The sequence below is a fragment of the Falco punctatus genome (genome assembly GCF_963210335.1).
Source record: "Falco punctatus genome assembly, chromosome: 4".
Taxonomy (NCBI): Eukaryota; Metazoa; Chordata; class Aves; order Falconiformes; family Falconidae; genus Falco; species Falco punctatus.
The window spans coordinates 46,625,942-46,762,197 of NC_137583.1; the positions used below are offsets into that span (position 1 = coordinate 46,625,942).

General features: G+C 59.9%; 5 protein-coding genes across 13 annotated transcripts; all 5 read right to left on the reverse strand.

Moving 5' to 3' along the window:
• Nucleotides 1-225: 225 nt before the first annotated feature.
• Nucleotides 226-52,485, reverse strand: EFNA2 (ephrin A2). 2 transcript variants are annotated; one of them, XM_080383830.1, is made up of 4 exons: nucleotides 51,596-52,485; nucleotides 9,309-9,598; nucleotides 6,187-6,252; nucleotides 226-4,742 (listed from the first exon to the last, which is right to left on the reverse strand). In XM_080383830.1, exons 1-4 carry the CDS (start codon nucleotides 51,715-51,717, stop codon nucleotides 4,621-4,623), a joined length of 600 nt encoding a protein of 199 aa, XP_080239956.1. In that variant the 5' UTR covers nucleotides 51,718-52,485; the 3' UTR covers nucleotides 226-4,620. The 2 variants fall into 2 exon arrangements, with proteins under 2 accessions (XP_080239956.1, XP_080239957.1); XM_080383831.1 differs by lacking the exon at nucleotides 51,596-52,485 and having other exon boundaries at nucleotides 9,309-11,888.
• Nucleotides 52,486-77,107: 24,622 nt separating this feature from the next.
• FAM174C (family with sequence similarity 174 member C) lies at nucleotides 77,108-82,518 on the reverse strand. 2 transcript variants are annotated; one of them, XM_080383846.1, is made up of 3 exons: nucleotides 82,042-82,518; nucleotides 81,666-81,824; nucleotides 77,108-81,109 (listed from the first exon to the last, which is right to left on the reverse strand). In XM_080383846.1, exons 1-3 carry the CDS (start codon nucleotides 82,320-82,322, stop codon nucleotides 81,106-81,108), a joined length of 444 nt encoding a protein of 147 aa, XP_080239972.1. In that variant the 5' UTR covers nucleotides 82,323-82,518; the 3' UTR covers nucleotides 77,108-81,105. The 2 variants fall into 2 exon arrangements, with proteins under 2 accessions (XP_080239972.1, XP_080239971.1); XM_080383845.1 differs by having other exon boundaries at nucleotides 81,663-81,824; nucleotides 82,042-82,507.
• A 3,592-nt stretch (nucleotides 82,519-86,110) lies between these two features.
• CIRBP (cold inducible RNA binding protein) lies at nucleotides 86,111-91,028 on the reverse strand. Of its 6 annotated transcripts, none has more exons than XR_013927554.1 (8): nucleotides 90,876-91,028; nucleotides 90,015-90,123; nucleotides 89,812-89,918; nucleotides 89,300-89,438; nucleotides 89,113-89,197; nucleotides 88,914-88,978; nucleotides 86,446-86,551; nucleotides 86,111-86,272 (listed from the first exon to the last, which is right to left on the reverse strand). XR_013927554.1 is itself a non-coding variant. In XM_080383843.1 (7 exons), exons 2-7 carry the CDS (start codon nucleotides 90,115-90,117, stop codon nucleotides 88,473-88,475), a joined length of 516 nt encoding a protein of 171 aa, XP_080239969.1. In that variant the 5' UTR covers nucleotides 90,118-90,123; nucleotides 90,876-91,028; the 3' UTR covers nucleotides 87,749-88,472. The 6 variants fall into 6 exon arrangements, 4 of the variants coding, with proteins under 4 accessions (XP_080239969.1, XP_080239968.1, XP_080239967.1 ...); XR_013927555.1 differs by having other exon boundaries at nucleotides 88,914-88,981; XM_080383843.1 differs by lacking the exons at nucleotides 86,111-86,272; nucleotides 86,446-86,551 and adding an exon at nucleotides 87,749-88,489.
• Nucleotides 91,029-111,173: 20,145 nt separating this feature from the next.
• On the reverse strand, nucleotides 111,174-116,378 carry LOC308062384 (uncharacterized protein). Its single transcript, XM_080383820.1, has 2 exons — nucleotides 111,492-116,378; nucleotides 111,174-111,418 (listed from the first exon to the last, which is right to left on the reverse strand). The coding sequence occupies exon 1, from the start codon at nucleotides 114,623-114,625 to the stop codon at nucleotides 113,399-113,401; it is 1,227 nt and encodes a 408-aa protein (XP_080239946.1). The 5' UTR covers nucleotides 114,626-116,378; the 3' UTR covers nucleotides 111,174-111,418; nucleotides 111,492-113,398.
• Nucleotides 116,379-120,648: 4,270 nt separating this feature from the next.
• On the reverse strand, nucleotides 120,649-134,921 carry MIDN (midnolin). 2 transcript variants are annotated; one of them, XM_080384627.1, is made up of 8 exons: nucleotides 134,564-134,921; nucleotides 132,576-132,801; nucleotides 131,535-131,622; nucleotides 131,158-131,220; nucleotides 125,255-125,641; nucleotides 124,571-124,703; nucleotides 124,157-124,447; nucleotides 120,649-121,975 (listed from the first exon to the last, which is right to left on the reverse strand). In XM_080384627.1, the coding sequence occupies exons 2-8, from the start codon at nucleotides 132,791-132,793 to the stop codon at nucleotides 121,713-121,715; spliced, it is 1,443 nt and encodes a 480-aa protein (XP_080240753.1). In that variant the 5' UTR covers nucleotides 132,794-132,801; nucleotides 134,564-134,921; the 3' UTR covers nucleotides 120,649-121,712. The 2 variants fall into 2 exon arrangements, with proteins under 2 accessions (XP_080240753.1, XP_080240754.1); XM_080384628.1 differs by lacking the exon at nucleotides 134,564-134,921 and having other exon boundaries at nucleotides 132,576-134,525.
• Nucleotides 134,922-136,256: the final 1,335 nt, after the last annotated feature.

Genomic DNA, 136,256 nt, shown 5'->3' on the forward strand with positions numbered 1-136,256 from the left:
ACATCCCAGTATAAACCAGTCCCTAGCACAGCATGCGGGAGTGAAGCTGCATCCCCATCAGCCCTGAACCCCCAGCTGTGGCATAAGGGGGCTGTCAGCCCGGGGGCTGCCGGCACCCGCGTGGCTAGAAAGCCCTGGCAGTGGCAACATCAAATTGGCACTAGAGGAGACTCAAGGCCACAAAACCCCATTTCAGAACCCACCAGCCATACGTGACACCCCCCCCCCCCCCCACCTACGGTGTTGGCTGTGCTGGGGGCATCACCCGGGCAGCTGTGGCTGCAGCTGTGGCCCCCCCTAGCCCACCAGTGCGGGGGTCCTGGGGATGCCCCATTCCCTCCTGCTGCCCTGGCTCCCCTGCTCCAGCCGCTGCCCCGGGGATGCCCAGAGCCCAGCTCATCCCTGCCAGCGAAATCCTGATTGCAGCTGGGAGTAAGGATGTTCAGGGAGTCGTGGGGCTGGGGGGACCTGCCATCGGTGGCTGGTGACCCCCCCCCCGGGGCTGGGTGCTGTTTCCTTCCCCTTCCTTTGCACACGCCATCACATTTAAAGATGTAAGATGCATTTCATTTCCCCGGGTCAGCATGCAGCGGAATTCTTTGATTTCCAGCAGTGCCAGACACTTCAAAAAAGGAAAGAGATGGGAAACCCGTTCCCCAACAGCCCCTCTGCTGGGGTGGGTTATCCCACCCAGCTCCCCCATACGGGAACACGGATGCTGCCAATGGAGTTTAGGATGCAGCGGGAGGGTGGCAAGAAATGGCAAAATGGAAAGAGCTCCACGGCACTGGGACCTTGAGCTTCCCTTGACCCAGGGCTCAACTCCACCGTGGCTGTTTCAGCCCCCAATTACCAGCTGCATTAATGACCTGGCTCCAATCACTCACACGTCAACAGCACACGGGTCCCCGCAGCCCCTCTCCCCTTTGCACAAGGCTGGCGAGACCCCAGAGCCACGGGGACCCCCTTGCACAGGGCCAGCGGGTGATGCAGGGAGCCCAGCCATGCCCCCAGCCCCACGTGCCCCCAACCAGCCCTGGGGTAGATATAATAAAGAACTGAACGGGGGAGGGGGGGATACCTGGCGGTACCCAGAGCAGGGCTGGCCCCAGGGGGATGCAGCAGGAGGAGCCTCTCGGGCTGGACCAGCTCTCCATCACCACGAACCCTCACACCAAACCTCAGCGCTTCTGCAAAAGAGACGGGCTGCCTGATCTAAATGATCCCTTTCAGGCCTTAAAAATCCATGACTCAATTAATTAATTACTAACGATGATCTGTCTCAGCCTTGCGCCTGCCAGTTTGCTATTTTTAACTCCGGATTTCCAACCCCCGGTGCTAAAAAAATCATGAGTCAGGCCTCAAAAAAACTTACGGAGTGGCTCTAAAAAATTGCCTTTTTTTTTTTTTTTTTGGCCAAGTCCCTGCCAGTCTCTTTCCCCGGCATTTGTCACTGCCCCAGTCCATCACTGGCAGTGACTGGTATTCCTCCCTACTCCTGGCACACAGATGCCCCTTATTAAAAAAACAAATTAAGTGTTTCACCCTCTTGTGGCAAACTCCAGAGCCTCAGATCAGCTGTACGAGCCTGAATTAATTAACAGCGGATTGTTCCTATTCTGCTAATTATGCTGAAATATGCATTCAATGCCAGGAACGAACACGGGCTGCACAAAAAAAGTTATTTAGTACATAAGGAGAAAAAAAAGCACAGGTGGAGGGGTTGCCCCCCCCCGCCCAGGTCTGCTGGTCCAAGGGGTGGGAGTTGCAATAGGGTTAGTGAAGGATGCTTGTAATGTCACCTACCAGCAGCCTGTCCCAGCTTTGGTGGCTTCCTGGGATATCACCTATGCTGTCCCAGCCCCGGGGAAACTGAGGCAGAGGAGGGTGAGCAGCTGGGGCTGCAGCAACACCCGAGGAGATGCCGGAGCATGCCCAGCCTCAAGCGCCCACCCGGCAGCCTGCAGCACCTCCAATAATTAAGTACTATCAATAATTGCATATTAATTAATTTAATATCCATTATTATTAATTAACACGGTAATTAAATCCTTCCCGTAATTAACACACCACCTAGCAAAGTGGTCTGTCTTCACAGCCCTGGTGCACCGAGGGAGAGGGCTGCATGGGGAGCAGGGATGGAGCCGTGTGGCTGCCCCAGTGCTGGCGCCGGACCCCCCAGCTTGCCCCCACCAGCGGCTCCTGGTACCCATGGGGGCCTGGACCCCCCGGGGAACAGCGTGCAGCTCAACTGTGTCAGGAGGGCAAGTCATTTCTCGAAAGCAAGGAGCTCACAGGACATTTATTTTTATTTTATTATAAAAAAATACAGAATCCAAATGGGGCGGTGATCCGGTTTACCATCAGCACAACGTCGAGGACGAAAGCGGCGTGTCTAAGGACGAAGCTAGGCGGAATGGAGACCAACACGCAGAACCAGCACCAATGATGGGCTGCACCCAAGGGACACAGCCCGGCCACAGCGAAGCACCCCCAGCCCCCACCACCCCTCGCCGCGGCTGCCGGCCCTTGCCAGCCTTGCTGCCGCACTTCACTTTTCCACTCTCCCACAGTCGCTGTACACAATATAGATATTTATATATATAATTATATATATATATAAAAACACAGACCAAAGGCCAGGTTTTTGCCATCACTGCTCCCCCCACAAGCCAGCACCACGGCAGGTGGGTGCTGCCAGCTCCTTGTCGGAGCCCGGTGGGTGCTCAGCGCCCGGCTCGGTGGGTGCCCTCCCTCATCCCCTGGATAAACATGATGCTTTTGCTCGCCTTCGAGAACCACGACCTGGTCTGGACACACGGGGACAGGGACAGGACGGCAGGGAATGCGATTTTTTTTTTTTTTTTTTGTATTTTTTGGATGGTAGAGATGAGCTTATTGCGAGATTTCAGCTTCCTAGTCTAAAAAATAAAATAAAATAAACCCTTCCATAAAATTCATTCTCAACAATACATAAAAAAAAACGCTCACAGTATAGCGCTGTATGTACAGGGACGGAGCCCCCACTGGTGTGTCCCCCCCACTGCTGGAAGGGGCTGGGGTGCGCTCGGAAAAGGCGCCCACAGGAGGGGCTTCAGCTTGGCCTGAGCCCATCGCTGTCATCCCCCGGGACCACTGACCCCCTGGGGCGTGGGGGGGCTCTGCAGGACAGGAACAGGACCCCCCCTAGGTGGGACAGCCCCCGATTTAAGGCGAGGAGGGGTCGGGCCCTGGGGGATGCTGGGGGACCCCTCCGTGGGGACCTGCCACCCCTGGGGGCAGGGCCAACCTCAGCTCGGGAGGTTCAGGGTAGGGGGTGTCTTATTAATGCAAAGAAGGAAAAAAAAAAAAAAAAAATCCCCGCGCCCAGCCCCGGAACCCCAGAACATCCCCAGCTGGGGATGCCAGCAGCAGCCAGGGGATGAAGGGGTGACCACGGGGAATGCCGCGATGGTCCTGCATGCGGCTGCCGGCCCACCCCATGGGGGGTCTTGTCCCCCCATGGCATCAGGGGGGGATGCTGTGCAGAGCAGAAGGCTGCGGAGGAGGAAAAACCTGCCCCAGGGGCAGCGCTGGGCCAGCACGCTCCTCCTGCCCAGCAAGATCAGCCCTGCCAGGCACGGGGGCTCCAGCCCCCAACCCTCGGAGCGACCCCAACTGCTGGATGAGCCCGGCCCGCCGGCTCCCAGCACCCCCGGTGCCCCCCATGCCAGCCGTCCCCGCTGCTCCCCTCGGGTACCTCCAGGTTGCTTTGCTGCTCGCCGAGCTGCCCCAGGGTCCCCTGGGGACAGCGGTGACATCCGTGGCACGAGCGGTGGGGATGGGGTCACCCTGCCGGGTGCTCAGCGGGGGCTTGTGTCTGTCCAGGCCCCTCATCCCCGTGGCACAGGGGGGGCAGGGGAAGCGCGGTGGGGCTGGCACAGCTGCAGTGTCCTGTGGCCGCAGCGATGGCCAGAGTGGGAAGGAGTCTGTGACAACGGAGCAGTCGGCACCATCGCTGGCGTCCGTCTCTCCCAGCATCCCGGCGCTGCCCGTGGCTCTGCCCATGGCTAGGCAAGGCCACGGTGCTGTAGCCACAGTGGCCAGGGGCTCAGTGGGATGGGGCTGAGCCTGGCCCCGTGCAGGTCAGTCTGATACGGGGAAGCCTGGACTGAAACAACCCAGCAAATAAAAATAAAAATCTTTTTTCTTTAAAAAACAAACAAACAAACAAAAAAAACCCCAACCCCAAAAAACCCTCAAAACAAAATAACGAGGACTCTATATTTGGTCTAGAAATGTAAAAAGCGACATCCCACAGGGAGGGCCAGCGCTGAGCGAGCCGCAGCACAGGGATGGGAGCTTTCAGCGTGCACCAGGATCCATCCTGCCGGGCAGACCTTCCCCATCCCCCATGCTACGCCCTGGCGTGGTGGCTGTGTGAAGATGGGGACTTCAGGCGGCGGCAGGATCCGCGTGAGCTTCTGGTCAGCAGCACCAACCCTCCACACCGGCAACCTCCCCAGGCACTGTCCTGCTGCCGCAGGAGCCACGGCTTGAAGGCGATTCAGGGTGGCCAGGATCCGTCCCCGGGCTGCTCCTTCCCTGCAGAGCCCACTCCCTGGCACGTCAGTGTCGGTGCTACGAGGCCAGGAGCGTCCAGACGACGGGTACCACCACGAGCACAGTGTGCGGGACCCTGAGGCTGCAGCAGGAGTTGTTGCTGGTGAAAATGGGCTCCGGGGACTCGTAGAGGGAATCGTCTGCAGAAGGGAAGAGAGAAGCAGGTGTCAGCCCTGGCAGAAGGGCAGCGATGCTTGGCACCCCAGGGGTTGGGGGCCTTGGATGCTACTGATGCAGCAGCATCCCCCACAGCAAGGAGCTGGGTACCAATCCTCCCCCGCCCCCCCAAATCCTTGCACCACCCCCAGGACCTGGAACAGGGACACCAGCACGCAGCTCCAGAAGCCTTGTGCGATGGGGCCAGGCAGTGCAGGGATGCTGGGGGTGGGCGAGGGCACAGGGCGCTCCGGGTCCTGCCCTCTAAATGGGATTAGGCAGCATTGCATCCCATCTTCTCCTAAGCCCCCCTGACAGCCCATGTGCCAGAAGTGGGTGCCATTGTGCGAGGGGGATTATCTGCGGCAGCCAGGGTGGCTTGGATGTGGCTGGGGATGGACCAGCCCGCATGCGACAGGGGTACCCACTTGCCAAAAGCCTGGTGGTCCTGCAGCCAAACCCCGAGCCCGGAGCACATGGGGGAACAAGTTAAATGATGGCTAAAGCTGTTAAGCTCCCCAGGCTCGGCTTGCTCACGTTTGTTACGGGATTACAGATTTTTATGGAACCAGAGCCAGGAAAAGCAGAGTCTGGTGCTGGCTGGGGATGCTTCATCCCTCCACACACCTGGCCCATCCATTCCTCCTGTCCTGGAAGGTCCCTGTGTGGGGTGACCCAAGACTGGGGTCTGCCCATGCTGGGCATTTGTGATTGAGAAGTTTCAAGGACTCATGCTGGGGCCAGACCCAACCGAGGGGTGTCCAGCCCGGGAAGCCCCTGGAGCAAAGCCCCTCTCCCCGAGCAGCACAACGGCAGCCCTTCCTCCCTGTGAAGCACTGGCATAATAAAATCCTGATATTATTAAAATACTAAAAAATAGTATCAGAAGATATTTTTTTCCCCCCTATTATGCCCTAGTCCTGAACAAAACAGAATGATTTTTTACAGATGGTTTCATTATATTGGATTTTATTTTAAAGCCATGCAAATAAAAAAAAGAAAGACATCCTTTTAAATGGTGACATTTCGTAGGCACTCTTCCCCAGGGAGAGCTGCTGCCATTTGCTAATTACACGTTAACAGGAGAAGAAAATTATTAATTTGTTTTTTTAAATGGCTGAGTTATTTGATTCTGAAAAGTAGCCACTGTGCAGAGATCATTATTATTTTATTCCCCCCCCCGTCTGAAACTTGGTGACAAATGTCCACCACACAGGCAATGTGCCCACTGCTGTCCAGACACTGCTGGGATGGCTCCGGCAGGGCTGTGGGCACCATCCCCATCCCTGTCAGGGTGCTACCCAGGTGGGACCCAGGGTACCCCATCCCCCTCCACAGCTCCCACTCCCTGGGACCACCAGCCACCAAGAGCATCACCCTCACCCCATGGGACAGGACTGGTCCCCTGGGCCACCCCAGCTCACTTACTTGTTGGCCGAACATAAACCTTCAGCTTCAGGCAGGGCCTGTCCACCATGTTTGGGGGGGATGCGGCTGCAGAGAAAAGGGGAAAGAAGGCAGCAGATTAGGGGGGGCAGCAGCTCAGGCCCCACCATGGGGATGGAGCAGAGCCCGGCTCAGGGACCAACCTCAAGGACCCCCCCAAGGGTGCACCACAAGCCCCTGTGGCACAGCCAAGATGCCTGGGGTGTGGTGGCAAGATGGGTGGCCACATCCAGCCCCACCGCATGGGACCGGTGAAAGGGGGGGGGTCCGAGCTGGAACTGGGACAGCCCCCACACAGGGTTTTCCAGCTCATGGTGTCACTGAACCTCAAAAGCCTTCCCTGGCGCAGCTCCAGCGGCAAACCCTGCTTGCTGAGCCCCATAGCAGGGCTGTTCCGGCTGCCCCCACCCTGGTGGGACATGGCAAGTGGGGGGAACATCCCGCACGATGAGCTGGGTCTGGGGCCCCTCCTGGGGTGGGGGGTCAGATAAATGCTGGAGCAGCATCAAACATGGACCACAAGACGCTCTGCTGGAGAGGCTGCCTAGAGCATCACCTTGGGCAGAGGGATATTGGTGGGCCCAGCACCCGCCTGCCCTGGGGAGAAGCCCCCCGAACTGGGGGGCCACATCCTGTGGAGAACTTAGAACAAGGGGGATGGGGACCGAGCTAACACAGCATCCCCAACACAACAGATCCCTTAGCCACCCACCTGCCTGAATTTATAGAGGGGGTGAGGGGTGGGGCTGCCCCTGCCCCATCCCAGGTGAGCCCAGTGAAGGGCCCCCGATGGTCCCAGCACAGCTGGAGCTTCCCTCTGGGGGCAGGGGACAATGGCAGGAGTGGCTTTTGTCCCCGTTGTGGCGGGCTGCAAGCACACAGGCAGGGCTGCGCAGCTCTCCCTCAACAGGCAAAATGAGGATAAAGGCACAGAATAAAAATAATACTCATTGGGAGAGAGAAAGGGAGTAATTGCAATAATTATCTCGGTGAAAGTCCCCTCTCAATATGAGAAAATGTGATTTTTATATATATGTTTTTAAAGGAATTTAATTTGCTTTTCTCTTTTTTTTTTTTTTTTTTTTTGAATTAAAGAAGGGGAGAGAGCATTATTCGCAATAAAGTTTAATTTCATCTAGAAGAAGGGGGAACCAGGATGCCACTCACAGGAGAGGTGGCAGCAAGGGGCCAGCCTGGGCACAGGTGGTCCCCTCCAGCAGCACCAGGCCACCCCCACCCCTCCCCTCTGGCACTCGGGGGGGGCATGGCAGGGTCCCCGGCACCGATTGTGACACACAGGTCACTCCGCTGCTCCGCCAGACCCATCCAATTGATTTTTACCAAATAAAACCGTGGGGCAGCTGCAGAGGGGCCATCAGCTTGGGCAGGTCCCTGCCCCCCTCATCCCCACTTGGCCCCTCTCTGCACCCTGGAGCTGCGCAACCACCTCGTGCACCCCAGCCCTCCCCCCCGGGGATGGGGGCCATGCACCCCCAGCCCCCTCAAAAGCCGCATCCAGCCCCTGCACCCCGGTCAGCATCTCGCCCGCACCGGCGGCGCTCCCAGGGGAACGGGCATGGGAACGGGCGCAGCGCCGGTCATTTCGGGGAGCCACTAGGGATGTTGCAGAGCCCCCACGGCTGGGGTTTATTTTTCCTTTTCCTTTTCCTTTTTCTTTCCCTCCCTGGCGCTCCACCACACCCAGGGAAGGTCACGCCAGCTGCACCTGGCGCCCGCCACGCCGTGCCGTGCCATGCCGTGCCGTGCCGTGCCATGGGCATCCTGCAGCAGCTCCGGGCACCGTCTCGGTCCCCTGGGCCACCCCATGCCCTTGACCCAGCACGGGGAGCACGAGTGCGTCCCCGTGCCTGCGAGGTTAATGGCATTCCAATTTGCGAGCTCGAGGAGGAGGTAATTTCTTTTCTTTCATGTCTGCTAAATACGGTTCCTCAAAGAGGCATAATTTCTAATGTTCCGCATGACATGAATTCTAACCGGTTTAGCAATGATCAGCTTCACCATTTACTTCTGTGTAATCTCTCCCTAACGACATTAAAAATAAAATAAAATAAAATAAAATAAAACGGGGGGGTGGGGGGGGTGGGGGGGAAGACAGAGTTGTAGATGCAGTTATTTCACGAGTGACATTTTACAGAGGGAGAGGGAGAGGGGGGGAAAATGGTAATTTAATATAGATAAAAGGAACAAATTAAGTGGGCTGAAAACAGATGCTTTAGGAAAAAGGGGGAGAAATAATAAGGCAGATAAGCATGCTGGCTGGCTCCTGTGCGAGAAGAGAGGCATCCCTGTCTCCCTGTGACACCGTTGAGTGCTTGGGGGTCATGGTTTCTCTTTTCTTTTTTTTTTTTTTTTCTTTTTTTTTACCGTTTTATTGATTGCCAGACTCCCAGCACCTGATCCGAGCCCCATTAGCTTATTTTTCCATGGCTCTGGCGGGCTCCCGAGGAAGCCGGTCTGGCTCCTCTCCCCCTCCGCTGCCCTGGCCCCCGCGCCCGGTGGCTCCGGAGGCAGAAATCCAACGAGGGACCAGATCTGCTGCATGTCGGGGGGGGGCCCATCCTGCACCCAGCGCCCAGGCGCCTGCAGAAAAGTTTCCCCTGGCGTGGGTCGGCCAGCTTGGGCTTCATCTGTTGGGTGAGAAAGGGGAGCGCAGCCCCAGGAGAGCACAGGAATACACAGGAGAGGGTGGGAATACCTGGGAGAGGACGAGAATACACGTCCACTGCCCCAGTGCAGCACCTTTACCGGTGCCTGGTGGTGGTCCCATGGGGATGACATCAGCGTCCCCATCATCCTGCAGTCCCAGGGCTGTCCCAGTCACTCTCACGGCCACCCCATGCCCACGGCTGTGACTCAGCCCCGACAAAGGGTTTTGGCACCAGGCATGCACTGGTCGGAACCTCTGCCTTGAGCTGGACGTGCCAATGCTGCCAGCACAAAGGCATGGCTGGGTCTGGGGGCTTCGCAGCATTTTGGGTCACCAACGCAAACCGTCAGCATCTGGGTCCAGCCTGCACCACGGGGTGACGCGGGGGACCCCCACCGTCCCCCTCCCCACCATCCCTGTGGTGACCTGTACTCACAGATGTAGTAATACTCATGGCCGGGTCTGAACTCGAAGCCCAGCGAGAAGGGGGTGAAGAGCTGGAACTTCTCCGAAAACTTGAGGGGCCCGTTGGGGGAGTCGGGCCGGTTGCACTCCCAGCGCTTGAAGCCTCTCTGCCGGTGGTCGCAGGACGCATGCCCCTCGTAGTTGACCATGTAGAGGATGTAGCGTTCCATCCGCTCAGGCAGCGGCTCCTCGTAGTGCGGGCAGTAGATGTCCAGGTAGTCGTTGATGCTCACTTCCACCGTGTAGTCCCCGCGGTGAAACCTGCGGGAGAAGCTGGCGTCAGTGGGACCACGTTTCACCAGATCCCACCGTGGGGATGCCAGAAGCCCAGGTTGACCGTGACCCAGAGCCTGATCCAGCCCAGCTGTGCACCACTCTCCCCTCCCCATCTCCCCCTTCCAGGCACCCCAGCCCCCTGCCCACCCCAATATCCCCATTAACCGACGAGATTAACCCAGAGACTCCGTTTTATGCCCCATAAACCAGCGCCACTTGGTAGTAAGTCGCAAAAAGAATCATTATTCACAGCGATACCATCGAAGCGTTGGCATTGCTGCAGCTGTGCGCTGCAATCCCAGTGTAATTTGCGTTTCTGGCACTGATTATCTGAGAGATTAAGGGATTAGCGGTGCTGGAGAACTCCATGGCACATGCCGGCAGCTCCTGTCTGGCAGCTGCGCCCCCCCCTTCCCGGCTCCTCAGGGTGACACCTGCAACCCCCCCATCGCCAAACTGCACCCAGTGGGGGGATGCTGCAGACCCCCGCCGCAGCTGATGAAGCTCGCCGGCCAAACTCACCGGCTCCCCCAGGACCCAACCTGGCAGCTTGGCTTCCCCCCGGCTCCACGTTGAGCACGTTTTCTTTGCTAATTAATTTGAGGCTCCTGGGGCACGACCCTCCTGCCAGCAGAAAGCCCCCGCCTCAGCGTGACCAGGGATGGGGCACGTCCCACGGCTCCAGGGGCAGCGCTCCAGCATCCCGAGGAGCAGCCCCGCGTCGCCACAGCTCGGCCCAGGGATGGCCAGTGGCTGGAGTGGATGGGCTAGGATGGGATGGTGGCCACCCACCCCCAGCCACCCCACAGCAGCACCCCAGGGCTCCCCGACGTCCCCTGCGCCCGCCTGAGTCTCCGGCAGCTGCAAGCAGGGCTGAGACCGGCTCAAACTCATCACACGGGATGCAGCGAACCGCTGGCGGTGGCAGAGGGTGACCCAAAAGGCACCCGGCACCCCAAAAAGGGAAGGGGGGACCGAAGATGGGAGGCTGGGAGGGGGGGGGGGCTACTCCTCCAGCCTCACCGGAGCAGCTGAGGGATGGCATCGAGCCCCCATCCACCTCATTACCTGCTTCATAAGCACTCTGATCACACAGGGAAATACGCTAATTAAGGAGAAGGGTTTTTCTCTCTCTCCTTCTCTCTCCTTTCCCGAGTCAGTTGTGCCAACCCTGCCCCTGGCAAGGTAACATTTTAAAATGTAAAATTAATACAAAGGGCCAGGATTTACTGGGAAACAATTTTCAAACGCACACACAAAACAATAAATTTAAAAAAAAAAAAAAATTCTAAAAAACCCTCTTCTCTCTGCCTTTTATTTTTAAAAAAATTATTTATTTTAATGATTGTTATTAAAGCTCAAGCAAAGGCGATTGTAACAGGAGGGCTCATGCTTACCAGGGGAATAATAATAATAATTATGGGTTTTTTTGGGGAAAAAAAAAAAAATCAACTAACTCCAAGGGCTTTTGCTGGACTGACAAATTGCTGAATTAAAGCTGATTAGCTGTGATAAATGGCACAGACAGAGACAGGCGCTGGTGGGGGCTGCGAGGAGGGGTCACTCTCTGCTGGGGGGGACGGTGGGTGCTGGGGAGCCATGGGGACCCCCGGCACGGTGCACCCCAGCCGGCGGGGGGCCCTGGGCTTGCCCCACAGCCCCACCGAGTGTGGGCAAGCCCCCTGTACCCAACCTGGCTGCTGCCCTTTGGTGTCCCCACCCCCCCACACCTGCGAGCCCCCCGTCCTGCCCAGCCCAGCGCTCTCGGGGTCCCAAGGCACAAAGCTGGGTTAAAAGCTCAGAGCAGGCTTTCGGGGGGATGGGGGTGGGGTGGGGGGCTCCAGCCTTGTCCCCATCCCCATCCCCACCCTGCGGCACAGGCGACCCCAGTGGGATGGGACGGGCAGGGGACACCCCCAGCTGCCATTGCCGGACACCTGCACCCCAGCCCAGACCCTCCTGCATCCCCCCAAGTGCCAGGGGGGCACCGGGGCTGCCCAGACCCTGTGTTCGTTGAGCAGGCAGGGGCTGGGGCACTGTCACCCCCAGGCTGCACGTCCCCAGGTGCCACATGACTTTGTCTCGGCTCTGCCCTGGCTTGCTTTGCCAGAAAACCTTCACGTCTCCATTTCCCCCCACGGATTCACCCCCGCCACTACCACATTTCTGCCTGATCAAATATTCCCTCCCTGCCAGCTCTGCCCAACGCGGCCACACGCGATGGGGGCCCAAAGCAGCTGCTCGGTGGGAGCGTGGCTGTGCCTCAGCACCGGGCACCGTGGTCCTGGCACACTGGGCAGGCACCGTGGTCCTGGCACACCAGGCACCAAGGCTGTGGCATGCTGGGCACCGCAGTCCTGGCACGCCAGGCACCATGACCCTGGCACACCAGTCACTGTGGCCCTGGCACACTGGGCACCGCATCCCTGGCACACCGTGCACCGTGGCTGTGGCACACTGGGCACCACGGTCGTGAAACACCAGGCATCACGGTCGTGGCACACTGGGCACCGTGTCCCTGGCACACTGGGCACCGCGGTCCTGGCACACCGGGCAAAGCCCAGCACAGGCAGGGCAGGGAGGCAGCAGCCGGCACGGGGCAGGGGCTTATTTGGGGGTGCCCCAGGGAGGGGGATGCAGGGATGGAGGGACATGGGGATGGGGGTCCGTGCCACTGTGCCAGGCATGGGGCAGAGCACTTGGTGCCGGGACAGTGGCTCATGCTTTGTGGTCATTCCGTCCTGGCTTGGGCACTGGGACTACCGACCTCTGCCCAGCTGCCACCACCTCATCCCGGCTGGTTTTACATCCCTCCAGCACCATCAGGCCGGTAACGGCACCGACAGCCTGAATCTGGGGGTTACCGGGACATCCCCACATCACAGGGTGCTCACCCCAAGTTCCTCCAGCGTAACCGCTCACAGCCGATCCCAGCAGAGCAGCCGGCTCTGCCGTGCCACCGGGATGCCAACACTGGACCAGCAAGGGAGGGAGGATGGATCCAGTAGGCAGCACCCCCAAAAGCATCCCCAACCTGAGCATGCACCACAGGCACGGGGTGTCCCTCGGCACGGAGCACCCGAGCGCACGGGGAGAGGCACCGGCGCCTGGACACGCTCAGATAACTGAATTTGCTCACAGAGGCGCGTGGCGGAGGCTCACGCCAAGCCAGCCCTGCGCGCACGCACGGAGCCGTCTGTTAATTTGTTATCGTTTAAGTCATTCAGTTCGCAAAATGTCAACAGCATTTTAAAAACCCGCCACCTGGAAAGCGCACTGTCGCCCCGTGTAATACCCGCAGCAGGGCTGCCAGGCCGCGCTAATTAAAATGAGTGGGATTTCAACTGTCTAAACGAGGCACATCGCTAATTCATCTGCTTCAAAACAGAAAAAAAAAAAAAAAATTAAAAAATACGCCTTTCAGCAGGGCAGGGAAGGGCGAGCGGCTGGGGCTGAGCCGGGTGCCAGCAGCCCCCCTCTAGTCCCCCGGGTTCAGGGTGCTCGCCGTGAGCGGCCACATGCTTGCGGGAGCCACAGCTTTGCAAAATCCATCTGGGATCCCTTTGGGAGCTGCAGCAGGGATCTGGGTAGATCCCTGTGCCTGGCACACACCGCTCCACGCCGGGCATGTACCGCTTGGGCTGAGCCCCACGCCACAGTCCCTGCATCCCCATCTTGGACACGCACATGGTTTCTGCTCCCCATGGGTGCCAGCCTGGGGTGAGCAGGACAAGTCCCCACCGTCACTGAGACCTCAAGTCCCTGAGACACGGGGATACCAGCTCAGGGCAAATCCCTGGATCTTCGGTCCACCGGGAACTGCAGTCAGCAAGAAGGGCGACCTCCCCCTTGGCACCCCAAGAAATGCCAACTCACGACATTTTCCAGCCAAAGGAAAAACTCAGCTTTGAGCAAATCCAGGTTCCTGTTACTCCGCCTGGAATTGCGCAGCCTCGGCCCCTCTTCGCAGCAGGGACACCACATCCCCCCACCCGCAGAGCCAGGGCAGGTCCCCCTGCCACGCTCGGGGTGGGGGGCTGCGGCAGGCAGCCAGGTGATGCTCCATCCAGCAGCTCCTGGGTAATTCCCAACCCCTCGGCAGCCTGTGTTGAGTATTTGGGAAAACAAACCGTGGGTGTGCTCTGGAAGATGTGCCAGCGGCACGGCTGCACCCCGGGGCTCACCGCGGCCGCTCGGGAGTCAACAGTGGCAGCCACGGTGCCACAGCTCCGGCATGGAGCAGCCCCCTGCCATGGGATGGCTTTGCTGGGAGAGGCTGGGGGCTCCCCCAGTGCCCCAGCCAGCCCTCGTTCGATGGCACGGAGCTCAGCAGGGGACAGGGTGGGTTTGCCTGTGGCTTGGGCTGCCTTTTCACACCCTGCATGAACCAGAAAAACAAGGTGGGTGCCAGGCTGCACAGGGCTAGTGGGGTGTCTGGGGGTCACCGCAGTATTGGGTGTAGGACAGCCCCCACCCCTCTAGGACAGACACCAGGTCCGTGCCATGGCCAGGGTGATGCACACTGTGGCACAGGGCTGACGCCATCACCAGGGCTGATGCCATGGGATGGGGCTGATGCCATCACCAGCGCTAAAGCCATCACTGGGGCTGATGCCATGGGATGGGGCTGATGCCACCACCAGGGCTGATGCCATGGGATGGGGCTGATGCCATGGGATGAGGCTGATGCCATGGGATGGGGCTGATGCCATGGGATGGGGCTGATGCCACCACCAGGGCTGATACCATGGGATGGGGCTGATGCCATGGGATGGGGCTGACGCCATCACCAGGGCTGATGCCATGGGATGGGGCTGATGCCATCACCAGGGCTGATGCCATGGGATGGGGCTGATGCCATGGGATGAGGCTGATGCCACCACCGGGGCCAATGCCATGGGATGGGGCTGATGCCATCACCAGGGCTGATGCCATGGGATGGGGTTGATGCCATGGGATGAGGCTGATGCCACCACCAGGGCTGATGCTGTGGTCCACCACGGCCACCGCAGTCCTGCTGACAGGCACAGAGCTTGCCCACCACCAAAGGGGTTAACGCGGGAGCTTTGTTTTTCCCTGACAGAGACGGATGGAGCAGCCTCCCCGCCTCACCCCGGCGGGATGTTACACTTGACAATTGACTACTCGCAGCTTTCAGCTCTGTCAGCTACCATTAAGGCTGGGATCCTGGCTAATTGGGTGCTTCATTAGGGGCATTCGTTACTGTTAGCAATGCCTGACAGCCGGGCCGGCTCTGCCAGCAGGGCAGGGGACAGGCAGGCTGTTCGGTGGGCTTGTGGCCCCTTTGCTGCCCCTCAGGCATGGGGGCTCTGCCCGTGGTGCGGTGGAAACCCCCCGGGGACAGCCCATGGCCTCGCAGAGCACACCGTCCTTGGGACACCGTCCTTGGGACACCGTCACCATCCTTGGGACAGCCACAGCACCCTCCCGGCAGCGCTGCGGAGCTGGGGACGGCTGTACCACACTCCCACTCTCCAGCACCCTGGGGTTCATCCTGGTGCCAGGACCCCCCACCCGCCGAGGCCGGTGCAGCAGCAGCCACCCCACCCTCCCCAGCTTTTGGTTTGTGTTTCATTGATAACTTTCCTGGTGCTGTCCCGTGCCTGCCCCTTGGCACAAGAGCAGGAATCCACTGGAGTGAAATTGCCTGGAATAACATACTGGGAGCTGCTGAAGCCCTCCCCTCCTCCTGTGGCACCCAAACCCTGCCCGTGTCCCCGTGTCACACCAGGCAGGGTGGCATCTCCATGCAGGAACCTGTTGGACATTCACCGCCGAGGGGAAAAAAATTCCGAGCGCCCATCCTGCAAATCCGTGCGCCAGTGGCATCCTCAGCCCAAGATGCTCAGCCCCCACAGGACAGAGCCAACCGGGGGGGCAAACCCTGCCTGCACCCAAACCCCTGTGGCTCTCCCGGCCCTGGGTCTGGGTGTCGCGAGACCCCAACCCTGGTCCCAGCCCCCCGCCGCCGCACCCAGTGCTGCAGTTTCCCCCCTGGGCAGCAGCAGCCCCCAAAACTCCCCAACAAGGGCAGCAACCCAGCGCAGGAACAAAGCAAATTCATCTCTCGGTCTCACAACACCCTGCAAGACCAGCCAGTGTCCCAAGGGTTAAATAATTCAGATTTTTCTTTCCTGAACAGCTTGAAAAGAGATATGATTGCGCTCGCTGAAATACGGGGGGGGGGGGGGGGGGGGGGGGGGAGGGGGGGAAGGAGATATAATGGATGGAAAAGAGCTATTTAAGCTGAAGAACAGTGTTGGCACATAAACAAATGGGTATAAACTGGCCATGAATAAATTGAGGCTGGAAATTAGGAGGTTTGTAACCATCGGAGGAGTGAGGGGTTGGAAGGGGCTCGCTGCGGCGGGGGCGGCGAGGCGAGGAGGGGGTTTGGGGCAGGGTGCTGCCAGTGCCAGGGTCCCAGGTGCAGGGGTCCCTGGGCTCCAAGGGCACCCGTCCTTGTGGGGCCTGGCGCTGAGATACTTAAAATCTCCCTTATGCTTTCATCTCCTGAAATCTCCTTCATTCAAATAGTCACAGCATGATCAGGAGTAATAAGCCTATTACAGAGCAAAATAAAACACAGCAGCACCCCCCCCCTCCCCGCCCCCCGAAACCAGCCCCCAACATCGCCTGCCGCCCTCTCGCTGTCTTTTAAACACAACCTGATGAAAATTCAGCTGAGGAGCGGCCAACGCCAGCCCCCCCGCCAGCATCCAGCCCCCCGCCAGCATCCATCGTGGCCCCTTCCCCCTCCCCCGGGAAATGGGCACAAAGCGGCTGTCGGTGCTGGGGGGGCGGCGGGGAATGGCCCCCGTGGGAGGAGGCGCTCGCCCGGCTCCGTTACGGCTCTTTTTTCCATTAATCCTGTTGCTCGGCTGGTTCCTGGCATGTCCGTAGCCGGCAATGGACTTCACGCCGGGAACGTTTAAGCTGCTTTTCCCATCTGTTTCTCTTGCTCCTTGGACAGCCAGCACCGCTGCGCCGCAGGGCTGAGCGCTGTCCCGCGGGATGCTGACGGCAGCGCCGGGCATGAGCGGGTGGGAGCTGGATGAGGCCATCGGGGGATTTTGGCCACGTGTTGGTCACAGCCTGAAGGCAGATTCGTTCCCCCCCCCCGCTCAAGAACGGTCACAGCGCTCAGGGCCAAAGAGGCAAAAGCAGGGTCCGGGAGGAGATGGAGCCAGATGCACCGGGACACCTGGGTCCATCTGGTGTCAGTCCAGTGGGGTCGCGTGCCCCCCTGCTCCGCCGTCCCGCCAGTGCTCAGGTTTATTGTAACCGTCTTGGTAAAATGTTTTGCAGGGCCAGAGAGCGAGCGCAGCCGCAGCGGCACCAGCATCCAGTGCCTCCCAAACCTCCGCTGAGCCGTGCCAGAGCATCCCAGCACCCCAGCCCTGCCAAGCCCCAGAGCTTGCAGGAACCAGACGATGTTCGAGGTTACGGCAGGAGCCGCCCCGGCCTCATCTCTCCCAGCCGCACGGAATAGAGACAGCGACGAGCCCCATTCCCAACAGAGCCACCCGGCAGTGTCCCCAGCGCCACCATGGCGGGGCAGAGCGGGGATGCGCGGCTGGGGCTGCGGCTCACGGTACGCCTGTAATGTGGTCCTGAGGGACCTGCCGTACACACACCACCTAAATTATTTAATTTCTCCAAACTGCTGCACCTTTATAAATCATTAAAAGCTCCTTTTGATCTGTGTTAATGAGGTTTCCTGAGTGCGGTGGTTGGAAACACAACTTCGGCGCCAGATAGCAGATCGGCTCATTAAAAAAATAAAGGCGTGAGGAGTGGGGCGGGAGGAGGGATGGGCACCGGCATGGGGCAGCGGGCACAGGGCGATGGGCGCAAGGGCTCCCCGTGACCCAGCTGGGTGGTGGAGGAGCAGGGGGTGGGTTTGGGATGCCTGTTGTGTTTTTCCCCCTTTTCTTTTCCTCAGGGATGGGAGAGTCCACGCTCAGCTCTCACCACCCGTCCCCACCTTGCCGCACGCCCTGACGGTGAGCAGCCAGCCTGGCAGAGCAGGAAAGGCGGCGAGCGTCAAGTGAAATCTGGCAGGAGCAACCCAAAAGGCAGCGACAGCAGTGGCAGAATTACGTTGACTTTTGAATTTCCCAAATGTTTGAGCCCCGTGCCCGCTGGCCACTGTTTTACTGGGCCAGCCAGGCTGTGGGTGCCACCCCATGGGCTGCAGCACCCATCGCCTGCTGCCCCCACCCAGGAAGCCTTTTTTCCCCCAACCATGAGCTCTCCGGGAGCTTTCCATCCAGGAAGCCCTGGGAGCGTGCTGGTCCCAGCTGCAACTGCATCACTTGGAAATGCCCATGGAGGCCAAAGCACAGGTAGGGCCGGGGTCCTTGGTCCTCCTGATCCCTGCTGGGGCGGGGGGTGGGAGCTCCCTGAACGCCCAGGGTCAGGGCAGCTGTGGAGAGAAGGGTGTGAGGACCGTTTCAGTTGGGGACCGCAGGTGTCACTGCGGACACTGAGAGCCTGGGGTTGTTCCTTCGCTTCAGCCGGCAGTGGTGAGCCACCAACCCAGCCGGTACTGTGGGAAGCAGTCCCCACTCTGCATGGGGGGGCTGGACAGGGTGAGCCCCCCCCCCCACGGGGCTGCCGGGGCCGTGCAGAGCCACAGCTGGTGGGAGCTGATGGGTCAGGCGGTGAGATACCAGCGGAGCAGGTGTCAGTGTCACTTCGCCAGCACTGACAGCTTCAATATCAATATTTATCTCAAATACAAAACTCTGAGCCCAGCTACATATTCAGCAGCTCGATTACAGTTATCTGGGATGACGGTGATGGCTCCCACGGACGGGAGGTTAGTTTGGGCTTAATGCCATCTGACAGCCCCGGCACCGCCACGGCCAGCAGCTGCGCAGCGGGGATGGGGACAGGGATGAGCAGCACTGCCTGTCCCCATTGCCCAAACTGGAGACACCGAACCATGCCAAAAGGTGCCGGGCTGGCAGTGGGACACCAGACCAGCTAATGGGGTGAGCCCAAGGGTGCCCAGCAGCCCACTGAGCCCCCTTGGCACCCGTTCTCCCCAGCGCTGGCTGGCAGCGTGCGGGGGCTGCTTGATGCTGCCTGCTCTGAGATGTGCCTGTGAGCCTCTCCTGACACACGGAGCTATCTTACTCACCAGGGCCAGCCCAGCGTGCCGTGACTTGGCTTCGGCATCAGCCTCCCTGAGTCACCCCTAGTCGCATCCCGTGCAGCCTGCAGGGACAGCGCACTCCAGCATCAGTAAATTGCTAATGAATTCATCACGAGAGTGTTTTTCCACCTGGTATATGAAGGATGCGCACCTTGGTGGGAAGGACCCTGAGAGCCAGGTCTCCTTTATTTTTTCAGCCTTAAAAACCTGGCGACTATGGGCTGTGAGCCTCTGCACTGGGTGCTGGTGTGCAGCACCGAGCGGTGGTTTCACCGAGCGGTGGTTTCATGGCACAGGTGGGTCCCCGGCAGGCACCGCGCCTGCAGCGCAGGACCAGCTCTGCTGCGAACCCCAAACTCGCTCCTTCTAAATACTGCTTTTTTGGCCACTGGCTCACCTGCACGGGCACCACAGGGTGACAGCAAGCCAGAGCACACGGCAGGAGGACAAGCTGGCACACGCAGCCTCCCAGGCGGACTGGGGCGGGCAGGGCACTGTGCATAATGAATGCAAATTCCCATGCAGAACTGCCACTCCAGCCCGTGAGCCCTTTCCCCAGCCCTGGCACCGGTGATGCCACTGGTCAAGCACTGGTGCTAGCCCAGCCGGGAGCGGGGAGCAGCAGCCCCCCAGGCTGGTTCAGCCTGGCCCTCCTGACGCTCACTCCTTCATTTATGGCTATTTCCCTTTCCCTCCTTTTAATGTAAATGACTAAAAAACCCATAGTGGCAATCAGATGGGGGAGAGCGGAGGTAACCTCATCCCCGCTCTGCCACGCTCCCACAGGAGACAATGGCCCTGTTACCTGGGGCAACAGCCGGGAAATTACGGCCGGCATCTAAATTGCCATCATTATGCTCCAGAACCAACACTCCCCATTTACACTTTATTGTCATCTTTTGCTTTAGGGAGATGCTGAGATATTACAGGACCGGGTGACAGAGTGGGATGCAACGGGATGCACGACGAGATAGACACAAGAGATAAATGGGTACACCCGGAGCTATTATTTCAGCCTGTTCGCAGATCTAGAAAAAGAGCAGCAATCCCCACTCCTGCGGGCTAAGGGTAGGCTTTATAACAGAGAAGAAAACAAAATTTGTTTAAATGCAAGCGCCAGCTTGCCGAACCGGCAGCGTTCGGTGGCAAAACGCCGGTGCCGCGTCCCACAGCTGCTGCCTGGACACACGGCATATCGGAGAGGTTTCCCACCAAACCCGTGCCAAAAATGCAGCTGAGGCAGCCCCAGCTTCCCTCCTGCTGTGGCGAGTGGTGGTACAGCAGAGCCGGCACGGTGCCAGGTGCATCCCACCGCCGTTCCATCATTTGCCCAGCGAGGAAGCACTCAGCCGCTCTCCCCTCTCCAGTACTCTCCAGGCTTATCTCACAAGATGTGCCCTCAGCCACACGGATTAATTTGAAGACGCAACCACGCTGGCCGGCTCTGGGTGTACCAGGCAAGTGATAAAAGTGACCTGGATGGAATAAATCTTCTAATGGGCTTTCGTGTACAAGGCGATCCTCGCTGGCACTCACGGGCAGCCGGTGCCAGGCTGGGGCTGGGACCCCACCGTGGGGCTGGGACCCCCTCTGCAGGGCCACCCCCGAGGGCACACACAGGCACCCCAAAGCAAAAGTGCTGTTGATATTTGAAAGTCCAAGTTTGTTCTACAGACACGCTGCAAAGTTGCACAAAGAAAATGAAAAGGCAAACTCGGGCACGATTCCTCCCGCTGTGTAAGGGGGCTGGGGGGGCAGAGTTAAGGGAGAGCTGCTAGAGAAAGTGAAAGGGGAAGAAATGTGGTCTTTCAAGTAGTTTCAAGGAAAAAAAAAAAAAGAAAAAAGGAGCTAAAAAAATGTGAAGCTTTTCAGGAAAGAGCCAAGGCTGCTTCGCTTCCCCAGCCCCGTGCCGGGCTCCAGGCTGCATTTTGCTCTGCACAGGATTGGGAACCTGCCATGGATTTCACCTTCTGCCTTGGCAATTCCTTCCCACCTGAGCACTCTGTGACAAGGGAAGCCAGAGCTGGTAGCACCACACGTATTTGGGTCCAAACCTGTCCAGACAAGGCAGAGCTTTTACCACAAGTGCTGATCCGATGGGAGCTGGCTGCTCCGTGATGACCAAGCACAGCACGAATGAGCTGGGCAGACGGATCCTGCATCCTGCTCCCGTGATGCCGGCGCAGACCAGACAGGTTTTTTTCCTCAGGCTCACAAGGTTACTCGCTTATCCGGAAAAAAACACAGGTGTCAATCAGAAACAGGTATTTTTGGCAGAGCCTATCCCAAAGGGACAAACGCACTCCTGGCCAGGTGAAGCCGGCTCCCCCCAGCAGCAGCTCCTGTTTGGGGTGCTCTGCCCTTGCCCCCCAGATCCCTGGAACCGCATCAGCTGCTGCAATCCACACCCCTCATTAACATGGATGCTAGTTAGCCCCGCACTGAGACTAATCAGTACTGCCGTTAGATAGTCCGTTAGACTATCCTGAATTAATGCATTTTAACCTGGTAGGCCTTAGGATATTGGTCATTTTTCCACTTAACCTGGCAGGAGGAGGAGGTTTGTTTTTTTTTTCTCTCCGTTGCTGGTGCGTGGCAAGCGTGGCAGTGGCTCGGGGATGCAGGGACTATTTATCCCAACCGGACTGGCTCCTCTGAGGTGCTGCTGAAGGGGAGCAGGACCCCCTGCCCAGGAGCCCTGGAGGCAACTGCACTGGGAGCCCTTCTCCCTTGGGAATGCTGCTGAAGGCAGCACTTTGCCACCAGTTTTGCTCAGCCTATGGCTGCCAGATGCTCCCAAAGCTCAGGGAGCATCATCAGCGCAAGGGAAGGGCAGCCTCTGCCCCACGGCCATGGGGCTGGGGACCCTTAAGAGGGCTCTGGAGCTTCTGCCCCAACATGGAGACCCCCAGGACCCAACCCTCCAGTGCTGCTGCATCCCCACACCTGCCCAGGCTGGTCCATCACTGCTGCCATGGGTCCCTGGCCCCAGTGCCCTCCCCAGACCTCAGGCAGCAGCAGCTGAGCTGTTTTCCCCCAGGCACCCCAGAGCCACCCTCCCCTGCTGCTCCCGCCTGCCTCACAGTGCCTCTGGCTAAACAGAGATCAGAAATGTTAGATCTTTCTTAACATCTCCTGCCAGCACTGTCAGTGGCCCTCTCCAGAGTACCAGGGCCCTCTGTTATGTAAACACAGCACATTCTCTGTCAAAGATTAAAAAAAAAAAAGGCTCATTTGCACATAAAAGCAGCCTCTGCACTAGTTACGGGCACTGTGGCATGTAAGGAAGACTGTAGGTTAAATTCAATAATAAAGTGAGGCGGCACAGAGGTCCCTGCTCCAGCTCCCCCCCCTGCAGCCCAGCTCCGCCTGCTCCTGGCCAGGCTCTGTGGCCACTGAACAGTGCTGGCCACAAGCCCGTGGGCCAGGGACCAGCAAGGCACAGGGGTCCCGAGGAGCAGGATGTGGGTGAACAGCCCCGATGATGCTCGCTGCACCATGCCCAGCCACCCTGGGACCCCCACCCTGACCTCCCTGCCCTGATGCTCCTCGCTGCACCATGCCCAGCCACCCTGGGACCCCCCACCCTGACCTCCCCGCCCTGATGCTCCTCTGTGCCCCCCTCCTGCCAGCCGCTTGCCCGCAGCACCCCCAGACCCCACTGGATCTGCAGCTCAGCATCGTCTCCATCTTGGCGTGGCATCCCAGCCAGAGTGGGGGATGCTGCCCTGCATCCCTTCCTGCATGCTTCTGGGAGCACCGGGCATGCCTGGGGGGCTGCAGCCCGGAATGAAGCTGACCCCCACCCTCACACCCCAGCACAGCTCCACCGGCCATTGCCACCGCAGCAACTCCTGGCTAAGGAGCCGCAAGGAGCTGCTTGCCCCCCATTGCGCATGCAATGACATCTCCTGCTGCTAGCCCTCCGTGCAGGAGGTAAAGCGGTACCCGCTCCACTCCTCTCCAGCACGACGGCACTTGGGGGGTGTCTCTGGCCGCCGCTGCCCCTCGCCCTCTCCGGGGAGTGCCCGCGCCTGCTTGGCTCCAGAAATGGCGGCAGACAGCCGTACATGCAGCCGGGGTCCACGCAAATTTAATCAGCTCAGAAATTCATTGTGGGAGAGACGAGGGCTGGGAAGTGTAGCAGTAATAGCGTTAGTGCCAGCAGCCCGGCTCACCGCACTGCTCCCGGTCAGCCACGGCAGCACATCGGGATGGGCATGGCGATGCTGGGGCAGGGGGCTCGCTGCAGGCTCAGAGCCCCCCCCCAGGTCCCAGTGGGGAGCAGGCAGGGAGGACGGAGGGTGCTGGCACGAGGGAGGGAGCAGGGCGAGGGCCAGAGGAGGGCAAGCGGAGCTCTGCAAAATCAGGCAGCCAGATGGCTCAGGGGACGGCGGAGCCGTGGCAGCAGAAGGTGTTTACGGTAGCGGCTGACAGCAAAGGTGAGAGGGGCACCGGGCTCCGGCGGCGAGGAGAGGCTGCCCGCACTCTCCAGATCACAGCTCAGCACGGTGCAGCATGTGTGCCCCATGCCCACCCAGCCCAGCGTGTGTGCCCCATGCCCACCCAGGCCCGCGCACACCCTGCCCCGTGCAATCCCACGTCTACATTCTGCTCACGTCCCTGGGCCAGGGCAGGAGCTCCTGCGGCCACCGGGCCCCGCACGTCCCTCCCAGCCAGCCACCAGCCACGTGCCAGCCCATGCACGAGGCCACGCGTGCACATACGTGCTGCGGCTGCTCACGCTGAGTGCCCTAATTAACATGTCTGGCGAAGCGGGTGGGTGCTGATAACGGGCACGGGACGGGAGCTGCTGGGGGTTATCTGCCGGCGGCAGCCGGGCCCCCCACCGCCCGCGCCGGCTCTGCACCGCAGCCCGCTGGGACAGCGAGATCAAGGCGCCCGTTTGGGGGTCTCCTGCAAGGGGACGGGGTAAACAGCCCCCGCGGCTGACCTCATTAGCACTGCCGAGCCCCAATACTCGTTAAGGCTGGTCCTGGCATGCTGTGGGCAGAGCCCCAGGCTGCAGAGCCCCCAGCACCACGGCCATCGGCGCACAGCACCGTGGCACAGGCAGCGGCACTGTGCCAGCCTTCTTGTCCCATCTGCCGTCACCTCCCTGCTGCCCCACAGCACCCGCAGAAGGGTGAGGGGCAGCCCTTCCTCGGGGTGCCCACCCTGCCAGCCCCACTGCCACCGGGCTGGAGGGGGATGCTCAGAGCAGCCCATCGGTCCCCGCCAGGTGATGGCCACCACCCCCCTGGTCTGCAAACCCCTTTAGCTCGTACTCAGCACGCAGCCCGGCTGTGGTGTCCCCACTCCAGCTGAATGGCTCACGGGCTGGTGGCCAGAGTGCAGCTGGATGCCACGAGGGCCAGGCACCGGGATGGGTGGCAGCAGTGACTCAAGCTGCCCAGCTGCAAAGGGCACCAGGGACATCAGTGTCACACTTGGGTCTCTGAGCCAAACCAGCACCCTGGTGCTCCCCGGAGCTCTTTCCATCCGTCTCATCCCAGAGCCATGGCTGGGACTTGGCACCGTCCTGCTGTGACACCGGCGTGGCAGCTGCTGCCTCCGTGCCTCAGTTTCCTTGTCCCAGGGTCGGCGCATCCTGCACGGCGTGGGTCCAGTGGCACGAGCAACAAACAAGGAGAGCCTTTCCTACCCCACTTTGTTTAAGGCACACAAATTAATAAGGATAAATGCGTATTATTGCATTATTTCGGTTGTCAGCCACTTCATTTGCTGGTGGCGTCTCGGTCCCAGGCAGCTGCAGGGGCTGGGGGGGCAGCGGGGCGCACCGGTGACTCTTTAACCTTGCAACACTTTAATTCGCAGGAAATTTCACGCGAGCGGTGGGAGCGATTTCTGAGCACATTTGCCGGCGAGCACGACTGGGGTAATTTGATCGGCGGGAGCCGGAGAGCACGCCGGCCCCGCAATCACTGCAAAAACGCCGACGAGGTGGAAATCGGGCGCCCGCCGGACCACTGGCTGCCCAGTGGGACGCCACGGCGGGGCCAGGCGGGTGCTTGGAGATGGACAGAGGGACACGGCTCAGAAGGACAGATGCAGCGGGCACAACCGTTAGCACCGGGCAGGGACTGCTTGCTGGACCCCCAGCCCCCTCTCTGACCCCTCTGCCCCAGCCCTGTGCTACCCCTGTGTCCCCGGGGGATGCCAGGCAGGATCCAGACCCACGGTGACCCCCAATCAAAAGGACAACGTGGGACTTTTCCCCCCAGCCCTGACGGTGACGGGCTGCAGAGCCCGCGGAGCCGTAATTTATCACGCCAGCCCCTGACAGCTCCCTTTGACAGGGTCCCTGGGGGGGGCGAGCGATGCCTTTTGTCTGCCCAACAATTAATTATTTCCTAGCTAATGATGAACTCCAACTTGCAAAGCAGGTAGCGGCTGTGTGCAGGAATGAGAGCCATCCCCTCCGTTCCTCTCCCTCACCCTGCTGTGCCTCCTGCCCACCACAGGACCCCTGCCACCTCCCCCGTGGCGGACTGAGGCAGGGGTGGGGGTTAAGGCTGGGCTTTGGAACCCCCCTGCACGCCAACATCTTTTCTACAGGTACAGTGTCCCCCCAGAAGGGCACCCCCGTAAGGAGGAAGGAAGGTGCCGGTCCAAGGGCACAGATGGAGCGTGCCGGGGAGCGGGCACCGCCAGAGCCAGGATGGCAGGATGGAGTCAGCTTTGGCGGTGCCGGCAGGTGGGTGCTGTGCTGCGGCAGCAGATGTTGGCTGCGCTGGCGGCGAGCACTTTAAGTGCCAGTCACTGCGACCGCAGCCCCAGAGCGCTCTGCGCCGAGGAGCTGATAACTGGATGATGGGTCTGTGTTAATGGAGAAAATCCATTTAGGTTCACTCGATACTCTCCCACAGGCTTTCATTACACCTCAGGGGTCCGCAGTGCATGGGGCCCTGATACGGCCAAGCTGCAAGCCCAGATCGCATCTCTGCCGTTTATCTGCCTCTCGGCAGAGGCTCCGGTGGGATGCGGGGAGGATGCACATGCGGGGAGGGATGCGCACGCAGGAAGGGATGCGCGCACGAGGGCTCAGCCCCGAGCTGGCGGCCGCAGGTGGCGAGAACAATATCGGCATCCCGCTGGCTGCAGCCCTGCCAGGGACAGGCAGCAGCAGGCAGGGCCAAATTCTGGGGGTGCAATGGGGACCCCGGCCCGGGGCAGCTCCCAAGGAGCCCAGCCTGGCTCAGCCCTGCGGCGCAGGCAGGGCAGCCGGCACAGAGACCCCCGGGGCTGCCGGCGGCGGGGTGATGCGCTGGAGCCGGCCCCCCGCAACGGAAAAAGCAACGGAGCCGTGAAAAGAAGTAAAATAATTATCGGGAGCTCCCAGCTCGGCCTCCCCACCTGGTGCTTTCTGTTTAAGGCTAGTTAATAGCTAGTGTTCTCTGGTTAGGCCTGAATGACATTTCCAGAGTTATAATAACTGAGCTATTACTTGCCGTATTGATGCATTCCCCCTGCCGGCAGCCTGCTCATCCCGCGCCGCGCCGCCCGGCCGCCGAAAGCTCCTTTAGTCAATAGCACTTCTATTTTTCATTACTCCCTGGAAATGTGGCTCTTGGAAGCTCATCCGTCATTCAATTACGCCCTGGTTCAGTCCTATCATACACGTGTCATAAAGTTCCTCAGATCTGAACTGCTGTTAATTTTCTGCGCCATCCCAAGGGGATGCCCAAGACGTGCCTGGAAAGCAACCAGGCAGCCGAGGGCATGCCGGGTACGGGCGCACCAGGGAGCGGGGGCTGCAGCAGTGCCGCCGGGTGCCCGGGCATGGGGGGCTCACCGAGATGCTGACGCTGCCCCCTCCCTGCAATGGCAGCAGCGGGACCGGCAGCGCACGACCTTGGCAGCACAGGCAATTTATTCCTCCGGCTGGTTTATTCTTTTATCAGGTGTTGGTTTAACAGGGTGAGCTCCCCCCCTTCCCCTTTAATCCTATCGGCATCTGTGTTCAGCACGTCCGTACACAGAATAATCACCTGCCTGGCAGATTTGTCACTTCACCAGATGTAATCGGGGAACTTTTTTCGGGGTTTTTTTTTTTTAAAACCCTCCTTATTTTCCATTTCTCAGAAGCTGAAGCTCCCAGGCAGAGGCAGCTGTCACAGGCGGTACCTGCTCCAGGACATTTCTCCCCTAACCCAGGGGTCGCTTTGTTCCGCTTCGCTCTCCAGCTGCATTTTGGCCAAAGGAAGCAGGGAGGGTGGCAGGGCACTGGCATGAAGGGTGGATGTCAAACGCTGCTCCCTCCATCCTCTGCTGCCCATGAGCGCTCCCGGCCGAGCACAAGGCTGTGAGCCGGGGGCACAGCTGGGCGATGCCGGGTCTGGGGGACGCCAGGGGCAGAGGGTCTCAGCGCAGACAAACCCCAGGTCCCTGCTGGTCCCCAGGGTGGCTGCTTGGCAAGGTGCCGGAGAAGGGGACCAGCTGCTGGGCACCCCACGGGCACCAGGATGAGAGCCCAGGGCAGCGGGAGGCACGCATCCTGCTGTGGGGGCACTCACCGTCTCGGGGAGGGGGGGGGGGGTTGCAGAGTTTGCTCCAACATGGAGGAACCGCAGGCAGCCCTGCCTGGTGTGTCCCTGCACAGGTGATGACAAGGACCTGCATGTCCTTCACAGGCTTAAAAACTCAAGCCATGGGAGGTGACGCTCGTTTGTGGAGGGGAGCAAAAGCAGCATCGTTCCTCCTGCTTCCCCAGGCTCCTGCACCCTGGCGATGCTGCGGTCACCTCGAATGGTCACCTCCCAGCTGGGGCTGCTCGAGGGCCAAGCCAGGGATCCTGTCCAGCATCACCACTTGGGTGGCCTCGGCCACGCTGGTATGCCTCGCCTGCCTCCCAGCAGGACAATGACTTCGCCAGCATCCTGCTCCTCCGCACGCCGGTCCCCGCAGGGCCTCCCACGGGCTGTTTTCCCTAAGCCAGGCTGGACACACGCCCGGCCCGGGCGGTTGCGAACGCCGCACATCACTTGTCAGCTCCCAGGACAGCCGTGTGGTGCCTCCGGCCACGCTCCTCCCCGGCCCCTTCCCGTTCCTCGGGGCAGCTCCAGCCACGCCAATGTCCTCCAAAATGCCTTATAAGCAAACGCTCCCCATCAGGAGCATCCTGCTGCCGCACAGCCAGGGCCAACCCCGGCCACGGGGCTGCCACAAGGTCCTCACAGCCCCCAGGACCATCACCAGCCCCTCGGTCCTGCTGGAAAGAGCCTCTGTTCCAGATGCTGATCTGGGAAACGGCGGTACAGAGGGGTCTGTGCGTGCTGCTCAGGGGGAGATGGGTGTGCTTGGCAGCTCCTGAAGCATCGAGGTGCTGACAGCTGCTGGGACATCCCCACTCCTGCAGGAAGGTGATGACCCAGGGGACCCTGGCAGCTCATGGCAGTGGTGGTGCTGGGTGGGCACCTCCTCCCAGCCTGGCTTTTCCCCCACTCCTTCCAGCTCCCGACCCAGACTCACGCTTCGCTCTGGGGCATGGCTAATGACTGGCCTAATTGATCTCTGACGAGGTTCTGCTCCTCGCTGGGAGATCGATGCTGGAACCCGCTCAAGGCTCTGCGAAAAGCCATTTCCCCCTGCCTGCCCGGGCAGCAGCACCGCCCCTCGCCCGCAGGGAAGTGCCCATCGATCGGGGCAAGGGGCGATGGGATGGCAAAGAGGACGAAGGGGTGGGCAGCCACCCCTGCGGAGGGGACTGGCTGGGGGGGGGAACAGACCCCTGGGCAGACTTTGCTCCCACTTAGTCCAACCCCAAGGCGCCGCAGGAAAAGTCACCAGCCGTGGGTGGGACTGGGGAGACCCTCCCAGCTATGCTGCTGGGCTCTCCCGTCTTCCCAAGCCTCCTCCCAGCACAGGCAGCTGCCAGGCTGCTCCTGCACAAGGACGTGCTTGTGCCACCACTGACAGCAAGTGGCATGGCCATCGCCGGCCCTGCGAGCCCGCGGCACACGAGCATGCAAACCGCCTGTCCTGCAACACACCACGCTTTGCTGGCTTTGCCCATTGTGGTTGCATTGCCCCCCTCCCCCAAAAATCCCAGGTGCCACCCCTGGGTGCATCGCTGGAGCAAAACGACGTTCACATCCGCACCCACCCGGAGGTGCTGCTGGCGCAGGCGGCACAGGGTGCCACATCCTGACCTGGGAGCCAGATGGATGGGAGGGCAGAGCAGAGCATCGTCTGGCACAGCTCTGCCCACACCGGCAGCCGTGCCACGCTGCAGCCTGGCACCCCCACCCCATGGGCTTGGTTCACACCTCCAGATCCCCTCCGGATCCCCTCCAGATCCCCTCTGGCACAGCCTGGCTCTGCTGTGTCTGGGCACTGTGACTCCCCAGGAGCAGAAGCGGTTGACGTAAGTTACCAGAGATACGGCAGGCTTTACCGGCTCGCCAGCACGGCGGTACCCAAGCGGCGCTCACGGGCGAGGGGCTGCCACCACCACCAGCAGCTCCCCCCGCACCCAGCTTGGCGGCACCACAGGGTGTCCCAGGTGGGAGGCCTGGGGAAGCCCCTCGTCCCCATCCAAGGAGCCGGGTGACCACCGGGTGCAGCAGTGAGGGGGGCTCCCCACTCCCCACCGTGTGAGGCTGGGGGTGGGAGGCAGCCCCCCAGGCAGGGGAGGGGGTGAGCACCCATGGCAGTGGGGCCAGGGGTCACCTTCATGAGCCCGGGGGAGGTCACAGGGCCAGCAGAACCACACTTCTTTCTTCCCCTGGCTCTTCCTCCCCCCCCCCCCCCCCGCCTTATTCCTTCCCCTTGTGTTCCCCCAAGCCAAATTTGACCTAATTCGGCGGGACCAGCCAGGGTCTCCACTTCTCAGGGCACAGCAGCCCCCCCGCCCCTCCCCGCTCCTTTCACTGGGGTTTAAGCCTTTTTGCTTTGTCCATTCACTCCAAGACTAATCAGATTAAAGCCTTGCCCAGGGTGCTCCCCCCACCCCTCGCCCCGCTTCACCCCCTTATCCCCAGTGGGTTCTGGCAGCTGACTTTGAGGTCCGGGCACCCCCACGCCAGGGGCCGGCGGTGGCACCAGGCTGCCGAGGGACCCCAGGGAAGGGTGCAGCGTCGGGGGGCTGCGGGGGCAGAGGCAGCAACCAGGGGCAGGGATGGGGATGAAAGCAGCCGTAGCAGCAACTCTCCGTGCCAAAGCCATCTCGCTCTTTGGGGAATCCCTCTCCCTTCTCAGCCAACTTCCCATTTCAAGTCTAAAGGAACATCTAAGAACAGAAGAAATGTAGAAAAAAGGTGGGTCGTTTTTTTTTTTTTTTTTCTCCCTCCTCTTTTCGCCCAGGAGCCACATGTGCCAGCGCTGCTCCACGCCAGCTGCCCTTCACCAGCATCCAGGGAGCACGACGGGTGCCTGCCTGTGGGGTGGGCAGCGATGGACAAAGCCAGGACCGTGGCTCCAGCCCCAGTGCCCGCACGCACGAGACCCTGACCTGATGCCCAGGCACTGGGGGCAGCCGGCAGCACCGGCACCCCATCCCCACAGCCCCCCACTCCACGGCAGCACCCCCCTGCCCAGCCTTGCTCCTCAGCAGCTTTGGAAAGGGCATAATCCCCCAGCAGAAACTTTCTGGCTCTGTCCCACTCCCCTCCCCATGTGCTCCAGCCCCCACGTTCAGCCCCAAAATTACCAAATGCCCCCCGCCCAAACCTTAAAAATTGATTTCAATTCACTTTGGCCCAGCTCCGCACACAAATGCATTCGACATGGGCACTCTCCCCCAGCCAGGATTGTATGCAAAGGCAGTTAGGGGTCAATGAATAATTCATACTTCGCTGTCTTTCAGAATTATACTGTGGAAAAATAAATCTGAGCCTATATAAAAAAAAAAAAGAAAAAAGAGGCTGGGGGGCACAAGGAGGCAGCTCTCGCCCCTTCACCCTCTTGGCCAAACTCAGGCACAGGGATGAAAGCGTTGGCGCGTCGGCATCTCCTCTTCCATTGAGCAACTCGACATTCAGGTCTGTGCGGAAACCACCTAAATTCCTTCCTGTGCTTTGTTCTGCTGCCTTTTCAACCGCATCTCACCGAGATGGGGAGCAGGCGGCGGGGAGGGGGGGCACAGAGAGGTCTTGGGGGGTGTGTGTGTCCCTTTGAAGAAACCCACTCATCCATGCGACTGGTTGAGTTCAAGGGGCAGTGTGCTGGGGCAAGCAGGGGGGCTGTCCTAGCTGTGGGGCCAGCGTGCCCCTGCCCCAGTTCAACCAGCACCTCCCAGCACCCCCAGCGTCACCCTGCCAGGGTCACCTCTGCCTCCCGCCATGGGCTCTGCAAGCCCAGGGTGAAGGAGAGCAGCTCTGCCTCATCCCGGAGTGGTCCTGTGGGACCAGGCTGAGTTTTGGGGTACCCGCACCCCACCGTGCCCAGAGCACCCAGCCCAGCGCCCAGTGTGGGACCGGCTGTGCCCATCAGCCGCATCCCTCCCGAGCTGGCGGGGGCCACGTGCTTGCCGCACGATGTGCTAACGGGGAGGAAAGGAAGCGGGAGTCACTTTAATTTGGCTATTTAAAAATAAAGAAATAACACAGGCTTTGAAAGCCCAGAGGGGTCCCAGCGGAGAGACCTCCATCTCCCCCTTCAAAGGCCGCCTCTGCTTTCTTCCCCCCGTTAGCAGCACACAAAGGTGCACGAGCACTTTCGTCTCTGTGGAAAGACCTTTTTAATTGGTTCCAGGCAGAAGGTTAAAATCTCTCCCCTTCCCTGCGTGCTTTTCTAAGAGGGGAAAGGGGAAGGGGGGGGGAGAAGAAAAAAAAAAAAGGAGAAAAAAAAAAAAAAGGAGACAGAAGGGAGGAGGGTTTGTATCAAGGCAAGGCAGCTCTGCCCAGTGTGGGGCAGCCAAGTCAGGGACACCTGGGACCCCACCGGGGTGGCCAAGGGTGATGGGGATCCCCAGTGGGAGCAGGGGCGGCTGAGGGGGGTGTGCCAAGCTCCGGAGCAGAAGCTGATGGGGAAAAGGAAGATGCTCGGTGTAAGGATGCTTGGTGCTCCCGTGGGAATGCAGGTTTGGAGGGTTTCTGCAGGGATTCCCAAAAAGACCAGTTGCAGGCATGCCGCCCAGGGCCTCCCCCTGGGGAAGAGGCTGGGCAGAGCAGGAGGGTGCACAGGGGTCTTCTCCCACCTCCCACCTCCACCAGCAGGACACCCTGGGCTGCGGGACACCCTCGGCACATCCCTATCCATCCCCTGTGAGGAGCACGGCGGCCCCAGGACACCATCCCCGAGCATCACACGCGGCACCCCAGCTCCTCGCCACTCTCCCATCCCCACCCCACCGGAGCCTCCATCCTCCCGGCACTTGGGTTTCCTTTCACGGAAGGGGGAGCTGAGAAAAACGCATCAATTATTGAGCCGGGGCGCCGCGAGCCCGACGCGTCCCCCTTGCTAATGCCGCTCAGGTAGAGCCGCGCGGAGCCGCAGCCAGACACCTCCTAACACGATTAGCTGCAGGGCTCTTCCAGCGCGCTTCAAGGTCAATTTTTCTGAGGCTGACAAAAGGCACGGGTGGGCAGCGGCTGCCCCCCGCCACAGCCCGAGATGGGGTGGCAGGACCCTGGGGATGGGCGCTGGCAGCCCTAAATGATGCCACCCAGCCAAGGGAACCTCCAGGGCAGGGTGGCAGGGCTCCCGGTGGGAAGGGGGCACACAGCAGGGCGGGGGGCTCCTGGCCCTGGGATGGGGATCTGGTGGGTCCCTCCGCAGCAAAGTGGCTCCCATCACACTGTGTGGGAGGAGCGGGTCTGGCCCAGCTGCACACGGAGCAGAAATTGGATCCAGATGTTTTCCCCAGCAGCCAGAAAACGCGCCCCCCCCCCCCCCCCCATCAGGAAAATGCCAGGCAGCCCCTTCCACCACCCCGCAGCAGCTTCACTTTGGTGGGGACAGGCAGCGTAGGCAAGTCCTGCCCACACGGCCGCGTGCTGCCAGTGCTGGGATTTATCCCAGTGCAGCGATGGCACTGGCATGGCAACACCAGCTCCGCCACGGCATTCCCACACTCCAGGTTTCAGGACTCACAGTGAAGGGACACCCAGGTCCTCCAGCTGGGCTGGCACACGGGTGTCCTGCCAGCCACCGTGTCCCACCACCATGTGCCACCCTCCAGAAACCACCCCGGACTCGTGCGGGGCGAAGGAGGGAGCTGCAGCAGCAGGCAGGGTGGACACCATCTGCTCCCTCGCAACGAAAAGGGGAGGTAGGCATCCAGGGCTCATCGGAGGGGCAGGAGCCCACCGACGGCTGGTGCAGAGCCAGGACAGAGCCTCCGCAGGGCTACTCTGCTTGAGATGAGCCACCTCCCTGCCCCAGAGTTCCCCCCCTGCAGACACGAGGTTTGCTCCAACACACTAGCACGAGCATCCCTGCGGCAGAAGCAGGGCTGGGTGCCCACCATGCCGGGCAGATGGTAGCAAAGCCAAAAAACCTCCCCAAACCCCAGCCTGGGAGGACCCAGCTCCAACGTCCAGGCACAAGCCGGTTGGGAAAGGGTTGGCAGGTGGCTCCATCAACGGGGTGCACGATGCAGGTCACCACCAAAGCTGTTCCCAAGAGGTCTCCTGAAGGACACCAAGACCTGTGGGTCCCTGTCTACCCCTCAAGTCACATCCTTGCTTTGGGGAGGGCGCCCAGGGCAGCGTGTCTCCACACGGGACACAGGACGTGGTTTCGTGGCCCCTCCAACCTCGGAGCAAAGTGAGGGAAGACACAAAAAAACCACAGAAACCCATCTGAGGAGCCAGAACCAGAATTCACCCACTCTCACGTTATTTAAAGCCCATCGCAGCTTCCAAGTCCTGCAATGATGTGAGAATCTCAATTACCATTAAAAGAATGCATTTCTGCTCTTCACATTATGGAGAAAAGCCTGAAAACCAACCCCTGGGGATTAAACAACTATAGAAAGAAGAAAAATAAAAAATTCATATAGTTTATATTACTTAAAACCCGGCAGTTGGCAAACCAGTCTCTTGACTGGAGAGAACTGGGGCTGTTCACACCTTGCAGAAGACAAGGAGATGGTCGGGGCTGGAACCCACAACGCCAGCCCTGTGGCCACGCAGATCCCAGTGCCACCCCCTCCACACCCCGCACTGGTCTGACGGCAGGATCTGGCTTTAAATGGGTTTTTAAACACCTCTGAGCTTGTGGGATGCAGCACGCTGCAGAAGGACAGCGTGTTATTTTTATCGTTGCATTAGTTCCAGTTTAATTGCCGGGATGTTATTAACTGCATGGAGCAGGGTCCGGGCAGCGGGGACACTGCTGTCAGCCTGTCCTGCCTCAAAGCCCCCCGACGCCCTCGGCAGAGCGGGGTTTGAGACCTAGCACGCTCGCTGTGCACCAGCACGTGCCTCTCCTCACACCGCCGCAGCTCTGCACCGCATCTGGTGACAACCAGGGATGGGAGCCATGGACCAGCACCAGAGCCAGGCTTGTCCTCTCCCACCTCCTCCAGCCCAGATGCTCCTTCTCCTCCAGCTCCACCCAGCACCACCAGACAGCAGAATGGTGGCTTCCCCTGGAACTCCCCCCACTGCAGGTCCCAGTCTCCTCCAGTGCTCTGCAGCAGGAGTGCTCCCGCTGTCACCCACCCTCCTGTCCCGGGGCTCCATCGCAACCCATCAACCCGTCCCACCCAGGACCGCACCATCCTCCCACCATCTCCCCCCCACCAGCCAAAATTTTGGAAATTGCATGTCTCCAACATGACAAAAAGCCACCGTTCCGTGCCAGCACTCGCGGCTGAGCTCCCTCGGGTCATCAGCAGCCAGGAGAACATGCTCAGCTCTTGCCTTGGCTGCTCCCGTGCAGGAAACCTCCCGCCAGCGATAGTCCAGAGATGCCAAAACTGACAGAGATGCCAGTTTCACCCCCAGGGGCCCACAGGGACGGCCGTGTCATCACAGGGACCCCTCTGCCAGCACTGTCCCCAGTCCCCAGCAGCTCCGTGTCCCCGCAGCGGAGCAGGAGGGAGGGCAGGAGAGCACCGCAGCGCAGAGCCGCTGCTGAGAAATCATCTCGGAGGAAACAAAACCTGCCAGTCAGCGATCTGACTAATGGCATACGGGAATTAAGATACCAGAAAATGCCCTCCCGCGCCTGCCAGCAGCTTCCCAGGCAGGTGTGCTCGCAACAACTTGTTTTCACGGGGAAAGCCGGGATCGTACCTGCGCAGCACCAACAGCGTATGCTCAGCGCTTGGGCTCACGCTTCTCCCGGTACAGCATCCCCAGCCCTCTCGGGACTGAGCCACCCTCCTGGCCAGTCCCTGCAGCCCCCCGCGATGCTGGATGGGATCAGACCCGTGATGTGGGATTTGCTGGGGGCACTTTCCCACAGCGCAGGTGGGGACAGGAGCATCCAAGCAGGTGGAGCCCACTGGGAATGGGGGATGCCAAAGGTGCTCAAGCAGGCTGGGCAGGGACGAGCAGCGTCATAGCAAGGTGATGGTGGCAATCCCAGCATACGAACTGCTTCCAGCAGGGAAAACCTGGCAAAGGAGAAGGATCAGACCCAGGTGGCCACACTGGGGAGCGAGCAGAGTGCACCCCAAGCTCTGGGACAGTCTTGGTGTGACAGCTGCCACGGAGGGCACCAACCCTGGGACCCCTTTTTCTCCTCCCAATACCACTGGCCTCCCAGTTCAGCACTGGGGAGACGATGCCTGCCAGGGACAGGGCCGCCTGGCTCCTGCAGAGACCTGTGACATCCCCGGGTAGATTTGCTTTATAGGGTCACGGAGGAAGGTACCAGTGCGGAGATATTTAAGTGGCATTTTACCATCGGAAAAAATTAGAGTCACAATATTAATTAATCCTCAAAGCACTTTACGAACATTAACTAATTAAGCCTCCCAACCCCTCTGCAAGGTGGGAAAGGTATCATTGTCCTCATTTTACAGCTGCAGAAAATGAAACACACAGAGGTGACGTGACTCACCCAAGGTCGCTGCAAGCCAGGCGAAGGTGGGAAGGGGACCCCAAAACTTCCCCACGCACCCTCTGGCCCTCCTCTTGTCCCTGAGCAGGATGGGACCCAGCAGTGCTGGGCACCACGCAGCACCCTGAAGCCCCCCTATGGCCAGCGTGCATCCCGCCTCCCCCAGCATCCCGGTCCCCACCCAGCGGACAGAGGGACAGGGCCGTGGTACATCGCATGAGCCGGGTACCACTCGCCACATCCCTGCCTGCCTGCACCCACCGCGGCAGGCAGAGCCCCCCGGGGGAAAACTCACCAGAGCCAGGGGCAGAGAGTTAAAACAGAAAATGCTGAAGGGTTTTATCGAAAGCACAAACGACCCTGCATGGTTTAAAAGCGATTAGAGGCCCTGGCTGGGTTATCAACCGGTGTCTCAATCACGCAGCATCGATCCAGATAATAGCCGGCAATTGTTCAGATACAATATCATAAAGTCACTTTAACTACAGCCATAAAGCTTCCCCCGCCTGCAGCACTGCCGGGTGCTCCCCGCACCACACTGGGGTGGGGGGGACCAGAAGGCGAAGCCTCGGCCGTGCTGAGCACCATGAGCGCATCTCGGGGCTGAGCGTGGCAGGATGCTGGGGGGCCACTGCCAGCCCACGGCTCCATGCCGGGGTGCCGGGGAGCAGCTGTTCCCTGGGCCACTGACCTTCGCAGGAACGAGCCCCCCAGTCGCCTGGGAACGGAGGGTTCGGGGAGCTTGAAGGCAGCCGCTGAGATCCGCCGTTCCAAGGTTTAATCCGTGGGATTGACGTAGCCAGGACAAAACACGCGGTGACAGCCCCAGCCTCCTGTACAGTGGCCGTGAACCTCCGGCGCTCCCCTATTTTGCTCTTGCCCCTGACAAAACGGGGCTCTCAACCACATGCTGCCGGGATCCTGCTCCTCCGTTGCCGTAGCACACCAGGGAGTGGGGCTTCCCACCGCCAGCCCCCAACCCCGGAGTGTTTCCGTGCCATGGTCCCTGCCCCGGCTCTCAGCCGGTAACTGCTGGCTCCACTTTCCAGCTGGAGGGGGACGGGGTTCTGGTCACTGGCAGCCCCCGGGGACACCGCCGGCAGCCCCTGCCTGCCCTGGAGAACACCGCTTCCTCACCCACCGCTTCCCACTGCTTAATGAGCACAAAATATTTCCATGTTGCCAATTACTTGGTTCGTTTGTGCTGCTGCAGGCAGCACTGGTACAGGGAAAATCCCCCTGGAGCTGCCCTGGCTGCCGGGAGAGCCCCGACAGGGTCCCCCCAGCCCTTCCGTGACCAAGTGTCCCTGTCCTGATCACGCGGCCCCAACACCTCCCCCCACCCCCCTCACCCCGTCCTGTTTGTTAGCAGCCAGCTAATGGCCTTCCCACAGCCCCAGCGCGACACCAATGCAGCTGTGGTGAGAACACGAGACCTCCCCGGGATTTACACCGGCCGTCAAAGGACTTGGCCAAGCCTTCCAGTTTGCACCAGTTGCAAATCCCGGCTCTGTGAGTGTCCCCACACAGAGTTACAAATGTCCTTGGGGCCCAAGGGTGCTGTCACCCCAGCATGACGGGGTCCCAAAGGGCTGAGACCCCCGTTCCCAGCTGCCGAACCGAGCTGAGGTGCGAAAGCCAAGTGCCATGAAAGACACTGAGATGCCCGTTTTGCCCCTCAGAGGCTGGCAGGGCCCATCATCCCAGGGGTGCTGATACTCCTTAAGCACCGCAGCAGGATCTGTCCCCACCAGACCCTGTACGTGGCACAAGAGCGGGTCCAAGCCCAGGCTAGCCCAGGGCACCTCACACAGCTCCATCACTTGGGAATGACCCCGGGAAGGGCTCAGCCAGGCTGCTGGACCCACCCCCAGGCTTTGTAAACCCCCTTTTTGGATTATCCCTCATTTCAGGCTCCTGATTTACACCAGAAGATGATGGTTGGGGGTACGACCTGCCATTGTGCCAGCACTGCAACCCCTTCCAGCATGGAGAAAACCCTGAGCAGCACCACAGACATGTGCCAGACCTCCCACCATCCCAGCCGGGTCCATCCCGCTCCAGGGACCGATCCCCGCTCCCACCACAGCCCCAGCAGCACCGTTGGGGCAGGATTTAGAGCTGGGGAAGACCTCTCCCCTCGACGAGATCACTGCTGCAACACCGTCATTATAAAAACATTAAACCAGGTTGGTCCCCAGGAACAGCGTTCCTCTTGCTGCAGCTACACCTGCGCCCATAAATCCTCCCTCTACAAGGCAGCCTGGGCGGGGTGATTTATAATGCGAAGCAAATATTACAACGTTTAAGCAAAAAAAAAAAAAAAAAAACAAACAAAAAACCAAAGCCCATCCAGCTGGGCTCCCCTCCTGCCGGGGATGGGACCACGGGGGTGAACCGGTGACACCAGGTTTTTGCCCACTCTTGGAGCAGCGAGGGACGCAGGACGCGCCGGCAAAGGGCCATAATGAAGTTGGGCTCTGGCACTGTCAAACGCGCTCAGCCGTGCGATGCACACCGGCGCCAGCCACGGCTCTGAGCCACCGCGGCTCCAAACCAGCCCAGAAGGAGCTGCACCCCCTCCTCGTGCCCCCGCTTCGGTGGACACGACGAAGGGGCTTCGCAGACGACGCCACCGGCACCGCTTGCCACACTCCTGGTGCTGCCGGGGGATGCTCTGGCTCCCAGCCGAAATTCCCAGGTGTGGTCACGGAGCAGGAGGAAACACCGCACAGCGCTGGGAGAGCGATGTCCTTTTCAATCTCTCCGTGCACTCTACAAATATTAATTGCTTAATTTAGCCTCTGGCAGCGATCCTCACCTTAACGGCGGAGAAACTGAGGCTGGGAGGGGGGAAGCCATTTGTCTCCGTGTAACGAGCTGGAAACCGGATCCAGAACTCACACCCTGCTTGCTGTCTTAACGATGAGAGTATCCCTCCACCTTATCCAAAAGCTTTCTATTGTAAAAGACAACATTATGATTTATTATTATTAATCAGCTCTGAAACGTTTTCTGGAGTCCAGACTCCTGCTGCTGTACGCGCACGCCAGGCCCCCGACACCCCCCCAGCACATCACATCGCAACACCAGAGCGCTCCAGGATGGAGCCAGGGCAGAAAACGAACAATTGTGGATGGCAGCAGGGATGAGCCCGATCCAGCTGGAGAGCCGGCGGCTGGGTGACTGGACCCGAGAGCCATTGATCCCAAGAAATGGCTCGGACAGGGATAACAGGCAACAAAAGCCGGGAACCACGGGCAGGGGAAGACGGGAGCTGGTCCAAGGCAAAGAGAATTGATGGCGATGAATGTCAGGCACGCCAGCACTGGGTGAGCTGGATGCCACCTCCGGAGCACATGTCCCACAGCAAAGGGCGATCCCTGTTCCCACCCCTCGTTTTAGCCTTTAATTCTACCTCGCAGGGCCGGGCAGTGTGGGAATGACGCAGCAGCCGCGGCGCAGGGGGACCCCGGTGTTCCACGGGACTCAGCACCCCGCACGCCCAGCCGGCTCCAGCCAAACCGAGACCTGCAAACCCAAGGCAACCCAACGGAGACGACGCTGGGTGAGGACCGGAGCCAAAAGCCATTTCTATTCTGCACAGCAGTTGGGATTCTCTGTTGGAAACCAAACCCGCAGCACCATTTTGACCAGCATTTGCAGCCGGAGCTGGTGCCAGACTTGCCGCGTGCTGGTGCCGTATCCGACACTCAGTCGTAAAACCACAAAGTGGTGCCAGTGGCAGCAGGATAGCCCCTTCCCCACGCCCCCACCCCCCCAGCCCCAGGGATGTGGCACGGCACAACCTGGCAGGACCACGGCTCCATCCCACATCCCGCAGGGCTGCCGGAGCTGGGGCTGGGGGGGGGGGCAGAGGGTCCTCCTGACCACCCTGCATGACCTTGGGAAACCCAGGGAGAAAGTCTGGATGATTTCCAAGAGAGACACCATGCCCTGAAGCATGAGGCTGCCCTGGAGATAAGAACCTTGTAGGGTTTGGGATAACAATAATTTCCTGGAATAAAGGATTTCGGAGCCTACCACACTCCCAAACACCACAGCACTCACGCGGGGAGGGGATGGGGGACAGCCCCCACCCCAGAACGGGGACCCCGCAAGCAGGGAGCTTGCCCACTGCCCTGGCAAACAGACAGCACAGGGAGATGGAAATACAGTTACAGGTTTTGTGCATTTTTTTAAAAAATACGGAAAATGGTGGAAGGGCACAAGAAAGAGGAGCTGGGACAAAAACAGAAGAATGAGGCTGTGGGGAGAGGAGGCAATTCCCCTCTCCCTGTACCACACAGGGAACACAGCCACTCCAGGGACCCTAGGATGCTTCTGCCCCCAGCAAAAAACCCCGTCGGGCAATTCCCCCTGCCAGCACCCCAAACACAGCCCCTTCCCCTTCCACCAGCCCCAGGCGTTCTGGAGGAACAAATAAATCCGGGCTGATCCACAGCAGGTGCCAGCCCAAAAGGCAGCAGGTCCTGGTTTTACGGAGGGCAGCGAGGGGCTGACCACAGCCCCCCCGAGAGGCTCTAACACCCGGCGGGGTCCGGGACCACTCAACCACCCGGCTCCCAGTTTTTCAGCAGAGCACGGGGAAATGCCATTGAACACCCAAGCACCAAACCACCAGGAGTGCAAACCTTTGGGAGAGCATCTTCACCAGCAGCATCTCTCCCACCTCCAGCCCCGCTCGCCAGCACCGCGGCCACGCCAAGAACTGATCCGAGGTCTGTGAAAAGGCTGGCACACCAACTCGGGCACGGGCGGCTGCGGCACCGGGTCCGGCAAATTGTCTTGGTAAAAATAAAACAAAATTTGCAGAAGAAATGCAAGAGGAAGCATCGGTTAGCAAAGCACTGAAGAACGTTTGTGTGACGGGAAGCTGGGGAATTCAAGCTGGAAGGCCTGAATATAAAAAAAAGCTGATATTCCTGGTGTGAAGGGGGAGAGGAGGCTGATAACCGTTCCCTTTCATTCCAGGGCAAGGGGAAAATAACAACTATTTAGCAAACGTTTATGTATTCTTTTAAAGCACCTAACATTTCAAAGCAACACGGAAATAAAAGCTCCCATCCCAGAGCTGGGGGTTGTTCCATTGTGTGAAAACCCTGGCTGCAGCCACCACGGCCCCACACAGCCCTCCAGGTACGGACTGGGGGGGATGCAGACACCAACTGGACCCTCCACTGGTGCACAGGGATGGGGCGGCCGCGCCACAGCATCGCTCCCGCATCCTACAGCTGCTTGGGGCTGGACCAGCATCCACTGGCACTTCGGGTGCTGGGTACCCCCGGTGCCTCGCCTGCCCCGGGGGGGCTCTGCCCCGCGTTTTTCCACTCAATTTCCTTCCTGAGTCGGCAGGAGATAAATCCCTCTGCTGAGGCAGGCGGCCGGAACGGCAAAGCCAGCAGTGCCAAGTTTAATAAGCAACCCTGATCGAGAAACCAGATAATAATTGGGATTATCGAACTGGCTGGGAAAGAGCTTCCCCAGCTCCTGACGGCCCCTGGCAGCCGCTTGGGCTGTTCCTGACCGCCTCGGCACCCGGCACGGGGTGGCAATGACACCCGTGGGGCTGCCAGAGGGACTGGGACATCCGCCGGGCACGGCGAGGCCGGGACACTGCCAGAGAGCAGCATTAGCTAATTTATAATTTTAAAAAAAAAAAAAAAAAAAGCAACAAAACCCTTTTTGGATGCACCACGCACGGTCGGTACCTGCAGCACAAAGAACCCAGCCACCACCCTCTGCCCCCCCAGCCCCCTCCCCACCTCCACAAGCGCATCCCTGCATCCCAGCTTGGGGGGGACCAACAGTGCCACCACCACCGTCCCTGCGCACCCCTGCATCCCAGCTCAGGGGGGGCTGACAGTGCCACCGCCACCGTCCCAGCACCTGCAGCTGCAGCAAGCTCAGCCGCTGAAATAATCCCGTCGCCGTTGGATTTTGTGCAGGGCGCAAGGTCCAGGGGCTTTTTTTCTCAGTGGAAACAGGATTGGAAAAAGGAAGAATTGGGATTTTTCGAGTTCTCTACAGGGTCAGGCTTGGCTGATTTTATTTTACTGCAAACATAAATAGGGCTTTTTAAAAATAAAATAAATTAAAAAAAAAATCAAGCCAGTCTAAATAAAAACCCACTAGAAGACACAGTGAGAAATCCTGCTGGAGGACACGCAGAAAAATCTGTAGCCGGGCTGAGTGCTCAGAAATATTTGTATTTGCTGTCTAAACACTTTATCTGTTTCCTAGCACATGGGAGAGTTTTGCTCTCCGTGTAATGTTACAGAAAAAAAAAATAAACCAATACAAATAATTTCTCCTCTTCTGCAGGAAAAAAAAAAAAAAATCCTACAAAACTTGGTTGCAGGCACACCAGGGGAAACAGCAAATGTTTCCACTGAAATTAGGCTGAACGCCACACTAATCAAATAGATGGAGGAGACAACTCCGAGGTATTGGGTGGAGGAACTCGGGGGGGCATCTAACAGGTCTTCCCCATTTCCAGTCCTTACAAACCCCCTTCGTAATTTATTTGCCGTTTTGCCAAAGCCGGCAGCCCTGGGGAATGGAGCCAGGGGAGATTAACATTTTGTACAAAAGATCTGAAATACAAAGTTTAATTCTTGGTGGGGATTTCAGGGCTGCGCGGGGAAGTAGCTTAAATAAAAGCACGTTCCTGTATTCAAATTAAAAGAAAAAAAAAAGTATTGAAGGATGGGTTTAAACTCCGCGGATCCTGGTAATGCTTCCGCAGTGCACGGTGGGAATATCGGCGGTGCCTGTGCGGATGCCTGCAAACTCACCGCCGCATCCCAGGGGACCAGCGGCACCGGGTCCAGCGCCAGGCTGGTGGGTTGGTGGGACCAATTCTGCACCGGGCACCCGGGCGCACAGGGGAAGCAATGGAACCCCCCGCAAATGCAAGAAGTAAGGCCAGGGAGGGGGCGGGGGAGGGGGGAAATGCCAAGAAAAGCAGGAAAAAAGGCAGGTCAGGGAAAGCTCACGTGCTGAGCAAGCCCACAGCTGCATCACACGGCAGCCCACCACGGCTGCCCCTCCGGCACAGCCCCACTGGGATGCAGCTCAGCACCGTGGCTGACCTGCACCCAGCAGTGGCATCGCTCACCGCTCCTCTGCTCCCACAGCACAGGTCTTGGAAAGCAAATGCAGGAAGAGGAGAAAAATTAAAAAGAGGGAGGGGGAAAAAAAAAGAAAAAAAAAAAAAGTCTTTATCCCCATTCCTGCCTGCATCCCTCTCCCTCCTTTAATGACCTGGAGGAAAACATCAAATGGATCCAAGCAGAGCTTGGAAATGGGAGCACAGGTCTCGCCGGCCCCAGAGCTGACTGGCTTCACCAGAGGCCGTGAGATGTCGACAGCCTCGACAGCCACGCTTTGTGGCATTTAAATCACTGCCGGGGATCGATGTGACTGAGCATCACGGGCTACCACCACCACCACCACGAGCCTCGCCGGCTGGGTGAGTCGCAGGTGAGCTGGGCAGCCAGGGGCATTTCTGGACAGCGTGGGAACTCGGGAGCCCCAGCCTCACCCCAAACCCCCTCCCTCTGCCCCAGGACCCCCACATTCCAGCACCAGCTGCCCAGCCTAGTCCTGCCCCAGGCTGATCGCCGCCGAGGCACTAGGTGGGCAAGCCCCGCTGGTGTGCGGTGTGCCCTGCCACCCCACAAAGCCACCCCGGGAGGGCTGGCCAGGACAGTGGGGACCACCCCAAAGCTCCCACCATGCCCAAGGCCAGCATCTCCCATGCCTTTGCACTTCCATCGGCTCACACAGGCTCACTCCCCTCTTTGGGGGCTGCAAGCCCCTGTGGGGCCAAACCCCTCACTGCCCCATGGGCACAAGGGAAGGGGACGTCCTTCCCGCTCTTCGTTATTATTCTAGGGGGTGAATTTCCATCCTTTGTTTTATTTTTCCCCACTGCTGTTGCTTTGACCACCTCATCCCCCCTCTGAAGTCTGGGATCCTCCTACCCACCCCCACCACCAGCACAGGGGGGACAAAGCCTGGCTTCAACCAGAGCTGGGCAGGGTGGAGGTGGGTGCTTTCCCAATCCTTTTGGAGAAATATCCCTTTTTTTTCCCCCCTTCATCACATCTGCAGCATCGCCATCCAGCACGCAGAGGAACCGCATGCAGCCTCATGCCCGCGGTGCCGCCCCAGCCCCAGGGACACACATGACGTGCCAGGATCTGGCAAGTGGAGACCAAACTTCTGCTCCTCACCCCTGGGCTGGACAAGGACCCTCCATGGTGCTGCCCAGCTCCCTTCTGCCAAAGCGCTGGTCAGCGGTGAGGGCTCCCACCAGCCTCTCACCAAGGGATGGGCTCGGGTCAGGAGGAGACCGTCAAAGCAAAGCAGGATTTATCCCACCAAGGGCAGATGCAGGCAAGGCGTAAGCTTGGAGGAGCCCTGGTTTCAGCATCTATTGCCAAAGTAGAATACGTGCCCGAAAGGTTACACAGGTCCCATGGACAGGGCTGGCAGAGGCGTCGCACTGGAGGAGCTGGGAACCTGCTCCCAGGCTCCGTGCCGAGCACCAGCGCCGGAGCCAGCGTGGCAAATCCCGCGGGGTTTTCATTTCTCCCCAGGAGTTACCAGGTGTGGGGCTCAACGCGGGACTTTTGGCAAAACCATTCCCCAGCCATCCTTTGGGATGAAGCCCCTGGCCAGCAGCTCCGCCACCGCCAGCCGAGGAAGCCCCCAGTTTCACGGCGCGGGTGCGGCGGAGCTGAACCCAACCGCTGCCCTGGGGAGGGTCCGGTGACCCCAGCCCTCCCGTCACCCAGTGCCCTGCCAGGCAGCCTGCTTTCACCAGCCTGAAAAGCAGCCCACCCCACAGCCTCCACTCTCGCTTGGCTTTTGAGTAAGGAGCCTCATTAAGAGGTAATTAGCTCTCGAACAATGGGAAGCTATTTAGCAGCCCAGCCACAGCAGCATCAACAAGCAAAGGGGGGAAGAGGAGGGAGGAGAAATAAATAAATAACAACACCCTGACCGCCCAGGAGCAAGCTTGGATCGTGCAGGGTCACAGCATCGTGCCCAGCTGGTGGCACGGCTTGGCGCGGCATGGCACGGTGCTAGCCAGACAGGCTCCCTCCTGGCTGCCCTGCTCGCATAGCCTCATCCCTTCCCAGCTTTCCTGCTGGGGGAAAACCAGTCTGGGTGCATCACATGGGATGGACAAGCCGGGATGGCCCCATGGGCACCGCCACCCTGACACGACTCCCACCCAGCCCGGCAGCGCGGTGGGGACAGTAATGGGGACCCCAACCCTGGTGGCCAGGGGAGAAGGGCTGGCCGGGCTGCTGGCAAAGAGCTCGCAGCCAGACAAACACCCCCTACGCGCCACTGAAACACAAGCCCCGTTTTTGGGGTGTCCCTGGCTTCAGAGACGCCTCCCGAAAAGACAAAAGCATCAGCGGTGGCCACCTGCTCACACCAGCGTTTGGCCACCACGGCTCAGGTCACAACAGGTCGGACCGCGGTGTCAGTGCCCATGGGGGAAAACCGGGGATGGGCTTGGTTTCGTGATGATGCTCAAAGCACTGGAAACGGCTGGACTTCGGGCTGGAGCATCATCAGGCTCAGATGGGCCGTGGTGGGCAAATTTAAACTCTTAGGGGCTGAAAGTAACCACACAGATCTGCTTGCCTTCTGTAAATCCCATTAAACCTAATGAAGCAGGGCAAGATCTCTGCCCCAACTAGGGAAAAACATCTAGGATCAAAACGAAACCTCTAAAATCATGATTAATATCTAACACAAAAGAACCGAAATTTTCACCATCAGGAACAAGGAGCTATTTAAAGAACAATTGCTGCAATTTTACAGACAACCCGACAGATGAACCTTGTCAGACGTACGCAGGTACGGATACGGACAGCCACCGCCACCAGCACGTGGGACAGCCGTGCGTACGCAGCCAGACAGACAGACAAGATGAGACCTGGATGCCAAGATCAGTGTTTGGAGACACGGGGAAAAAAAAAAAAACCAAAAAACAATCTGTTTATCTCCGTCAGCCCACAGGTAAATATTACACGTGTATATAACAGGGGGACGGTTCCAGCCACGCACAGAGGAACGCCGGGTGGGCGTAGGTGTCTTTGGACATCTGTATTATTTGTGTGTGTCAAGTGTATATAGGTGCGTGTGTACGTATACACACACACATATGTATATATATGTATATGAAAGTACTTTTTAAAGCTTTCCAGTGGTAACTGAAGGCACCTCTCTTCCTTGCCTCCCACACTGTTCCCACTCCACATCACCTTTGTGCATCCCCGCACTGGGACAAGCCGAGGGACACTGGGGGTGCTGGGGAGCAGCACATCCCCCCAGTCCCACCAGGACAAGCAGAGGGACACTGGAGGTGCTGGGGAGAAGCACATCCCACCAGGACAAGCCGAGAGACACTGTGGGTGCTGGGGAGCAGCACATCCCCCCAGCCCCACTGGGACAAGCAGAGGGACACTGGAGGTGCTGGGGAGTGGCACATCCCACAGGGACAAGCCAAGGGACACTGGGGGTGCTGGGGAGCGGCACATCCCACAGGGACAAGCCAAGGGACACTGTGGGTGCTGGGGAGCGGCTGGCCCACCGGCAGCACCACACACCCCCAGCCCGTCCTCGCATTAGGATGCGGCGCATGGCCAGCATTTGGATACCAAATGTGTGACCAGCAGGGAATGTAATTGCGGTCCCTAGAAAGGGACAGGCAGAGAGAGAGGGACAGACAGAGAGAGAAAAATCTTGTCAGAGATGCTGGACCTGTGTGTATGTGCTCTCCATTAACCGCGGTCGCCGCAGACCTGGGCTGGTGAAGAATAGCTAACACGGCTTAACGGGCTGGAAAAGAGGGGTGGGAAGGGCTGCAAATGATCTCGGCACAAAGGGAAAACAGAACAGATGAAAACTAGAAGAGCAGGAATTGCGCAGATGCGGGACGTGGCCAAGCACCGGCACACTCAACCACCCCGGCACCGCTGCCGGCACCCCGAGCCCCGTGTGGGGACTCGACCTGCTGCCGGTATGGGAACCACCCCAGAGTTCGAATTCAGATTAAAATCACTCCCAGGGGGAACGGGATGTGTTTCTTGCAGAGGCTGGTGCAGCCCCTGGTGCGCCCCAGCTGGGAGTGGGGAGGGGGACCACGCAGGGCTGGGAGCTGAGCCCAAAGGTCCCAGTCCGGGCAGAACTGGGACACGGAGGTTTTTGCAGAGCAGCCCCATGGCAGGGTTGGCACCAAACCTGCCCCAGCACGCAGGCGGGGGTGGGCATGTCTGCCCCCAGGCCGAGCCCTCCCGCTCAGCCACCCCTCTCCAGCACCAAATTCCCCTGGAAAAGAAAAAAAAAAAAAAAAACACCCAACATACACAAAACCCAAAAAACCAAACTCGTGCCATCTTCGCTCCCTCGAAGGAGGGCCGGCACACGCGGGCTGCCATCACCCTGGCCACAGCTCCTCGTGACCCGCAGGCCAGTTTGCCCAGGCTTGGCCAGTCACTGGGACATGGCCCCAGCCGCCGCACACCGAGCTCCCAGACAAAGCACCGGCGGGCACCGGGGCTGCGGCAGCACCGGAGAAGAGGGGCACAAAAGCCGAGAGGCCGGGGAACACCATCCAAACCCTCCCCCTGCCCAAAGACGTGCCCCCTTCACCCCAACTCCACCATTCCCGCAGCACGGACCCCCCGCCCGTGCACAAAGGGCCCCCCAAAAGTCCTACTCCACCATCACCACTGTCCCTGAACATCACCTGGGCTCCCGCCAACCGTGGTAAATCCCCCTGCTAGAAAACCATTTCTCCGGCTTCCCGATCCCAGGATTGGGGAGTGCAGAGGAGCAGAACAGAAATCCCAGCTGTGCTCACAAAACAAAACAAAAAAAAAGTAAAAAAAAAAAAAAGAAAGAATCAGAAAATAAGCCTTCCGAGGCAGAGAAATGACCTCACAGTTAAATATAGGCCACGAGTAAAATCTAGACCATTTACAGCATTTGTATCTGTACTGTAAACAGAGAGAGGAAAATACCTAATACTTTGTACATTTCCCCCTCTGTAGATACAGAAACACACGGCAGCGTAGATGGGAACTGCGTTCAGCTGCAGGAACACTGTCATTCTGGAATTACTATAACCTGCCCATTAGACAACTGTAGGTAGAGCAAATCTGAAATCCTCCATCCTTCCTTGGCTTTCCAGAGGTTTCCAGTCGCAGCCCTGCAGCCACAGGTTGGGGGTCCCGGGATCGGGGACCCTTCCAGGACAGGTCACTCCTTCCCACAAATATTTTCTCCAGAGCACGGAGGTTTCCCAGACACCCGATTTCTCGCCACACGACGCCCCGTAGCACACCCAAGACATCCATCCTAAACCCTCCTGCGGCACAGGGGGCCAAAGCCGGAGCCACCGAGGTGCCTGGGCGACACCGTCCCACCGGCGGATTCTTCCCCGGGATGCCAGACTCGACCCGCTGCACCTCTCGCCCAGTCCCACGGCTGCAAATCTACCCCAGAACCCCGCGGGTGAGCGGTACCCACACCGGCTGGGAAACACAGAGCGACCACGCAGCTGCCCAAGACCCCACGGAGGGCAGAGCCCTGCCCTGGCCGGACCCCTGCCCACCGCGCCGGACCCAGCACCCTGCGGTACCAGCCGCACCGCACCTGCACCCATGGCTGGGGCACGGCCGGCGCATCCCGCACCCCGGGAGATCAACCAGCGACAGCTCGTCTGTACATGCCATAGAGCAAAAATCCACAGTTATACGCGGGTATTGAAACAGCGCGGTTTTCTATAAAGCTACATCCTTCCTCCTTCGGCTATTTCCAGGATAACCCTGGAGTTACATCCAGCAAAACCCCATGCGCCCTTTTCCAAATGCATGCTTACAAAAGCACTTTTTTAAAAAATAAATAAATAAATAAATAAACCTGTAAATCCACAGCGAGTGGCTAAATATCTCCACAGAACAGGCAAATTGCAGCATCCCGAGGAACCACTTATTTTTAATTTAGACCCAATTATGATATATGGAATTATTCTAATCTGGGCAAATCATATTGACCATGAGGATTTATTGCTGTCTTTTATAAAATATAGATTGCAATATAAACCTGAAGAAAAATATTTATCGCCAGATCAGGTCTGTGGATTCAAATAAGCACCAGGCATTTTAACCTTTTTTTTTTTTTCTCCCCCTTTTTTTTTTTTTATTCTTTTTTATTTCCCCCTTATTAAATGAGACGGTAGGGGGGAAAAAAGAAGGAAAACAAGGGATCAGAAAAAACATGTATACATGGTCCCTCGTTCTTAAGGATGAGCTAGTCTTCTAGTAACTCCGGAGACAGACAAAATAAAAACACCGCTGGGTTCAAAAAGGAAATAAGCAGAAAACTCAATGGCAGTTTCAGTATTTGTACCACCTAATAAATTGCCATGAATTCTGAGACCTGAAGGCACCCATGGGGAGCACCTTGGCCGACTGCGACACGGGGTGCTCCCACATTGGGGAAATTTGGGTCACATCCTGGAGCCAGGCGGTGCGGACGTGCCTGCTAAAGCCCACCAGCCATTGTCTGCTCTTCCCTCCCATCCCTTCACACTTCCTTCGCTCTATTTTATTTTTCTCCTCGAAAATATTTTCCTGGGCAATGTCACTATTAGAAAACAAACAAAAAAAAAAAAAAAAAAAGTGGAATAAGGAACCACCACCTATTTTTGAGGATAAATTCCCCGCTGCCTGCTCCGTGGCGCCCATCCCAGCACGTACAAGGGGGTGATGGGGATGCTGTGCCGAAGCCATCCCCGATGCCAGGTCCCACGCCGGCTGCCAGGACGCCCATCACCCAAGGGCCAGGGGCTACTTTTGACCATCAGCATCACCGTAGGAACACTTGGGTGCTACATCCCAGCCACGGCCCTGACCGCTCAGCGATGCCGTCCTCATCTCCAGTGGCCGGGATGCCAGTTTAACTGGGCGGGGAGGGGGGTGGGGTGGGGTGTCCTCGCAGATGTTTGGCATTTGGGAGAACAAAAGAAAAGAGCCCAAAGTGTGGGAGCTGGGGAGGACCAGGAACTGTAACCAAAAACTTTGCAATGGGAAAAAAAAAAATAAAAAAAAATAGTAATTCCCTGCCTCTTACAATCCCCCACAAAAATGTGAAGGAGATAATAAAATCCATATGCACCGCAGGCGGCCCACGGCGAAGGCACCGCCACGCACAAAGGGACAGACTCGCCCCAATTTCGGGGCGACACGAGGTGCACAGGCACACGAGGCACCCAGGCAGCCCCCCGAGGGGACACGCGGAGGAGGCTGGACAGACACCGACGCTCACGAGGGTCCTCGTCCCCGCGCACGTCCCGCCAGCTTCGGGGGTCTGCGGCCACCCGCCGAAACGCAGCCGGGAACTTTATGAAACTGTGATGGTGTCACCGGGACGCTGCCAGGAGAGGAAAAGGTGCCACCAAGGGTCCCCTCCCAGCTCGCCCCCTGCCAGAGGGGACAAGCCCCCCAGGCGGGCAGCGCTGGCCCCCACCCCGCCGCAGGTCCCCAGCCAGGGGACGAGGGCCAGGCCCCACCGTGCACCCACACGGCCTCGTGCCACGCAGGGACCCACGGGGGACAAAACCTCCATTTTACCCAAAATGGGTAAAAAAAAAAAAAAAAAAAAAAGAGCAGCCCAAAGCTGGGGGCAGCGGGCGCAGAGCACCCACCAAAGCGACCCACGCATCACCATGATGCACCGCATGGCTCGGCGGGTGACACTGCCGGGGCCACCATCACTCCGGTTTATCAGGGGGGAAAAAAAAAAATATGGGAGTTTGGTGGTAAGGTTTTTTCCAATTTTTTTCTTTTTTTCTCTTTTACAGGAGTCCCCCACAAACAGGTCCGTGCGTGAGTTGTATCCGAGGGGATGAAAGGGGTGGGGTGGGGGGGTCCTGGTGTCCCAGCACCTGAGCCAGGAGCAGAATTCCTTCTGGCTTCAAACTCTCCCAACAGTTTTTGGTTCTTCCTCAAGATGATGAACAAAGAAATACGACAGAAATTAAATTCTCGCTGAGGAGGGGGAAATAATAATGCTGGGAGGGGGAAATAATCTAAATCCAAAGACAGGGCAACCAAAGGCGGTTTCTCTCCCAAGACGAAGCCCAGGCGGGTGGTCCCGGGTGCTGAGCCCGGACCCCCGCGCCGCCGCCAGCCCCTTCCACCGTGCCCCCCCACAAAAAATGGTTATTTTTGACGTTCCCGCGGCCGCCCAGGCATTTTTTATCATATTTTGGGCTTTTTTTTCACAGGACCTTCGCCGAGCCAGGGAGAGGGATCAGGGGGGGACGGGGACGACACACGAGACATAGGGGGCTGGGGAGGGGGAACAGGGGGGTGGGGGACAGGGGATGACAGGGAGGAGGAACTGGAACTTCTCCGAAGTTGGGCGCGGAAGGGTGGGGGGGGCCGAGCCGCAGCCCCCCGGCACCGCTCCCCACGGGGCGATGCTGCCGCAGCCCCCGGGGCCTCGGGAGGACTCTGGGGGGCGAGCGCCGGAGGCACCGCCGGGCCCGGCCGCATGCCCCCTGCCCCCGGGGCCGCCCAGCCCGGCTGCCCGAGCAAACCGGGGGCCGGAGCCGCACTCGCCCCGCAGCGGCCGCCGGTCACCGGTCGGGCGCGGCCCCGCGGGGGGCGGGGAGGGGTCGGGAAACGAGGATTCAAACTTGGCCACCGCCGCAGCCCGGACCCCGCCGCCCCGGGCCCGTCCCCCGCCGCCCCCGGCCTCACCTGGGGTTGCTCCGGTTCCAGTAGACGGCGTACCGATCCGAGATAACTTTCCCGGTCTCGTCGGTCCAGACGCAGACGCCGACGAGCGCGGCGAGCAGCGCGGCCGCCTCCCAGCGCACCATCGTCCCGGGCAGCGGCGGGCGCGGCTCCGGCCGCTTCAGCGGGCGGCGGAGCGCTGGGGCCGGCGGCGGGCGGCGGCGGGCGGGCGGACGGCCCTCACCATCGCCCGCGGCCCCGGGCGCCGTCAGCGGGGAAAGTTGGGGGCGGCCGCGGCGCGGCGGCGCCGGGGCAGCCGCATCCCGCGCCCGGGCGGCGGGGACCGGGCGGCTCCCGCGGCGCACCGGGCTCACCCCGGCACCGGGAACCTCCCGCCCGCCCACAGCCGAACTTCGGCCAAGTTCCTCCGGGCGCCGCCGCCGCCGCCCGGTAGCGAACCCCGGTGCGCGTCTCCCGCACCTGCGGGGCGGACCGGGCTCAGCCGCAGGCCCCCGCGCGGGCTCCTCCGCTCCGGGGACACCGGAGAGACAAAGGCCGGGCCGGGGAGGCCGCTGCTCCCTCAGTGCCGCCGCGCCATGCTGCGCCCGCCGCCCTCGCCCCCCGCCCGCGCCGCCCTCCCCGCCCCGCCCCGCCGGGGCCCCGCCCCCCGGACCCGCCCCGCCGCCGCCGCCGCCGCCGCCTCTGACACATTGTTGCCACCGGCGGCCGCCGCGCGCGCCCGTCCCGATCTCAGGGCGGGGCCCCGCGCGCCGCCTCGGTCCCTCCTCTGCGGGGTGGGGGGGAGGGGGGGGAACCGGCACCGGGGGAGGTCGGCAAGGGGCGTCAGCAAGGGGGGGGCGGCGCACACCGGCACCGGGGGCGGGGGGGGGCACACCGGCACCGGGGTGGCTCTGCAAGGGATGGGGGGTGACGTACCGGCACCGGCGTGGCTCTGCAAGGGATAGGGGGGGTCACACCGGCACCGGGGTGGCTCTGCAAGGCGGGGGTGCACCGGCAGGGCTGGGGTCCCTTTGCGGGGGGAGGGGCACACCGGCAGGGCTGGGGTCCCTTTGCGGGGGGGCTCTGCACCGTGAGGTGCAGTGCACGAGGGGGGAGCTTTGGGGGTGCTTTACCGTGAGGAAGGGAGGGGCTCCCGCCGCGTGCACACGGGTGTGTGTGTGTGTGTGTGTGATTTGGGGGGGGGTGTGCACTAGGCAGGGAGGTGCACAACCGAGGGGACCGGGTTGTGTCCCGATGGACAGACGGACACCCCATCCCGGGCCCAGGCCAGCAGGATTGGGGACCCCCTCCCGTCCAGCCTGCGCACCCACGGTGTCCCCTCCAATTAGACAGTAATTTGCATGAACACACCGCCCGGCCACCTCTGCAACACGCTGACGGGAATAACGCGGCACAGCGCCCGCTCACGCCAGCCCCCCGTGTCACCAGCCAGGGGCCACCGTGTGCCACGGCCCTTGTCCCCTGCGTCACTGGCCAGGGGCCACCACATGCCACGGCCCTTGTCCCCCATGTCACCAGCCAGGGGCCACCGTGTGCCTCAGCTCTTGCCCCCTGTGTCATGGGCCAAGGGCCACCACATGACACAGCCCTTGTCCCCTGCGTCACTAGCCAGGGGCCACCATGTGCCTCAGCCCTTGCCGCCCTGTGTCACTGGCCAAGGGCCACCGTGTGCCTCAGCCCTTGTCCCCTGCGTCGCCAGCCAGGGGCCACCGTGTGCCACAGCCCCTGCCCCACCGGGCGGCACCTCGCTCTGCTGTGGCACCACCACCCGCGGTGCGGGGCCGTGGCTGGCACGGGCAGCCGGGAGCTCAGCCACAGAAATCAGACCTGTGGGACAAACTGGTGGGGTTTTTGGACCTCCACCCAGGAGGGTCTGGGCTAGCAGGGACACCTCGGAGGCACCCAGGAGGGTCTGGGCTAGCAGGGACACCTCGGAGCCACCCAGGAGGGTCTGGGCTAGCAAGGACACCTCGGAGCCACCCAGGAGGGTCTGGGCTAGCAGGGACACCTCGGAGCCACCCAGGAGGGTCTGGGCTAGCAGGGACACCTCAGAGTCACCCAGGAGAGTCTGGGCTAGCAAGGACACCTCGGAGCCACCCAGGAGGGTCTGGGCTCACGGGCTGGATCCGTTCCCGGACCCCCTCAAGTTTCAAAAACTCCATACATGAACCAATGTTGCTGCAGAAGGGTGAGCAGACACGGGCAGACTGACCCCCTCCCCGGGGTCCGCTGTGAGTCCCACGGGATGTTTAGGCCACCGAGGCAGCCACTGAGCCCCCAGAGCCCCCCTCCCCAGAGCTCCTTAGGTGCCTCCAGATGCAAAGGAGCATCCAGTTGGATCCACAAGAGCGACAAGGTGCCCATTAAAACTGATGGGAGCAAGCGGCTGAGGCGCCTCTGCAAATCGCACCAGCTGCCCGTCTTTCTGCTTCGGCATCTAAATATCCTTGTAAATCTGCCTCTGTCTAATGTGCTTTTAGTTTGGAGTTTGTTAGCTTTAACAGCGAGAAAGAGGTCCATTGTAAAACACCTCCGGTGCTGCATGTAGATAGGTGGGATATAAATAAAATATGGATCACGGTCATTATTTATTTAGCAAATCTATTTGGAAAAACTCAATGAACTGTAGGGCTCTGCATCCCTCCCCCCCCAGGAAAAAAAAAAAAAAAAAAAAAAGTAAAACAAATAAAGGCAGAATTATTTTTGAATAACACTGCCAGAGCGTCCTCCCACACAGCCAACTCCTCATCCCCCACCATCAAGGTTATACATCTCTTTATCTGACTCCCATCAAGATATTTCTCTATCAAGCCACCGACAACCAATCTTTCTCCCTGTCAGTGGGAAGCTATCATAAAGCTGTCCACTTGTCTATCAAGTTTATTTGTTTTCCTTTATCCACCCGAGCCACTAAAAGCCTTTCCAGGCATGCCGAGAAGGCCAGCAGTGGTTCCTCCCCAGCACGTGGCCATGGCCAGCGTGGGGGATGCTGAAGGGAGCCCCAGAAGCGCCTTGTCCAAAGAGCACAGCTCGGGGGGGGGGGGGGGGCTCTGGGGGGCACCCACAGTTTGGCCAACACCAGAGCTGGCACCACCTGCAGCGAGGATGCTGCAGGAGTTGAAGCCTCCGAAGCTGGACCACCAGGAGACTGCTGCAGCCGATGGAGAAACCTCCTCAGGGGTCCTGGAAGAGCCTTTTCTGGGGAGGATCTGACTGAGAGAGGTGGATCTTGACCCAACCTCCTCAGGGATCCTGGAAGAGCCTTTTCTGGGGAGGATCCAGCTGAAAAAGGTGGATCTCAACCCAGCCTCCTCCGGGATCCTGGAAGAAGCTTTTCTGGGGTGGATCCAGCTGAAAGAGGGGGACCTTGACCCAACCTCCTCAGGGACGCTGGAAGAAGCTTTTCTGGGGCGGATCTGGCTGAAAAAATGGACCTTGACCCAGCCCATCCACAATGGGTCCGTGCACATTGCAACCGCATCTGGTTTGCTGATGGTGAGGGTTGTGCTGGGGCAGAACCGCACCGGGGGCTCCAGCTGCCCTCAAAAACATCACAAAGGAGCAACCCCAGATAATCCCTAATATCCCTGCTTGAGCTGCTCCTCAACCCCTGAGCTCTCCGGCCACCCATGGAGGTCTGGCACCAAAGGCAGGTGGAGGGATGGTTCTTCTCAGGGTACCCACTACCAGCACGAGTGGGGCCACTAGTGGAGGCAAAGCACGTGTCCGCCGCTGCCAAACCAGTGCAGGAGCTGCTGGGGAGCCGCGCTAAACCACCACGCAGCAGGACAGCAGCTACCGGCAGGAGACTCACAAATGCCAAGATCAAAACCCCTTAAATTTCAAACATAGCCTAGAAAGCCGAGAGGGGAGCACGGCCCCCCTGCATGGGCAGAGAGGAGGCTGTGAGAGCCCCGAACGCTGCCAGCCGGCCACCCTGCTCCTCGTCGGGCGTTTGGAAATGAAAACATCAGCAGAAAAACTGATGGCTGAGGCCAGGAGGGTCCAGGAAGGGATCAGAGTCCTGGCCCAGCTCAAGCCATGGCAGCGAGGAATTGAGCTGCCAGATCCATCACCTCCAGGCTAGGTAACTCCAAGGCCTGGATTGGGGCTGGGCGATTTATTTTTCCTCCCAGGAATGCAAAGCAAGGTCAGGGCTGGGCTCTCCCACACACCAGATTTTGGCTGCCCAGCCTCGATGAGGCTGCCAGACTGTGGGAGTGCTGGCAGCAGCGATGCCAGGGATGCCAGATCACCCTAGGTCCGGTCAGACAGCGCAGACACAGCACGTGGGACACCCTGGGACACCCTGCTCACCCCTGGCTCCGATGCCGAGCCCTCACTCGGTTTGGGCTCCCAGCTGGACCACAGGACAGACTCCTCCATGCCAGCATGGGTGACTCCTCCGCGTCCCTTCTCCCAGGCACTTGGGCTTTTGAAAGAAAAGGTCACTGGGATATTTGAACACAATTTAAAAAAAAAAAAAATGTATTTTTCCTAAGCCTTGTTCTTGGAAAGAGCTAAACAAACTTGGCTGAAATTACAGGAAAAGACGCCTCGACTGAGAAATATCGTCCAAAGAGTAAAGTCCTAAGGAGCTAAAAGACCAGGTACGCAGCAGCAGGCTCTGCTCCAGCCCTGCCTGAAACACCTCGGGCAAGGCTTGCCGGAGAGGCAGCGGCTTTTATTAGGCCAACTGATAGAGCTGAGGAAAGCAGATAAGCTTCCGACACCACCAGACATTTCCCAGGTCCCTGCTCCCAGGAACTGCGCCGAGCTCAGCGCTCCTGCCCGCAGGGGCGGTGGGGCAGGGGGCCACGGGACCAGCCTGGCAGAGCGAGGGGCTGTCCTGCCCCACGGCACACTGTGCCCCCCCGGCACCCCACTGCGGCAGGGCGATGGTTGGCACGGGGGTCACAGCTGCCCAAACGCTGCCGGGGGTCTCCGAAGGGCTCCGGATCAGGATCGGGAGGAAAACACCTTGAAATCAGAATTACTAAATTAATCAAGCTTCACCACATCCCTGGAGACTAATCAATTCCACAGTTATTTTGTGGACTGAGAAATGGAAACCATAAAAGGACCATCCTGCTGCCTTCGCTATTGATTTTGGTCAGCCGGGGTTTGGCGTGCCAGCTCCCACCCAGGCACCCGCCGTCCAGCAGAGCCACCGCGGGCACCGGGCAGCACCGGTGAGTCCTGCTGCTTCCCCCGGTGCCCCGCACGGCTCTTCCCTGCCCATGCAGGCAACATGCGGGGAGCTGCTGGTTCCTTCACATGCAGGCAGCAAGCCCAGCACAACCCAGTGCAGCCCAGCTCAGCCCAGAACAACCCAGTGCATCCCAGCTCAGCCCAGCACAACCCAGTGAGCACGACCCAGCTCAGCCCAGCACAGCCCAGTGAGCATGCCCCAGTGCAGCCCAGCGCAGCCCAGTGTGCCGCAGCTCAGCCCAGCGCAACCCAGCTCAGCCCAGTGTGCCCCAGTGTGCCCCAGCTCAGCCCAGCACAACCCAGCGTGCCCCAGTGTGCCCCAGCTCAGCCCAGCGAGGACGTCCCAGCTCAGCCCAGCACAACCCAGTGCGCCCCAGCTCAGCCCAGCAAAACCCAGCTCAGCCCAGCACAACCCAGCACAGCCCAGTGCAAGAGCTCATGCTCCACTGGAGCTGTGGGAGGTCACGGATCCAATTCACTGGAAAACAGGGAGAGCCCAGGGGAGCAGCCCCGTTAACCCTTGCCACCCAGCTCTCCGACTGCTGTTTGCGTCCCAGCCCAGTCCTGGTTTAGTTTCTACATGTCTCTGCCCGGCGCAGAGCCCAGCACCAGCTTTGCACACAACTTTTTCTTCCCCCCTTCACAGTAATTGGAAGGAAAACATTTTCTATGGTTTTTCTTCCCTTTTAACAGCACCGGGCCATTTTTCTAACCAAACAAAAACAACTATTTGCCTTAATTATTGCAAATCCTCCAATTTCCAGCCCCTAGCTACTCTAGGGGGGCAAGGCCAGTTGCAGGGAGGTATAATTTACACCCTCTTCTTTAGGTTTAATTGTATCGGCCTAGAAATTATGGAAAATATTTGCTACCGAAAGAGAAAACTTCCCACTTAAAAGGTGAAGAGTTGCAACAGAAATGCCTGGGAAGAGCCGGCGCGGAGGCAAGCCTGCTGCCTCCTTACAAAGGCTGGTTATAATTTAGCTGCAACAGGAAAAAAAGGGGCCCAGGGTCCCTCCGAGCTTTCCGAGCCTGAACACAAACCCTCACGCAGAGGCAGGGTCTGAGCGCGGGGGGGGGATCCTGGCTGGCGGCGGGGTCCAGCCGGGCGGTGCGGTGGCAGCACGGTGGTGCTGATGCCCCAGCATCCCTGGCACAAAGCCAGTGTGGCAGCCCTGGGCACCCACCGGCACTCGATACCCACTCACCCCCCCCCCTCTCCAAACACCCAAGAGGCTGGGGAGGAGGGGGCTGGGGGGGGGTTGCTGTTTAAGGCGTTTGCTATTTAAGTAAAGACACATGTGAGAAATGAAGGGCTAATTTACAGCTGGTCCTGGGCAGCCGGGGAGGGGAAGATGCAGAGGGGGAAGAGACAAATCCATTAAGTGACCCAAATGTCAGAAACCCCAAATAATGAACAGCCACAACGTTAGCGCCGGCTCGTTAGCAGCCGCTGTCAGCTTGGGCATCTCTGCCCGCCTCGAGCCGTGCCGGCGCTGATGGCAAAGCTCCTGACCACGGGCAGCCCTGCCTGTACTGGGGTGCACGTTGGGGACGGCTGCTCCCCCCGGCCAGGAGGAACGGGCTGGCACCAGGCCAGGCAGCCACACGGCGAGGGCCAGGAGCTGCTGGTGGTGGCTCCTCCATCTCTCTTGGGGTGGCCGGAGCCAAGCGCCATGATGCTTGGCTCTGCCCCAGCCCCCGCCTTGGAGAGAGCTGGTACAAGGATGCAGAAACTTGCTGCTGGCTTCATCTCCATCCATCGGGCTGCCTGCAGTGGGGCAGCCTTGTGTGAGCCCCCCCAGCCCAGAAACCACCCCGAGAGGTGGTGAGAGCCGCACTGGAGCTGCTGGAAGCAGCTGACACTTGTGGGTGCCCCTGGGCACCCATCGCTTTGGGTTGAGCTGCCCCAGGAGGAGCATAGGATGAATGCTCCAGGCACCCTTCCAGTCGCGGAGTTAGCAGCAGGGACCAGAGGTGTCTGCAGCGAGGGGGCCATCCCTTGGGGTTCCCGAGGGACGACGCCACGTTGACAAGGCTGGTGGTGCAGCACGGTGGGCTGTCCGTCAACGTGACCCAAGTGAGACACAGGCACAGCTTGAGCATCCAGGTTTTGTCAGCTGGGAGAGGCCCCTGGAGCTTCCCCCAGTGCTCCCTGAGCCCACCCTTTATTTAGGAAATCCCTTCCAAATCAACAGATGAAATGGTGCAAAACACCGCAATTATAACCCAAACCTGGCTGTAGCCCAGAGCTGCTGCGTGGATCCCCCCAGGACCCCTGGCACGGTCTCCCCTCGGGTGAGGTGGGTGAGACAGCCCCAAACTGCAGCTCAGGGTGGAAACCCAGAGGAGGGGAACATCCAAACCTCTCCCACACCCTCCACGAACAGACACGCTTTGCCTGGGGCCACCCTGGGCACTCCCGGAGCAGGCACGCACCTTTCCCCCAGCAGCATCGGGCATGTTTTGCTGCCTCATCCGATGCTTGTTAACACCCAGCACCAAAATCCAGCTGCAATTAAAGCCTTCCCCCAGCTGCGGAGCTGTCCCTCACTCGAGCCGTGTTGGTCTTGGGGACCGTGGTGACAATCGCCACCCGAGATGCCCCTCCGCGAGATGCGAGCGCTCGGCTTTCAGAGACATGGGCAGTGCGAGCATCCGCGCACCTCTCACAGCAGCCATCCTCAAAGCAATTTGCAAACATTAATTAAACCACAGCCCCTTCGCAAAAGGGGGTGGGAAATGGTGCAGGATGTCACCTGGATGCTAATGCAGCTGCCACCTCGAAAAACAGCCCAGTAAAAACCACCCCACTGCAGCATGGGAAACTGAGGCACACAGGGATGTCTCTCAAGGTCAGATGAAGGTGACCCTGGCGGGAGGAGGGAGCGGGGGCCCGACTCACAGCCCAGCATCACTCAGACCAGGCACACGGTCCCTTTGCAGGGCAGCAGCACCATCCTGTCGGTTCTGCCACCCTTCCAGGAGGACGGGGGGGACCGTACATTTTTGCAGCAAGGCTCACCTGCCCTCGCCAGGGCTCTGTAAGTCCCTGAGGCCCAGGCAGGGCAGTGCTCTCACCTGTCTGCCGTGATTTCCCCACCAGGGGCCAAAGCCCAGGCCCTTCTCATGGGGGTGGGTGGGTTTGCTCATGAAAGGAGCCCACAGGCAGGGCTGGGGCAGCTGCCTCCAGTGCAAACCTCATCCCCAGTTGGGCAGATAGGGAATGGGGGATGCAGGTGAAGACCAGGGGATGGCTGGGCTGAGCCCTCGCTCCTTCTGGAGCCCAGGGCTTTGTTTAAACCTCCTGAGGAGCTGAGCTTGCTGAACCCCCAAAGTAGCTAAATGCAGGAAAGGCATTTTCACACCCGACAGCCCTTGCCCATCCCTGGTGCGCTGCGGGTTGGCTGTAGGCTATGGGATACATCTCCCTCGCCCTGGGCAGAGCGGGGAGTGCTAGAAAAGCTCTTTGAAAAGCCTCCAGCTCCCCACGTGTGCCTTGGCAACGAAGCCTCTACCTGGAAACCCTCGCTGCAGCCCCAGCGCCTCCAGCTTGGTGAATGAACACAGACCCCCAGCGCCGAGCAGCTGCTGCAGCCTCCCAAGGGCTTGGCAGGGGACGGACAGACAGCCGGGCATCCCCTCCAGCAGGCAAACAGCGTGCGGACAGACGGATGACCCCGGCGGCACATCGCGAAGCGAGGAACAGCTTGTGCGGATCATCTCGGCAGGCGTAATGACTGCGCCCTGTTAACGAGCAATACGGTCTGGCCTTGGAAATAGCTGCACCTCCCAGCTGCTGAGCTGCCACCGCCAAGTCATGGAGGGCCCTTGCATGGGCACGTACGGTGATAACGCTGCTGGCTCCGGCACCGCTCCCATGTGGCTCTGCCAGCATCGTGCCAGTGGGACATGAGCTCCAGCCTGGTCCACCCAGGCCAGCACTGAAGCTGTCGGTCCCACGCTGGCAGAGGTTTATAGCAGTCCAAGGATTATTTTCCCATGATAATAACTATTTTCTAGTGGCTGATCAGGGTTTGACCCACACAAGACAGCCCTGGCAAGAGGGTGGCCAGAGCCAGCACCACCCAGGAGCAGTGGGGTGGTCATGGCCCCCCCCCCAAGACCCCTGGCCAGGCACTCCCCGCTCTGCCCAGGGCGAGGGAGATGCATCCCATAGCGTACAGCCAGCCCGCAGCGCACCGGGGATGTGCAACGGCTGCCCAGTCGCTGCGTGAAACCCCAAGGTCCATAATTCCAAAATCCTGTGGTTTTCACCCAAAGTTGAGGCGGGGTGGGCAGCAGCAGCAGCAGCGGCGCGGAGCCGAGCAGCACCTCATTGCTTAGCCAACACCCCCCCCTAGTGCCGGTGCCCCTCGGCGGGCTGCCCGGGCTGGGGGCTGCATCCTGCTGGTGCCCAGTGCCACGGCCCCTCCCCCGGGCAGGGAGGCAGCGGCCGTCACCGTGGACTCAACCGGTCTGTGCCAAGCGCTCCGCACAGCCCCAGCCTTCCCCAGCACCTTCGCTTTGTCTGGGGGACAATTTATCACCTGGGAAAAAAAAACAAAGACCCCCAGACCCCCAGGCTATAGCTCCCCATAGCCCTGCAGCTCCCAGCCCCATAGCTCCCCAGCCCTTCGACTCCCATCGCCACACCCCTGCAGCCCCCAGGCAGCTGGGAACAAGCAGAAGCGGCTCAGCTAAACATCTGGGGGCTTTGCAGGGGGGTCTGCAGCCCTTCACCCCTTGGGGATAGTGAGGAACCCTCCATCCCTGCAGATGCCATGCCCAGAAGCGCCCCATTAACAGCTGATGCGAGGACACTACCCAGTGCCAAGGCCATGCATGTGGTCTCTCTCCGAGCATCGCTGCCCACCCCGTGCCAGGTCCGGAACCCCGCTGGCACCACGGTACCAAGAGCATCGCACAGCCCCGCTGCCATCCCAGAGAGCAGAGCTGCCCCAGCCGCGCTTCAGGAGCTTTTGAATATGGAAAGCGTCGGGGAAAAGCGTTTTTCTTTTCGGCCTGAACCCACCCAAGTGGAATGGGAAGGGGAGGAGGGGAGGGCAGCCCAAAGAGTTAATCCACTTTGAATTGCAGCGTGGCTCCAGCCAACTCGCAAACACATCGGGGCTGACAGCTTGACAGAGACGGATTGGCAGCTCCCAAGGTGAAACATCCCGGCCCGAGCCACGGAGCCGTATTAAAACCCATCTTGAAGGGGGCAGGTTTCATTATGTCGTTTTCCACAGAGGGAAAAATAAATTAAATAAATAAAAGTGAGAGTAGAGGGAGAGCAGGGAGCTGGAACAAGCCCTGGTGGGGGGCACAGCTCCTGGTGGCTCCCCTGCCACAGGAACACACACACCCCCCAAACCTGCCCCTGAGGTTTTCAGGGCTCCCCTGCGCCGACATGACCCCCCCTGCACAGCCTGGAACCCAGGATGACCACAGCATCGTCTCCAGGCTCCCATGCACAGGCTGGGATGCCACTGAGGACGGTATGAGGCCACGGCTTCCCCCAGCTCCCCGTGGGGTCTTCATGTCCTTGCTGGGACCCCCAAGGAGCTGCTGAAATGCAGAGAAACAACAAACCAGGGCACAACGGAAACCGGCCCCGCAGAGCGATGCCCTGTGTAGGTGTGGTGGGTGCCACTCGGGTGGGTGACACGGGTGAACGCAGCCCGGAGCAGGGTGTTAAAACCCTTCACGGCGTTTTCCAGGAAGGAAAGAGCCAGGGAAGGTGAGTCCTGCTGTGCCCTCCCAGGGCCGCCTGCCTGTCAGCAGGCAGGAATCACTGATCTACGACGGATGTCTCCGAGGGATGATAGGGCAGTGACCCTAATATTTTCTGCAGCAAGCACTCCTGTAGGCTACCTTTGTGCTGGAATGATAGGAATTCATTACAGACCACCTCCCGCTGCGCACAGGTTCCCAGGGGAGGAATCCGCCAGCTCTCTCCCAGCCTAAATGGGATTAGGTTCTCTCTGCGCTGAAACCGAGACATGTGCAAACCGGGGAAGGTCCCAGCGCATCCAGCTCTGCACCGGCACAAGGGTTTCCTCCTCACCAAGAGATGATGGCACCTGTGGAGGCATTGCCACCGGTCCCTCAGGGTGGGATAAGCCCTCCAGATAAGGATCCTTTCCACAGTGGACACACTGGAGAGATTTACCGGTGGTGCCGGTGCTGGATGCATTTGTGTGGCCGTGCATTTTGGGCAAACATCACCCCCGTTGTCTGGCAGTCACCAAATAACCCTCACCTTTACCGCCCGGCTCGGAAAAGCAGGGTGCAGGCTCTGCCACACGCACACTCCCTGCAGCTTTGATCCTATTTTTTTGACACATCAGCCCTGATGTTGTGCTCGGTTCTAGATCACGGTGCAGGGTTTCACCGGTGGCAGAGGTGGGGTGCAGCCAGCAAACCATTGCTCTGCCCAGATGTGGCACCTCCCGGACCAGCAACGCTGCTCCCAGGGCGACCCACCACAAGGTGCCACAGGTGTGGCAAGGCTGTAACTGCTTAAACCGCTTAAACCTCCACCTCAGGTGTTTGCAAAAACACACGTTGACTTGAGGCAAGAGCATCCTTACACTCCAGCCAGGGCTGCACTGTTCCCCTCCCTCTGCCCCTGCTCACAGTCTGCAGCGGGGCACGGCCGTTCTGCTCCAGCGCCACTGCTGCCTCCTGAAGAGCACCGCGACTCACCATGTCCGTGCAGATCCCAGCACCTGCAGAGCCTGGATGGGGTCCCCTGAGCTATCCCGGCACCTAGCCTTGGTGCGAGCAAGCCAGCTGTATGGGTTTGGTTTAAGCACTGCTGTATTTGCAACCATTTTCCCCTCTCCCTGCGGCTGCTGGATTCCCTCTCAATCATGTCAAACAAATCCGGAGAAAAACATGTTTGACTGCATCAAAGTTCAAACCTCCACCTGTCTGTGTCCCCGAGCAGAGGCCCTTTAATGCTGCAAAGATGTAAACTCCCCCAGGTCTTCATTATGTCTTACAGGCCCGATATTATATCAGATTATGGAATCATTAAACAAAAAATTGTACTCCTTGCTGTCCAGAGGGGCCTCTAGTTACCTTGTCTAAATATAACAGCATCATTTTTAACCAAGGAGCTGGTACAGTCCCTTGGGCCTTCATTATATTTCATGGGCCTAGGCTGGAATAGCATCTCACGTGTTGGGAGAACCCATCCTGCACTTGTGCTGAGGCCAAAGCGAGCGGTCACGGAGCACTGGGCGCACCGGGCATCACGCCGACCAGCGGGAAGGCTCCAGCACCAGCACCGTCCCGAGAGGAGCCGGGCAGGGAGCTGTGTGATGGGCTGCAGAGACAGAACAAAAGAGCAAGGAAAAGCAGATAAAGAGAAAAAAGCAACGAGGGGCTGGGGGGGGGTGTGTGTGTGTGGGTGAAATCAGAGCTAGGTACGCACCCAATTATTTTAATTGTGTGTAGGTGCCCTTTAGGGCTCACTGATGCATTGCACATCATTGTTTACTGCTCTGAGCAGAACCAATTATGTTTGAACATCGAGGGGCTGAGAGACAGCAAATAAACAAGCAGGCATGCGGTGAGATCCGCCGTCCCCCAGTTTGCACCCATCCATCAGCGCCCAGCCAGGCATGGACCCGGGGGGGGGGCAAGGGGGGGGACAGAGGGCAGCTCTCCCCCACACCCACCGCAGCCCCTGGGATGGGGTCTGGGGCACAGGGGGGGGGTCCCACGGCACCGCGCGCCAGGAACGCGGCACCCGGAGGGGACAGGAGATAGATCTGTTTAGGGAAAGAGGGGAAGTAAATAAAGACGTAAAGAGGTAGTTTCTTGTGGGGTTTTGACATGAGTTGTCAGAGTTGGTGGTGCGTGTGCTCCTGCCTTTACAGTAAATAACTGTCAGCAATTAGAAAGTGTAGGTGTTATGGAGGGGAGTCGGGTAGCTCCGGCGCATCAGTCACAGGGTGGCGGGAAGCGGGGGCCACCGGCACCCCCCAGGGGCTGTGTCCCCCAGGGCAGAGCTGCCTTCAGACCACGGCTCTCCCAGGGCCCACCTGCCATCGGGGTCCAAACCCAGGGCTGCTCCAGCCCCCAGGGGGATACACCACCCACTGCTGCCGGGAACAGGAACCGGGGCTACTGCAGCGGTGCCCAGGGCCACCGCAGGGCCAGGGCTGGGGGGGTACGCGGTAGAAAGCTGAACCCAGAGACTGTATCACAAACGCCCTTTTGTTTTGGCAAAGGTTGCGGTCCTGCATTGCCCATCAGAGCCCCGTGCTGGGACAACACCAGTGCAGGGCTGCCAGAGCCCGGTTGTCCTGCTGGACGTGGGGATGAAGCTCCTCAAGCAGCACCTCGCTGCTCCGGTGTGGGCGATCGCCTCCTGCACGGGCAGCGACACCATCTGCGTCCCCAGCACACGAGGCATCTCCGGCAGAGGCACGGGCTGCACCGGCAGCTCCTGGAGCCCAGCCAGCCACCACCACGCTGCCCACCACCTTAACCTTGGAAATTAGCTGTTTGGTGCCGGGCTGAACACCGATGAGCTCGGGTGCTCCAGCAGTGGGACTCACCGAGCTGCGCCACATGCACAGCCATTGTGTTCTGGTCCAGGAGGTCCAGCGGGACTGGAGCCTCGAGCTCTGCCCCAGGACCCCACGGCAGACCCAGCTGGGGAAGGGTCTCAACAGGAGAACTTCTATGAACATGCCCATTTTGCAAGAGGGAAGCTGAGGGCAGCAGGTCCAGGAGGTCCAGCAGGACTGGAGCCCCAAGCTCTGCCCCAGGACCCCATGGCAGAGCCACCTGGGGAAGGGTCTCAACAGGAGAACTTCCATGAACATGTCCATTTTGCAGGAGGGAAGCCGAGGGCAACAGCCAAGGTCCTTCAACACATCAGTGGCAGAGTGATGACTCGTGCCCTGAGCCTCAGTCCCCCATCCTCCCCGCCTGCCCTCCCTGTCACAGACATCTCCATCGCCTTCCTCCTCTTCCTCCCACCCTGCCCGGCAATAATTGGCTCCGGGAGCTCCAAGCTTGCACCTTCCTCGCCCAAGCTCTCCCCTTCCCTCCTCCCGGTTTTGAACTCCCCTCTGCTAAGAAAAATGTAATAGCAGTTTAGCCTCTCAATCTGCAAGTTCTTTGACACCAATAACCTCTGTCTTTGTGCTTCCTGGCTCAGACAAAAACTCTACCTTTCAGGTTAGCAGCAGCCTGCCGCGGAGCATGCCGGCCTTGGGGGCCGTGTAGCCCGGCCTTGATAAACCCGACTTCAGAGGCTCATTAGAGCGCAGCCCCAGGAGCTGGACCCCGGGGGAGCGGGGCGCGGGGGACCCCCAGCTCCCGTTCCTATGGCGACCGAGGATGCCGATGTTGCAGCCCGAGGCGGTACTTTTGGTACTTAGAGATCAAACAGGCAGGGCAAGCGGTGCCGGGGAGGAATACACAGAGTGCAGGAAATTTAATGACTTGAATTAACAACAGGAGAGCTGGTGACTCCCCTCGGTGCTGGTCGGGAGGAGATGCAGACTTTGCCTTGCTGGGTTAAAACTTGGAATCGCTCTTCTTCCCCCTGCCCTTGTCCTCTCCCTTGGTTTAGCATTCGTTTGGGAAACACGCACACACTCAGGACAGCGAGCCGGGACCCACAGCGTGGGCTCCGAGGTGCTTATCCGAAGGGTGGTGGCCCCATCGCACACACCAGAGACCACGACAGAGAGCAGGGAAAGGCTGAAAAAACCCAAACATCTGCCCCCCCGGCATCCCCTGCCAGCACCCATGGCAGAGCCGTGGCCTGTGCCTCACTCCAGCGGCCCCGAGACCACCTTCTCACCGTGCCCTCACTCCAGTGGCCCGGGACCACCTTCTCACCGTGCTGCATACCCACCAGTTGTGTGACAGAGCCCGGGAAGGGCTGGGAGATGGCAAGCAAAGCACAGTTCTTCCTTGGAGGAGCAGCAGGTGCCGGGGGGGCCCTCAACATCCAGCTGCCTTCACAACAGTGAGGACTGGGTACATTCAGAGAGAGAAAAAGATGACTTCTCCCTGGTTTTGTCTCTACTCACAGTCTCTTTTCTTCTCTTTTTCCATCACCCTGCTTTCCCTCGCATGCTCTTTCCGCTCTAGAGCACTCTGTGCTTTACTGGGGCATTAAGAGGCAGCATCTCAAACTGTTTAGTGAAGCATTAAAGGGGCATGAAAATACTCACATTGCATCTGAGCGCTGAAAGCCCTGAAGCAGGAAGAAAAAAAAAGCAACCTACCCATTCTGTAAAATAAGACATATTTCTGCACACAGCAAACCCACTTGCCGAGCCAGACAGCATCCATCTCTCAGCTATCGCCAGCCTTTCCAGCCCCATTTCCAGCCCGGCCATCAGACATTTCACGGCTCCTGAAGTCGATCCCTCCCCGTTCCCAGACGGGTCACTCGGGAGCATTTGGGCCATTAGCAGCAGCAGCCGCCATCTGCCATGGTCCAGCCCCCGTGCCAGGCTTCCCGGGAAACCGTTTCCCTCAAACGGTTCATGCCCAAGACCAGAGATTCACATGGGTTTTTTATACATGTTAAAATCATCACAGCTCAAGCACGCAACAAGAAACCAATTCCTCCCTTCCCCTCCCCACCAAAACCAACAGGAACCTGTAAGTGCTTCGGGCTCTAATGGGATTTTTCAATCCGTGCCCAGTTTCACCGGGGCTGCGGGGTCCGAGGAAGGGGGCAGAAGAACCGGGCTCGCGCAGGCAGAGCACGTCCCTTCGCCCTGTCCCACACGCACACGCCAGGCTCCGAACGCAGCTGCTGGCACCGCCGAGGAGCTGGAAACCAGCCCGAGAAGCGACCGGTGCCCAGTGCTGCCCAGCTGGGGAGAGGGGCTACCCAGGGGGCAGCTCCACGCGAGCCCTTCAGCGATGGGCTGAGAATTTTTTCCCCTCCTCCTTTAACCTTCTAACCATGGTAAAACCAGCCTCTCCGACTTGGCCGTTCTGCTCCATGTCCCAAGCACCCCAGGTGGGAGCAGCGCCCGTGCCCCCGGTGCAGAGGGCGAGGAAGCACAGAGGGTGGCTTGGCTTCACATAGCAAAGCGGCGCAGCAGGGATGGAGGGTCTGGGGCTTCTTCTGATAGATCTTCGTCCCTTCCCAAGCTCAGGAACCAACCCCAGGACCCTCACTCCCCACTCCCCAGCATTGCCTATCTCTGCCGCAGAGGCTGCGGGGGCCCAGGGTATCCCTATAGCCCCCAAACGGGGCACTGCCACAACCGCAGAGCTTTGGAACCAGAACCTGGGAGAGCCGGAGATCTGCCCCCGGGGAAGCATCATCCCCCTGGGACACAGCTGGGAGCAACACGGCGGCACGCAGCGAGCGCTCAGGCCCCGGCCAAGGCACGCCAAGCCGGGCAGCACCGTGCACCAGCACCATCCCGGTGTGCCGGATGGTGCTCCCGCAGCGAGGTGGGGCAGGTGGCCGGGGGGCATAGGGGCAGGGTTGTCCCTGAGGACCCCAGGTCTGAAGAGCCCAAGGGACCCAGCAGGTCCGAGGCGTGTTGGCAGAGCTGGTGGCAGAGCCTGGCAGCCCCCGGCAGCTCCAAAGGCAGCTGTAGGAATCCCGCTGGCTCCATCGCTTGGTTAGCTCTCCCATTTAAGAGAAATGAGGCAGGACTGGTGCTGCTTGAGATCCATTGCCCCCCTCCCTTCTCTTCATGGATTTGCATCTCTCTTTTGGGCAGCTCCCGTTTCCAGCACAGAAAGGGCTCTGTTCAGGTCTCCCCCCTCCTTTCCCAGCAATTGTTATGTTAAAATCCCCAGGACATGTTTCTGCAAAGAATTAAAAGAGGGTGAGGAAGAGATTGTTTTCGTCAGTGTCTCACTAAGTCTCTGACCTTGAGCGTGAATAGAAAACAAGAAAAAAGGGACTTTATGCTAATATCACTCACTAAGCACAAGGGGGAAAAATAATAACGGCAAATGAAGATTATGAATGCAAATCAACTTAATAAAGAGACAGGGTCTGTGCAGGAGTCTTGTTTTGCTCTTGTATAGACGACTTACATTGTCTGGTTGCGCTGCACCCCAGGTCTGATCATTACAAATTATATCAGGATAGGAAAAGAAAAGAACAGGAAAGGTTCAATTCTCTAATTATGACATTGTTCATTTCCCCTGCTCACGGCTGTTCTTTTCGAGAGGCCTCTCACAACGGCCCTGCACAAGTAGCTCCAAACTCACCTCCCTCAAGTTAACTTCCAGCCACTTACTACCAGAAACGAGCCCATCGCCACGCAGGTCCTGTGGTGCCAGAGCCGGATCCCGGGCTCAGGACCCCGGTCCTGTGTTACAGGGCTGCAGCTGCTCCCGTGGGTACAAGGGGACGTCGCATCAGTGCTGCAAGGAGCCGTATCTCCTCCACAGCCAAGGCACCAGCAGGAGAAAGCCATCCCTCAGGCAGGGTCCGGGAGCCACCGGACCACCCTGCTCTCCAGCCAGCCCCTTTGGCAAGACACTGCCTCACGCACATTTATTTATTATTTTTTTTTCCCTCCCCTTTTCCATTCTCTCATCAGCCTTTTCAGCCAAGGCTGCCCCGCTAGGGCATGGGGACTGGCTCTCAGCATCTGTGCACAGAGCATCCAGCGTAACAAAGCCCTGATCCTGGCAGGGATCTCAGGCACTATCATAACGCCATCATAATAGCTTTAAAGCAGCGACAGCCCTGACAAAGAACACAGTCATGCCAGCCTTGTCCGCATTCACATCAAGAGCGGCAGCGGGAACCCGCTGGCTCCTTTTGAGTGGGTATTTGTTTACACACAGGGAAGTTGCGATGGAAATGGCTGGGGCTGGTCCTTCAGCGTGGCATTTCCAAGGCTGCGCAAGTGTAACTGCCTCTTTCGACTCTCTAAATGCACCTTCGCCGTGGGTAGACTGCTCCTAGACAAAGCTCTGCTTTATGAGAAGTAAAAGCCTAAGCTCAGACCCACATACATTAAGAAAGGTCGCCGCTACCTTGCTGGAAGATGCTGAAAACCCAGGTCCACATGAAAAGCTGATCCCAGGGCTGCTATTGTGTCCTGCCAGGCGCTGTTAGATCACAGCCCCACCAGGGCAATGTTTGGGGCACAGAGGGTGCTGCCTCCCTGGAAGTTAGGAATGGTTTGCTTTTTTTCCACAAAAAGAAATCAAGGTCAATTCTATTTAAGAGCCTTACACTGGCCTGGGCAGACAAAATCAGGCCCCAGTCCAATTTAAAACTAATGCCCTGCTCACCACAAATCCCACTGGGCTAGCTGAAACCCAAGCAGAATTAATTTCTGACCTGCCAGGCCCTCCAGCACCCCTGCTCCCATCCAGCACCCCTGCTCCCTCCCAGCACCCCTGCTCCCTCCCAGCACCCCTGCTCCCCGGGGACCCAACCTGTCTCCAGCTTGGAATAAACCAGGACAGTTCTCCCTGCCCTGTGCTGCCCTTCCAGAGACTCAGGACCGATGCTGCCCTCAAGGCACCTTTTCAGCTTCGCCTAAAGGGGCTAAAAAAATTTGTGGCGTGTTTAAACAAGGGCAAAACCCTCCCAAACCGCATGACCCAGGGAGCAGGGACCTCGCTAAGGTCTGAAAACCATTCCTCCAGCTCCGGGTCACGCATCTCCATCGATACCATGGCAGCGCAAGCCACGGCTGGCGTTATCTTCATCCCACAAACACCCCCCCTTCCCTCCCCTTCCAAACAACATCCACAAGAGAGTTTAAGGCTGGGAACGCAGCTCTTTAATCTCCAGCAAGCCTTTGACAACCTGTCTCGTCCTGGCTTTTAGCTGCGTGAGAGCTGTTCGTTAATGGAGCATTAACCTTGGAGAGCTTCTGCAATTACTCCAACACTAATTCTGACAGTTTTTGGTGTATCTGTTTGTTCTTTTGACAGGCAAAAGGAATTTTCTTTTTAAAAGCTGTTTGATACATTTGAGACCTTCTGTCCACATTTTCTTTTTTTCTGCTGGAGATGGGAAGGTGGGGGAGAACGAGCGGAGGTAGCGACGTTCCCGCAGACACGTTGGTGTAGGCACAAGTCAAGATATTTCCCCTCCTTCCAAACCCCTCCCACCCCCATTTTTAAGTCACAGAAGTGTTTGGTCTCTCCTGACCTCATTAGGGTAATTAGTAAACCTTTTGAAGCTGGGAGAATGGCTCTGAGCTGTGGGAAAGTGAGGAGAGCAAAGAGCCTCTAAAAGGAGCGCGCCTGGATGGAGAAAGGGGGAGAAAAACATCGTCAGCCATGAAGAGGTGACCTGCAGAACCGGAGGGGAAAGGGAGGTGGACAAGGAGCATGCTGGCAGCGTCGCTCCCCTGGAAATCTCCTTAAATTACCTCTTTTAAGAGGATGGGAATTAAGAGGAAGGTCGTGGTTATCCTGTCAGGCACTGCGTGCAGCCAAAGAGCAGGGAAGGAGAACGGTGGCGAGGCAGGCGCGGGCTGAGACCTGAGGATCTTGCTTCAGTTCTCTGATCTGCCACTGCTTCCCTGGCTGCCCTTTGGCAAATCAGTTCTCGCTGTGCCTTAATCCTTCCTTCATTTCAAAAAAATGTTCCCGACATGTTATTTTCTATGTGGAAAACACACGCTTTAGAGGGAAAGGGCTATCTCTGACTGCGCGCCCGCACAGCTCCCGGCGAAACCAGGCTTCTCCTGGGGACTCCCCATGCTCCTGGAAACACGTCCACCCTGGAAGTGGTGCATAACAAACATCTGAGGTCTGGTAAGGCAATGGGGACATTCCTGCCAGCTTCAGATGGAGGAAGAAAGTCATTTTGGTTTGAACACTGCTTTCTAAAATGGCCTGAGCCACCAGTTACTACCTGCACGCGCATGTCTCAAAGGAACGGCACCCTTCATTAAGGACACATAGTCCTCCCTTCCTCTAATAAACACAGAAAACGATTTCAGTGCACTCATCCAAGCCAGTCGAGAAGCCAAAATGATGACTGTGGAGAAGCTAAAGTTATAACACGGATAAAACCCTCCACTTCTGAAAGAAAAAAAAGCAGTATCTCAAACCTTTGCTATATATCACAAAAGGTACAAACCTAATACCTCTCTGCATTCTTTAGAAAGAGGGAGTTTGATGTGAGAGAAAAGCAGATTAAAATAACACTGGGGAAAAAAAAAAAAAGAGAGAGCGAGATCAGAATATACCCTGGTACCAGAGAATTTGAACCGACGTGTCCCCAGGTCCCGCTGTGCCTTCAGCTGCACACAATGACGGCCACAGTGCCATAGGTCTGCTCTTCTTTTTTGAGATTCCCCATTATATGATGAGGCTCCCCAGCCTGGCGCCACAGCAAACCCTCCATCCCTCCAAGAAAACATCCCGTTGGGAGCTGCACCCTGGGGATGTCCTCGGCTGCAGGAGCTGGTGGAGATGGGCCAGCTCACCCAGGCTTCCCCACCACCACGGATTTGGGCAAGATTCCTCCGGCCTGCTTTGAATGGAGGCAGAAGGTTTAGATTTGATGTGCACAAAAGTTAAATGAATAAATGACAACCACGCATTGATGCTCCAGAGCTAGGTGACAACTCCGGCAGCACCCAGCAGGCACAGGACCTGCAGGGCCGGCTTTGCAGAACACCCCAGGGTGGCGACGGTGCGGGCACGCAGGAAAATTGCAGTTGTTGGAGACCTCAGCCCCAGCTGGGATGCCCTTGGAGGAGGTGATGCTGTAGGGCAATACCAGGATAAAACCACACACAGCCCTGCCTGGCTCTGGGAGGTGAAGCAGCAGCACAGCCCCACACAAAGGCTCAAACCCCACAGCTGCTCCTTCACGGTGTTAACACCCATCAGGTTTTTCACCATCAGACACGTTATTTACACTTCTGCCAGAGAGAAGGGATAGCAGCACTCGGCTCAGGTTGAACAATGAAATAATTAGGATTATTTTAAGTACGTGAGGTTGGGTTTGTTTTTTTTTAAAAAAAGAATGAAAGTAATTAACTACTGGAAGGTATTAGCAGCCTATCAGATACAGCATTTACTGGTCTATCGCTCAGCTGTTTCAGAGGAAGGCTGCCATCCTTTCCAAGGGAAACCTTCAGTGTCACCGCACACAAAAAAAGGACAAACCAGCCAGTGCTCTGCAGGAGGCTGAGCACGTGGAACACGATGGGTCTCTTCGAGCTGCAAAACCTGCAAATCTCAACACTTCCATTTCCCAGCTCTCATGAACCAGCAGACAGGAGCGTGACTCTGATTGCAAAGAGAGCAAGAGGGTCCCCAAGTGCCAACAACAACAGTTGCTGTGGTTTGCAGCATGGAAACCTAGTGAAATCAGAAGCTTCCAAGAGGCAAGGGAGCGAGGAGGCACCAGCCGATCCAAGCGTGGGTTGACACGCAAGTCCGACGCCTTTTCAGTTCAATTTGCCAGCGCTGGAAGCGACAACGCCAACCCTGTCATGCCCAGGAGCCACGATTACCAGGAACTGGGTGATGTGCTCTAACGTGTCAGCCCCCCATTTGCCTACATCCCAGAAAGTGATGTTAATTAAAGCAGCCGGTAATTGTCTGCAAGCACCTCTACATGGGCAGGGGGTTCTCTGAACCCTAAGAAATCCTGCTGAAGCAAACAAGATCTGGACAGAACCGCAGCGATCCCACTGCCCGTGGAAGCGCTTCCACCGAATCGGACCAGACATCCCCGTTTTCTAGCAATTTCATCTCACAGGTGCATTGAAGTTTCATCCTCTCAATGGGTATCCTTGGACGTGGGCTTTAGCTCATGTCTTTGATCTGGCAATGTAAAGGAGAAAATACTGAAGTGTAACATCTGAGACGTTTATCTCAAATTTAATTTTAGGGACATCTTCTCCCTTCCATGCATGCAGTCACACATTAGCATGCATCAGAAGTACAGCATCCCCTTTAATGTTTACTCATCCTTAGACTGCAAAAATTGTTGTGTGAATTCCTTCTTCAATTAACTCTGGTACTCGAAAAAAAATATTGTTCCACTGCCAGTACAGTTATGATCATTTCTTTCCTTTATACTTTTATTCCCCAGTGTAACTTAAAAAGAAAACGCTTCTCCAACCTCCCCTGCAAAACCCCCTTTAAAATTTTTTAAAACAAAAACAACCAACATTTCTAAAGGAAAAGCTTTTGTGGCTGAAGTGCCACCTCCATTCACCTTTCCATCATGTAAGGGAAAAAAATAAAGATCAGAAGAAGGATTTAGACAAAAAGCCAACTAAGTAAAGCTAATTTTTAATACAGAAGAATCCTGCTAGTTGTGTAGAGGAGCTTTGTTGAGCGGAACAGAAAAGACATCAGAGGAGACTCTACAGCAGGTTTTCAAATAGTTCCAGCTACCTTCCAGACGTGCAGCCTGTATTCCACAATAAACAGAGAGACAATTTCTGAGCAGCTCTGGTACCCACAGAGGACCGCAGAATTGAGTCTACCATCTTGTTTGCAGCGTTGGGGCAAGGAAAACTACCCCAGATGCTCCCTGCAAAGGGCCCTCGGGGCCGGAGGGACATCAACAGTGCCTTCAGAAACACAGGAGCAAAACTGGGAGCGCAGCTAAGTACGTGTGCGTGGAAGCTCCGCTTCCAGAAGACATGGTCACCCCCAAAGTCCCTAGAGCCATTCAGCGAGTGTATTAGCAATAAATTGAACAAAACACTTGTGACATCTTACCACAACTACACTCATTTCCTCGGCCATCGAGGGTTGCCTCTTGTTGCTTACACCGCGACCGGCCAGTCCCCCCCGCCAGGTCGTGGTTTCAAGTACTGTTTGCAAGCCAGCCACGAAGAAAATTCCTCATTTCTCCTTATTTTACAAATGTGCAACCTAAAGCACAGGTGACCTGTGGGAAACCAGATGAACAGCAAGAAGCAGAATACAGCGCTTAAGCCACAGTGCGGGACCGAGAGCCCGCTGCATCCATGGTGACATTGGTAGCAGCGCGCTGGAAGGTCCCTAACCCGGGGGATGGAGATCTGCCCGTACAGATAACGCCACCCATTAAAACCGAGCATCTTTGCGGTATTAGAGGGATCTACCGCCTTGACGAAGAACTCTGAAACCCATGAATGAAATCTCCTTTTTCCTCTCCAGGGACTGGAGGGACTTGGACCATCTCTTCTTCAACACAGCCACCAGAAAATTCACAGACAGACAATTGTCCACATATACCCCAAAACCCCTCCCCGACTTTATACATGAACCCTCATTAAAAAACAGGTCTGGGTACAGAGAACAAGACAAACGCTTTTCTACGCCAGAGGGGTGGTTCCTCCCCCAGCACCCTGCCGCAGAGGTTATTTTGCACTCCACAGAGCACAGCAGCGAGGTACAATGCTGCAGCAGCAAACAGGCTAGTGAAATCAAAAGAGCTTACCAGCACTCAGCAAACGGCCTGCAGTTCCCATTTCAAGGAAGGAAATTTGCATCCAAAGCATCAAGAGCACTTTAACTTGAGTTTAAAACAAATTCAGAGCAGATCCATGCCGCCAGCTTGTGTTTGTGACTGGAATCCCAGCCAGCACCAGCCTGAGCTTCTCTTGCTGGAGACCTCAGCAAGAGCCACTCCTCGGCAGAGGTGATGGCTCCGGCTTGTAGCACAGAGCAGGCAGACAAGGGGGCCAGGAAAATAGTGTGTAGGACAACACATCTGCAGCTAATCGAGCATGCACAGGCCACAGCCATTAGTGCTAATTGGGACTAGCAGCCCCCCCGAGCTTGAAAATGAACCAGCAGTTAGTTTGCATCCCATGGCAGCTCCCAGCGTGTCACACAGACCGGTGCAGGAAAGCCTGGTGCTGTCCTGGTGAACTCCCCGTGTGCTCACCCAGCACCACCGTTCATTTTGCACAGAGGGCATCCCAGGGAAAGCCAGGTGCGCACCCAAGGGTGCTGCTGCAGCAGGGCTGGGTTTTCACATGTCTGTGCAACGCTGCGCCGTGCTGACTGGAGGCACGCGGGCTGGGAAACATGACTTGAAGGAGAAGGGAGCAAACTCTGGGCTGGGCTTTAGTCCTCCTGGGGTTTACGCCAAGCCTTGGACCAGCCCAAGGTGACTCTGCGCCCTGTACAGACAAGCCTTTCCCTTGCAGTAGCAAGCTCCCGTGCGATCAGGGAGCCTACAGCTTAATTCAATCAAATTAGGGTGTCTTAAGACTTTTGTCTGTCCCAGAATCATAAAAAGCTTTTGCAAACAAGTATGAACAGGGCTGGGTTAAATCTGGTTGAGGTAAAGCCAGGGGTGAGAGCAGCACCCACAGCTGGGAGAAACTTTCCAGACAAACAGCTCCCAAAGATCCACGCCAAAACCTGCTGCTCCCTGACCCCAAAGCCAAGAGACACAGCCCCTGAGAGGACACTTCCACCTCATTCCCAGAGAGCTGCCTGAGGGAAGGCTGGCCTTTCTGAAGGCATCAGGATTTACTTTCAGCTTCACCAGGTGTTGCCAGTGCCCCATCAACTGGCATGTTTGGTCTGTGAGTGCCATCTACAGGGTTCCCCTGCTCCCCGGCCCCTCTTCTGCCAGCTCCCTGCCAAACACCAGTGCCCTCTTTGCACAGCACAACAGAAGCCTCTGCCAGGGACAAGGTGAAAACACGAAGCAAATGAAAGTCTCTTCCCCCCACGGCTGTGCCATGCTCCAGGACGAGCGAGCAGCCTCCTGTGCACAGGACACGGGGACACAACCGAAAGCAGGGCAGCAGAGTGGGACTTGGGGAACTCGGCTTCTCGTTTCTTCAGTGCCACTAATCTACACAACCAAAGTCTGCAAAGATGGATGAAAGGCAGATGCCAGTACCAGGCAACACCCTTAAATTTGTTCAGGCTTTAATTCTTTGCACTGAGGAGCCAGGACATCCCATCCGGGGGAAGAGTCTCTCCTTCCCAACTCCCAAATAAGCAAAACATAATTTGGTTCTTCCGTCGTGGATCTGCTGGGATCACCCTCGCAGGGATTTTACTGAAGTCTTCTGTACAAGAAAAGGGATTCATGTAAGAACAGGGAGAAAAGCACAGGAGGAGACTTTAGAAAACTGAAACAAACCCTGAGATGATCGGCGAAGGTGAGCAGTAGGCAGAGAGATGTGTGGATCTAACACATAAAACATTTTGATAGTGTGCCTCTACTGCCAAGCAGAGCGCAAGGCAATGCTCAGCTAGGGCAGCTGAGCAGAGAAAGGCTCCATAAAAGCACCATCCCATCGGCTCAGCAGCCAGGCAGCCATGTGAGACGGCCCCACAGCACAACCCCGAACGCCAGCAGCCAAGCACACTGCCGTGGAGGAATCGGGTGAAACGGAATGCTTTATTTCGTTTGTTTCAAGACACAATGGAAGGGGGGAATGCTGTAAACGAAAGTAAAACAATCAATCAATACAGGACTGGTTGCTATTTAAAAATAAATCAACAATTCAAGCAGGAGGGTGAAAGACTAGCTCCTCCATTTCTGAGAGCACAGACAACACAATGCACTGAAGTGCTGTTTTATTGACTTCTTGGCAATCTGCTCAGCCCACAGGTCCATCTCCCAGCACTTTCGCACTGCAGATCCCATTCCAGTCACACGTACAAATGAAACAAAACAGAAGCATGTTATTAACAATAGAGAGCTGATGCTCATATCGCTCTCAGTCAATCTCATTAACCTCAGCAGACAGTCCAGTCGATTTGCCTAGTAGCTCAATATCAACAGTAGAGGATTCGATACAGCCCTCCAAGAAGATCAGAGAGGCAATTACGTAAACTTTTTAAATTAGGCTTTGGCTTAAACAATAGCGATTGTTTCAAGCGAACTCTGTAGCAGTCACTTGTGACCCATGCAGGCTGGTGACTGCGCAGCATCGCAGGGAACCACGCGCTCCACTCGTGGTCCTCATCACCCTGTGCCCATCAACTCCCAACAGCCTTTTGGCAAGGATCGGCAGGAGCCCTGCACAGGCCAGCAAGGAAGGGCAGCCTGAGCCCACAGAGCCTCCCACTAACACCTTGATTCACTCTGGAGAAAGAAAAGTGCAGCAGTAGCTGGTGAGGCATCAGCCTGCCCAGGGACAGACACACATTCCTCCGAGCAGCAGCACAGTATTCAGTCAAGCACAACCCTGCACTGATGCAGCTGCGCAGCTCCCAGGCCGGAGCTGTCTCGCATGCTCAGAGCACATGTGCATCTGTTTGCATCCATGTATTTAAATCTATTCTGAAAAACTTACTAGAAGATCTAACCGTTGCAAAGAGACCTACCAGGCTATCAACACAGGTATCAAATACACATAAAGTAAACCGTAACTGAAGCAACTACTGCACTGTTCTCTTATTATGGAAACGTAACACAAGGCTTTAAAAGCCACTATTATTAGCAAGATCCACCTCCCAAAAGCCTGCACTGGCCTCGCACTGATTGCCCATGGGTGCACTGTTCCACCATTGTGAGGAGAACCTGCTGCGACAGCTCCAATTTATTCTTCCAGGAGAAATGGAGATCAGCAACAGCTGTGCCGAGCAATAGATTTGTCCTCGAAGGAGTCTCAGATCTGTAATCAGCATCTTTGTTTTCTCCTCTCAGAAAATGCCTTTAACAACGATTTAGAATGGAGCAGGAACGTAAGGTCTTGGTCTGCGAAGAGCAAATCCAGACTACCAACTGCTTCCAAGATGCAGGATGCTTCCAAGTGAAAATGGAAATAGCCACACAGGGTCATGGATTACAACTCAAACCCGTCTCCAGCCAATATGGGATCAGAATAAAACTGACAGCAATGCTACGCTACAGCCCCACGATCACCTTTTTACTCTCCACCACTTTAACCACAGCCAGCAGAAGGACTCTTGAAAGCATGTACGTGGCACACAGACACTGGGCTGGCACACCCTCCAGGCCTTCAAATTACCATTTGCCTACATAGTAGCAGAATACAGACCTCATTATGTGCACTGGATGTATCCCTCCACATCCTTACGTGCTCACATTCTGAATAACCATTACAGCAAAATCAAATTCTATCAAAATTATTTTTATGGCAGGACGTACAGCTTGAGGTCCCCTCTTTCACCAAAATCATTCAACTTTTTAACATTAAAAAAAACCAAACCCATCCATTCTTGCAAGGTAAGGAAACTTCAAAATTGCAAAACCCATCTGTCCGATGAAGAACAGAGCCTGAAGTATGATCAATTGCCTCAGAATAAAGAAAGGCCAATGCACCTGTCAGTCAAAACGCTGAGCCAGGGCACATCAGTTCACTGAAATACAGTCAAGCTTACCTGGCTTCAGTACAATGCAAGAAACAACTTTGCAGAGGGAGTTGAACAGCCAGAGAAAGTTATCAGCATGCGCACACACCTGCCAGCCTATGCAGTATCTACGCTACCAGGAATCAAACAAATCAGCTCTCTTGATCACCCAAGGGGCAGCAACGGCCAGATTTAGCCATTACTGCTACCTCACAGAGGAACGCAGCAAACTCTTTCATCTCTGCATCAGCTAAACAAGCAGAAAGTACCTAAAAGAGGCATGAAAGGATACAAATGATATGAAATTAGGGCACATCCAAGTGCTGTGTTCACATGACAGCATTACTAAAAATATATGTATTTTTTAAAATCTTTTGCACGTGTGCAAGACGAAGCTGCCAGCACCTGGGATGACATTTCTCCAGGAAACGTCACCCACCCTGCACTGAGAAACGCTGGCCCTCCCAGAGGCGAGCACCAGGATCACACCACTCCCTCAGCTGCCTTGGGAGGGATTTCAGAGCAGTAGCTAGACCCTCAGCTACCAGGTGACTGGCAGCAAAACCATTTGTCCTCGCTATTTGATATGGATATCCCTTCTGCCCCCTTCTTTTTGTAAAGTGTCAGTTTTGTCCCCTTATCTAGAGGATTTGCTAACCAAAAAAAAGGAGCCATTACCCCAAAGACATTCTCAATCTTCATCTGAAAAGTAAGGTCAAGCAGGGAGTTCCCTGGCCCGAAGGGCAACTCCCTTGGGTTCTTCTAACAAAGGCACTACCAGTTTTGGGTGGAAGTGGGGCAGATCTGCACTGCCCATAGTTTTCAAGGAAGGGCTTTCCCTGCAAGGCATGCCATAAACAGGAGCTCTTAGCAAGCAGTTTTCACCATTTTAGCAGCAGATCCACCTAACAATGACCTTCTAACACATTCACACTGGGTCCTACACAATGAGAACCCAAATATCAACACAACCGGCTGCACAGAAACATTCCGGTTTGCTGAGCTGACAGTGGGACATAGCTTGAGTACCACAAATGGAGTGAAATTCCAGTACGCTACAAAAACAGATTGAGCCAGGGCTGTCTCGGCTTAAGAATCACAGTTCTTAGGCGTTTGGGTCCTCCTTTTCCAGTCATCAGATGCTCAGAGACAGATCACTCATCACACTAGCAGTTGAAGTTCTTCGGCTCAAACTGCAGCACTCCAGCTCTTCCTCAGGTGATTTCAGACAAGAGCCAGAAGCTCAGAATCCAGAAGCTTGGTAGATGTCACACATTTCTCTGGTGAACGCACCATTGGAGCTGGGCATAACAGTCTGAACACTCACAGCTCCACAGACCACACAACAAATTTCTTCTTTTGGAGAAATGCTCCTTTGGGCTAAGCGGCACCTTTCATCTGTAAACCTGTCTTTGTTCTGTAAACCCATGACCTGTATTACCATGTGTAACTGCTAACCCCGCAACTACAAGAAAACTGATGCATTTAACTCATTCCCAAAGCTATACTCCCTCTGAACTAACACAGCACTATCCACACCCACCACAAGTGTAACAGACAAAAGAGAGTTCTCCCAGCTCCTACTAGGTCAGAACTGATTACAGAGACACGTTCTAAAGGAGTAACCTGATGCTGCATGAAGGAAAGAGGATCCGCCTGCAAAAGGAATCCACTTGCCTGAAACTTCAAGCTGACTGCCACAGTCAGTAGAGAGGGATATGAGCACCTACAAAATACCAGCAGACACAGCTGCAGCACTTGAGTCCAGAGCAGTAACTTTTCAAATGCTGAGCATTCATCCAGGAGTTACATTTTCCTGCACAGTTAACAGCACCCAACGCAGCATCATTTAGCTTGCAGCTCCACCTTCCCCCAAAAAATGTGTGTGAAGAAACAGGTTTGTTCCCCTTTTCCCCTGCCCCAGCTATGGAAGTGTTTGTACTGTTAATTAATAGTTATTATAAGCAAATATAAAAAAATAAAACTTGAGCACTGGTGATTCCACTGGACTTGCACCCTCTTGGTCAGTCTGTGCAGTTGGTGCCGCTGGTCCCAAATCATCTGGAAAAAAGATGACACCCGGCATCAGAGTGAGCAGGTACAAAGTGACAGATCACTACCAACCTCAAAACAGCTGGGGGAGCTGAGAGGCCAGACAGTGAGCTAACACTCCTCAGCTTCCAAAAAACATCCTCCAGAGAAACCAAACTCTGGTTGATCCACAGGACGAAACTGCATCGCTGTGAAAGCAGGAATGGGACTGTTTTAGCTGCGATGTGACTTGGGAGCAATTCCTAAACTGAAGAAAACAGGAGGTTTTGTTTTCCTGTCTAATGCAGAGAGGCTCAGACGGGACACAAGGGCTGTCTCTCCCTCCTACGAGCCTGCTAAACAAAGCAGTGCTCCGAACAACCCGGGGTACGTCCCCTTCAGTGCACTTGGTCAGAAAATGAAGAAAGGCAAGATCAAGTCTGTGTGCCAACACAGAGAGACCACACACAGAAGTTTAATTTATGCAGATCTGGTTGCAGGATCTGTGCCAAAGCTCCCAGGTCTTTAGAAAAGGAGTCTTAGCCCCTTGCGAGGAAAAGAGAAACACAAAACACCCGCTTACCACCTCAAATTTTTCGTTTCAAACACCGTATCCTCGTCGCTGTCAAAAGAGGCCATCTCTATGTTCTCATCGTAATTTGACAGAAGGCCGTATTTCTTGCGCTGAGGTTTCTTCAACCTGGAATGAGTTTTGTGCTCATTTCTGGGTCCCTCTGACCTAGGGCTGGGGGACACAGAGCACAGAGTCAGTGCACTGTCACACGGCAGGGCCTTTATGAATCAAAGGGCAAAACGGGTGGGGCCGGGAGATGGTTTAAGGCTAATTAGCTTAGTCAATTAACAGCGGCGTGAATGTACAGCAGCATTTCACAAGCAGTGCCGGAGGGACGCGCAGGGAAGCCAGCCCCGGCCTGGCAGAGGGAGGGGGGCCCAGCACTCACCGGAACGCCCGCAGAAGGAAGTAGAGGGCGGCCAGCGCCGAGAGGGCGCTCAGCACGTACATCGCCCGCTTCAGCACCGGCAGCCCCGACCCCGCCGGCAGCCCCGACCCCGGCGGCCGCCGCGACGCCGGCGGCAGGCCCGGCCGCGTCCCGTTACCCGCAGCCGCCCGCGGCGCTTCCGTGCCGTTGAGCGGGCTCAGGGTGGCCGGAGGAGCGGGGGAGGCGGCCCGGCCGGCGTGGCCGAGCAGGAGGAGGAGGCAGAGCAGCTCCGGCCGCAGCATGGCCAGGCCGGGCGGCGCTGAGCGGCGCCTCGGCGGGGCGGGCGCAGGAAGGCGGCGGGACGGTGCGGCGCGGCGCAGGCACCGACTGGGCCCGGCGGAGCCGAGCGCGGCGTTCCGGGGCAGCGCCGTTCCGGGGTGGCGCCATTCCACCCCGGCCCGCCGCTGCCGCTCCCCCTCAGAGCCGCCATAACCCTCCCCCAGAGCCGCCCTTTGTCCCTCAGGGCCGCCCTACCCCCCTAGGGCCGCTATAACCCCCTCAGGGCCGCCCTTAGTCCCTCAGGAACGCCACACCCCCCTAGGGCCACCATAACCCCCCCAGCAACACTCTCACCCTCAGGGTCACCGTCCCCCCCACTTCGAACAGACGCATTTGGAGCAGGACAGAGAACTGACGGGGGGGCCCTCAGCTGCCCCCGAGCCTCTGGGGAAGGGCCCAGCTGCCCGGGCACACAGGGCCTGAAGGAAAAAAAAAAATTTAAAAGCAGGAGCATTTTGCCTGGAAAGGGGCCGGGCACCCCCTAAGCCAACCCAAGTGTCCCACCAGGCCTGAGCCCCACGCCCCAGCAACAACTCATTAGTGCAGCGCCATAATTAGCACTGGCAAAATAGCAGCACCTCGAACTAGGCCTCTATTTTTGCACCTATTAATTATTCCTGCCTGCATTCAAGCATCGAGGCGTTCTATTTAGGGTGGCCTTTGAAACGACGCTTGGTGTGTGTTTACAGCTTGAATGTTTACACATCACCTGGTTGCATTTTTATCAGCAAAGGTTTTTCACATTCTCATGCTCCTATATCTGAGAGATATATATATATATGAATGATATATGCCTGATATCATCCTCCATTAACATGCAAAAATCCTCACCGGTGAATTGCTGGATAACAGCCCCCAAAAGCATGTCAGCTGATTTCTTTTTTTAAGTTCTGTTCACTTGGGTAATTTGAAAAAGGTTACAAAAAGAAAAAGAAAAGGAGGTTTCAGAAAACAAGCTTAATAACCACCCCCTTCTGCCCACAGGGCTCTGGTCTGCGATGGCTTTTGGGCGAGAAGCCCTCGGGGGGGAGGGGGGGCGGCTGGGGGCACCCTGCTGCCACCACCCCCCCCAGCCCCTGCATGCCTAGGGCTCCCGAGCGAGACCTTTCTTAGGGCACAAGTTTTTAAAGCCGGTTTTACCCCTTACTTTAGTTCCTTTATACCAGCACAATGTCTGGCCTCCATCACGCCCATCTGCTCCAGATTCAAGCATCGGAGCAGGAGCAGCAGCACAAGGCACCGCAGCCCTGCTTCACAGCACTGAGGCCATACGAGCAGACTTTTTTGTGCAATACATTCCTTTGAAGACCGTCCCTTCAAGTGGGGCATAGCACAACCAGAAGCATCAATTAAAAAAATGCGGAGAAAAAAGGCAGGATAAATCAATCTAATGTGTTCTATTAACACAAAAGAAGTGGGCAGGAGTAGCAGAGATCAGAAACTTACTGCTTTCACATTGCAGCCTCCTGCCCCACTCCCATCCAAACTGCCAAAAATACCTTCACAGCTGTCAGCCTCTCAAGCAGGATAAATCCTCCTCGTTATTGAGCTGTCACTTGCAGGATTTAACACAGAACAAGACCTCATTTTTCACGAGCATCAGGCATGTGCATTAATTCACTTGGAGCCACACAAGCGCGGTTCCAGTGGGTTTCTCAGGAAGGCAGTGCTCATTTCACAGCCCTGCCAGCAACGGGGCAGAGAAGCAGGGTAGTAGAAATCATCTGTGCTGCTTCCACTCTGTATCAAAGGTAAATCTTTACCCTTCAGGCTGTTAAGGACAGTTTGAGTTAGTGTGATATATCAGAAAACATCCACCACTACTTAAGAGAATTCTTATAATTCATGACACACAAGAGATGAAGCCAAAGATCAGCTGGAGGAATTCAGCAACCAGCACTCATCTGACTTTGTTACAAGACAGGGATTAGGTAGCAAGGGAGTAAAACGAATTCAGAACAAATATTCTGTACATACAGGGTATGTGTATAGACAGCGGTGGAAGGAAAGGGTAATCAGTCTGGCTGGCTTACGTTTTTTATGGGCCATTTTGAAGGACAAAACTGGGCAGGAGGAAAATGCCCGTCGTGAGAGCTGGGGTTACAAAATTTGCACTCTGCAGCACACACCTTAACTAACACAAAATTCTCCCAGTAACTTCACAGTTTATAATACAGAGCAGGTGAAGGGCAACAGACCAGAGAAAATATTTCAGAGCACAAACTTCCTGCAAGGGAACGTGAATCCCCTTGCTCTGCACCCTACCTGCCCTTCTACAGAGCGAGCAAAACCCCACCTTTGGGTGCCTACCACCACACTGTGTGGAAGTCAGGTGCAAGAGCGAGCTGCTTGGATGCAAGGCAGGGCAACCAAAATTACAGCAATTAAGAGAACAACAACCAGGAACCTTAATTAACCACCACAACCCAGGTGTTTCTAACTCCTGCACAGAACAGTTTCTGCAGAATACAATAGCCATTGCAAATAAAAGGCAACATCTGCTAATTAGGGACGACGGCACCAAGTCTTTTATTAGCTGTTCTAATCCAGTGTCGAAGGAATGACTACACAATCACAGTCCCCACAACTGGCAGCTGAGGCACCTTTCATCTTGGGCCGAATTTCCCTTTCACACATACCAGTAGTTTTTGTTCCAGCTCTGCAGCTTTTTCATCACCTGCAAGTGTTTTAAAACTTTTTTTTTTAATTTCCAGCTGTTAAGACTGTACTTTCTTAATACCTCACCTAGGCAGCTCATGCTTTGCCCCATCGGTACAGGACACCTTGGTGGCAGTAATCAGAGCAGTGAAACCAGCTACTATCCTAACTAGTACTACCTTACTACCATTTTTAAGCCTGGATGCTCCTACCATATAGCTGAGGCTTCCAACTGCAGTACTCAAAAGCTGCATGGTTCAGTACCGCTTCCATAACTCACCTCACTCACTGTTTATGTCCAAGCACCTAATGGTTTTCACCTGATACAAGTTGCTCTACTAGAAAAGCGAAAATTCCAGGACCAAAAAAAAAACCCAACCCCAACCAAACCCCAAAAAACCCTGAGTGAATCTGTTAAAACCCAAACCGTGAAGTTGCAAATAGCCACCTCACTGTGATGGGAGATCCGAGGCAACTTTCTATCTTGAAGCAAGTACTTAAACACAGAATCATCAGTTGCAGGACAGACGCATCATGTCCCACCTGAAAATTTTGCAGGGTGTAAAACTCTACATGTGTGCAGCCACTTCTGTGACTAGCACCAAGTACCACATCTCAACCTTCATCAGCAAAACTATTGGATTACTCTTGACGTGTATGGGAAGAAATAATTCATTGACCAAGTTGAAAAAAAAAAAGCTTTTAGTGCAAATTAGAAACCTGTATTTGTTACAATTTCAACAGGAAGCAGCAGCTTCTGTTCTGTGCAAGTACTGACTCCTTGTTTACATAATTGCTCATCCAGCAGCTGCGTTCAGATGTAGCTGCTTCACTATATTGAAGTTTCACAGCCACACAAACTTTATGTAATTAGGCCAACAACTTCAAGGTTACAATGATACAAATCAAATTTCTTCCTCAAACTGCCCTTAAAGCCAGGTCACCCTCTGTCAACCTCCCCAGCCAGAACAGCCTTGGCTTATTTCTTATTTCTTACTTTTAACTGGGCTCTACGCTAGGGAACTAGATTTCTACAGTATGCCTTGGCCACAGTCTAATATTCTTAGACCTCCCCACAAAAGTACTACAGAGATTTCATTTTTTTCCACATTGCAATATTTTATTCTAACTTATTTGCTTGTTCAATTGACCTATATATAAAAATCACGTCACACTGCTCAAAGCTCTTCATCTCCACCACTCCTGTCAGTCCACGGCTGTCCTTCTTGATCTTCTCTGATGATGTGTCTCACTGCTGAAATAAAAATTAAAACAATGAATTTGAGGGCGAAGAACGTGGGAAATCTCACCTAGAAACTACTGGTCAGACTCCTGCCTGGAGAACAGCACTGTAAAACCAGTAACAGAGCCAAACTTTTTTTTTCAGGAAAAGATGAGGGGGCGAGAAGCACACTGGAGAGACGTTACCTGGTTGGCATACTCGCATCTCGGTCCTGCTTCCTCAGAACACATACTCTCCTGTCCTCAGAATCCCCACTCAGCTTCTGCGTTGAGTGTCCATCTTCTCTTCAGCCTGCCAAAGCAGAGATGCATTAATAAAAATATCAAACAGAGACTTTTACATTGCCACCCGCCTCCCCCCCCAACACAAGTCACATCAGATACGAGGGTTTCACAAGCCATTCGCTGAACCCATCACATCACAGAAGCACAGTCTGGGAAAACTGTTCCAGGGCTGGCTGATGCCTTTGATATGCCAGCCAATGTATCATTTGATCCCTAAGCAGAGAGTTAACCACTTTGACATGGCTGCTTAGGAGGTGTGGGCTATGGGAAAAAGTTAATGGCAACAAGTAGGATGGCAAAGAAAGCTACAATTAAAGTGAGCAACTTAATGAAGTCTAGGAAGATTCTCAATAGATGAACACATATCAAGTCAGGGAATTCGTTTCCCATCTTGCTTCCATACCTACTAGCAAGACATGACTGCATGCCCAACTCTGATCTGTGGAACTGAAGTTGTGCCACAAGCCAAAGGTTGCATACGGCATGGGTTAAAATTTTTCCATCAGTTGACCAAAATTGTCAAAAGGAATATTTTCACAGGTACATTAGACTTTCAAATGAGCTCTCAACAAGAGGAAGGATGCGGACATGAGCAAAAGGAGTTACCTCGAATTACAGGACTATTTCCACATATGAACTAGCCAAGAGAGCAGCTTTCGTCTCAGAGGTTTCTGTTGGAGGCACAACACTTCTTTTCTCCAAGGACACTGCAGTTTCCATATGCTAGCAAAGAATTCTTAGAACTTGTAAGGCAATGACAAAGCTAGCTAATTACGGCAATTTACCTACCATTGAACACTCCTGTCAAGCTAGTAACTAGTCCAGTTACTAAAGGACTGATTCTTCAACTACAGCTTTTCAATGTAGGCTATTTCAGTGTTTTAAGGAAACATCAATTATCCTACCTAACACTAGCGTTCCCTCCACTCCTGACTTTAGGCTTCAAGTACTTGCACATCCTAAGGTATACACTTTCAGTCCTCTGCCTCTAGACAAGTTTTGACTATTCTTGTGTGAAAGTATGTTGACGAATTCACATGCCAAGACCGGTTTAAGATTAAATTCTAGCAACTGGTCAATAAATCTGGCTTGCTCTTACACTATCACTAGTCTTCTCCTCTCCTCTGGCATCCCCTATCGCTTAGGCTGTTCTTCATCTTCGAAGATTGTGTTGTGCAATGAAATGTAAATGTCAGGAACAGAGTTCATTTCAGACGGTCTTTTAATAGGCTTCGTAAAGCCAAAGAAAACTGTATACAAGAATCCTTTACCACTTCAAATACAATATCAATGGAATATGCATATTTCTTCCAGTAAAAAAGGACAATATAAATAAACATTTTCAAGAACCTCTTTTATGGTAAGTTTGCAAGTCTATTTCTGGGTAATTTACATCATTACAACAGTAAAAATACCGTTATGCAGGTTGAACATACAAGCAAGTTTCTCTTTAGATATATCAAGGTGGTTTGCCTTCCAATTTGTACCCAGGCTGCATTCCTACCTTGCTACACTAAAGGAATGTTACAAAAGACGAAGGTAATGCACTTAAAAAAAGTCCACAGCTTGTTCAGCTTCCAGTGAACATTGAATTAAAGGTCCTTTCTATCTCAAAAGAAACTGAATTGGGGCCCCAACTTCACAACTTTAAAAAAAACACCTTGGCTCATCACGAAGGGTAAAATAAAATCTGAAATGCTTTCAAAAAAAGATTAAAAACACTTGAAAGCAGAGCTTTCTTAAAGAAAAGTCTAATTAGACCATCTCATATCAGAAGCTGTCAGGCTGTGTTTGACAAGATTAGAACTGATAATACTACAAAAGTGAAAATACAAGTAGATGTACTACACAATAACGATTTCAGCGAAGCTCCAAAAATCTTTATAAATACAGCCATTGGAAGGACGATCTTGAGTCAGGAAGGATTTTTACTCGTTGTGTGTAGCTGAGGACAAGAAGCAGGCACAATTGTAAAGGCACTGAAGCATAGACAAGTTCCAGCATTTTACTCCCTTGCATTATTTCAGAAGCTAGTGCTAGTTCGCTACATCGTAAAGAGAACTCCCCCACCCTTGATTAAAGTTTGTTAGGGCATCCGAGTTTTGTCTTAGTCTCAAGCTCGAGGAACGCATTTTAAAAACTTGCTTTGCCTTAGATCCAAGCAACTCCTACACATGCATTACAAATTAGAAATTTAAACGGCACAACCACGTCCAAAGCCTGACAGATTGGTTCTTACGGGCAAGAGCAGAAAACAGTGGTACAGTCCAACTGAGCCTTTCAGTATTTCCAGATTCAAGTACAGGGTCAGAAGGTTTAGAGTTCCTACAGCATACGTACTCATCATTCCCATTTGAACCAAGACTTACCGTAACTGTCATAGCTGTCTCTGTAGGATCCTCCTGAAGACCTGTCACCATAGCCACCTTGACTCCTGCTGTTAGAAAACATTCACGTGCTTTGTATTTGCTCAGTTGTTTCCAGAGCCTACTGACACTTACGTCAAACAGGCAATGGGCTCAAAAGAGTTTCACAACAACAACCCACTAGTGGTTGTGATGACTTTACCTGCTATTATAGTAGTCTCTGGAGCCATTGTATCCTCCACTTCTGGAATCAAATCTGCTTCCGCCATAACCTCTGTCTCCACCTCCTTGAACAGACACCAGACCATGTTGGTTGTTCTTTTTAAGCACTCTGACAAATACCATGACCACTTCATGCACCACGAGTCAGGTTATTGAAACACACTCACCTCTAGAGAAGCCACGGCCCCGACCTCTGCCCCCACGGAAAAAACCTCTGCCCCCAGAAGTGCCCCCTCTGTAGCCACGAGATCTGTTCTCTGATGATTTTCCAGCCTGATCAACTCTGATCTGACGTCCATCTACGGACTAAAAAACAGAAAAACAATAAGCCAACTCGATACTTAAATAGCAAAACACATGTACAAGGAGTTAGTTACACACCTTCACCGTCAGCTAAACAGTGCCAGAATTCGCTAGTTCTTACCATTATTTAATGTCACAACTAAACCAACTACCTAAGTAAATTCACATTCACACAGCACATACATTCCTGTAACATCACTGGTTTTCAGTTAGAGAGGTTAGGTCACAAATCACTAAGAAATTATTTTTATTGTTCTATTCTTTTAAGGCACTGGTATTTATCTGGTTTGCTACACAGCTTTGAACAGAAGCACATCCTTCAGGATTCTGTTACTACACCTTAGAAAATACAGAATCTGCCCCAAGGCCTCCTTACCTTTCCGTTCATTGCCATCATTGCATCTTTAGCATCATCTATGTTTTCAAAAGTAACAAACCCGAAACCTCTGGACCTCTGAGTCTCTCTGTCTTTCACCACAACAACTATACGGGCAGGAGACAAAAAAGAGAAAACGCATCAGCACCTGTGCAAGCCGATAAATTTGTGGAGAAGGTCACAGCTTGCTATTGCAATTTTACCTTCAGAAATTTGTCCGTATTTAGAGAAGACTTGTTCCAATGACTGCTCGTTGGTGTCAAAACTCAGTCCACCGACAAAGAGTTTTCCCTCATCTGATGCCATTCTGACCTGCAAAATCAATGTATCAGGGGGTCGGTCAGCGTATCAAAAGATGTAATTTCATGGCGTCTGGAAAATTCTATCTGTTTCAACACCACAAGAACACGGTTCCGTTCTTGTAGGGCCCACACACTGGCACTCCAGGGAAGCGGGGCTGCGCATGGCGGAGGCACAGCCCGCAGAGCGGCTCCGGCCGCAGCGCCTCCCCGGGAAAGGGGCCCGGGCCCCCAGGCCTGCGGCAGAGCGCCAGGCGGGCCGCACCGCGCAGGCCGCCCGGACACCGGCAGGGGCCTCGGCCCGCTCCCCGCAGCGGGGCCCCGGGCCGCGCCGCCCCCCTCCCCCCCCAGGCCCGGCGCCCCGCGGCTGCCAGCGGCCCGGCGCGCAGGCGCAGCCCGCGGCGCCGACCCCCGCCCGGGCGCGGGACCCCCGCCCCTCCCTCGGGCCCGCCCCCCGCGCGCAGGCGCAGCCCGCCGCCCCTCCTCCCGCCCGCCGCCATTTTGCACGGCCGAAGCTCGTCGCCATTTTGTTTCCGAGGGCGCGCTTCTCCCCTCCCCCGGCTCCCTCCCCCCACCGCAGCCGGCCGGGACGGCTCCGCCGGGCTCCCCGCGGCCACAGGGGACACCCGTGGCGCAGGACGGGCGCCCCGCTCCCAACTCCCCCCAGGCAGCGAGCGAGACCGCAATTTCCAAAACACGTTTCCTCCAGCTCCGGCGCCCCGAGCCCCCCCGGCCGCAGCCCGCCCACCGCAGCGGGCGCCTTACCGGTGCCTGGAGGTGCGGGGTCCACACAGCACTTCAAAGCTTCGGCGCGATGTACGCTGAGGCTGGCGGGGCGGCGGCTTATAAGCGCCCGCGCCGTGCCCCGCCCATCCTATGAATACGCAGATTAACCCCCCCACCGCAAGGCGGGGCGAGTGACGCCACCAAAGCGCTGCCGCCGCCGCACCCGCTGATTGGGCCGGGTGCTATTAATATTCATGAGCCGCGGCGAGGGCCGCGGGCAGTGGGCAGCGAAAACAAAAATGCTGCAGCCCCTCGCCCACTCCGCCCACCAGGGGGCGGGGCCCGGGGCGCGGCGCGGATTGGTCGGGAGCGCGGAGACCGTTGGCCGGGGGAGCCCCTGTGAGAAGAAAGGAAGTGGAGACAGCCGATTGGCCGGCGGCCGCTCTCGCCCCGCCCTCCCTGGTGGCCGCACGCCGAGGGGGGCGTGTCCGCGCTGCCCCAGTTTCGCGCCCTTCGCGGCAATGCGGCGGCTGCTGCAGACAAAGGGGCCGCCTGAGGGGCCGCCGCCATCTTGGGCGGCGAGTGCTGCCCGTCACCGGACCCGGGCTCAGCCCCAGCCTCCTCGCTGTTCCTGGACCGTCCTGCTTCCGTTGTGCCGCCCGTGCCGGGTAGGCTCGTTCCACTGCCCTGCGTGCCGCCTGCCCGCCCGTCAGGGCCCTGCCGCCTCCTCTCCCCTCCTCTGAGGGAGGCCTGTCCCCCGCGTCCTGCGGAGGCCTTGCCTGTCCCCATGTCTCCCCAGGCCTCGGCACTCGCTACCAGAACGTGGCTCCATGGCGTGGCAGCAGGTTCCCCTGTCCCTGGTAGGCCCAGGGTCGCGTCTTCGTCACCCCCTGGCATGCCTCAGCAAACACGCCGCCCCCAAAGCCGGCAGAGCTTCCCGGGGAGGCCGCTCTCCTCTCCCTGCCCCGCAGGGTGCGGCAGCAATTGCAGCTTCCCTGCCTCCTGTGGCAGCGCGGGGTGAATAATCCTTACAGCGAGGCAGCTTCTCCCTTTGAAGTGTTGTACTGGTTCTTCCACACCCCCACACATGCTTGGGAGAGCACGGCACAATGAATGTAAAAAGGAGCCCGATCGCTGGTTTCAAGGCATAAATGGTTTCGTATAAAACATACTAATAAAAGGACTTTGCTCAGCCCAATTTTTATTGAAATGTTTAAAAGCCCACCCTGGTGTTTTTCTAAGGTAAAAACGTCTTCAGCATTAAAAACTTCCTTATTGAAAGTGGAAACTGGCAAAGATGAACACATGTCCCTGGAATGGACTACATTGGTTTAAAAAGACCTACAAAAATTTTTTTTCCAGTTTTTCATATAAGTACAGTTTCATCTAGAAAATGTAGAACTATTTTAAAACCTCTGAGAGGAAGAGACGCACAGGAGGAAAACTGCGTCTTGCAGAAAAGAGCTGGAAAGAAAGGGTGGAAGAAAACAAGGCGAGGACAGGTCTCTGGAGGTCACTTCATTGCTCCCCCCTGCCCGGGTCAGCTCAATCCTGGAGAAAACTACTTGGTAATTTCCTTTACAGTTTGCAGCAGGAGTGTGCACACACCTGCACACGTGTGCCTAGCCTCCCCCCTTCCGTCCTGTCACCTCTGTAGTCCTCCAGTCTTTCCTGGTCAGAGCAGGGTTGCACAGAATAGTAACGCTGGAGGTTTTAAAATCAGGACTGACTGCAGATAACGCGACAGATTTCCTAACTGAGCGCTGAGAGCAAAAAGAAACCACAGTGAAATACAAAGAAGTCTTCTGCCCACTATTGTTCTGTAAAAGCAGCAGCTACCCATTCTGTGCCTCACAGAGTAAGGAAATTGGGCTTTTCCTTTCTGATTTGTTACTATACCTTTTGGGATCTACAGGAAAAGGGTTGTTTTGTACACAAGCACCTATAGTAATTATGAAATACAGAGGAATCTCAGTATTGCACTCCGCCTGAACCTCAGCTGTTGTACACACAAAAATAGGTGTTTTGTTACTCCTCAACGCAGCTCTCACAACAGCACACAGACAGTGTTTTGTGTTATGGTGCTTATGCCATCGGCAGTTTTGCCAGGCATAGGGGGCCAGCAGGGACAGCACACTGCAGCCTCGTGCTGCCAGCTGCCTCCAAAGTGCTAACAAGCAAGTAAAAAAACCCAGTATCGTTGAGCTCCCAATCCTATATTATTATTATGATTTTCATACTGTGAAAAAAGTTCACAACTTTTCAGTCCCGAGAGCAAATTAACAGCACTGAGTAATTATAATATACATTTTATATATATATATATATAATTAAGTGTATCTGGTATGTTTTGCAGCAAAAGGAGATTCAACACAGAAAATCTTAGACCAATAGTTAAAAACAGGATGAAACTGTGACTAAAAGGATAAAGTACTACAATATTTTATGCAAATGAAAAAACTTATTTCCTGATTTGAGGAGGGTATTTTAATTTTAAACTCTGCGTTTGAATTATTGAATAAGCCTGGGTTATTTTTTAGTTCTACCTAATTCTGCATGCAGCTGCGTGGTCCATCAGCGCAGCAGTTGCGGCCCGGAAGAGCAAGGAGGCTTGTCTGCCATTAGACACTGCAAATCAGGTTTTGCCCTTCAAGACAGAAAAAGAGAGCCCAACCCTGAGCTTGTGTCCCTGGCATGGCATTTTGATTAAATTAGAGACGCATTAGCATGAGCATTTCTGGTCCATGATGAGGGTGGATAAAGTGACCTTGACGCACGGAGCCATTTTCCGAGCAACAGCGAGGACAGCCGCCCTGGGATGCTGGAGGGGAGGAGCAACCCGAGACCATAGGTACTGCAAACGTTAAGGGACAAACACCGTTTTTAATTGTTTTTTTAACTCCTCGTGCAAAGCCAGCACAGGTCGGGTGTTTTGAAAATAGCGCTGTTAACCTTCCTCTGCTGCTTCAATGGAATTTTAGTCCCAGCAGGATGAAAGGCTTGTGGGAACGGCGTAGCTCCTGTGACAGTGAATGGTGATTGCAGTTCTGCCTGGATTTGTCTCCAGAAGTGTGATTTTGATCTCACTTGGGCGTGCGGCAATGCCTTTCCTTTGACACCAACAGAGTCGCCCTGTGAAACAAGGCGAGAGCCAGGCCAAATCAAGATCCCCTGTGCCGCCTCCGCTCCCGTCCGAGTTCTGCAGCTCTCAGGAGGTTTCCTGTGCTCCAGATCTGCTTATTCCTCCCTGCCTGATCCAGGGCATTAGATGCAACGTATGTCACTTCAGCCTGCAGGCAGGCAGCTACCGCAGCCCCGCTCTGCCCGCCCAGCACAGGCAGGGGTTCCTGCCCTGCCCAAGGGGCTCGGGGCCGGCCTCCGTATGGGGACATCTCAACCCATACCGTGGGGCTACAGCTGAAACCAGTGCTGGGGAGTAACCCAGCAGGTAGCTCACCTGGCAGATTTCACAAGTTGTTACAGCAGTTAATTAAGCAATGAGACATAATGGGCGTGATTTATGTCACTAGAGCAAACCTTCCTGCAGCAGTGGCTGGCACCAACACAGCCCCTGGCCAGAAGGTCCCAAAGCACTCAACACCCAGGAAAGAGCATGCAGAGTTAACTTTGCACCGATCCTGCCAGGGGGCTGGACACCTGAATACCCCATGAGTTTCAGAGCATCGTTGTTTGCTTTCTCTGGCCAAAGCCCATTTTAAATCACCTGTAGCTGTCTGTGAGCAGGGACTGTGGCTGCAGTGACCTAATATGGTGAAAGCACCAGCGCTTCGTCAAGGACCACAAATAGCTGTCTTGAACTGTGCGCTCTTCAAAGCAGAGCCTGTGTCTTCATACACGTAGGCTGCAGTATGCAGTCATCGTTAAACCGTAAATCACAAGAGGCTGGAGGGATCTTGGGGATCATCTTGTCTGCTGAATAAAGTAACCCATGCCTGACAGATGTTTTTCTCGCCCATTTTTTAAAACTTCCAGTGACAGAGATTATGGTACCAAACATCACATAAATGAAAACACCTATTTCCTGAAAGAGTCTCCCATCCAGCAGCACACCAGTGTTTAGTGGGACATGGAAATATGTTTGGGGAGCACCGATATAATGAGATGTGCTAAATGCCTCCCCTCCTGCTCTCCCTTCATCGTGGTTCCCAGATCTATACAAGCCTCTCTCTTGCCTCCAAGAGGGTTTTGCCTTCGGTGCATCCTGCAGCCAAGCAGCCCTTCCCACAGCACCGAGGGTTTCTTTGGTGGGGGTTCCCACTGAGCAATGCTTCCTGTCTCGGTTTGTAGGGACCTTTTTCCAGTCCCCTGCACTCACAGCTCTTTTTCACAGCACACAGCAGTTTGGCGTTTGCCCAGAGCCATGCAGCAGCCAAGTCTGAACCTGCTCTGCAGCCCTGGCACCTGCTTGGGAGACTGAGGAGCTTGGAGCTGGGGGCAGAGCAGAAGCATCTGCCCCAGGCACTGCTCTGATGAGGTTTCCAAACCCTAGAGCAGCCCTGCGCTCCTCCGGGTGCTGTTGCCTCAGGCGAGGGCTGGGGAGATGAGCTCTCAGGAGGAACAGGGGAAGAGCAGGGTGGGCCAGAGCACAGGGGCAGCACTCGGGGGCAGGTGGGCACCCAGAAGCCTTGCAGAAGTGCTGGGTGTCTCATGGTCTGCTCTCAGGGCTGTGGCTCACATGGTCTCCATGACAGCAGGACTGGAGAAGAAACAAAAACATCCACGTAGCCCACATTTGCTCTGTGCTCCAGCATCGCATTCCTCCCCCTGAGCCTAAGTGAAGCATGCGGGACCACCCTTCCTGCAAACACAGCAGCAGAGGCGCAGCTGGAGGGGCGGTGGGGGCGAGCAGGGCTGCCCAGCTGCTGCCGCAGAGCCCGCCAGCACAAACGGCGCTGGCGGAAGAGCCACCTCCTCTCCCTTTGTTTTTGCTGGGATTGCAGGGAAAGAGGGAATGTGAGTCTGGACTGAACCAGGGCCGCCCCCCAGGCCTCCATCCACCAAACCTCCTCCTCCTTCCTGATCTCCCTGCAAAGTCAGCCTACGCCATGAAGCAGAGAGGCTTCCCCAGCACGGGGAAAGCACACAGAGCCATTCCCTGCAGGGGACGGCCGCTCCCCCAGCCCTTCCTATCCCCAGTGAGTCTGCCCTGTGTGACCACGCGCAGTCTCATTGCCAGCCTTGGACTCTGAAGCAGGGAGTGAAATACTGAGCTGGTTCTGAATTTGGGAACTGGCAGTCCCAAAGCCCACAGGAAAAAAAATATTCCCTTCTCTCTTACTACTTTCCCTGAGGGAGTTGCTTATCCAGCTTTGCAGTTTGAAAAAAAAGCCCTGACGCAATCATACGGTTGCCATGGCAAGAAGCGTTGCTGCTGCATTTTCCTCTGTGAGTTACTGTGACCAGGATTTACCAAGTTGTAGGACAAAGCCACCGCGAGCGAAGGGATCAGATCCGCAGCAAGGCTTGCAAAGAGCTGCATGAAATCTGGGTTGGCACATATTGCCGTAAGGCGGCGAGGGGGGTTACAGCAGCGTGGGGATACCCAAACTGGAGTATTAGGAAATGAGTTCCGCTCCCAATCCACCCTGGTGAGCTCAGCCTCTGCCACTCCCGGCTTTACCTCCATCTTGTGCATCTTCCTAGCAACTCTGACCATCCCCTTGCAGTGAGTGACCACCCCGGGGCTCCAGTTCTCCATCGCTCCATCCTTGTCACGGCAGCAAAGAGTGACTCCAGAGCTGGTTATAGAGCAACCCCACCTTGTTTTAGAGCGGCACAACACTTCACACGGAGGTAGGGACCTGCACGTGGCACGAGGGGGCCAGCCCGCAGACAGGGATCCTCTATCTGGGAGGCAGCAGCGCTGCAGAGGTGCAGAAGGCATCACCCACAGGAGGTACAGCCCTGGCTGCTGCTCGTCGAGAGCTCACCTCACAAAGTTGGTGGTGAGGAAGGTAGACTCCACGCCAAGGGGCTAAGGGGGTTTGTCTGCAAGAGTTGCCAGGGTTGCGAGGAGGAAGAGGCGAGCTCAGAGCAATCGGCCCCAGGCAGCTCCTTCAGAAAGGTCTCCCAAAGGGTAGAGCCTGTTCCCCTTGTGCTGGGCTGTCCAGGTGCCCCAGGAGGAGGAAGGGGGCAGACCCTGACCAGCTCGGGGGAAGCAGGGCCGGGAGACCTGTCCCTGGCAAGGCTGGTGGGAACCAAAGCCCAGGAAGCCACACCTCTGGACCCCAAAACCCCAGTCCTGGGACAGAGCTCTGGCACGATGCTCTGTGCCTCCAGGGAGGGGATTCGGGGCTGGGGATGCTGCTGTACCCAGGCTGAGGTTAGGAAGGGATTCGGGGCTGGGGATGCCAGTGCACCCAGGCTGAGGTTAGGAAGATGGTGAAAATAGCATTTGGTAACCCAGGCAACAATGTAAATGGCTTGGAAGCAGTTTTATCAGGGACTGATGCTGTGCTTCTCAGCCAGACTATGGAAAACTAAATCCTCTGTTGTCATACCTGCCCAAATAGAGCTGAAATTTAGCAACAACTGAATGCAAGTGCTGCTATCACACCTAAAAAATTGTAAGACTTCTTTTGGGGCACACAGCAGTAAGGGCTGCGCCCTGATGCCCCAAGTTGTGCTGCTGTTCACCTGCGTTGAGGATCTGTCTGTAGCCTGACCACCTGCACAGCCAAGATGGTACCGATGTTTCCCTGGCCCTGCCTCTGTCCCGACAAACACACGGGGGACGTCTGTGAGGGATCACAGCTTGCAAAGCAAGCTGGCTTTGGGATCTGACACCGACACAGAGGCAGGGATTCGCACTTTGGTCCAAGCAGTTTGTTTTGCCATCCTAGCCAGAAGGACAGACCAATTCCGTGCCATTAACAGCTCCGTGTGAGAATAACCTCGGATCAGCCATTGTCTCAGGGGCCTGCAAAGAGCACTACTCAGCCTCCCTTAATTGTGTCCCCCCCTTAACTGCGTCAGCCTTTTCAGAAGCACAGCAGCTCTTGTCATTTGCTTTTGCAGTGGCTGCAGTTTTCAGCTCCTCTTTAGAGCCTTCAGCAACATTTGGAAGAGGCCAGGCTTTCTGCAGAGCCCACACCTCTCCGAACCCCGCTCCCCTACGCAGGCTACCATCACCGGAGGCCAGCGGCTCTGCAGCACACAGCAGCTCTGGCAACAGCCTCGTCAACCAGCGTGGGCCGTGGTCTGGCATTTGCAGTGGGATTTGTACCCTTTCCTTCTAGCATTACCAGTTTGCAGGCATCAGCACTGACGTTACAGCCACTGGTTACGTAGCAATACTTTACTGGCATAAAACCTTTCACCTCCCGGCGCCGCTGCGCTGGAGAGGCTGCCTGTGCCGTGGGCGACTTGGTTTGCTGCACCAGCATGGGCTGCTCACATCCGTGGGATCCCGGGCTGCCCGGAAAACCCAGGCGGGGGTTTGCCCTGGCTGCTACCCCTTCTGGCAAGGCCCCGCTGGGCTCTGTAGGTGGGCTATCTGCCTGGCCACCCCCACATCCACATCTGCCAGGGTGCCCTGTACAAAACACAGCTACTTCTGGTGTGGAAAAAGTAGCAGTAGAGAGAGACGTGCATTCCTCTCTCCCACCTTCACTCCTGTCAACCTACCAGCTGTATTAAGGACTCATCTCGGTTATATAAGCTCTCATTAATCATCATCTAAGAGTATTTGCAGCATAGGAGTTCTTAAGGTCAGGAGATGCTACCCAAGGACACAATAAACAAACTTCTGCGCAAACACCGAGTGACCTTGCAGGACAGAGGGCTGGGGATGCAGGAAGGTTTTTATCCACAGCCTGCAGGGGAAAAAACCTGCCAGGAACACAGTATCTCTCCCCAGCAAGGGGTGAAATACACACCGAGATAAGCCAGCCTGGGTGCCAGAGGAAATCGGAGCTTTTCCACCCCCCTTGGCTCCCTCCACGCACTCACTCACACTGCAGGGACCGGGTGGCACTGCCAGCACACTGGTGTTGGCTGCCACGATTTGCAGTGGGGCTGGTGGTCTCGGACCCCTGCCCAAGCCTGTGCAGGGTGGCCTTTGGTTCAGCTCCCTGCAGGGGACACCGCTATCCCCCCTCCCTCCCTCTGCTCCTCAGCAAGTCACCGTGTGCTGCCATTTCCCTGCCTGGGAGGGCGAGGGACCGTAAATCACCCTGAGATCTGCAGAGAAGCGCAGCCCCTCCTGAGCAGCTTTATTGTTATTGACACAAGGAGCAGCGTGGCGGAGCGAGCTGGGATTCTGCGGGAACAGCCACGATTGCAGAAACCCCTGAACTGCAGAATCAACGTTTCTGCCTTGCCCAGAAGGTTCCCGCGCCCTCGCATGAGCTCATCCTGCACCGTCCCCCTTCGGTGCCTCCCTGCTCCGCCGGCAACAGCAGCCAGGCTGTAACCCAAGCTCTCCCCAAGCCCTCTGTACTGCAGAGGAGGAATGAGAAACGACAGCAGAGCAGATTCTTGGCTGTCTGGGTCACTTTCCCCCCCAGTGCTGCCTCTTGTGAAGCTCTATGTCATGCAACTGCTTCTCTTCCCCCCCCCTTAAGGTGGGGAAACGAGTCGGGAAAGCTCCCCTGCTCTCCCCCATGAGCTGATCTGAATGAAGGCAGGTAGAGGCAACATCTCTGCCTCCAGCAGCACCGCGCCTGCCTGGGGAGCCACGCATTTGCAGGGAAAGGCCAGATTCCAACATTGCACGGCCATCCTGGGCTGGGGGAGCGATTCCTGGAGCAAGGAGCTTGGCAGCCCCCAGCACCCTTTGCTTTTGCAGTTATTGCCGCATCCTGCTTCACTCTAAACTCACCCCATCAGATTACCCCAGTGCTGGGGACTGTCAGCGAGCCCCAGGGCAGGAGGGGAACCTCTCCCCTCCGTGCAGCAGGGCAGAGAGCTGCCCCACACGAGGCATGATGGAGGGGTGTGCGGGTGAGCCACTGCCCAGCCCTGGCATCCCCCCCACCCACCTGCATCCCCTCACCCCGCCGAGCCAGCACTGTGGTGCTAAAGCCAGCGCTTGGTGTGGCCGCGTTCCCAGCGTTGGCATCTGGCAGGAGGAGAGGCTCCTTCTGAAGGTCCCCCAGGGCCTGCCCGCCCTGCCTTCCCCAGGGGCACTGCAGGGCCTTTCTCACCCAGGCCGGTGCCTCCCAACAGGGCAGGGGGCAGCGCGGCCCCAGGGCTGCAGCATGGACCTGAGCTCACCCCCAGCCCTCCGTGGGGCACTGCGATGCCCTCGCCGCAGCAGCCAGGGCACCCAGCCGCCCACTTCTGCAAGGAGCCACAGTGCCCAGCATCCCTCCCCCCAGGCCCACCCCAGCCTGCTCCCACAGGCAAACCTGAGGGGAGCCCCCTCCTGCTCCCCCCCAGCCCTCCCTGCATCGCAGCCAGGGAGGAGACGGGTGCTATCAGCCTCCCATCAGGGTGAACTGAAGGGCAGCGAGGGGCTGAGCCCTGAGCTCCCCACTGCCACGTCCCAGGGATATGGCACCAGCACGCAGACCTGCTCTGTGCTGGAAATTCCACACACCCCCCCCCCCAGGCCACCATAAGCCCCAAAAGCTGCAGCTGGCTGCTAATTAAACAGCCCAATGCTGCCCCAGAAAGCTGAGCTCTCCCCCTGCATTGCTGCCATGCTGGGAGCTGGACATGACCTGCTTCCCAATGCGGTGAGGTGGAGGATGGGAACCGAGCTGCAGGCCAGCCCTGCTCAGCACCATGCCAGCCCCAACACCCCCAAGAGCAACAGAGACCACCAGGAATCACCAAGAACACAAACCTGCCTTCACCAGGGCTACACCCCCCTCCTTGCTGCTTTAAAAGCCCAGAAAACAAGCACAAGTGATGCCGCTTAATTCCCTCCCAGATGCTGGGTAATCTCGTCCCAGCTGCAGGGCGGCGGGGGTGGGGAAGAGGGCACATTTCATTTTTAACAGCATTTCTGCAGCTCCCTCCCCTGGCTTTGCCCACCCCCACGCAGCCCCTTGTCCCTGCGTGGCTGGGAGGCAGCCAGCGGGGTGCTGGCACGGGGCGGGGGGGCTGCCGAGGAGGGGGTGCTCATTGTTTGGTGCAGTCAGCTCTGCAGACAAAGGGGGGCACCGCAGCTGGGGAGCCAGCGGGTGGGGGGACGTGTGGGGGTGTCTCTACCTGCCCCACTGAATTCAACCCTGGATGGGATGGGGCAGGTCCAAACTAGACCTCTCCTAATGGCCAGGGGGCTACGGGGAAGGGCATGTGGCTGGGACCGGGGTGGGGGTGGGGGTGCTACGGGTGGGACAGGGGGTGCGTGGCTGGGTGCGCGGGGCACAGGCAGGAGCGATGGTGCAAACACCCACCGGGCTCTTGCCTGTCCCTGGCTGCTCTCCCAGCACCCTTCTACCCCATTCCACTGCATGGCAGAGCTGAGAGTGGGGGTCCCTGCTGCTCGCCCCAGACCCACGTGCCACTCTTGGCAAAGGACACCCTGCCCCCGCCCTCCCCGGCCAGCCCTCCCGCCAGGCATCGGGCATGGGGGCACGCTGGGGGTGGGAAAACGTAGGTCAGGCAGGAGAGAGGGCAGTGAAAGCGGCAGTGTGATAAATCACACCCGGCCTCGGCACCGTGGGGCAGAGCCTGGAGCATCGGCCCCATATTTGTCCTCTCCGTTGCTTGAGCAAGTGCGGGGCTGGCATGGGGCGGCCCGGCCCAGCCCCAGCCCCATCACGGCAGGCACCGCACGTGCTGCCGCAGCCGGTGCTGCCAGCGGAGCCTCTGCCCTGCTCCTGCCCGGCCCTCGGCTCAACCGTGCGCCCTTCCCGGGGCAGGCGCCGGTGGGCTGGGGGGGCAGGGGTGGCAGAGAGGGCCCCTTGGCACTGGCGATGCCCCGTGGCACCCTGGGCAGGGCGCTACCGGAGGGCTCACGGTTTGCCCAAACCTCGGTTGAGCATCTCCGGCGCACACAGGCCACCCTGACGTGGCACCGTGCCAGCCCAGGCGCCCGGGGGTCCAGCCCAGGAGTCCAGCCCGGGGGTCCAGCCCAGACCCCTGAGCCTGCCCATGGTGGGCATGTGTGCGCTCAGTGCAGGGGGGGAGTGGGGGCTGTGGCCAAGACCCCTGCCCACTGTGGGTAGGCCTGGTGGCCGAGAGCATGGCCGCTGCCCAGCCTCCCCCCCCCTCCCCTCCTGCACTGTTCATGTTTTGGAAAAAAACCCCAGCGAGATCCGGGAAGCGGGGGCCGCGGTTCCTGTTTTAACGCCCACGGCTCTCGCACTCAGCCCCCCCAAGCCGCACGGGGACTGCTGCGGGCAGGGTGCTGCCGGGGGGGCTGGCAGCAGCGGGGGGCACAGGCCTGGCTCTGTAGAGTTGCTGGGGACCCGCTGAGCCCCCCACTTCCAGGGCACCCACAGGGTGGGTGGGTGGGTGTGCAGGGGGGTGCTGGCAGTGTTTGCAGTGCACAGCCCGCAGCAACCTCACCACGCAGCTGCCAGATGGCACCCACACCTGCACCCTGCCCTGCCCCACGGTGCCCATGAGCTGCAACGCTGTGGGGCACCTCGGTGCCCCGGGGGGAAGCTCCAGGCTGAAGGGAACCTGCCCACCCTGGTGCTTTTGCAGCCCAGACCCCTGCCCCATCTGGCATGGGGCACGGGGGGGTGAGGCTGTGCCGTGGGGCACAGTGCCCAGGCACCGTGCCCAGCCCCACAGCGGGCTGCGGCGAGCTGCTGCGGGGCTCTGCGGAGCCGGGGCAGAGCTGTGCCTGGCGGGGCAGCCCGGACAGGAGCTACGAGCAGTGGTGGGCACACAGCCGTGCCTGCTTGCCAGCCCCCTGCCCACCCTGGTGGCACCCAGCCCATCACAGCGGCAGCAAGGGCGGCCGGGCCAACGGGACCTGGTGCTCATGGAAGTGGGGCTGCAACGTGCCCCAGCTCACCAGTGCCAGCTTGCAGCTCCGCCACCGCTGCCCCTGTCCCCCTGGGCACGGCTGCAGCTCTGCCACTGCCTGCCCCTGTCCCCCTGGGCATGGCCACAGCTCCGCCACCGCTGCCCCTGTCCCCCTGGGCACGGCCGCAGCTCCGCCACCGCTGCCCCTGTCCCCCTGGGCATGGCTGCAGCTCTGCCACCGCCTGCCCCTGTCCCCCTGGGCATGGCTGCAGCTCTGCCACCGCCTGCCCCTGTCCCCTTGGGCATGGCCGCAGCTCCGCCACCGCTGCCCCTGTCCCCCTGGGCATGGCTGCAGCTCTGCCACCGCCTGCCCCTGTCCCCCTGGGCATGGCCGCAGCTCCGCCACCACTGTCCCTGACCCCTTGGGCATGGCTACAGCTCCGCCACCGCTGCCCCTGTCCCCTTGGGCATGGCCGCAGCTCCACCACCGCCTGCCCCTGTCCCCCTGGGCATGGCCGCAGCTCCGCCACCACTGTCCCTGACCCCTTGGGCATGGCTACAGCTCCGCCACCGCTGTCCCTGTCCCCTTGGGCATAGCCGCAGCTCTGCCACCGCTGTCCCTGTCCCCTTGGGCATAGCCGCAGCTCCGCCACCACTGTCCCTGACCCCTTGGGCATGGCTACAGCTCCGCCACCGCTGTCCCTGTCCCCTTGGGCATAGCCGCAGCTCCACCACCGCTGCCCCTGTCCCCCTGGGCACGGCCGCAGCTCCGCCACCGCTGCCCCTGTCCCCCTGGGCATGGCTGCAGCTCTGCCACCGCCTGCCCCTGTCCCCCTGGGCATGGCTGCAGCTCTGCCACCGCCTGCCCCTGTCCCCTTGGGCATGGCCGCAGCTCCGCCACCGCTGCCCCTGTCCCCCTGGGCATGGCTGCAGCTCTGCCACCGCCTGCCCCTGTCCCCCTGGGCATGGCCGCAGCTCCGCCACCACTATCCCTGACCCCTTGGGCATGGCTACAGCTCCGCCACCGCTGCCCCTGTCCCCTTGGGCATGGCCGCAGCTCCACCACCGCCTGCCCCTGTCCCCTTGGGCATAGCCGCAGCTCCGCCACCACTGTCCCTGACCCCTTGGGCATGGCTACAGCTCCGCCACCGCTGCCCCTGTCCCCTTGGGCATGGCCGCAGCTCCACCACCGCCTGCCCCTGTCCCCCTGGGCATGGCCGCAGCTCCGCCACCACTGTCCCTGACCCCTTGGGCATGGCTACAGCTCCGCCACCGCTGTCCCTGTCCCCTTGGGCATAGCCGCAGCTCCGCCACCACTGTCCCTGACCCCTTGGGCATGGCCGCAGCTCCGCCACCGCTGTCCCTGTCCCCTTGGGCATAGCCGCAGCTCCACCACCGCTGTCCCTGTCCCCTTGGGCATGGCCACAGCTCTGCCACCGCTGTGCCTGTCCCCTTGGGCATGGCTCCCCGCCACTCCGGGCCCCCCCCCTGCCCCCAAGAGCCTGTGGGGAGGAGCGGTTTGGTCCATCAGCCTCTCTGGTGCCCTGGACACATCTCTTTGAGGATGTCCCCATCCTGGGTTGCTGTCCCTGTCCCTAGCCGGCCCATCCTGCCCAGTGTCCCTTGGGGCAGCTGCCTGCCATCCCTCTGGGCCCCGCGCCCATGGGTGCCGGTGGCATGCGGTGCCGGAGGGTGCTGAGCACTGCCGTGGCAGTGGCAGCAGAGGGCAGCCACGCTACATGCACGGCACTGATCCTGCTCGCCCGGCACCACGCGCGTGTGCACTCACAGCCCACGCCTGCGCCCCGCGGTGCCCCTGCCACGACCATGCTGTGCTCAGCAGCAACCCCATGCCGTGGGGTCCTGCCCGCATCCCCACAGCTCCTGGGTGGGACCCCACTCTTCAGCAAGGGGCAGCCCAGGGGCACCCCCAGCTCCTGGCTGCAAGTGGGGCTGATCCTGGCACCCTGCAGTTCTGCCGCAGGACGGCTCGGGGCTTTGGGTGCTGGCAGCATCAGGCTCTTGCCCACTTCCACACAGTCAAACACACGTGGCCGCAGATACGGTCTCCCCACATGGACCCGTGAGCACATGGGCATGGGTGGCGTGGCAGAGGGTGTCAGCAAAGCAGCAGGAGCTGCCTGGGGACAGGCGGTGCCTGCCCAAGCCCCCACCACTCCCCTCGCCCACCCCAGCCTCACACAGGGGGTGGTCGTGGTGTGAGTGCCTGGGCTCTGCAGCCGCCTGGCCACACTGGAGGCGGTGGGTGGTCCCGGGGCTTCCCCGGCACAGGGCCCAGCTCTGGCCCCACTGTGCTCCCCTTGCACACCACAGCCTGGCCTGAGCCCTCCCCCCCCAGCCCCCCTGCAGCCACCCCAGTGGGTCCCCATTGCCAGAGCGATGCAGGCACAAAACAGTGCCAGGCCCCTGAGCACCCCGTGGCAGCCAGGAGGGCCTCAGCACCCAGTGTGGAACCACGCACACATGTGGACACACATGCACGGGAACACATGAGCGCAGGAACACACACATACACATGGATACATGCACACGCACACAGAAACACACCCACATCCCTGCAACCTGACGCTGCAGGGCAGACAGGGTCACTTGTCTGCAGCAACACACGTGTGCACACCCACCCTGCAAGCCGATGGCGAGACCCCCCTCACACAGCCCCCCAGGTGCCAGTGGCACACGGGTGCCTGAGCACGCACACAGCGATGCCAGCCGGACACACCGCCACGCAGCGAGCGGTCAGAGGCGGTGGCAATGTGAACTCTCCTCCCTGTCCCTGAGTGACTGTCTGCTTCGGGATGAATCACACGCCATCCCCGTGCCTCGGTTTCCCCACTGGGGTTGGTGGCCCCAGGCTCTTTTGCAGGAGAGGAACCAGACAGCGCCAGGGGCCCCGTCTGCCTGCTCTGCCCCCAGCACACCCAGCCCATGCACTCCGTGTTGCACAGATGTGCACACACAGGGCACGCATGCCAGTTCTTGCACGTATGTGCACACCCGGACCCCCGTGCAGGCTCTGCAGAGGGACAGCAAACACCCACATCTCAGCCGTCGCACACACAGACACACACGCTGGCTGGCTGGCACCCACCATGCACACATGGGTGCAACTACACACGCGTGCAATCACATGTGTGCACCCAGTCAGCCCCCCCCCTTGCCTCTGGGCTCCTCAGTGGCTCTGCACCCCCGCTGCACCCTGCTGCGCCCCACTGCAGCGTCTCCGTGGCAACGCTCCAGATTTATCAATGGAGACACTGCGGGAAAATGCTCTCGGAGAGGCAGGATGAAGAGGGGGGGTTGGCTGGGAGCTGGCGGGGAACAGACGAGCAGCTGTGGGGGGCCATGAAAAGCTGGGGGGGAGGGGCACAAGGGGGCTGTGTGTGTTTGCAGTCCGATGCACACGTGTGTGTGGCGGTGGTGCACTGTGCACACGTGTGTGCAAGGGGAGCTGCAAATGGGGGGGGTGGGGGGGGGTGTCTGGCTCTTCCCTGCACACCTTCCCCCAAGGCCTTCCCAGCCCCTCGGCACGGCACACTGGCAGGCCCCAAGGGCTGTTGGGGGGCTCCCTGCCCTGTGTGGGCAGGGGTTGGGGTGCCGGGGGGTGGCAAGGGGTCCTGTAGTGAGAGGCAGCTGCTCCCCCCCTGCAGACAGGCAGGATTTCCCTTCCCTGCGGCTGGTGTCAGCAGCGAGGGACAGAGGCAGCGGTGGTGGCAGCCCCCACCTCGGGAGGGGGCCAGGGCCCATGGACAAGAGCAGGGACCTGTTCTCCTGGGTCCTCTCCCTCCCTCTGGAGTAGGAAAGGGCCAGTGGGGACAGAGGGGACCAGGGGCTGACCGAGTCCCCCCTGCCGGGGGGAAGCGCTGCCCGGAGCTTCGCACGCAGGCGGGTGAGTCAGGGCGCCTGTTCTGGGTCTGTCCCTGACTCAGCCTGTGGCCCCAGGCAGGACATGCCAAGCCCCAAGCTCCCGCCAAGGGGAGGGGGAAGTAGCACAGGGACCCCTGGGGTGGCAACGTCCCCAGCCATGCCACGGGACCGAGCACCTGCAAACAGCTCCTGCCAGCCCCAGGGCTCAGTGCCCCGGCCCTGGCGCTGTGCATGCCACCAGCACCATGGCTCAGCACGGTCCCCAGGGACCCAGCCAGGGGACACGTCGTGGGCAGAGTCATGGCACAGCTCTGACCTGACATCTGCCTCCACTTGAGGCTCCTGCTGGGTCTCAGGGGACAGGACAGGGACCGGTGCCAACCAGTGTGTTGGCATCACGTGGCTGCAGATGGATCACGGCCAGGCAGGCTGGAAAGGGGCAAAGAGCAGAGCCAGGGGCAGCGGCACATCCCTGCTCAAGGGATGCGACTAGGGACGTGACCCAGGAGGCAAACAAGGCAGCGGGGTCAGCACTGCTGAGCTGACCCATCAGGAGGGTCCCTGACCCACCGTGGGGCCTGGCTGCCACATGCAGCGTGGGGGGGCTGCTCCCCACCAACGTGCCCTGGTTTGCCCCAGTGCAGCAGTGAGGTGCAAGCTGCCAGCTGGGGCTGGGGGTGCCAGTGGGGCTGGGGGTGGGGAGGGTGAGCAGCCCCAGCAATGTCCCTGCCCATCCCTCCCCGTCTGGGGAGCATCACGCTCCCTTCCTAACCAGTGACCCCACGCCTCGCTGCCTCAGTCTCCTTCTTCCCCTCCTCTGTTGAGACCAAAGGGATTCCTGGCACAGGGCCCTGCTGTGCTGGCACAAGCCCCAGGGGACACTGGTGGCACATGTGGGCACCCAAATCCCTCCCGCATCAGTCCAGCCAGCCCCTGCAGGAGCCACAGTCGATCCATGCAGGAACAACCCTTAATTCAGGCATGAGCACCCAGTTAACCCTTGCACAAAACCACCAGCAGTTCATTCATGAACACGCTGCTCCCACACACAAGTGCACAACCAGGCTGCACACGAGCACACGATTAAGCCACACGCATGTGCGCTCAGCACATGCATGATCGCACACTTGACTCATAGACGAGCGCCCAATTAATCCATTGCGTAAACATGCAGTCAGCCCACACGTGACACAACCATTCATGCGTGAGCACCCGGCTACGGTGATCCATGCTGGAGCAGGTACACCCACCTGTGAGACCACAGCCCCCGGAGCAAGCCTGGGGCAGAGAGGACCCATCAAACAGCCACCACCCACCGCCCGTCACCAGCACCCACCGGAGCCAGGACAGGCGAGCACAGCCCCCTGGAAAGAATGCAGTGGCCGAGGTGAGGGGCAACCAGGGGGGCTCCAGCTGGGGTTGGATGAGGGGCAGGTGTTTACTGAAGTGTTTTTGAATTATTTAGGTTTTCCCCAACACCCAAATTAGCGATGAGAAGTTTGAGTTAATTGGCAATAAATTAAATTAAGCAAAAAAATTCCGGAGATGAGACAGCTTTGCTAGCAACACCTGATGCCCTTGCGCCTCAGTGCCAGCTCTGGCCCCAGTCACCATCCCTCGCGGTGGCTTGTCACAGCAGAGCCGGGCTGGGGACCCTCCGTGGGCCTTGCCAGATGCTGCCAGGATTGCATCAGCACTGCCCCAGCAGCCACGAGAGACATCATGATGCCTCTTCCCAAACCTCACATGTGCCGGTCCGGTCGCTGCCCCGGCACAGCAGGCAGGTGCGCACCATCAGCGGGGACCCCTCGCATGGGGCGGCACAGGCAGAATTGCCCCATCCGCGAGCACCCAGGGCACCTGCACTGAGCCCCCCCACCCCTGCACCTCCTGCCTTCGGCCTCCTGGCCCTGGGGCAGGAGCAGGGCTCTTTCTCCCTCCCGCAATGAGGCACCCAGATGCCGTGGGGATGGGCACAGCTGCCCACACACCGCACCCAGCAGGGACGTTCCCCGCAGCCGCTTCCAGGAAGGGCTGTAGAGGAGGAGATGGGGATCTCGGGTTCACACCAGCTCAGCACTTTCACAGACCTCAGCATCCCCGTCACACCCGGCTCATCACATGCCTGCTCTCACACACACACACACACACCCACCACAGGCCCCCAGCCAAACCCACAACACACAAGGAAGAAAGGAGCGAAAAGGAGGGGGGAAAAAAAGGTTAAATATCCAGTAAGTGAATGACCCTTTTTCCAGCCACACCACAAAACATTCCTGACATATTGGGCCATGCCGGCGAGGGCGCGCATGTGTGTGCATGGGGCCCCGGGTCACGCTTGGGACTCACTGGTGGCGAAGGCGCAGTCCCACCGAGGACTGGGGTGATGGACCCTGTGCTGGGGTGCAGCATCGCTGCAGCACTTGCAGCCCCCGCCATTGCACCAGTGACTGCAATGCTGGCTGAGATGCTGGCTCTGCCCCAGCTGCAGCATGGCCTGGAGGAAGGCTGAGAACAGAGAAAACTCCGAGCAGAGATGGGACCTGCAGGTCAGAGGTTCAGGCTGCACGTCAGACCCACCGGAGCTGGGCAGCTGGCAACCCTGGCACAGCCTGGCTGCCCCCAGCTCGCACCCTGCCTGGCAGGGCACGGTGCCGAGCCACGGTGTGCCCAGGCAGGCTGGCCGTGGCGTGGGCCAGGGCAATTGCATACAGCTGGGTTTTACAGCCCGCCAGCCGAGGGAGAGGCCGTGCGGCCCCAGCCCAGGTGGGCCTGGACCTGGGAAATTCCCAGCTGCCGGAGCCAGGCGCCTGCCCAGCACCAGCCACTGCAGCTCCTGCAAAGGCACCTTCACCTCAGGGGCGAAAAGCAGGTGTTCAGGGATCCCTGGCCCCACCAGCACCCAGTAACCCCGCTCCCCTGCATCCAGGGGATGGCTACGGGGCAAGGCACGGTGCCTGCCAGGGACCAGCGGCTCTTCTCCCAGCAGAAGCTGGGACACTCGGCTGCCTGCCCAGGAAAGATCTCCACTGTGCCCGGAAACTTGCTGACTTCTGAAAAACAGGTTTTGGAAATAAAACCTCATCTGAAAGGTCCTGGGGACAGCGGGCTGGCAGCGGGGCCACGCCATAGTGCGGGTGGCTGGTGGGCGCGAGCAGCAGCCGTGCTGTTGCGCTCTAACACTTTATTAATCACAGCCTGGATCAGCTATTCCATGATTTTGCCAGGATCGATGCTGGGCTGGCAGCCCCGTAATTAACTGACTCAGCCTCTTCGCCCTTCACAACCCCTGGCTGAGCACTGCTTTCTCCCCTGCCCTGGAAGTCCCCGGTGCACTGGCCCCAGCCTGCACGCAGTGCTCGGTACAGTGCTCTGCCTGGCTCAAACCGAGCTCCTTGGCTCCTGCTGCTTTGGGGACAACTGGCTCCAGCAGCCACTGCTTGCTGCCCTCGGTCCCCCTCGTCCTCGCCTGCCTGGCACCAGGCCTGCTGCCCCTTTCCCAGGCATGTGCCCTTAAATGCACCAGCTGCTGCTGCTGCTTGGTGCTGCTGATGGCCAGCACAGTGCTGGCTCCCGTCCTGGCTCCCTCCCAGGTCTCCCAGGTCGGGGCTACCAACAGCCACTGGAGGCAACTATCCCATCCCACCCCATCCCATCCCATCCCATCCCATCCCATCCCAGTGGAGCAGCCACCCCCAAGTATCACCCCTGCAGAGTCCCTCAGACCAGCTCCTGCACCAGCTGGGATGCATCCCTGCCGAGTCAACCCCAGCCCCACGGGGTCCCCCTGTGCCCATCCGGGCTGCCAGGTCAGTGCTGCTGGCAGGTACCATGGAGCCTCTTGAGGCTTTTTATTGGGGCTGAGTTACCTGCACGCCAGGGGTGGATTCACTGAGAGAAGCTCCACCACCCCTCGAACGGCACAAGCCGAGGCCCGCACCTCTGGAGTGCTGCTGCCAAGACTCCTGAAACATCCCCCAAAATGTCCCCATGGTGCCATACGCCTCTCCCCAAACCAGAAACGGCTGCAGCCCCCCACCTGGTGCACCCCACTGCGATGCTGCCAGCAGTGCGGGGACCGGCTGGGGACAGGGGTGCCCCATGCACGTGTGTGCAGGCAGCACCATGTGCGGCTGCAGCTCTGCAGCTGCTCCCGAAGCCACTGCCACCCCGGGGGGCTCAGCTGCCGGGGTGCACCCGGCGGCTGCCCTGGCACTGCCGGGGCGCGGAGGAAGCAGCTTCACACGGACTCGCCTGTTTGTTTGTTTAACAGATGAGTCATTCCCGGATCGCTGTGCGTCCCTGGGTCTCCCCACCTGCCTGCAGCTGACTCACCCCATCTCTGTGGGCACTCACTGCCAGCTCTGGCCCTGGCAGCCACTCGCCCTGACCCCCCTGTTGCCACCTGTGAGACCCTGTCCCCACAGAGGGGATCGTGGTCCCATGGGGTCACACAAAGTCTAAATGCCGCAGCACTCAGCAGTGCCCAGGGCAGGAGGTGGCGAAGGGCAAGGTTAAGGGGAATTGGCCAAACCCCGCGGCAGCAGCAGCCACGCGGTGGGCAGCAGGAGGCCGTGGGCAGTGTGGGCAGTGTGGGCAGTGTGGGCAGGGGGAACCTGCAGGGCACAGGGCCAGGGCGAGCTCGGCAGAGCCAGGCGCTGCAGGGAAGGGCCAGGGCGGCTGCCCCAGTCATTGCGAAAGCAATTCTGGCGAGCGGGTCCTGGGAACGGGGCGAGCGGGGAGGGGGCAGCAGCTCCACCTTGCTCTGACTCACAGAGGCTGCCCGTGCTGCCGTGGCACAGCACCTTGGGCACGGCGTGGCACTGCTGGCACAGCGCCCGAAGCACTGCACGGCACCGCTGACCGCTGGCACAGCACCCTGGGCACTGCACGGCACTGCCAACTGCTCTGCACTGCAGCCACCTCCCCCAGCCCATGCCCAGGCCCCTTTTGCTGCTGTGGGACCCTGTGGCACCCCAGACCCCCGGCAGGCACCGAGCCGGCGGTAAGAGCAGCTTCAGAGCCTGGTGCCAGCGGTGGCTGAGAACCAGGGGCAGGTGGAGCCGCCGCCGCACCCCAGACCCACGGCAAACCCACGACAGGTGGAGCAGCTCCAGCCACTTTTGGTGCCAGCGCTGTACCGGGGCTTGCAGCCCCTGCTCAGGGGCACCAGCACGTCGGGCCAGGGAAGGAGTGGGTCAGCGACAGGCAAGATCCTCCCCCTGCTGTGGGGCTGGGACATCAGCCAGGGGCACCAAGAGCGCTGCAGGGGCCTGGGTGGCAGGATCGGTGATGCTACCGTGACCAGCCCATGGCAGGCACCCACAGGTAACAGCTCCAAAGGTGCCCCCCACGCAGAGGGGAGCCCTGCTGGCTGCGAGCTCGGGGCAGCACCTGGCACCGCTGCCCAGGGGTGGCATGCCGGGCTCAGCCAGGGCTGGGCACAGCTGGCACCACCTGGAACACCCCCGGGAAACGTACCCAAGCCTGACCCCGGTGCCCAGCTTTGGCATGCCCAGTGCTACCCCAAGCGCCCACAGCTGCTTCCTCCTGTGTGCCCGAAGGCACTGGGGTCTCCACAGCTTTGCAGGGACCCCATGGCCCACAGCAGCCCAGGGAAGGGCCACGTGCCCCCAGCACTGCTCCCAGCAGCCTGACGGGGAGACTCAGCACCCAGCATCCAGCTGCATCCCACCAAGCGGCCAGGGCTCAGGTCCCGCAGGCTCCACGTGGCCACAATGGCCGGCCGGGGGATGGGGAGAGGCAGGAATCCAGGACTGAGTCACTGCTTCCTCTGCGAGCCCGTGAGTCATTCCCCAGCAGTGCGGAGACGCAGGGGCCAGGCGTGCAGAGGCTGCTGGGGAGGCGAAGCACACATGGCTGCATGTGAGGGCAACCCCTGACATGTGCGTGTGCACGGCCCAGCACACCCCCCCGCCCCGGCACACACCGACGTCAGTGCGTCAACCGTGGGCAGGCAGCAGGGGCACGCGTGTGGCCCCATATGCAAACATGCCTGAGAACACAAGTAAGCACCAACACACACATGCATACATACGTGTGTGCTCCTGTCTGCCCATGTACTCAACGTGCACAAACTCCAACTGCAGGAGAACCCATCCATGCAAGACACACATGAGCGTAGCCACGCAAGCATCTACACCCAGCCCCACGGCTGCCTGGTGGCATCTTCCCACCACGCTTACACCTCAGCCCTGGGGCTGGAGCCCACCCGTGGGGCTGGAACAGCACCCGAGGGAGGAGCAGCAGTTTCTCCTGCACCCTGTGGCCCTGGCACCTCGCTCCAGGTGTCCTGGGGTGGCAGAAGAAGTCGGGAAGCTTTGTCCCGCTCCACCCCGTGCCCACACTGCAGCCCTGAGCTTCATGCCAGCGCACAGGCAGGGTCTGCACCCCCACCCCCCGCTGCACGTGTGGACACAGGACCTGCACCCCCCTGATGTGCAGGACCGGGGCACCCCCCACCCCCCCAGCCAGGTGTTGGCAGTTCACACCGCTGGCACCCACAACCACCCTGCTCACCGGGGTTGCCGAGGGGGGTGCAAGGGGGGTGCACCAGGCTCCCCACCACGCTGGGGGGGTCTGCGCTGTGCTCCACCGAGCTAGAGCTCAGCACCACCACCACTGAGCCGGGGGCGGGGTGTGTGTGTGTTAGGCTGTGCCAAGCCCATCCCATAACTGAAACCGCTAGCGAACGCAAGGCAGGGTCCGGGGGGAGGCACCCCCACCCCCCCCCCCGCCGACGTGGCAGTCACCCTGGGTGGGGGTCAGGGCCGCTCGGGCAAGGCAGGGCCCGGGGTGGGGGGGACACCCCCGCCCCCCCGCCGACGTGGCAGCCACCCTGGGTGGGGGTCAGGGCCGCTCGGGCTGCCCGCGCCCCCCGCAAACGAGGGGGCCGCCCCGCAGAATGCGCCCCCCCCCACCGGCAGTGCCCCCCCGCCGCAGGCCCACGGGTGGCCGCCAGCCCCCCCACCCCGGGCAGGGGGAGCCCCGGGCCCCGCTGCCGCCCAGCACAGGGGGCTGCCCCGGCCCCCCCTCCCCGTGCTCGACCCTGCGGCCGCACCGGGTGTGCGGGGGGTAGGGTGTGCGGGGGGGAGTGGGGGGGTTGCCACGGTAACGGCCTCCCTCGCGCCGCCGGGATGAATGGGCCGGGAGCGCGCGGCGCGATCTATGAATGAATGAGCGCGCGGGGCCGAGCGGGGCCACGGCGGCGCAGAAAGCCCGGAGCGGAACGCGGAGCCTGGAGCGGAGCCCGGAGCCCGGCTCTTCCTCCCCTCCCCCGCCCCCGGAGTGCCCCACTGCCCGACCGCGACCCCCCCGCACCCGCAGCGGCACCGGCCGCCCGGGGCTCGGGGCGTGCCCGGCGCCCTCCCGCTCCACCGCCCGCCGGGCCGGGCCGGGCCGTTCCGCCGCGGCTGGGCAGGGGCCCGGGTCGCCGGCGGGGGGGAAGAGCCGGCCTGGATGCAGCGGGCGGAGAGGACTCGCACCGTGCGGGGCCGCCCCCGCTCCGCCACGCACCGCTCGGGGCCCGTGACCCCCCCGCACCCCCGCTCCTCACACAGTGCCCGGAGCCCCGCGTCCCCGGACACCCCCTGGGCCCCTTCCAGGCACCCCCGAAGGGGCCGGAGCCCGTCGGCCCTGGAAGCCGCCCCCGCTGGCGGCCGGGGGGGGGGCCAGGCTGGAGCTCCCCCCGTTGCACCCCTGGCCTCGGCACCCCGGGGCGGGGAGGGCTCATCCGCGCACGGCGCTGTGGGGACATCGGGCAGAGCGGGGGTCTCCCGGGCAGAGCCTTGCCTCCCTCCCCCTCTGTGCCTGCCGCAGGGCCGAGGCCCCCCCTGCCCCCCCCCTCGCCAGGCGGTTCCCAGAAGGCAGGATGGAGCCGGGGGGCGCCGCCTTATCTTCCCAGCAGGGTCTGGGTCACCCCAGCTTGTCAGCATCCCCAGAAGCGCCTGTTCCCAGCAGGGCTTGGCCGGAGGGGGGGGAGGGGGGGGCATTCCTGGGCTGCCTGGGGGCTGAGTCACCCCCGGCCACGCACACACTGCACACGCAGCCACACGCAGCGTCACGCCACGGCCACACACGCAGAGGGCATGTGTGTGCAGCAAAACACACACACAATGTGGCCACGCATGTGGTTACACACACATGCAGCAACATGCAGAACTGTGCAGCGTGGCCACAGTCCTGCACATGGGGACACACACACACAGACAGTGCCACATGCACGGACTCACAGACACACATGCAGTACTGCTCTGGTCACACGTGTGGGGACGCACACACATGCAGCAGCACACATGCCGAGATGCAGGCAGCACCACTGCAGCCATGCACATGTGGGGACACACGGTGACACATGCAGCCCTGTCCATACAGTGACACAACATGCACTTTCAAGACCCGTGTGCACGCAGGCATGGACACAGACATGCACACACATGCACAGACACACGCATGGGGGGGTTGCAGCACCTGCCACCCAGCAAACACCCTCATGCAGCACAGCCAAGGGCTGAGCATCCTCCAGCCATGACTGGCACACGTAATGACACCACACACCCCCCAGCACCGCAGCTCTGGGTACATGGAGGACAGGGGGTCAGGGGGGCCACCGCGGCCCCTGGGGAGCCAGCTGCAGGGGTGTGCAGCCGAGTGTCGCCTGCTCACAGCGGCCATGTCACCCACATGCTGACGCATTGCTACCTGTGGGTCCCACCACTATATATAGCCCTGTGCACCCCCATCTGCTCACTCAGCACAGCGGCTGGTGGCCAGGGGGGGTGTGGGGGGGTGGATGACACCCGGCTCTGTGCCCCTCTGCAAGCCACTGAAGCCCAGGGGCCAGGTGGCCCCATGCCAGCCCCAAAAATCTCAGCAGTGGCCGGGAGGGAGCATGGTGGTGGCGGTGGCACCGTGCCACTTGGCAGGGCCCTGGGCTGGCTGGGCCAGCACGGACGTCACGAGGGCTCCTCGAGGTCCTCGTAAACACGGTGACACACTGTGCTGCCCTCTGGTCCCCGTGGACCTGCTGGCCCCACCACACTGCCCAGGGCCACGGTGTGCTGGCCTTGCAGCCCACCCCCTGTCTGGCACCCAGCCAGGACCCCATCCCCACCCCCCCACCCCCCCACCCCCGCCCCGGCGCAGGCTGCAGGGCTGGGGTGGCACAGGGAGATGCCCCTCACCCACACCAGTGCCGTCGGGGGCATTTAAGCCCCATTCCCTGGGGAACCCAACTTAGGGGAGGGGGTGCTGCGCCTATGCCCCCTCCCACACCACCTCCAGCCAGGAGATGCTGCTGCCTTTTTTTTTTTTTTTTTTGGGGGGGGAGGGGTGGAGCTAAGAGGAGTGGGGAGATTTGGGGTCTTTGCTGCTGGCAAGGGCAGGCAGCCAGACTGGGACTCCCAGCGTGACCTGTACTGGTCCCCAGTGTGGCACCCTGGGGACAGCAGCAAGCAGCAGTGAGATGGGCTCCCACTGCTGCTCCATCCCCACTCCGCCCCCAGCCCAGCCCCGTGGGGGTCCCCGGGGAGCAGGCTGGGCGCCATGCCCCTGGCTCTGCGGCCCCCGTGATATCACCGCCCAGGCACGCCAGGCTGCCTCCACCAGCCATGGCCGTGGGCCAGGCCGGAGGGGCCAGGGAGGCCCGGGGGCTGCAGGGGCTGGGCAGCACACGGGGGGGGGGGGGACGGGGACGGACCCTCCACACCCCGGCTGGGCTGGGGGCAATCAGGGGACATGGGGAGGGGGGGGCTGGTGTGCACATGCTCTGCACATGCAACACCCACACATGCACAGCTGTGTTCAGGCGTGTGTGCACACGCACTGCTTGCCCACTTGCAGGTGTGCACCCTCCCGGACCCACCCAGGGGTGCTGAGCCCCTCGCTGCAGAGGGGGTGCTCAGCCCACACCCCTGCAGGACTCCCAGCCCCGCCAGGCACCAACACTTCAGCCTGGGCACGGTGCACAGCCACGGCCGGGCTGCAGGCGGACACACCAGCTGCACATGTGTGCACACTGCTCTGTGTGCACACGCGTGTGCAAGGGCCCGAGGACACGTGTGGGCTGCAGGGAGCGGTGTGGGGCCGGGAGAGGCCGAGGCCGCGGCTGGCCGGGGGGTGGGGTGAGACATTCCTTGCGGCGCTTGTTATTTTATCTGGTTCAAAGTCAGTTCCTGGAATGTTTTTAATTCCAGGATCCGTCCCTGTGCCGGCAGCTCCCGCCCCGGCCCCCCCTTCACCGCCTCCGCACCCCACGCCAGGGCTGCCTGCCCACAGCCCAGCCCTCCAGCAGCACCGGGGCCCAGCACGGGGGGCTTAGCTCTTGGGGGGGGGGGGGTTGCACCCCACAGCCATGCCCAGGGTGCACCCATGGGTGCCCAAACCCTGGCGGTTGCCCCTAGAGCTGGGTGGTGGGGAGTCCGTCTGCAACCCCTGCGTGGGGGCTGGGGTGCACCCCCACAATGGGACCCTGCTGCCGGCAGATGCCGTGTTCCCAGCTCTTGCCAGGGACACGCTGGCAACTCGTCGCCCACCCGGCGTCTGGCAGAGCCGCGCCAGCACCGTCTCTCGCCAGCAGCCACCGCCGGGTGCCCCAGTAAACGGCGGGTGGCACCGGGGGGCTGCAGGGCTGGGGCCCCCCATCCCAAGCCGTGATCAACCCTATGTCAGCAGGGGAGAAGCCTGGCGAGCGGGGGGCGGGGGTCCTGGTGCCATGAAGGCATGGGCCGGGCATGTGCTGCCGCACTCGGCGGTGGGGTGCATGCATGTACACGGGTGTGTGCATGCATGTCTGCAAACATGCATGTGTGTGCAAACTGTGGCAAGGCTGGGCTGTGCTTGCAGGGGTGGGGGGGATGTAGGGTGCGGTGGGTGGGTGTGCAAAGGTCCAGGTGTGCAAGGGTCTGGGTGTGCAAGGGTCTGGGTGTGCAAGGAGCTGATGTGCAGCCTTCATGCATGCCTGGGCCGGGCGTGTGCCCCATGCAGCACGGTGCCGCGGCTGGGGCTGTGGCCGCGCTGTGGGTGTGCGCCAGAGCCCACGGGTGTGCTGGGAGGGCCGTGGGAGCCGCCAGGCGCTCGCCCACCGTGGGTGTTTCCTGGCATGCTCCCCACTGCGGGGGCTGGGCTAGAGTGATGGGAGGGGGAGGGGGCACATGCTCCAACCTACCCACACCCACTGGCCATGTGTGAGTGGGGGGGCATTGGGGTTCCCTGGGGCAATGGGGTCCCCCACCCTCTCCTGCCAGCACACACAGGCATCACGGCAGCTCTGCACCACTGAAGGCAAATATTTGCCCCAGGCCCGTGGCCAAGGCCCCACTAGGGTGTTTGGGAGCTGCAAGCGTGTACTTGCTCATGTGTGTGCACGCCTGTGTGCACAACCACCCCCTCCCGCCGTGAACAGACCCCCCCAGCTCTGTACATCCAGCCCCAGGTACACCCCCTGTGCAAGCCCCCACCCACGTGTGCAGATGCACACTCACGGGGTGACACCCATGCTGCCCCTCCAGCAGGCACCACACCAAAGGCTCGATGCTGGCGCTACTGGATTGCTCCATACTGGGAGGACTGGGATGAGCACAGCCTTGACGGCGTGGGCCTGGCCCCACGGCAGCACTGGGGCAGGGTGGGGGGTTGGGGTGATGGCTGGGTGAGGGGCAGCGAGGAGGAGGAGGAGGCAGGATGGGATGCAGGGGGCTGTGAAGCACACAATGCCAGGGCTGGGCAGCCAGTGCAGCTCTGCCCGGCCTCGGCCCGCCGCCAGCGACCCCCCCCCATTTTATCACCAGCATCTGCCGGCCCCGGGCGCGGTGATGTCACCCCGGTGGCGCAGGCGATCCGGCGCCCCGTGTCCCAGCTTGCCTGTGCCAAGCCGCAGACACCTCCCGTGGGTGCCTGTGCCACGGCACGCTGTGCCGGGCCAGCCTGTGCCGTGCCGTGCTGTGCCGTGCCATGCTTTGGGGCCAGGCCTGACCCACGCACAGCTCGCACCCCAGGCCACCCACCCTGCAGCACCCACCATCCCCACCCCAACCCTGCGCTGAGGGACAGGAGCAGACAGTGGGACCCCCAGGCTGGGCCAGAGGGGGTCAGCGTCCCACCCACCCGCAGTGCGACTTTTTGCACGTGTCCCCATGCACAGCCGCCTGCGCGCATCCCTGTGCACACACGCATGAGCGTGCAAACAGCCGGGCAGGAGCGTGCACATGTGCAAACAGGCAGGCGTGAGCATGCACACGTGTGTGCATCCCGTGTGTGCCCAGCCAGGCAGCCATTGCCTTAAAAGGGCTCCGCTGGTCGCTCCCAGCGTGGTGAGCGGCTCCTTTTCCCGTTGCCAAATTTGGCGTGAGCGGCACGGGCCGGGGGTGTCGGGGGGGCAGCCTGGGGCACGCTCTACCCGAAATGACGTCAAATACCCGGGATGCCCAGTGTGGCACATGTCACCGCAGGAACCTGAGCCACTTCCTCTCCTGGCCCTGGCTTCCTCCAGGGCTCGGTCACCCCCAGGGACTCGGGGACTGGGGAGGCCCCCCCAGCCCCATGGCTGGGCCCTCCCAAGCGTTCCTCTCCCCTAGAGCCACCAGCTCCAGCTGGACAATCCTGTCCTGCCCACAGGGTGCTGGGTCACCCGTGGGGCTCTGGATTGTGGTGGTGTCATTCCCCCTCTGCCCAAGTCCTTGGGGTGCAGTGACAGAGCAGCAAGGGGCTGTGGCAGAGGGGACATGGGCAGCCACTCCTGCCCCCTCCCCAAATAACAGCCCCACAGCTCAGCCCTGCTCCATTCCCCTGGGCCGGGCACCCCCTACCCCCTTGGGTATGCCGGGGACCAAGGAGTGCCAGTGCTCGCCGTGCCACCACGTCCCTGTTGGGCACAGGAGTGCAGGGCAGGGTGGGCTCCAGCCCACAGTGCCCCCAGCCACGGCACCACGCAGCCACCGATAGCCCCCCCCCCCCAGTTTCCTCCTGGGCCTCTTCACCCCCAAGAGCTGAAAGGGCTGTGGGAAGCAAACCCCCGTGGGTGGGACAGCACTGGCCCATGTCCCCACTGCCATCCCCACCCCATCACCTTCCCCGGGGCGGGGAAAGCCACAGGGAAACAAACCTGCAGCTGCATGTGGGGAAACTGAGGCACGGCGGTGCCGGGCCCCAGGGATTGAACCGGGGCGTCAGGGCGGCAGCTGGTTCGTGGCTGCCAGCCCCTCCACCCCGGCCCGCGGCCGGCCCGCCGTGACGCAGGGCAGCCGGTGAGGCCAGGGCAGGAGGGAGGGTGCCGGCACCCACGGCTGGCCCAGCTGGTGGAACCAGCCCAGCTCCTCGGGGCCGTGGTGGAGCACGTTGGCACAGCCGGCAGGATAGGACCAGGTTCACCTGGTTGGGCGAGCACCACGCATCAGGGTCCAGCACAGGTTGGAAACACCATCCCCATCATACCGACACCAGTGCCCAGGGCAAGGGGACACCAGCACCCGGTCCCTCTTCCTGGGAGGCCAGAGTGTGTCCATCACCACCCCATCGTGCCGTCAGGTGTCCCTTCCTCCTGTGGAGCTGAGTGCACACACACATGTGCGTGGTTGGGCACACACACATGTGCGTGGTTGGGCACACACACATGTGCGTGGTTGGGCACACACACATGTGCGTGGTTGGGCACACACACATGTGCGTGGTTGGGCACACACACATCCACACGGCCATGTGTACATGGCTGCTGTAGGGACATCCACAGCCATGTGTGTGCACATATAGGCGTGCAGAGCTGAGTGTGTGTGGCCATCCATGTACACAGGGGGCATGTGTGGCCATGCATGTGCACACATGTTATGATTACGTGCATAGATGTGCATGGAGATTAATAACTTTAAAAGTGCTGCCCCTGGGAGGACAGGGTGCCTGGCTGCCCCTGCACCACCCTGTCCCACCCCTCCCCCCCCCCCCCCGACAGCAACAGTAGGCATGGGTGCATCCAGACTGCCCAAATTTATTTCAAAAATAAAAAATAAAATATTAAAGACCAAAAGCCTCGCTCTCCCCCCCGCCCCCCCCTCCTCAAAACACACAAAAAAAGACTTTTACAGACAAAAAACACATCACATGGGTTCTCTATTTGCACAGATCTCCTGACGAAAAAATCAAAGTTGGACAAGAAAAAGGATTTCTACGGCCTATGCAAGACTATGTCAGTATTGGCTCAGTCGGGTAATTAATGTCTATAAATATTAGCCCCACGGCTTGTGGACAGCCATGACCAAGTACTGGGTTTATTCATTTTTTTTTTTTCTTCTCCTTTAAGTTAAAAAAGAAAATCCAACCAACCAAGAGGTGGGCAGGAAGGAGTCCAGCGACTCAGGAGTTGGTCTCAGCCGCGGAGGGAAGGCGCCATTTCTTTTCCCTCCAAAACCAAAATTAAACCCCACCCCAAAACAAAGCCCCCCCCCTCCCCTGCCCCCCCCCCCAGCTGCGGCAGTAGGGCTAGCGGCACCCAGGCACACGCGTGTCCCCCCCCCGCCACCCGGGGGGGGGTCCCAGCCCCACAGCCGAGCAATGCTACATATAGAAGGGAAGGAAAACGAATGGCCCCCAAAGCCAGGGGGGCCCCCAGCACCTCTGAAAGAGACTTCATCTCCTCCTGCCTGCACCGGGGGTGGGGGGCAAACACACCAGGCTGGGGGGCCAGAGCCCACCACACTGCATCCCTCTTCACAGCAAAGCAGCAGCTTTGGTATCCCCCAGGAGCCCCACAGGCGCTGGGACCCCCTGCTCCCAGCCAGGGAGGATGCAGGGGAGGGGGGGCCGGCGGCTCCTGCCTGCTCCCCCCTCCCCATATCTCCCCAAACCCATCCAAGCTGGGGAAGGGGGGTGGGTGTGTGAGGCTGCCCCGGCTGACCCCCTGCTGTGAAACACATCCCCCAGCACAGGCAGGGTCAACCCCGAGGCGTCCGGTCACAGGAGATGGCAAATCTAGAGGAGATCTGGCCCATGACAACAGAAATGACACCACCACCAGCTGGGGCGGCGGCAGTGGGGGGGGGGGGGGTCTCCCCAGCAGAGTCCGCGGCCCTGGGGCCCCCACCGGGCACGGCTCTATGCTACGACAAACTCCGATTTCATGTCCGCCTTGACCTCTGGCTTCCAAACCGAGTCCTCGAAGTCCAGGTCCAGGCTGCCCTCGCTGGAGACGCTGCTGTTGCTGTTGGTCCGGCTGGACTTGCGGTTGGGCAACCAGTGGTAGGGGGCTCGGGCGTCCCGGCGAGCCTTCCTGCGCAGCCGCTTCTGCTGCATCAATAGCTGCAGCCGCTCCACCTTGCAGCGCGTCGCCCGGTTCTCCGTCTGCCGCAAGCGGTCGCCTGCAACGGCAAAAATGGGGGGGGAGGTCATGGGGGGTCACCAACATGGGTGCACAGACACCCCCCCCCCCCCAAAGCAGGATCCCCAGCAGCCTGGGGGACCGCCGGCACTCAGCTGGTCCCCACTGGGGACAAGCCCCCGTGCTGTGGGGCTGTGCCAACGTGGGGGTATTTTCCACGGCGCCAGCCCAGCCGCCCCCTCCACCGCGGCACCGCAGCCGGCGCGGGCCTGGCCCTGCTGCAGCATGTGGGAGGAGGAACAAGCGAAGCTCCAGACGTGGGCTCCGGCGCTGGGGAAAGAGGAAAAAAGGGATCCCGCTCCAGAACAAACTTGGCCAGGAGAGCAGCTGTGGTGGGAGAGGGTGGGGGGATGCTGGGAGGGGAGCGTCGGGACACAGCAAAGGCACACACAGGGGACAGAGCAGCTCTGCTTCCCCCCACCTCAATTTACCCCCACAGGCACCCAGCAAAGCCCCAGCGTGGTCCCACGTCTGAACCGGTCTGAACCTCATGGAGGAGTCCCGTCGTCCCCCCCCGCCCTGCTCCAGCTGGCATCATGGGGACCCAGGCTGGTCCCGAGCAATGGGGACAGAGCCCACCACGGCCACCCCAAACGCAGCGGGGCAGCCCTACGGACTGCGAGGGGGAGCACGCACCAGGAACAGAGCGGGGCACAGGGCGATAACCCCCCTGCAAACCCCAAACAAGAACCCCTGGAGGGGGGAGACGGGGTCCTGGCACACAGGCTGCCCTGGTGCAAGTGCCACGGGCGCAGGGCTGGTGGGAGGCTTGGGGGTGGGAGTTTCACACCAGCACAGAAGTGGGCCAAGGGGCTGGGGGTCTCGGGGCAAGCAGACTGAGCCTGGCCAGGGCCTGGGAGGACTTGTCACACCGTGGGGGTGGCAGGTTTCCCCCACCCACGCACCCCACCCCGAGGTGCAGGTGGCCCCGGAAAGCCCTGGGGTACGGTCAGCCGTGTCAGCACGTCAGGGCCATGTCACCGAGGGCTGGGAGCCAGCGTAGAGCCATCCCCGGGGGGGGCCCAGACCCACCACCTTGGCCAGGGGAGAAGGAAGATGAAACCCAGAGGGGAGGACGAGCTCCCCCCAGCCACCACTGGCTGTTTCACTTCTTTTCTCTAAGCAAATTGCAGGGGGCGGGGGGGGGGGGGGCCCAGGGTGGGCACCCCCGGATGCCTTCCGGCCTCAGGGCGTGCAGGTGTGCTCCCCGCAACTGCCTGGGGGGACACAGGAGCCACATGTTGTGCCCTGGCAGGGGGGCACCCCCCCCCAACCAACCCCCCCCTCGAACCCAGCCTGGGATGGGGGGTTTGCACACACGGAGGGGGGTGAGCAGCCAGAGCCCAGGGGTGGCATTGTGTGTCCCCCCACGCCCTGCAGCAGGGAAAGGGCCAGGGCTCTTGGGGGAGGGGGGACACCGCAGGTGCTGGTGCCCCCCGGATCAACGGACCCCCCAGTCTCTGCAGGTTTTGTGGCTGACGGAGTGGCTGGAGCAGGGCAGGGCAGGCGGGGGGACCCCTCCAGGTCCCCAGGGATGCTGGGTGACCCCTACCCCTGCAGGGTCAGGCAGGAGGGAAATTCCCCCCCCACCCCCTGCAGACAGGCAGGACCCCCACCCTGACAGACACCTGTCAATCATTCAGCCCACTCCCAGCCGGGGGGAGGGGTGGGCAGGGGCTCTGCCGCAGCCCCCTCCCAGGGCCCCAGGCCCCATCCTGCCTGCCAGCCCCCCGCCTGCTCCCTCTGCCACAGGCAGGAGGGGGGCTGAGCCCTGGGGTGCCCCCAGCCCCTCCAGCACACCCAGCTGTGCCGGGAGCAGCAGGAGGCTGGTCTGTTAGAGGAGACAAAAATCCCAGTATCAAACCCAAAGGTTTAAGCGAATCCAGCACTGGGCTCCGCAGGGCTGTCATGGGGAGCAATCCTGCGCAAACAGGGTGTCAGCTCCGACCTGGGGGGCTGCAGGGGCTCCCCACCCCCTCCCACGGGACCAACCCACGGGTGCCAAACCCCAACACCGGCAAGCTCCCACCGCAGAGCCCCGGCACCGGGCACTGCCACAGCGCGCGGGTGGTGGGGCTGGTCAGGGCGACCCCGGCACGCAGCAGGCCCCGGGGGCCGGCACAGCCCCCTCCCACGCGAGGCATGGATGCCGCGGGCTTACCGCTGGGCTTGCACATCCGGATCTGGCTTTGGCACTGGACGACGGGGTGCAGGGGGGGGGAGGCTGCGGCCGCTGGCAGCGGCTCTGAGGTAGTTTTGGTGGTGAGGTCTGGGGAGGCGGGGGGCGAGGAGGAGGAGGAGAACTGCGTCTGGCAGCGGAGCTGCGTCAGGGACTGGGGCATGCCCTGGTAGTGTCGCGTGGCGCTGAGGAGGTCGTTCAGGATCTGCAGAATGGTGCCGATGTCCCGCCGCGGCCGCCCACTGCTGTCCTGGCAGTTGGGGTGCAAAGTGCCTGTGGGAGGGCAGAGCTGGGTGTGAGATGAGCGGCTTGGAGACCCCCATCCCCCTCCACATCCCCCCCCCCCGCCCCCAGCTCCCTCCACTGCAGCCCTCAGGGTGGCTCAGCATCACGTACCGGAGAAGGTCCCTGAGAAGACCCCAGGCGCGTGGTTGACGAAGCTCTCGATGACCGCACCGGGTTTGCGGGATCGGGCCGTGGGGGCAGGGCTGCTGCCCGGGGAGCTGCTGCTGCGGGTGCTGCAGTCCACCTGCATGGGTGGGAGAGATGCAGGGTCAGCCTCCAGGCAGGGGACCCAGGCATGCCGGGGCACCGGGGAGTGGGGGGGGCAACGCAGCCACCTGGGTCACATCAGGAGACCCCTGCAGCAGCCCCAGGCAGGGAACGGAGTCCAGCAGACACCCCCAGCCCCCAGTTTTACTGGGACACAAGAAACTACGGCTGTCCCACTCCTCTGAGCACTGGTGTCCCCAGCTCTGGGGGTCCCGATAGTCACCCCCCACCCCAGGCCAACAGTGCTGTGCTAACAGGGAAGCGGCAGCAGAGTGCTGGCAGCACACAGGGCTGCGGGGACAGGCAAGGTCTGAAGATGAGCAGAGTAAGGGCCTACATTACACCCTGTCCCCCAGCCCCTCCCCAGGACCTGGGGGCATTTTGCAAACTGGGCAGGGGAACACCCTCGTTCCACACATGGGGCAGCCGAGGCAGGGAAGGGCATTACCACAGCAGGGCTGGGAAGCGCACAGCCTTGCTCCCCCGCCCCAAAGGTGCCAGGAGCATCCCCCTCCCAGGTTGACTCACCTCTGAGCAGGAGGAGACCACGCTGCTGTTCACTGTCTGCGTGCTGGCCCCGTGCGACCGGAACATCCCAGCGGTGACGGGAGTGGGGTGGGGGGCATTACAGTACATGGGGGGGGCTGGCGCAGTGGGCGCAGGGCTGGGGGCCGGGCTCTGCTGGCACGTGGGCACCACAGGGATGCGGGCAAAGCCAGAGCCGGTACCACCATGCAGCGTCCGGCAGTGGGGGCTGGCGGCGGCCCCCGCCTCGCCCCGGCTGGCGATGACATGCCGGTGCTGGAGCTGCCCGCTGCTCTGCTGAGCTGCCAGCTGGAGCTGCACGAACATCATATGGTCACCCACACGCAGTGCCAGGGTCAGCGGGGACCGTCCCGACAAGAAGTCGTTGACCTGGGGAGAGAAGGACCCCCCCCGTCAGCCCTGGCACACGGCAAGCCCACCACGTGGAGCCCCCCCCCCCCCCCCCCCCCGCTAAGCAGGGAGATGTCCGTTGGCCCCACTGGTCTTGCCAGGGGCACACAGCCATAGGAACGGGTCATTAGGGCAAGGAAAGGGCAACCCTCTCCCCAGAGCCCTTGCCCAGGCCCTTGGCCGTGCCAGCCTGGCAGGCAGGCAAGCCCAGCCATCGTCCCCGCGTGACCCCAGCCTGGTGCCAGCTCCATCAGCTGACGGCGCCAGGGGGTTATTTTTCTCTCTCCTGCCCTTTACCTCCCAGCACAGAACGAGCGTGCCCGCCTGCCTGCCCCTCCCCCGGCAGTGAACCCGGCACAGCCGGGGTGCCCCCGCCAGCACCCGGTGGGCAGGGCAGGCAGGGGCCGCAGCCGGCCATGCAGCTGCACAGCTGCCAGCACCACTCCTCTGGCCAGCCCAGCACCAGCAAGGAGGGGGCATCCCATCCCCCCCCCCAGCACAGGGAGTATGCTCCAGTGCCAGGAAGGTGGGGAGGGGGCAGGTGAGGACATGCCGGGTCCCACCACCATGACTTGGGGCTATGAGGCAGGAAAGGGCAGTCCACGTCCTGTACAAACCCTCCCTCCCCCCCCAATGCAGCCGGGGGGGGGGGGGGGGGGGGCTGCAGAGTGGCTGCACAGGCAGGATTTGCCCCTGCCCACCCCGGAGGGCTCTGTCACAGGCAGGTGATGGAGCAGCTGCAGCACAGAGACAGAGCAGAGGCCAGACCCTGCCCAGGTCACAGCTGTGGATGGATGGATGGGGGGGCCCAATCCCCATCATCTGCTGCCCCCCCAGCACACTGTGCTCCCCCCCCCCCCCCAACTAAATCACTTGACATCTGTTCCAAGAAACAGGGGACCACCCCCCCCGCCCTTGCATTCCTGGGGGTCTGGGGCAGCTGTGACCCCCCCACTATGGTGATCCCAGTCTGTGCTGCTGGCGGGGGGCGTTGTGCTTCTCACCCAGCCAGCTGAGGGGCGCGGGCTCACACACAGGCAGGGCTGTGGGCAGGACACCAGGTCACAGCTAATGGGGATGACGCCACCACCGCCACCCCCCCCAGCCGAGCTATTCTAGGGCACAGCAAGGACTGGCTTTCCCAGCCCGTCACGTGCAGCGCTGTGCACGGCTGCTGGCAGACGTCACCCTCCCACACCCCCACCAGCACCTTCGGGACACAACCGTCACCCGCAGGACAAGGTGAGGTCTCCCAAGCAGAGCCCACGGAGCTGTGCTCCCCCCCTCACCACCACCCCCCTGGCCCACACCCCCTCCTCCCAGGTAGGAGCTGGCACTTCTGCAGAGCACAGCCCCCCATCCCACTCCGGGCTCCCCCAGCCCCGTCCTGGCTCCCCCACGCCCCGTTCCAGCGGAGGCCGGTTCTGAGAAGCCGTGGGAAAAGCAGCTTTAAAAATACCAGCAGCAAAGCCCCGAGCATGTCAGGCGGAGGCTGCAGAGGAAGAGGTGGGCGTGAAGGAGACACTGCAGCTCTGGACACGGAGGTTACGGGGTGAGGGGGCGGGAGAGGATGGCAGGCATGCACACGGGCACGCATGCACACACACATGTGCATGCACACAGCACCTGGCCACAGGAAAGCTTCACCCCAGCCCCCATCCTGCCCCACGGCTCAGACTCTGCCTCGGTTTCCCTGCCCGCAGAAGCCACGGATGGAGACGTAACCAGCTGGCAGCTCCACCCCCCCCCCACGAATGCAGCACCCCCCCATCCCCACCGCTCAGTCACGACTACCCCAGCTCCAGCCACAACAGCCCCTCTGGCATCACCGACGCAGCCACCCGGGCTCCTGCCCCCAGCAGGCAGCAGCGCCAGGACAGGCGGCAGCTGCCCAGAGCCCCAGGAGCACCCCAGCCCCACCCCCACCGGGACCCCACAGACCAGGTCCTGACACTGCTCTCCCCCAGCCAGCGTGCCTGGGGAAGGGGACCGGCCCCCTCCTGCCACCCAGCAACATGCCTGGGACAGGCAGGGGGGCTCCCATCCCTTCCCCCACCAAGACTCAGAGCCGGTTCTTTCCACAGCCCTCCCTCACCTGGGGGAGGGGGGGGGGGGGGCAACTGGGGCAGGAACACCCACACCAGCCCTTGCGACCCTCCACCAACCCCGGCATCCCTCGCTCTGCCTGGGGGAGCGCCGTGCAACTCCCCAGGGCCCCCTGACGTCAGCCTGCACCCCAAATCGCCTCCCTGCTCCATCTGACTCACACCTGCCTGTGCCCTGCCTGACCCCTCGCCAGCACTGCGAGAACCCAGAGCACCCCAAACCCACGCTGCTGGGTGCTTCCCAGCCACACCAATAACAACCCCTTCCTCCCTAGGCATGGGGGTCCCACAGCGCCCTGCCCCCCCAGAGGCTTGGTCCCCGGGCAGGGCGGCTGGGCTGGCAGCAGCACAGCTCTGGGGCTCCCAGCACCCGCCCCCACGCCGCTGCCAACCCCCACCACCCCCCCCCCGGCAAAACCGGGCCGCTCCAATGCAAACATGTCCCACCCAGCCGCCTGCTCGGCCGCCCACAACCGCCTGGGGAGGACCCCGTCCCTCCCAGCTGGCTCTGCCACGGGGGCCAGGACAGCCTGACCAAGGGGTCCAGGGCCACCGGGTGCCCTCAAGCCCCCGTGCCCGGTGGTCCCCCGGGACCCTGCCAAACCCTGGGAGGGGACCTGGCTGCACTGTGCCGGGCTCAAAGCCCACAGGGACAGGGCAAGTGGCTCCCGGCTGCTTCTCAGAAAGGCCGATGACTCAGAGAACACCACATTCCCGCCTCCCTCCGCCGCCTGGCCCCGCGTCACCCCGGTCCCCAGCCCCAGACACCCCCGGGCTGCTGCGGAGCAGCCCCTGCCCTCAGCAGGGTGGGCAGCACCCCCACAGAACCGCAGGGAAACTGGCAGAGCCAGCAGGGAATAACAAGCCCAGAGCAAGGATGGGGGAGGGGGGGGAGACAGGAAACAGCCCCCCCCCCCGGCTGTCCAGCCGGGCACAGCTGTGGCCAGCAGCTGGGTCCACCACCCAACCCCTGCCCGGGGTTTTTTCCATGCCAAGGAGGACAGAGGGCCAGAGCCCCTCAGCCACATTCCTCTGGCCCCGGTAGAGCTGGGCAGGATGCGTCCCTGTCCCGTCTCCCGGTGCTCTGCGATGGGGCGGAAGGGGCTGGGGGCAGGAAGAGCTGATGCTGCAGGATCAGGCCCCAGCTGCCCGCCCCGGGGCCGTGGGCACGGCTCCCTGGAAAGCGGGGGCAGCCTGAGCGTGCCCAGCGGAAGGAAGCACAGCAAGCCCTTCCAGGAAGACCCCGTGCCGCTCGGCCGGGCCACAGCGTCACCTCCTGCCTGGCAGCCACTTCCCCAAAGGTACCTGGGTGGGGAGGGGGTGGCAGCGCCCCAGCCCCCCCGCCGCCCCCAGAGGAAGTCGGTGCAGCTCTCCCTGCGCTGCCGGAGGATGCGTGACGCAGGCAGAGCCGAGCAAAGCATGAATGAGAGGAGTGGTTTCCTGCCCCCCCCCCCCCCCTCCCCCCCTCCGCCCCCCCCCAGGTGCTGGCGGTTCCTCCTGCACAGCTCTGGCTTCCTGAATCACCGACCTGGGAGGAATCTGCAGCGGGCAGGGAGGTGCTGAGCTGCTGCCCACAGCCAGCACCACCCGCCCGCCGCAGCACACCCGGGCTGCCAGACCCCTGCCTGCCCGGCAGAGCCTCCAGGGGAAAACCAGGCAGCGCAGGGCGGGGGGGGGGGGGCTACCAGACCAGAGCCCACACATCTCTCCCCCACCCTGCTGTGCTGGGCCAGGAGGGACCACTGCTGCCTGCCTGATGGGAGCCATGTTGCCCATTACAAGCCCCCCCAGATGCAGGGGGTACCCCAAACCCCCCTGCTCTGGGCAGCTCCATGGGTTCCCTGGCCCTGCTGCTCCCCAGTCCATCACACATTACTGCCCACCCCAGCAGGGAGCCACACAGCTCCCACCACAAACGGCTGCAGCCCTAAAGCCAGGACACACACCAGGACCCCCAGGCTGGGCTGCCAGAACCAGCCCCCTCCCACAGCTCTGCGCCCCAGCTGGGACTGCCAGCACCCTGCGAGCAGACTGGGCTCCGCAGAGACAGCCTGTGGCACAGGACTCCTGGTGCAAGCTCAACCCCTTGGTCCACACAGGGTTAAACCAGCTGCCAAAGTCAAGGTCACCCTGGGCACCGCTGATGGAGGTCCCTTCAAGGGGGCCAGCCCTGGCCCTTGCCACATCCCCACACAGAGGGCACAGCCGTGCCCCCACCAAGCCCCCCACCCCGTCCAGCTCTGGTTGAGCCCATGGCACAGCACCGCGCTCAGCCCCCTCCTCCACGTTCAGTGAGACAGGTTAAAAAAAAAAAAAAACAAAACAAAACCACCTGCCACCTTTAAAAAAAAAAAAGCTGCACCACTGGCCAGAAAGGAAGGAAAGCATTTAGCAGCAATAATAAAGAGACTGAAAACAAAGAAGCCAAGGCCTGCGCGGCTGGGGGTAAATTCCACCTTCGCGGCAGGCGGCCGGTGGCTGCGCGCGCACCCGCAGCAGCTCACCCAACGCTGGGAACGCTTCCTCCCGCGCCGCAGGCGGAGGGACCCCCCACCCACGCCACCTCCCACACCGCAGGCCACCCCACCAGCCGCCAAGAAACTTCACAGTTATTCTAAACACGGCCCCCACCAGCGCCACCCTCTACACCCCCTCCTTGGCACCCGGCACACAAGGCCATGGAGCGGGCACACGAGTGCCAGAACACCCAGGCATGGCCAACACCCCCCGCCCTGCAAGGACAGCTCCAAGGAGAGGGGGAAGAACCCTCTGGGTGCTGGGAGAAGCTGGGCTCTGCAGCCCCACAAGCCCCCAGGGTAGCCCAGTGGCCCCACAAGCCCCCTGCAATGCAGGGCACCAGCCACGAGGCAGGTGGGCAGCCCTGCCTCTGCACTGGGGGGCAGACAACTTGGGGGGGGGAGGGGGGGCGGCTGCAACCCCACAAGCCCCCTGCAACGTACAGCACCAGCCATGAGGCAGGTGGGCAGCCCTGCCTCTGCACTGGGGGGCAGACAGCTTGGGGGGGGGTGGGGGGGCTGCAGCCCCACACCCCCTGGGCGGCCCAGCTCTGCCACCGACCTGCTGCGTGACCTTGAGTGAGTCACTTCACCTCCCAGCGCCTCTGCCCTCCCCGGCTCCCGGCGTGTTTGGGCTGCGAGCGCTGCAGCGTGGGACCTCCCTGCGCTCGGTGCTGCACAGGATGACGGCGCCTGCCCCCGGCACCACCCTCAGCGCTCCCAACCCTTTCTGAAGGGGAAACCTAAACGAAGCACTAAACACCAGAGCCTTTTGGGGAGGGGAAGGAGTCAGGTCAATGCAGCGCCCACCCCCCCACCGCCTCGCTGAGCTTCCTTTGTCTCTATCTCAGTGCCCCGGCATCAAGCCTCTCACCTGAGTTTCAGTTAAGCTTTCCAGAGCTTGCATCACCGACTGTTCCGGCCTGGATGCCTGGGACTGGGGGAAAAAAAAAAAAAAAAAAAAAAAAAAAAAAAAAAAAGAGGGGGGGTGGAAATTAACATTACAAATGCAGAGAAGGAGGGGGCGTCTGTGCAGCAGGAGGGGAGGGATGAATGTCACTTCCACTATTTCTACACAAGCCCTGAGAAAGCTGCGAAATACTAAACCCACTGCCGTGGCCAGCCCGGCGCTGCCTCCCTGCGAGGGCTGGGGCAGCAGAGCCACAGGGCTGCCAGCGCATCCTCGCCCGGGGCTTTAATAATAGATGGGAACGAGTGGGAGGGAGGGAGCAGCAGGAAAAGGCCGCTTACCATCAAACCGGCCTCCACGGTGGGCACCAGCGTCAGCTTGCTTCCTTCCACGACCCCCAGGTCCTGCAGTTTTCCAGAGCTGAGCCGGCTGTGGGGGGGAGGAGACAGATACAAGTGAGGTCGGCGCTGCCTCAGCCGGCTCCGTGCACCGACAGGGGGGGGGGGGAAGGGGGGGGCACAGGACTGGGGGGACCCCAGCTGAGAGCCTGGCTGCTACAAGGGAACCAAGCTCCCTCCTCCGACAGGCAGGGGGGGGTCCCAGCACCCCACCGGTTCTGCTGCCTCTTTCCCCAGCTGCCCCCTGTGGCCGAGGGAGGGGGGCACAGCACACACGGTGCCGGGGGCGCACACGGTGCAAACGGGGCCCAGGGGCATCGCAGCCATCGGCAGAGCCGGTCAGGGACGGCGGGGGGGGCCGCCGGGAAACCTGCCCCGGGAGGTGGGAAAGGAGCCAGAGGCAGAGTAAGGCGGGGGAGGTGGCACGGTGGGGCGGTCCCCCCCACCCCCGGGGGCGCCGGCAGATGCATGCCCCCCACCATCCCTTCCCCGATCCGGGTGGGACTCTCCAAGTTCCCGCAGGCCGGGGCTGAGCGGCCCCACAACCCCCCCGGACCGGGCCCCCGGCAGACAAAGGCCCCCCCCCCCCCCCGCTGGGGGCTCCGGGGGGGCCGAGCCGCGCCGCCGCCGAAGTTGAGCCCAGAACAAAGGGCAGGGCCCCCGCGGGGCACGGCCGGCGCCCGCCGCCCACAAAGGAGCCCGGCAAGGGCCGGGCGAGGGGGCGGCGGCCGCGCTCCGGTCCCCGGCCCAGAGCCGCCCTCCCTCCGCCCCGGCCCCCGCTCGCGGCCCCCCGGGCTCCCCCCCGGCTCTGCCCTCCCGCCCCGTCGAGGAATGGGGCCAGGCAGGGGGAAGGGGGCGGGAGCCTTTGTGCGGTGCCGAGCCCGGTGCGAGGGGGCCGCCCCCGCAGCCGGGGATGGGGCCCCAACGCCCCCCCCCCCCCCCCCCCCCCGCCAAGGCGAGCCCCCCCCCCCGGGCGAGCCCTACCTCTCTTTGTGCAGCAGAGCCAGCCGCTCCTTGGGCACCTTGAGCCGCTGGGACAGCCGCCGCTTCAGCCCCTCCACCGTCTCCTCGGCGGGCACGGAGAGCTCATAGCGGGTCCCGGTGGTGGTGTTGATGTAGAGGTTCATGGGGGGCTCGTTCGGGACCACCTCGCAGGCGGGAGCCCCGCGGCTGCAGCTCCTGGCGCCGGGCTGCGGGTCCATCCGCCGGCCTGCGGGGGGAGCGGCGGTCGGGGCCGGCGCAGGAACAGGGGGAGGAGGGGGGGCGGGCCGGGAGCGGACAAAGGAGGGAGCGGGGCCCACTCCGCCGGCGGCCGCGGGGACCCCGGTACAGCTTCAAGCGGCCGGGACGAGCCGAAGGAGGGGGGGGGCGGCCGGGGGGGGCGATCCCCGGGCAGGGCCCTACGCGGCCCAGGCAAAATAAAAAATATAAAAAAATATAACAACGATTAAAAAAAAAAAAAAGCCACCCGTTCTCCGCTCGCTCCGGCGGCTGCTGGCGGGGCCGCGGGGAGGCGGCGCTGCCTGCGGGAGGGGGGCGGTGGAAGCGGCGCTGCCTGCGCTGCCCGCCCTGCTGCTGCCTGCGCCGCCGCCGCCTTTCTTTCTCTCCGCCGCTCGCTCGCGGGGTGCCTGGGGGCGGGGTGCGGGCCCGGGGGCCGCGGCGAGGGGCGGGGAGGCGCCGGGGACGCTTCGCTCCCCCCGTTCCCTGGGGCCGGACCCGCCGAACCGGCCGCCGCCGTCGCCGCGCTCCACCGGGCGGGGGCCGCGCGCGGAGTTACAATGTAGCAACGGCCGCGGGCGGGGCCTCGCCCTCATTCACTCCGGCTCCGCCGGCGGCCGCGGCCAATAGCGACGCGCCGGGCGCCCAGATATCCGCGGAGGCAGCCAATAGATGGCGGGTGCAGGTCCCCACGTGGCCCGGTGGAAGGGCGGCCCGGCCGGATTCCTCCCGCCCACGCGGCCCCGCCCCCGGCGCCCCCCCGGAGCCGTTCGCCATTCATAACCCCGGCGGGCAACAAAGGGCCCGGCAGCGCCGGCAGCCCCGGGAGCGGGTGCGAGGCCCGGGCAGCGTTGGGAGGGGTGACTGCGGGACATGGGCGGGCTGCGGTGGGGGCGGCCCCCCGCGGCAGGAGGGGAAGTGCCTGCGGGGCCGGAGCCCCCGGAGCCGAGTGACGCGGGGACACCGAGGCGGAAAGGGTGGGGGGGGACACACACACGCGCGCAGTCACCCGCGGTTGGTCACACGCACTCGCCCGGTCATCCTCCCGATGACGCCGTTACAGCTACGAGGAACTGCCCCGACGCGGGGCTGCGCCCCCCCAGCACGCTCCTGCCACCCCCGCCCCGGGAACCTCCGACCCAGCACCCCCAGCCCCGGCCCGGGAGGTGGAACGGGGCTCCGGGGCCCGGCGGCCTCGCCGGGGGGGCCGGGGGAGGGGGGGCTATGAGTCAGCAAAGCGCGGGCGCCCTCTGCCGGCCCCGCCGCGCCTCCCGCGTCCGGGGAGCCCTTGCGAGGCACCGGGGAGCGCGGCCGCGGAGCGCCCGGCGCCGCTGCCCTCCCGCTGGTACGGAGCGGGGCGACCCCCCCGGCACGCCGGGGCTGGGGGCTCGGAGCCGCTCCCCGGGACGCGGCGGGGGCTGAGTGGGGCGCAACCCGCTCCCCGCGAGGCCTCGCTCGGGGACCCCGGCAGCCGGAGCGAGGGGAGCCAGCCCCGGTGCCCCGTGCCCCGAGGGCGGGCGAAGCCCCGAGTGACCGGGGATACGGAGGGTCCCGGCGGATGGGGAGCGCTCCGGACACCGCGAGCGGCTGGGGTCTGCCGCGTGTCCCCCGGGGAAGCGAGACCACCCCGCCCGCTCCTCGAAAACTGAGTGAGCGCAGCCACGGTCCCGTGTCCCGGTTCGTGTCCCGGTCCCGTGTCGTGTCCCCCCCACCTCCCCGGGCCCCCCGCGATGGTCTGGCCCGGCCCCACTCACCGAGCCCGGAGCGCTGCCCCGCGGTTCCCCGGCGCGGCTGGAACTCAGTTGCCTCCGGCGGTTGGGAATGGGGGAGCGAGACCCCTGAAGGCTCCTGGGGAGGGGGGTGTCGCTGTGCCGTGCCGTGCCGTGCCCCCTCCCGAGCGCTGCCGCCCGCCCCAGCGCAGCCCTGACGCGGAGCTGCTGGGGAGGTGCCCCAAGTTTTATCCCGCACCGCCCGGGGTGGAGCCTGGCGGGGGCAGGGACCGGCCCCGGCCCCGGCCGCGGCGGGACCCGCAGGTGACGCGGCCGCACCTGCTCCCGGAGGGGGGGGTCCCGGGGGGGTCCCGGCCTTTGCCGCCCGGTCCCTCCCCTGGGGGTCCCCGCCCCTGCCCTCCATCCCGGGTCCTTCTCGCGGCGTCCCTGCTCGGCATCCCCCCGCCCCCCCGTCTCAGCCCCCCCCTCCCCTCCCCCAGGGGGGGCTTGGCCTCTCCCGGGGTCCCGGCTCTGTCCCTCCGGGGGTCCCGGTCACACGGGGCTGCTGCACCCCGCGGGCAGGCAGGGGGGACCAGCCGGGTGGGGGGGAGGGGGCGGTCTGGACTCCTCTCCCCATCCGGCTGTCGCATCGCCGGGGGTCAAAGTCAGTCTGTGCATGGGGAACCGATGGGCTGAACTCTCCTGGGAAGCTGAGCTTCGGTGGAGACTCTCTGATGTCTAATAGCGAGGTTGGGCTGTCCCTCCCCTAGGGATTCCCTCTGCCAACCGCCTACTTCCCAGTCAGGACAAGGACTCAGCCCTACAGAATTTTTTGGAGGAGAGAAGCAAGGGGCCAGTGTACCGCTGGTGCTGGGGTGTGATGCCCCGGTGGGTGCCCTGGAGCAGACGCACAGGCCACTGTTCCCCCAGGACAGTCTCTGGGGGGCTGGCAGCTGCCCCAGTGCGTGGGGAGGATGCTGGGGAGATGCTGCGTGACCTCAGGCTGACGGTGCTGGGTCTCTCCCTCGCAGACAATGCCCTGGCACAACCAAGACACAAAGCAGCTGGAGGTGGGGATCTGGCGGCCAGTTTGCAGCGGGGAGGGGGCCACACGTCCCTGACTGGTGAAGCAGCAGTGATGGGGGGGCGGGGGGAGCTCTCTGTAGCCCCGAAACGCTGCCTGGGGTGGGTGCAGAGCCACGTTGGGGTGGGAGTGAGGCCCCTCCATGTGCAAAGAGCAGAGCTGGGTTGGGAGGGAGCCTCTGTGGCACAGCCCGCGGCCCCCCGCCCGCCCCGGCCCCCTCCAGGCTCTCAGGGGGGAGATGAGCTCAGGCGGCTCCGGCTCCAGCTCCTGCCATTGTTGTCCCTGGGAGAGGGGCCGGGGCAGGGACGCGCCATTGTTCTCCCCGGGAGCTGCGGAGCCCCGGGCCCGTGAAGCCGCCCCTCCGGGGGGCAGGTCCCCAACTTGCTGTGTGGGGTGAGGCCCCACAAGGAGAGGGGCAGCCGGGCCCCGGCACGTTTGGCCCTGCCACGGTTCAAGCTTGTGTACCAGGAGGGGCTGTGGTGGGCTCCAGGCATCATCCCAGAGCCACCTCCTCAGGGCCCAGGGCCCAGCCCCCACCCCAGACCTGTGGGGAGGGACGAGGGGATGTCACAGCCATGGGGCAGCTGCCCCAACGCTGGCTGGGCATGTGGCCCGCTCTGTTGGCAAAGCACGCCATGCCCCAAGGGCAGTTTA

Excerpts from the sequence above, each read along its gene's own strand:
- EFNA2 (XM_080383831.1), bottom strand. The coding sequence starts at position 9,774 with ATGGGGATATTGGGGTGGGCAGGGGGCTGGGGTGCCTGGAAGGGGGAG. Across the intron at positions 6,253-9,308 it reads CCATGAGTATTACTACATCT|CCGCATCCCCCCCAAACATG; the intron begins GTGAGTACAGGT and ends TTTTCTCTGCAG. Across the intron at positions 4,743-6,186 it reads GGTTTATGTTCGGCCAACAA|ACGATTCCCTCTACGAGTCC; the intron begins GTAAGTGAGCTG and ends TCCCTTCTGCAG.
- FAM174C (XM_080383846.1), bottom strand. The coding sequence starts at position 82,322 with ATGCTGCGGCCGGAGCTGCTCTGCCTCCTCCTCCTGCTCGGCCACGCC. Across the intron at positions 81,825-82,041 it reads TTCCTTCTGCGGGCGTTCCG|CCCTAGGTCAGAGGGACCCA; the intron begins GTGAGTGCTGGG and ends TGTGTCCCCCAG.
- CIRBP (XM_080383840.1), bottom strand. The coding sequence starts at position 90,117 with ATGGCATCAGATGAGGGAAAACTCTTTGTCGGTGGACTGAGTTTTGAC. Across the intron at positions 89,439-89,811 it reads TGATGGCAATGAACGGAAAG|TCCGTAGATGGACGTCAGAT; the intron begins GTAAGGAGGCCT and ends TCTGTTTTTTAG. Across the intron at positions 88,982-89,112 it reads AGAGACTACTATAATAGCAG|CAGGAGTCAAGGTGGCTATG; the intron begins GTAAAGTCATCA and ends GTTTTCTAACAG.
- LOC308062384 (XM_080383820.1), bottom strand. The coding sequence starts at position 114,625 with ATGCCCCCCCCTCCCCCCCCTCCGGCCAAGCCCTGCTGGGAACAGGCG.
- MIDN (XM_080384627.1), bottom strand. The coding sequence starts at position 132,793 with ATGGACCCGCAGCCCGGCGCCAGGAGCTGCAGCCGCGGGGCTCCCGCC. Across the intron at positions 131,623-132,575 it reads GCTCTGCTGCACAAAGAGAG|CCGGCTCAGCTCTGGAAAAC; the intron begins GTAGGGCTCGCC and ends TCCCCCCCACAG. Across the intron at positions 131,221-131,534 it reads CCGTGGAGGCCGGTTTGATG|TCCCAGGCATCCAGGCCGGA; the intron begins GTAAGCGGCCTT and ends TTTTTCCCCCAG.